General features: G+C 50.1%; 1 protein-coding gene across 1 annotated transcript; it reads right to left on the reverse strand.

Annotated features, from left to right (window-relative positions):
- Window positions 1-48,364: 48,364 nt before the first annotated feature.
- LOC149361401 (uncharacterized) lies at window positions 48,365-99,712 on the reverse strand. Its single transcript, XM_089568069.1, has 2 exons — window positions 99,471-99,712; window positions 48,365-48,840 (listed from the first exon to the last, which is right to left on the reverse strand). Exon 2 carries the CDS (start codon window positions 48,749-48,751, stop codon window positions 48,365-48,367), a length of 387 nt encoding a protein of 128 aa, XP_089424195.1. The 5' UTR covers window positions 48,752-48,840; window positions 99,471-99,712.
- Window positions 99,713-131,469: the final 31,757 nt, after the last annotated feature.

Here is a 131,469-nt window from a genome sequence, read left to right on the forward strand (position 1 = left end):
GTCGTCGTTACGCCGCAGCACAACCCACTGACCGCCATTGTGATGCTAGTGGCCCTAAGAGTAACTTAACTTGTGCCGCCTCACTAGCTGGCGTGGCATGAAGCAGGATGCGATTCGCAAAGCCCGCTCGTGCGTGGTTTTGCCAAAGCAAGAAGCCATGTGGCGGACCCCTTCCCGGGCTCTTCTAGCCGATAAATGCTAAGGTTCCTTGGACAATTGCGGCTTCCGACGTCATGGGATCTTACCCTAGGACCCCGAGTGGAAACCAATCTCTGCTTGTTGTTAGTCCATTTCAGTATATTGGAGGAACTGTTCCCTATACGAGCGCTGACTGCATGCCTAATCATGGGAATCTGGTAGAGGTGTTGAGAGAATTCGGCTATCCCAGGCAATTGTAAATTGACAATGCATCCTGCGTCACTGCTGTACTCTTCGTGGACTCCTATGTGGCCTTGGCTTACGCGTTTCAGAACCACATACAGAGCCCAGGCCAATCCCACGGAAAGCGTGAGCCGCAACATCAAGCACATGCTCGCTGCATATCTGGAGAGTGGAGACGCACAGCGATTATTACCTTGCCTCCCCGAGTTTGGGTTGCTTTAAGGTCGACCGGAAACCGAGATATCACACACACACCTGCCGCTCTCAACATTTGCAAGGAGCTGTCCATATCCGACAGAACTCATCCTAGTCGTTTCAACCCTTATGGTTTCAATTGACACCACAACACAAATATTCCACTCGAGCCACAGTAACAGAAGAACATGCTATTAATTTTAACACAATAGCACCTGCGGGATCTTTGTTGCTATCGGCATCACTGTTTACGCATTTCCACTCACTTCTGCGGTCTAAGGAATAGGAAGCAGCTGCATGGCAGGCATGGGGTGAAGAAGCCGAGGTATAGAAAATTTGTAGGCTTATATCTCACTAAACCATTGGTAGTTCGCGCTCAAATTTTAAATGTTTTGTGAAATGCCTATCCAAGCTCATGTCCACACGTAAATATTATCGAATGCTTAAGCGCTGCGCTTGAACTCATTTTTGACATGTGTGATTTTGACACCAGCAGGGCTCACGGGATGCAAGCGTTTGCCATTGTCTGAAGATAGATTGTTTTCGTAGAAGAGAATCTGGTAGTATTTTTAAGGATGCACTTTTACTGATGAGCTTATTGGACTGCTGACAATAATGATAAACGCAGCAAATGGACAAAATCTTAAAATTACATTTCTGATGAACTGGAAAATGTAAATTTTCGCTATCGTACAAGGTGAATGTTCGGATCGAACTTTTTAAATGACAGTACGGTTGTCGGCGAACAGCAATGGGACCAAAGTAATAGCGAGAGAAAATGTGCTCCTGACCTTGCCGTTTTATTCCCTTTTTCCGGGCATCGTCCTCCATCTGTGCGTATCGACTGTGAGCTACAATGAGCGACCGGAGTGATCACGCAGCAACTCGCGCACCGCCGCTCATGCAGCGCGTGTGTCACGCCCTCGACGCTCAGATCAATGCAGATTGTTTGGTTATGTTTTCTTAAGAAAGCGTATTTGGTGCGTTTATAAACAGTTTGTTTTCTTCCTAGCCGAGAGATATCAACAACGCATAAGCCTATGGATGAGAGGGAATTTCTTGTCACCTGCAGAGAACAGCATTTGGTCAAGGTACAGACACGAGAGATTATCTTCGAGTACAGGCGCAAACCAGACGCATTATGCTTCACGGAAGCTTAGAACTTAGATTCGCCGAGAGCGCCCGAGGTACTACAAGCTTAAGCTAAATAGCTTTGAGAAAGATGTCAGTGTCCGCTTTAAAAAGTGAGCCAGCCAGGTTGTTCCTGTCTTCAACGTGAATTTGGTAAGAATGGCCTCAGCTTCCGAAAAAAAAGTGTATTTTGTAAAGCGTAAGCGTCCGTCGGTGCGTCTGGCGGCGTCCGGTGTCACGTGGAAGAGGGCGGGTAATTTAGAGCACCTGGATTTCATTAATGTGCCGTGAGAATCGCACAGCACACGGGCCTGTACTTTCTTGCTCCTGATTGTTTCTTTACGACGAGACCATGTCAACCAAAATAGAGAAATAAAGTATGACTAAGACTTAACATAGCATTTTTCCCCGGACAGTTTTGGATTGGAACCAGTTACCCCAAAGCTGTCGCCATCATCGCTGGAAAGTACTCCTTTTCGGAGCGTTGGCTCTAATACTTGCATTACTCGAAGTCGCGTTAGTGTGAAGCATAAGATCATTAAAAGGGGACTAGGGGGCGGTAGCCCTGCTGCAAGATCATGAACCACCTAATTGGCGTAGAATGTTTGGAATTCTTAGGGTTATGAAAAAATTCACCGCGTTACGGAGCACGACATTACTAATCAAATCAAAGCGTAGGTGATATAGTGATTTGCATAGGTGTCCTTCGGTTCCTCAGGCTTCTTAAATCTTGAAATATCCATTAGGGTCAAGCTATTTGACGTAGGAAATCCGAATTGGTGCCAAACGATCTCTTCTTGCATTCTGTTTGTTGGCATTAAAAATATATCCGAATGCAGCGAAAAATTTGTACCGGATATAGCGGAGATGGGTCAACGCCATATTCGTCGATATTGCTAACGTTCGAAACTCATACGCTGCCTCAGCGTTTTCGTCATTTTTTTCGCTGCCACTGTATTGTTTGTGCAATGTAGTTTTGTAAACATGGATACTTTTCGCATTCATGGTCTGTTCTCCTGTAATTGCCAGACACTCTTACGCGTGCTTTGGGTGCAATTTTTCCAGCCTATTTTTATGGTTCCTTGTAGCAGAGTTTATTCTTGTGCATTTTTTTTGGTTTTCATTACGGTTCATCTTTAAATTTTGTTCCCCTTTCATTGTACTACCCTCTCCCCCCTGTAATGCCATTTATGCCGTTGTGGGCAGCGTTTTAAATAAATTAATTAATAAATTATCACCCCCATCAAGATGCGACCGCCACGGCAGGGATCAAGCCACCGTCTTTTGGGTTAGCAGTCGAGCACTATAAATAAGCACTGAGCCATCCAGCTGGCTACGTTGTGTGTGAGGATGATGTGATGGATCCCTGAACATGCCACGTCATATGTGGCCATGACAAGCACGCCATGAAGTTCAGCTTTCCCACTCGGAGGTGGCGTCACGCAACCGGAAGCCCCCATTCAAAAGTGACGTCAGCAAATGGCAAGCACCGGAAAATGTCTCGGCGGGCTCCTTGTGCTGTCGCAGTCTAGGGCAACGAGTGTCTAGGCAACTGCTAACTGATAATTTCAAAACAACTGCCAGTGCCCTTCATCGCGCGCTCCTTCATCCGCATTCGCCAAATACTGAGCTCACGTGTGCCTTTTACGATATTATACGCATGATACCCATTCCTTTCATTTGCTCAAGCATCTCGCTGGTGCATTCTTCAGCCACCGTCGCCATCGTTTATGGTTTCCACGGGCATTTCCCTGCTAAACCTGACGACACGAATCAAATCCTGGTCGCGTTTCAATGGAGGATGTAACTGCCTTAGTAACTCAAACTTTGGTGGGTACTCAAACAGTGCCGTGGACGCCGAAACACAAGACACCGTTTCTTCGGCGTCGAGTCCGCGTCTCGTATAGCTTCGTTGTCGCTCGCCGCCAGCAAAAGAGGGTGACCTGACGCTTGACGGAGGCGTAAGGACTGGCGGCACACGACGGAGCTGTGGAGCGACCGTAGAAATGCGTTCAGTGATCCCCTGTCCCATTTATGGGCCTCCTATTCGGAGTGACTGTAATCTTCCGCCGGTGCAAGAGGGACAATAACTCGACAACAGACGTGGAACTTCTGCATACACAGAAACGACATTGTCGGGTGCAGCAGCGGCTTGGATTAATCGCGGCTACTTAGGTGTCTTAATTTATATGAGGGCACCACCCCCCATAGCGATTTCGACCACTTGGTCAGTTAGACAGTTCGCTCCTTCGAAAGAGTTTAGACAGAATAAGAACATACATTGGGAACAAGACTATTCGCACCGAGTAAGCTGGCCTTGGAGCTTGTGAAGTGTACCGGGAACGCGGTCGAGCGGAAGACCGCAGGCGGAAAGCGGCAGAGTATGCGCATGAGCACATACACGCCATAACAAGCCTACTGATCGCCGAACCGGCAGTCAGTTCTGAAATGTAAAAATGGCCCTACCATACCGGACCTCTCGGCTAGTAATGCCAATCAGCTTTCGTTTTCCACTAAGCCGGGGTAGCTTGAAAATCGGACATATTCGTATTATGGGGGAGTGCATTTAGCGACTGCATTTTAAGTTTCCATTTTCCGCCAAGGGTTCGGCCATGAATGCCAATTTTACTAGAAGAGGTCTACCAACTGACGAAGCTTTGGTTTGGTTTATGGGGTTTAACGTCCCAAAGCGACTGAGGCTCTGAGAGACGCCGTAGTGGAGGGCTCCGGAAATTTCGACCACCTGGGGTTCTTTAACGTGCACTGACATCGCACAGTACACGGGCCTCGAATTTCTCCTCCAAAGAAATTCAACCGCCGCGAAGGCTAGAGGACATTGTTAGGTGCCCTACTGAGGCTGAGATACATTTAAAAAATTAACATGTATTTTTGTAATTATTGGTTCATATATAGTCATGCGAAGCAGTACTATATGCGAAGATTCCTACCTACAAAAAAACGTTAATCACTGCGGCTACCCACATGCGACTACCCGAATGGTTCTCTTTGCCTCTCCTTCCCTCTTGTTGATTCGCGTTGCCTCTCTTATTTTCACATTTCGTTCGAACGTTCTCATTTCTTTTGTAGCGAGAGCTACGCTAGGCCGGATTTTCGCCTCTTCGCCACTGCCGCACTTTAAGCCGTGGCCGCACAGTGACATCACACCACGCCCGTCGATTTTGCAGCAACTCGGTTCGTCACGGTCACCGCTTCTGCCGTTGGGCACTCGCCGCGCCCTCTGTGTGACGTCACACCACGGGCCTCGATTCTCCGGCTAGTAAACAATAAACTTGCTATTAAACAAGAACAGCCCTCTTGCATATACATGAAAGATAGCTTGATTTTTAATCATTTTATACAACGAGATCACGGAACATTTTATGCTGAGCAGTAGGGTCTATCCGCCGCCCGACTGTTCCTTCAGAAACCAGGACGCAATAGTGTGGGGTAGATTACAAGGGGGGAAACATCTAAGCCTCTTCTAGGTATACATACTGTCGAAAGAGGAGAAAGACCAATATTGCATAACGTGCGGAGAGAGGGGCACTCTCCACCACGTAATATGGGAGTGTGCTGGCAGCCCGGACGCCGAACAAAAAACAGAAGATAGAAGCCTGGGAGACCTTGCTGCGGAGCGAGGAGCCCGCTCAACAGCAACAAGATATCCGCCTGGCTGCTGAGTCCGTGAAACCACAATGCATCTTCACCAGACCTTGGTTTCCGAGTCTCCTAAGTAGGGCTCCCTTAGGGCTGCGTGCCGGGGGGTCCAAAAAGGGGTTTAATTTTGGTGGAAATAGAAGTTTTGATGATGGTGATGATCCTCCGGGAAGCCGGCTCGTCGCGGTCGCCGCGCGGCCACCGCTCCTGACGTTGGGCGCTCGCTGCGCCCTCTGCGTGATGTCACATCCCGCGCTCCGCAGCTGTGATAACCGCGAATATAGACGGGGAGAGCTCGCTTCACCACAGCCATCGTTGAGTCCCCAATATGGATGGTGAGAAGTCTGCCAGCCTGAAGGAGGCCAGGGATCGCCTTGGAAATGAAGAGGAGACAGCACGCTGAAGAGACTGAAGAGAAGAGGAGCGTTGTGAACGGTTGGCCGAACGCTGTGAAAGCGATGCCGCTAGACGGGCTCGCTTAGCCTCTAATGACGAATCTCAGCGCCGAGGTCTGGTGACGAATGCTATCGCTACTGCCTAGGTTTAACCAGAGCTAAACCAGATCCAATCGTTTTAGTTGTTTTTCATTACTCAAATGAATTAATCACCACAATTACCTTAGTCTGTAGTTACATGAAACTCATCATTAAATATTCATTTATTGATCACTAATTATCGATCGACTCAACGATCAATTATCGAATTATTGGTTGTATATCACTTACAATGCTCGATTTTAATTCATTATTTTCCTAACATCTAATTTTATTGCATTAATTAATCACATTTACTCTGATTATACCGTCTTTTCATCTCAAACATTTCTCGGCTTTCAAATTTGCCGCCACGGTTGCTTTCCCACCCACTTATATAGCCGTCTAGCCGATTCAACCGTGTAATGAGTTAATTAACTAATTCATCTAATCAACCAATCTCTTCGTTTTGTTAATTATCACTCATCAGACACGTTTCAATCCGTTTCAATCTTTATTTTCAGTGACTATTCTTCCATTATTTTGCCGTACACGTATGTTTTCCGTTCCACTCATTATATCGCTGTCAGCGCTATTTCGAGATTTTTTTATATTACTGGCTTGTATAAATATTTATGCATCCAATTGCCATTATTTTTTTGCTTATCATACTCGCTTCGTCCTCTATCAATCACAACTGTTCGTTTCATGCTACCGCTTCTAATAACGTCACAATCACTGCGGACACGTTTTGGTGCCGCGCTTTCGCGACACGACCCCGGCGACATAGCCAAGATATGCTTTCGCATTAATAATGACACAAGGCTCAAGGTTATTAGTTTGGGAGAGTAGCGCGTGCGCCCGGCGCGGATTGCCACCGCCGCGCGGTACCCAGCCCTCAAGCAAGAGACGCGTTGATGGCGCAAGATTGCGCCCTTTGTCTGCGATGTGTACAGTTAGTGTATATGCTACCAAAGGTAGGAGAGGTGCGCGTCTGTTTTCAAAACGCCGCTCGCGCCTCCATTGACAGAACGCCATGACATGGTGTCCAAGCAACCGTGTGCTGCGGAGAAAGCGACGCTCGGGACAAATTTGCAGTACCCGACATCGCTGCGGCAGCGAACTGCATTGACAGCCGGCCAATTTCGAAGCGCATCCATCATCCAATTATTGTTTACTTCTGGTACTGTTCATGCGCGTAGCTCACGCGTTGTGTTTTTTTTTTTTGCTACAAGTTGCATTCAGGTTTCTTTAGCGAAAAGAGGCTGGACTTGCGGCTCTGCTCTTTATTGGTTACGCTGCTTAAATGCTAAAATCGTTCGTGTTGTCCAAGTCTCATCTCTGTCCGTTTTTTTTTGCGCTTGTACGTGTCTGCTATAATAGGGCTCTGCGTATTGCATTTATTCCTGTTGGCATAAAACGTGAATAGCAAAATATTTTTATGCGAGTGAAAACATGTTTAGGCAACTGATTGTTTACTACAGATACTAACATTTATGCAGTTTCTATGAGTAAACTGCATTCTGAGTAAACTGAAAATGAGTAAACTAACATTTATGAGTAAACTGCATTCTGGATTTTATACTGTTCTTTAGTTCCGGCTAATAACTTTTTTGCAGGAGTTTCGGAATCAATAACGGGAATTATGAACAGGTTTTTTAACGCAGGTGCGGCAATTAAATGTCGCTGCGAAGATGAATCAAGGCTGCATTTGTACGGCGTATTTAGAATACTGAGTCTGCCCTTAAGTTGTCAGGTAAACAGTTCGGGAAAGGCGACTGTAGGAATTGGCTGCTGCCGCAGCTCACGGAACGCGCTAGAAAGAGCAGCGCTTTTTGTCGACTATATTTTTTGACGGGGTTACGCAGTCAGCTGTTCCGATTTTTTTTTACAGTGAAGGGAAAAAGTTTTTACATTCCTCAGAAAAGCGCCCACGGTCGATCGGTGATGTGCTAGGCATGTCGCCTGCAGAAACCGAGTGCGGCTTTGCCGCATGAACTCGGTTGCTTGACAGGCATTATGGCGGACCTATGCGCAACTCTGCTACCTTTGGTAGCATATATAGTAGCATATACAGTAACCCTAGCGAGATGGCCGAAAAGCCGATATCTCGGGACTAATGAGCGCGAGACGAAGTGACAGCGCGTATATACATTTCGGCAAACACAGCCGAAACACCCATAAAAATTCCATAGTCATAGCTTTTACGAACTACGTGAATATCACAAAACGCATTACGTAGTCACTGGACGCTCCCCGCATAATCTGTGCCACCTTTAACGTCGACGCTAAGAAATCAGAGTGGTTCCGTTTTCACTGGCGAACTACTCGGTGCAGCAACTGCTAACAACCCACTTCAAACCAGTACCAGAGCTGCAATGTGCATTGATTACATCTTTGCACGACAAATCGATGTAACCAGCAAGAGCTATTTATTTTGCTTAATAATAATAATAATGAACTTTATTAATGCGACATTTGCGCAGCAGCAATACATGATAGGCCTAATAATGCCTCTGAAAACATGCCGTTGCTCGCTGTCCTGCGCGACAGCACAGACGGCAGGCGGGATTAAATGTTTCCTGATAGACCGAACCTTGTGTATGGCAACAGAACATGGGTCAGCAGGCATGAATTCTTCCAGCGGAACAATCAGCCGCAGCACGGATTGGACAGGTATTGTTTTTTGCTCAGCCGTACATATTTGGGAACAGCGAGCAGCGAGTCTTGCACCAACTAACCTGTTCTGACCTCTTGCACTTCTAGCCGGAACGGTGGCTCAGTGCTTATGGTGCGCGGCTGGTGACCCAAAAGACGCGGGCGCGATCAGGCACGCGGCGGTCGCGTTTCAATGGAGGAGAAATACTAGAGGCCAGTGTAGATTGTGAAATCTGTGCATAGAACCCCAGGTTGTCGAAATTATTCGCAGCCAAACACTTCGGGGTATATCAGAGCCCGAGTCGATGTTGGACGCTAAACCCCCTAAAACCAAAATTTTACCTCAATGCCCACGGTGCAGTAACGCCACGTTAATAGCAGCAGCAGTGACGCAGTGCTAAGGGCGTTAGGCTGTTCAGCAGAAAGCGCGAGATCTCGGCGAGGCGGCTGTGTTTCGATTAACGGGAAATGCAGGTCCGTGGTGGCTCAGTGCTTAAGGCGTTCGTGTACTGAGCGGGACCCGTGTGCGAATCCGATCGCGACCGAAGTGTTTCGATGGAGGCGACACGCAAGAGGCGCCCCTGTGGTGTGCGAATGTCAGTGCTCGTTAGTGATCCCCAGGTGGCCGAAATCATTCATCGATACCTCCATTGCGCCACCACTTTCTTCCTTCCTTTCGCTACCTCCTTTATCCATTCGGCGTGGACAATTTCGCGCCCATGACGAAGCCGATCCGATGAGCAGGCGAGCTGCTCGACGCGGTAAACGACCGGCGAAGTTTGTGCGATTAAGTGGAAGGGACTGTTTAGCCAGACAAAAGTTTGATGCAGAGGACGGGAAGGGGGAAAGGGACCCAGAGCTAGACGAGTGAATCTGGAGGGTAGGAGGGCGCTGAGTTGCTGGCGTTGCTGTGTTCCTGTTTGAATTCACCGGAAAGCTAGCGGCACTCTTCGGCGTACTGAGCAGCCTGGGAAAGCAGCATTTACTCTGAAGCGTCAGGGCGATACAGGAATATGGTGTCAATTGTGCACATAGGTTCCCGACAGTAGGGAAAGCAAAGGGCTACAACCCAGTGGTAGCTTGCAGCGCGGTATTATACGCGTATATTTCGAAGGGAAGGATTTTCTCCAAATTAAAGTGGTAGCGGTTCACATACTTAGCGAGCATGTCTCTGTGAGTACGATTGAAACGCTCAACTAAGCCGTTGGTTTGGGGATGGTAAGCAGAGTAGTGCGCTGAATAATTTGACATTCCTTCATTACTGCCTCGACGACTTCCAAAAGAAATACTCGGCCACGGTCACTAAGTTCTTACAGTGCGCCATGTCGAAGGATGAGGCGATGAAAGATGAAAGGGGCAACATCAATCGCGGAGGCGGACAAACACTGCGCGGCTTCCCCGTGACGGGTGAGTGGTTCGATGGCGACGATGACATTACGATGGCCGTCAGGAGTCGGTGGAAGGGTACCGCAAAGATCGATCCCAACGCGGCCGAATGGGTCTTCAGTGCAGGTGAGTGGCAGCATGGGTGAGGTGTGAAGGCGAGGCGGTGGCTTTCGGCATTGGCAAACTGAGCAAGCGGACATCATCATCATCAGCCTGACTACACCCACTGCAGGGCAAAGGCCTCTCCCATGTCTCTCCAATTAACCCTGTCCTTTGTCAGTTGCCGCCGCTGTCTCCCCGCAAACTTCTTAATCTCATCCGCCCACCTAACTTTCTGCCGTCCCCTGCTACGTTTGCTCCCTTGGAATCCACTCCGTTACCATTAAGGACCAGCGGTTATCTTGCCTTCGCATTACATATTGCCTTCGCATTACATATACAAGCGGACATATTGCCGCACAAAGCAGTACATGCTTCGCCAATAGTACAGCAGAGGCAAGTGTGCATACGATTGAAACACTCCGGCATAAGCGCACTCGAGTTCATCGTGGAAACTTGCGCAAATGTCAGAGCTCAGGTGGCGGGGAATAACCAGGAGCCACTTGCGCCCCTTGGAGAGATAGGTACGGCGGTAGAGCAAATAATTCCGAACGGCGAAGTGGCGAGCTTGGCGTTGGAGAGCTGGAGAAGCAGAATGGCGGGAAGGAGACAGCAGAGTAATGAGGGCGGCAATCCAATGTCTCTTGCTCTGTTCAGACGGCGTGTCTGAGATTTCAAGGGACGACAAATTGTTAATGGTGGAGACGAGTCACTCGGAATACGTGTATGGGAAAGGGCGTCAGCATCAGAATGTTTCCCGCCGGAGCGGTAAGCGACATGAATGTCGTACTCCTGCAGGCGGAGGGCCTAACTAGCGAGAAGGCCAGATGGATCCTTCAGAGAAGAGAGCTAAAAGAGGGCATGATTATCCGTCACGGAGCAAAACGCACGGATATAGAAGTAAGGGCGGAATTTTCCAATCGCTCAGAAGAAGGCAAAGCATCCTTTTCCGGTCATCAAATACACCGATTCAGCTTTTGTTAAGGTACGACTTGCGTAAGCCACCACGCATTCACCAGAAGCCGGCATCGGCTGCGCGATCGCTGCGCCAAGACCCACTCCACTGGCGTCAGTGTGGATTTTAGCCGGTGCAGAGGGGTGAAAATGTCGTAGAATCGAGGGTGACACGAGAAAGTGGCGTAAGGTGGTAAAGGCGTCATTGCAAGCTGGTGTCCAAGTGGACAGATTGTCGCTGGAAGAGAGCACGCGGGTTAACGTGATGAGAATAGAAGAAAGTTTTCAAATAAAGAGCTGAAAATACGAAGATAAACATATAAACCTTCACAGTTCTTCAAGATTTGATGGCTTGGGAAAATCAGCGACCGTACGAAGTTTTGCGGAATCGAGAAGAACGCCAGACTTGGCGACCACATGGCCCAAAAAATAGAGGTTCTTTGAGGCGAAGCAACACTTATGCAGATTTATTTGAAGGACAGGAGCACTCGGACAAGTAAGGACGTGCTATAGACGGAGGTGGGTAGGAAAGTCCGGAGAGAACAAGACAATATCATCAAAGAAACAAAGGTAGGAATGCCACTTGAGTCCGCTCAAGACAGTGTCCATCATTCGCTCGAATGTCAATGTGTGTTTATTAAGCCAAAATACATCAAGTTAAATTGTTATTTATTTATTTATTTATTTATTTATTTTTTATTATACCCTCGGGGCCATTACGACATTACAGAGGGGAGTGGTTACAAAAAATGAAATTTAACAAACAGGAGTTAATTAAACAGGCAAAGTACAAACATGACTACTACACATACATTGTTAGCTAAGGCGTTCAGGGAAAGAAAAAATACAATAACACAGGATAAAATACATCCTAATTAAACAATGTTAGCTATGACATTCTTGAATAAACGATAATCGGTGATGGTGGCCGTCGAAGAAGGAAGGTGATTCCACTCATTCAATGTGCGTGGTAGGAATGACTGAAAAAAAGTTCTAGTTCTGCAGAAAGAGATGCCAACCTTATGAATGTGATCTAGTCTTGATGATACGTACTGAGGGGGTGAGATAAGTTCGGTATGAAACTGTGGGTGATAGAATAACTTGTGAAAAAGGGAAAGGCAAAAAATTTTGCGACGTGATGATAAGGATGGTAGGTTTAGGCTAGATTTCATGGCACTGATGCTTGCTGTTCTGGTATAGTTAGAAAGAATGAAGCGAGTAGTTATTCTGAACCATTTCCAAAGCTTGTGTTAGGTTTGTTAGGCCGGGATCCCAAATTGACGCGGCGTATTCGAGTTTGGGCCGTATTAGAGTTTTGTAAAGGAGTAATTTTAAAGAGGATGGTGCTTTAGAAAAATTGCGTCGTAAGTAGCCAAGCATTCGATTAGCATTGGATATTATATGCGCGATGTGAACGGCACATGTTAGATCAGAGGTGATGTGAAGGCCAAGATACTGTAAGTAGTTACCGGATCTAAATGTGCGTTATTAAGAGAATACACTGGAAGTTCATTAGCATTTCTTGACACACGCATAAATTTACACTTGTTAACATTAATTCCATAAGCCATCTGGGGTGAAAAAAGGATGTTTTCGCGCGGTCAGGATCCGCTGGGCGAGACCACAGAGCCGTTCTTCGGAGCAAAGCTATCGAACGGCAGGCCGGGCGAATGCACCCTAAAGGCAGTTATCGATCGCGACCAAGTCGGAAGGATTGCTTCACAGTTCCTGCACCACTGAAGGGCTACACCCCACTGGTAGAAGAAGACCATGAACAGTTTAGTGGTGCTGTCCCAGTTATTATGGCGGCTCACGCGGTCAAACGTGGAGAGCCAGTCGTCGACGTCTTCATCGGCGTGCCCGCGGAAGAGAGGGGGGTCGGTTAGCACGTGGTACTGGGTGATGGTAGCGCCTAGGGTTGGCGAGGTCTGGCTTGACCGCGGAAAAGAGGGGGGTCGTTTTAGCACGTGGTACTGGATGATGGTAGCGCCCAGGGTTGGCGAGGTCTGGCTTGACCGCGGAAAAGAGGGGGGTTGTGTTAGCACGTGGTACGATGGTAGCGCGTAGGGTTGGAGAGGTCTGGCAGATATTGAGAATGTGCACACTAAATTTCGATTGCCGTATTGAGCTCGTGTGGGCGCCGGCTCACTCTGGCAATCGCGGAAATGAGGCCGCCGATAACATAGCGCGATGACTTATTTACCGTGAGAATGGCAACCCCAGCCGGGATTTCTTTAGGGAGCGGGCACACGCGTTCTCAGAACTGACTCAATAAGCACGCCTCACCCGTCGACTCTACCCCGCTCCCCACACCCGCCTATCCGACTCCCAACAAATGCTCACGAGGAGACACCACACCCGAGCTCTTCCTACCCCTCAGCTTCTATCCCACTTCCACCCTATTTCCCTAGAGTGCGCTCTCTGCGGAGAATCGCAAGCCAACCTGGACCACATCCTCCTAGGCTGCCCTGCCGATCCTCCCACGCAAGGACAGCCGGCCATTGTTAAACATGGCATCATACTAACTTGAACACCACTAACTGCGGGGCGAAGGTCGTCGCCTATGTCAGCGACTTCCTCTCTGCGCGTCAGCTGTTCCTCCGGATCGAGGACTAGGAATGCGGCCCGTACTCTATGGGTACAAGAGGTACACCACAGGGGGCGGTGTTATCGCCGTTCCTTTTCAACATCGCCATGATTCACCTGCCCGGCCGAGCGGCTCAGGTGGAGGGCTTAAAACACGCACTCTGCGCTGACGATATTGTCACATAGTGGTGACCGCAGTACGGCGAACAGGAAAACAGCGAGAACGTCTTCGAAACGAAACGCTTTATCCGGGCTGACTTGCGCCCGCAAAGAACTGAATCACGCGGCCGCGGCGTAGCAACAAGCGTGCTCGGCGGTCGTCGAACAGAATACCCGCCGCTGTCGGCCGTGCTATTTTTAAAGCTGATAGCGAACCATCCAGATAAAGCGTGGAAGGTTCTAGAACTTTCTGGCACAAAGTAGAATCGGGTCCCCCTGGATGCGATCAATCGAGATAATTCTAGACGCGTCTTGCGTCACAAACGAAGTGATAAAGCGGCGTGCCGGCAGCCATGAAGCATGAACAAATAAACACAACAAACAAACGCTACAAAGATTCGCTGCATTACTCCCCTCTCAAAGAACCATCGACTCGATGCTTTAGAACATAATCAACATTCAACAATCAAAAACGGATTGTGCAAAAATAAGCACCGAATGTGGAAACAAGGCGTCCTTTAGCGTGCATGATAGGGCTTTAGGCGTACAACATGGAATACTTCGGGTCGCACGCGGCGTCGCTGGGATGCAGTCATTTGGTCAGGGAGGACTTCGCTGCCCAATTCACCGCTGCTGGTCTTTGATCCTTAATCGGCAAGTCTTCGGGCTTCTTCACGTTGTAGGTAGGCGACGACGGCGACGTTATCTTTCACGTTAACGTTCGGTAGCATGGCGTCCAGCATGGTCGTGGCCTCTTTGCCATGGACGAGCCTAAAAGGCGTCATCTGGGTGGTCTCCTGCACTGCAGTGTTGTAGGCGAAGACTACCTAAGGCAAGATGACGTCCCAGGTCTTGTGTTCGGCATCGACATACATGGCGAGCATATCGGCGATGGTTTTGTTGAGGCGCTCGGTCAGTCCGTTGGTCTGCGGATGGTATGCAGGTGTTCTCCGGTGGCTGGTTTGGCTGTAATGGAGGACGGCTTGCGTCAGTTCCGCTGTGAAAGCTGTTCCTCTGTCAGTGATGAGCACATCAGGGGCGCCGTGTCGCAGAAGAATGTTCCGCTCGGTAGGGATTTCGCCTCGGCGTAGCGGGTGAGGTAGTCGGTCGCTATAATGATCCACTTATTTCCAGATGTTGATTTCGGGAACGGGCCAACCAAGTCCATGCCGATCTGCTGAAAGGGCCTTGAGGTGAGTTCAGTGGGGTTCAGAATTCCTGGTGGTCGGGTTGGAGGGGGGGGTCTTTCGTCGCTGACAATCTCGGCAGGTTTTCACATAATGTGCGACATCGGCAGTCAGTCGGGGCCAGTAATACTTGTCTTGAATGCGGCAGAGGGTGCGAGAAAACCCGAGATGTCCAGCTGTCGGCTCGTCGTGTCAGGCCTGAAGAACTTCTCCGCGCAGACTTACAGGTAAAACAAGGAGGTAGACTGTCTTGTTCGCTGCAAAGTTCTTCACGAGGACATCGTTCTGTAAACAGAACGGAGACAATCCTCGGTTGAACGAGGCGGGGGGTGAAGAAACCTTGCCTTCCAAGTATTCGATGAGGCATTTTATGTCGGGGTCCGCGCGTTGCTGTTGTACAAAAGAGCTGGAGCTGATGGGTCCCAGGAAGGCGTCCTCATCGTCGTCCGGCGGCGGTGCATCTACAAGGGCTCGTGACAGGCAGTCGGCGTCAGGGTGATTGCTTCCGGACTTGTAAACGACGGTTACATCAAACTCCTGGAGCCGTAGGCTCCATCGAGCGAGGCGGCCGGAGGGGTCCTTCAAACTGGCGAGCCAGCACACTCCGTGGTGATCGCTCACCACCTTGAACGGTCGTCCGTACAGGTAGGGGCGGAATTTCGACGTAGCCCAGATGATGGCAAGGCACTCCTTCTCAGTTGTCGAATTTGCTTCGGCTTTGGACAGGGAACGGCTAGCGTACGCGATGACCGTCTTCACTCCGTCAATTTTCTGAACGAGGATAGCACCTAGGCCCACACTACTTGCGCCGGTATGAATTACAGTCTCGGCGTTTTCATCAAAGTGCGCAAGGATCGGTGGGGTCTGTAAACGGCGCTGAAGTGCCTTGAAGGCTTCTATTTGCGGCGCTTCCCATTTAAATGGCACATCTGCCTTTGTCAGGTGGGTCAGTGGCTCGGCGATGCGCGAAAAGTTTTTACGAAACGTCGGTAATACGCGGACAGTCCGAGGAATCTGCGCACAGCTTTCTTATCGGCCGGTGGCGGAAACATTGCGATAGCAGCTGTTTTCTGCGGGTCTGGCCGTACTGCCTCCTTGCTGACAATGTGGCCTAGAAACAGCAGCTCTTCATAGGCAAAGTGGCACTTCTCTGCATTTCAGGTTAGCCCGGACGATTTGATTGCGTCTAGTACTGTTCGAAGCCTTTTCAGGTGCTCCTCAAAGCTGGAGGTGAAGACAACGACGTCATCTAAATATACCAGACAAATCTGCCACTTCAGGCCTGCCAGCACTGTATCCATTACTCGTTGAGAGGTCGCTGGTGCGGAACAGAGACCAAACGGCATCACCTTGAACTCGAAGAGGCCATCTGAAGTGATGAATGCGGTCTTCTCGCGATCTCTTTCATCGACCTAAATTTGCCAGTAGCCGCTCTTGAGGTCCATCGATGAGAAATATCTGGCGTTGCAGAGCCGGTCCAGTGTGTCGTCGATGCGAGCAAGGGGGTAGATGTCCTTCTTTGTGATGTTGTTCAATCACAGTAATCAACGCAGAATCGAAGTGCACCGTCTTTTTTTCGCACTAGAACAACAAGTGCCGCCCAGGGGCTCTTTGAAGGCTGGATAACGCCGTCGCACAGCATTTCTTCCACTTGGTCCCGGATGGCTTGTCGTTCTCGCGGCGACACTCGGTAGGGGCTCTGGCGGAGAGGTCCGGCGTGCTGGTCGGTTATAATGCGATGTTTGGCAATTGGCGTTTGTCGGACTTTTGGCGACGACGAGAAGCACTGGCTGTAGCTCCGAAGAAGATTGCGGATCTGGTCTTGTCTGGCCCTTGGCAGGGCTGGTTGTATGTCGAAAGTGGGCGAGCCTCGTGAACCACCGACTTTCCGTGGAGAACCACACGAAGATGGGGAAGACTGACCGGACATGTACGATCATGTAGCAGCGCTGAACGCTTGGGACGACAGCGCTAAGCTTCGAAACGTTTATTTTGCATTGGACGGCTCCACCAGAACGTGGTTTGAAAACCACGAATCTTCCCTCACGACCTGGGCGACCTTCAAGACGCAACTACTGGCTACGTTCACTAGCGTGGTACGCAAGGAAAGAGCGGAGATCCTGCTGCAGTCGCGATTTCAACACCCAAACGAGACCGTTACTGCGTATGTGGAAGATATGAAACGCCTTTTCAAGCGCGCCAACCCTGACATGAGCAAATAAACACAATAAACAAACGCTACAAACATTCGGGGCAATATTACAATCTGGACCACCGAGGGGTGCTTTGGGGAGATGGAGGACAGCCTTCAGCAGGCCGCCTCCATAGTCGATGCATATGCTGCTGACTGTGGTCTCCAATGTGTTCCCGCCAAATCAGAGCTTCTACACGCCAGGACAAACCACAAGCACAACAGTCTCTTCATATATATTTGCCGGGCGGTCCCATCAGAGAAGTGGCAGAGCTCCGGATTCTGGGTCTGTTCATCAATAACAATCTTAGGCCGGACTCTACAATTGAAAAACTCGAGCGCATAGGTGAACAGGTACGGCGCATGCTACACCGCGTTTCCCACAAGCGGGATGGTCTGCGGGGCAGGGACGCGCTTCGGCTCACTCAGGCCTTCGTGACCAGCCAGATCACCTATGACGTGCCGTACCTACACACCACCAAACAACAAGACGAGCGCATTGACGCCATCATCAAGAAGAGAACAAAGCGAGCACTGCACCTCCCTGTTGCTACCTCCAACGCCAAACTGAAGCGTTGGGAGTGGCAAAATCCTATCAGGAGTCGCGGGAGGGCCACCTCGTGAACAAATATACGCGGCTATCGTAGTCGGTTCCTGGGCGCCGCCTGCTAAACCACTTACTCATCCAACACACATGCATGCCAGCGAAGACGGAGAACATCCCAGTGCTGAGGCGCCACATGCTCCGTGTCGCTCCGCTCCCGCGTAACATGGACATGGCTTCACATGAAAGTAGACGACAAGCGTGGATTCGCACGCTCGAGAGGCAATATGGATCTACATAGGGCGTCTACTACGTGGACATCACAGGGCCGTCGCCCGCGGGATTCTACACGGCACCGTAGTCCACCGGAGAATGAAGGTCGATGGGCTATCTTTTCTGGCCCCAAATTCAACACGAGCGGAGGGTGTTGCAATAGCTCTCGCTGCCGCCGATCCAAAATCGAGAACGGTTATCACACACTCTCGCCGGGCCTGTGAACATTATATTGCCGGCAAATATCACCTCTTGCCTCCCATATCCTAAGACGCACTCCCGCCGATCCAACTCGCACAAACGTCATCTGGGCGTCACCAGGGTCTACGAGGCGATGAGTCCGCTGATGCGGCCGCCCGAGTGCTCACACACCGGGCTCCTCACCCTAGCTCTCCTGGCACAGAAGCTCATAAACCGCTTCTTCGGTTCCGCGAAATCCTAATTCATTAGTGCGAGAGCCACCGCCTCTACCCGCCACCTGCCAAGGGGCTGAGTAAGCCGAAGGAGCGAACTCTGGGGCGCCTGCAGACAAGAACTCTTCTCTGTCCTGCCATAGCAAAAAACTTTGATCCGAACACAGATGGGCGCTGCCCGCACTGTAGAGAGATGTGCGATATGTTTCACATGGTGTGGGCATCTACTAAGAATCCTCGCCTTGTCCCTTCCCCCACCCCAACCCGAGAGGCATGGGAGACTGCCCTCCTCAACTGCTCCACGCTGGAGTCCCGAAGGGCTCTAGTAAATCGGTCGCGAGACGGGATATCGTCGTGCGGTGTGCCGGACTAAGTATACCGACCATGCACGGGGTTTTTTGACCCTCGAACTCTCTTTGAGTATTAAAATTTTTCGCCACCACCACCACCCGCCATAGGAACATGAAACGAATGCAAGACCCTCCTTGCGTGGCAGGACCCGGGCACGCAACTTCGCTGTGAGAAGCGGGTTGCTAGTGCCATGGTCCTACGTGGCCTGAACACATGCGCGTAATGTGAGGGCTGTGCGGTTGCCCTTGCAAGGTGCAAACTCGCTTGCATAATAAATTTTTGCATCCGTCCATCAATCCGTTCACTACCGCAGCTCCTTTTCTCTTTCTTCTTTCGCTCCAAGCTTTCTCCATTCCCTTACAGCGCGTGTCTGGTGTATATGAGACATATACTGCGCAATTTCCTTTCTCCTGAAATTCGGCGGAGAGACTTAAGTGGTAGTAAGGGCTTTTAGTGACATAATAAATGGAAGGAAACGATTTTTGCTCTCCCCGGCATCTGCTATCTTTGCTGGAAGCACCTGAGCTGCGGCAGCGGAACAAAAGGATAGCAGGCAGTGTAGAAGTGAAATGAAAGGAGTGAAAGGATAGTAGAAAGGACACGGGAAGAGGTACACTGTAATATGTCTATTTACATATTAACATATGTACAGGTCGCGAGAGCGTTATTTTATTAATGCCCATATATTCCGAATTGGCCATTCTCTGAACCTTATGCTGCTGACCCTATGTAGCAGTGAAATATAGGCGCGGAGCTGCAAATCAGGTAGAAGCGCTGCCAGGCGCCTTGCTGAAACGCGCGTTCTCAAGTTGCACTCGTAGTTCTAGGCAACATCATCCTCGACAAACCCGATGCCCCGAACGCTTGCGTAGCTTCCGCGCCGAACGAACGGCCAGCAAGCCGCAAGCTTCTTGCTGAACGTGCCTTGGATGCGCGCTGCGTTGTTCGCCGCTCACCGCGTGATTCCTGCATCCCCGCACGGCTTGACTACGCTAGAACGAGACCATTGGGAGTCGCTGCCGTCGAGCTCTATCTGTTGGGGCAGTGGCGTACATTACGAGAAGGAAGAGGAGGGGTCGGCTTCAAGGCGAAAGCCGTGTTAATGCCTCATCATTGTCGACAGAAGGCTGACAGCACAAGCTTGTCAGTAGAGGCATCACGCTTTTGGAGCGGTGTCGAACGAGTTATATGAGACAGTTACTGCGGAATTTCCTTTCCTCAAATAAAATTTTCATTGTTTTTATTTTGCCCCCTCTTTCTCTTTGTTCTTTAACTACCACTTCCTTCCTTCCTATACAAACGAATGATGAGCGTCCAACGAGATTTGTGAGACAGTTACTGCGGAATTTCCTTTCCTCAAATAAAATTTTCATTGTTTTGATTTTGCCCCTCTTTTCCTTTGTTCTTTAACTACCACTTCCTTCCTATACAAACGAATGATGGGTGTCCAACGAGATTTGTGAGACAGTTACTGCGGAATTTCCTTTCCTCAAATAAAATTTTCATTGTTTTTATTTTGCCCCCTCTTTCCCTTTGTTCTTTAACTACCACTTCCTTCCTATACAAACGAATGATGAGTGTCCAACGAGATTTGTGAGACAGTTACTGCGTAATTTCCTTTCCTCAAATGCTATTTTCATTTTCTTCATTACGGCCCCTCTTTCTCTTTCTTTCTTCACTCCCACTTCCTCCCTTCCTGAACGGTGCGGTGCAGGTGTCCGCTGAAGTGACAGAGACGTACTGCGCCATTTCCTTTCCTCAAAAAAGGTGCGTTCAAAGGGCAAGGCATCGGACAGAACGGGTGGGGACTCCCTGGCAGCGCTGCAACACGCGGTCGCGTTCTACTCCTAAAGGCGAAGTTCAAGTGGCAATAATTAGCGGCTAATTTGCATCTAGTCATTATGAAGTAGACCTAATTAGGCATTAATTAGTAATTTTTATTCCTTCGTACTGAGTCAATAATTGTGTGACGTTATCCAGTGGGTCACCAGTGCCACAGAGGCAGTCAAAGTGGTACGGAAAACGCTTTCGCCTCTAAGTAATTTAGACAGCGAATGTGTCCCCTGAACTACCGCCTGATGGCCGTACGTGCGCTCGAAGCGAAGAGGAAGAGCAGCGGGAACGTGCTTTGCTAGTAACTTAACTGCGACTTCTGTAATTTCTATGCGGAGCGCCAGCCTTCATGTGTCGGTGCCACCGTGTTTTCCCGATATCAGTATATCGTCGAGGTAAGCCTGGGCACCTGATATGCCTTGCAAAACATTGTCGATTTTCCGTTGAAAAGTTGCAGGCGCGGAAGCTGTACCGAAAGGCAAGCGGTTGTAGCAGGACAACCCCCGCTGCGTATTGATAACGCACAATTCCTCGGACTGGTCATCGAGAGGGACCTGATTATAGGCGTCACGCAGGTCGAGCGTGCTGAATTGCTCGCCACCATTCAAGGACGCAAACATGTCATCAATGACAGGTAGCGGGCATTCCTCCAGCTCACATGCAGGGTTTAGGGTTACTTTAAAATCTGCGCAGATTCGATTCGAACGGTGCCATCCTTTTTTTAGTACTGGCACAACTGCTATAGCCCACTCTGCGTTTGTTACAGGGGACAACATTCCGATGGTTACCAGCCTTTCAATCTCTTTGGATACCTTGTCGGGCCCAGCAAATGGAAGAGAACGGGCCTTACAGAATTTTGGTGTGGCTCCTTCGTTCGGTTGAAGATGCACTGGTGGTCCGTCAATCAGGCCCAATTCTGTGCTGACGACGTCTTTGAAGTCCGAGATCACAACGCCCAAAGTTGATGCACAGTTCTTCCCGAGGGGCGCCCCGAGCTTCGCCCCCATCTTTGCCCAGATGTTGAGGACTGAGGACCCTGCGTTGCTGAGTTTTGATATCAAGGCGCGTCCGCAGAGGCTTTCTCCTGGGCAATCGATAACAACTAATGAGCCCTCGACGACAGTCCCGTTATACGAGACAGGCATATCCAACTGCCCCAGAAGTGGCAAGGTCGCTAGGTAAGAGGCAAGTTCTATGTTGCACAGTGATAATGGTGGCCACTGTTTCTTGTGCTGCTCAAAACGTTGCCTAGGCACAACACACACAGCTGAACCAGTATCGACAATCATCGGTATATTGCTGTCACACCACGTGAACGTTCGGCGAATCGCAGGTTCCAACTGAGACTTCCGACACGCAACCAAAGTCCAGATGTGCATGCTGTCGGCCGCGTCATCCAATGCTTCCTCTGTTACATTTAAAGCTTGGCTTGACCTGCCTTGAGAAAGGGTTTTCTGGCGTTCCTTGCTGTCGTCGGTAAGGCACTTTTTCGCAAGGTGCCCGAACCTGCCGCGGCGGCAGCATCGAGCTTTAATCCAGCTGCACGCCTTTCCATTGTGTTTTGTGCTTCCCCACCGTCCACACTCTAATACCGGCTCCTCGCTGGTCCGTCTCCGCGCGTTTGTTTTCATTACGGCCGTCAAGCCTGAAGAAATCGCGTTAGTGTCCTTTTCTGCTGCCTCGGAGCTAAGCGCTATCGCTTCGGCTTACTTCACGGGGAGGTCTGTTTTCGCCAGCAACTGCTTTTGCAGACACTAGACCTGACGGCGCATACTATATTGTCGCGAAGCATTCTGTCGAGCATGCTTCCGAAGTGGCAGCCATCCCCTATTTGGCGAACTTCAACAATAAATGTATGAGCAGACTCACCTTCCAGCTGACGCCGGTTGAAAAAGCGGGAGCGCTCCGTTACTTCGTGGCGTTTTGGGTCAAAATACGCACTTAGGACTTGAATTACTTCTTCGTACTTCAGCGCATTAGGCTTCTTCGGTGGAACTGTCCCTTAAAGTACTTGTACTGTGCTTGTGCTCAGTGCAGAAATGAGCAACGCCCTCTTCTTCATTGAATCTTCTATTCCATTTGCTTCGAAGTAGGCTTCAACTTTCGTCAGATAGGCTCTCCAGTTGTCACAGCGTTCGTCATACTCTGGGAAGCTGGTGATGTGCCATGGCCGAGATGGTTGTGTCCAGTGACTCAGCCTTTACCGACGTTTCAGGTTGGCACTTGTCGTGGGTTCGCTTTGCGCTCGTCGCCACTGTTACAAGGCTCGTACGCGCATTGCGCGTGCCGTGCTTCCATGGAACACAAACGGACGCTGGGGATAGAAAGCGCGTTTATTCATCCCGGTCAGCCAGCTTATATAGGTGACCTGGTGAGGGTAAGGACAGGAGGAAGGGACGAGAGAAAGCGTGAGGAGCGTGCGCTTACGTTCGGGATACATGGCGTTCGCCGTAGTGAAGACAGGGCCTCGCCCTAGTGAAGGCAGAGCGTTCGCCCTAGTGAAGGCAGAGCGTTCGCCCTAGTGAAGGCAGAGCGTTCGCCCTAGTGAAGACGGAGCGTTCACAACATAATTTTTAATATACACCACTATTCTGATTCCGTGGCACGCGTTGGGGCTGCGGCCACTCCTCAGATAGATGACAGGTCGCAAACACAAGGAAAATCAACATTTATCCAGGCATTTACAACCTGTAAAAACGCGGTGCTGCTACAGTCGTGCAGCGCGGTAAGGAACGAAAGAGAGACGAGTTACGTAAGATGAAACCCCGGAGGGAGGTGTAAAGAGGGAGAAAGCGCGCGGGCGAGAGGGAAGGCGCACGGGAGGAAGGAAGAGAAAGAGCGAGGAGAAGAGAAGTCCAGTGTTCGCAGATGAAGCTGGCACCGGCGGGATATTCAAACTGGACTCGGGACAGCACACTCCCCGTCTGGTTATACATATAACCAGACGGGGAATAAGCAGAACTGCCTTACGGAATAAGCAGGACTGTCTCAGTCACAGGACGGAGAACCGTCTTTATCACTCCCCGCGTCGCCGTCTTGATCTCGACCTTTCGCACCCTGCCGTCCGCACTTGCGATGGCGTTCACAATGAGTCCCATAGGCCACTCGTTGCGATAAACCTGGCTGTCGCTCAGGAGCACTGGTCACCTGCCTTGAGATTTCTAGTTGTCCTCTGCACTTCCGATGGCTCTGCAGGGTGGTAAGGAACTCGGGTCGCCAACGGCACCAAAAGGCATCGGCCAGCCACTGAACCTGCCGCCACTGTCGCCGATACATATTCTTTTCACCGAAGGCTGGTCGCACTGTGTTGCCGCCGACTTTCTGGGTCAGGAGCGTTGAAGGAGTCAGCACTTCCCGGCACTCGAGGTCCGTTGAGACAGGATCGAGGGGTCGGGAATTTATGATCCCCGAGACTTCCGCCAAGAAGGTTACCAAGACTTCATGAGTAAGGCGACGAGAGGTACTCTCAAGAAGCATGGAGTCCAAAATTCGCCGCGTGACTCCTATCATTCTTTCCCACACTCATCCCATGTGAGAAGCATGAGGGGGTTTGAATACCCAAGTGCATCCTTGGTCTGACAGGAATGATCATAGCTTCTCATGGTCTGGGCCACTGGTGTCCAGTTTTAGTTGTGAGCACACTCCAACAAAATTCGTCCCGCAATCGGACCTCAGTTGCTTTGCCGGGGTCACTTATGGCGAAGAATCTTCGGAGAGCATTAATAAAACTTGAGGTGGCTATGCTCTCGATCACTTCGATGTGAACAGCGTGGATACTCATGCAAGTGAAGAGCACGGCGCTCCTTTTGCTTTGGGCCTCACCGCCTCTGGTCCGACGGCAAGCGACTTGTCACGGGACAAATATATCTATGAAATGAAATGAAATAAATCTTTATTTGCCATCAAATACAGATGGGGGATTGTAGAAAAAAAAGCTGTCTTTGGACAGCTTGACGGGTCCACAATCCCTTATTTTGGCAGAGTGGCGGCATCACGTAACATATTCTTGATATGCAAACATATAGATATATATTTAATATGATACAGACTAAGTACTCGTTAACGAAACGAAAAACATCTGCCGGAGGTCCTTGTAGGTTGCCGTGAAGAGGTCAAAACGGACAGAATTATGATACTTCAAAAGCGTTGGTATTGTGTACTTAAGGCACTGTTTCCCGTAACTTGAACATGACATTGGTACTGACCAATCCTCGAATTGTCTTGTAAGGTAACTTGGAGTTCTGTCTTGTAAATGGGATAGGTTACGTATATTCTTGATATTCCTGTGGATTTCTTGCTTATATACATGGCTTAAGCGATATCTACAGAGATTGTGAGCTGGAATTACACCAGAGTTGTTAAGCAAGTTGAGGTGGAAGCAGCATAAGAAGCATTATATGTGTTTCGGAGATACTTTTTCTGTAACAAGTTGATGTGTTCTATATTAGTGGATGTTATGTTTTCCCATACTAGTTGACAATAGTTCAAGTGTGACTGAAAGAGTGAATGATAAAGCACACGTTTCATGCGTGTGGGAATGATATACCTTAAACCACCTACTACCCCAGTTATTTGACTTTTGCTTAGAACATGCTTGACGTGATTATCACAGAACATCTTTGCGGAAAAGGTGACACCCAGACATGTGAAATTCTCGAATAAAGCGATGCATCGTGAGTTTATTATGATATCTTGATGCGGAGGTATGTGCTTGTTTTTCGCCCTGAATATAATCGCTTTTGTTTTGCTTTCATTTACCTTCATTGCATTTACTCTCGACCATTCCTCTAAGGATTTCATTGCTCTGTTACATTGTTCAACAAGAAGATTAATATTGCGAGCAAAAAAAAATAGTAGTGTCATCTGCATAGATAATAAATTTTGCTTTAGGGGTAATAGTTACGACATCATTCAGATAGAGATTATAAAGTTCCTAAAATACTTCCCTGCCGACATAAGTGAAAGGTGGCTCGGTGCTTAGTCTTTCTGCAGGCCGGTCTGCCATTTTCTGCTGCAGCTGCCTTCCTCTGAGCTTGCAACACGTAACACAACTGTGCATGTATGAGGCGATGCTACGCTTAGCTCCGACGATCCAGAACCCAGCTGCCTTGGCCACTCCCTCAGTAAAATGGCGTCCTTGGTGTTTGACCTGCTCGTGGTAACGCCGCACAATCAGGGTGGTGACATGGTGTCCTCCTGGCAAGATGATGGGCTTCCGCTCTTGCTGGTCGAAATAGTTGGCTCTCTCTAGTCTGCCACCAATCCTCAAAAGCCCGTCGGAATCGACCCATGGGTCCAGTCCCCACAGAGGGCTTGACTTCAGGAGTCGCTTTCCTTGTTGCAAGCTTTTCAACTCTTCTGAAAAGGCTTCTTTCTGGACAGACAGAATAATGACTGCCTTCGCTCGGGCTAGGTGTTCTGTAGAAGGCCCTAATTGGTGAGATGAGCTGTTATGCGGGCAGTCTGACACGTTGCGAGAGGTGCCCCGAAATTTGCTCACCAGCCGCACAAGCATTGCAACTGCGCAAGTCAGCTTAATCCAACTCGAGAAGCGCTCGAACCTCCTGCTGCAGAGTTCTTGCACGTCTACACTGGTTGACGACATCCACCATGCCATTTATGCCGACGACATCACAATATGGACTAACACTGGCTCACTCGGCGAGAAAGAGGATAGGCTACAAGAGGCGGCCACCTGCGTTGAAAGCTATGTCAAAGCAAGAGGGCTAGCATGCTCGACCAAAAAATCTGAGCTCTTACGGGTTTGGAGAGGAAAACGGAACCGAACAGTCCCTACCAGTAAAGAACTTCGACTACAAGTTTACCTCGAAGGAGAACCAATACCAGAGAAGACACTCATACGGGTACTAGGGATGTGGATACAGTCAAATCAACGCTGTACTCACACCCTTGCGCTATTAAAGGCATCTACACTCCAAGTGGCCCGCATGATTACGCGCATCTCACACAGACGTCATGGCATGCGAGAAGAAGACACACTCAAGCTGGTCAGGAGCCTAGTGGTAAGCCGGGCGACATACAGTCTCCCATACTACAATCATATCAAAAGTGAAATACAACAGGCGGACGCGATTTTGCGCAAAGCGTATAAAACCGCGCTTCGACTACCCCATAACACCTCAACTGAAAAGCTCTTAGCCTTGGGACTGCACAACACGTTCGAGGAATTACGGGAAGCGCAGCATGTTGCCCAAATGCGCAGACTACAGCAGACCCCCACAGGCAGAGTACTTTTAAAGAAACTGGGCTACAGCGAACAAATTCGAGAAATATTGAGAACTAAAACGATCCCCGATGAGTACCGCAGCACGCTCAAGGTGGCACCAATACCAAGAAACATGGACCCGAACCGCCACAAAGACCGAAGAGAGGCAAGGGCCGACCGATTACAGAAAACACACGCATACCAGGATACAACAGTGTATGTCGACGCTGCCACATATGCCATGACTAGGGGACAAGGCACCAACAACGCAGTGGCAACTGCAGTCAACTCGGAATTACACGAGATTACCAGCGTTTCCCTGAAAGACTGCACGATAGCTGAGGCTGAAGAAGCGGCCGTCGCTCTAGCGGCAGCGGAGGGCTATCGGACTGGGCGGTCACTGACAATTCTTACTGATTCACAAGCAGCCTGCCGCAACTATCTTTGCGGCAGAGTCGGTCACAGAGCGCTCCGCATACTCCGCTCTGTAGACTGGAAGACGCAACAAACACATGCAAAACCACACAAGCCGATTAAACATAAGATCATCTGGGTACCGGGGCACACGGGGGTGGCAGGAAACCAAGAGGCAGACAGGATAGCTCGAGGATATACTAACTACCGAGCATCCAACGTCAACGACCTTGAGGAATCCCTGCCAGTACCTCAGGAATACTCGGCCATACTAAACTACAAAGGCAGCAGGATGCGGTACCCACCACCGCACAAATCTTTAAACATAGAAGAGGCTGTCACATGGAGACAACTTCAAACGGGGTCATATCCAAATCTAAACACACTGAGTAAAATTCACCCCACACTTTACGCACACAACTGTCCGTGGTGTCATGAAAAACCTAAACTGTATCACATCATATGGGCATGTCAAAAAGTCGACATCGTCCCAGTTATACAAAACCCAAGTGTGGAGCGATGGGAGGGTCTGTTCTCCAGCGACTGCCGCGATGACCAGATCGGTTTGATACGGCAAGCTCAGCTGACGGCAGCATCCAGCTGAGCCCTGGAATAAGGGCAACCGACCGTTGCGGATGGACTCATCTGATCACATAAAAAACCTTGGGCTAGAGCCGAATAAAGTTATCCTATCTATCTATCTATCTATCTATCTATCTATCTATCTATCTATCTATCTATCTATCTATCTATCTATCTATCTATCTATCTATCTATCTATCTATCTATCTATCTATCTATCTATCTATCTATCTATCTATCTATCTATCTATCTATCTATCTATCTATCTATCTATCTATCTATCTATCTATCTATCTATCTATCTATCTATCTATCTATCTATCTATCTATCTATCTATCTATCTATCTATCTATCTATCTATCTATCTATCTATCTATCTATCTATCTATCTATCTATCTATCTATCTATCTATCTATCTATCTATCTATCTATCTATCTATCTATCTATCTATCTATCTATCTATCTATCTATCTATCTATCTATCTATCTATCTATCTATCTATCTATCTATCTATCTATCTATCTATCTATCTATCTATCTATCTATCTATCTATCTATCTATCTATCTATCTATCTATCTATCTATCTATCTATCTATCTATCTATCTATCTATCTATCTATCTATCTATCTATCTATCTATCTATCTATCTATCTATCTATCTATCTATCTATCTATCTATCTATCTATCTATCTATCTATCTATCTATCTATCTATCTATCTATCTATCTATCTATCTATCTATCTATCTATCTATCTATCTATCTATCTATCTATCTATCTATCTATCTATCTATCTATCTATCTATCTATCTATCTATCTATCTATCTATCTATCTACCCTGGTTGTGAGAACAGTTGCCTGGGGCCGCACCTCCGTGTCAGAATCAGCATCGACCAAGTCAAACTTGTCCTTCATTACCCGCGGGCAGTGTTCTTGATGATAGAAAAACTCCGGGCCTGTCAGCCAGACCGATCCTGCCATTTGAGCTGATGGCACAGACCTCGTTCCGAGGTCCGCAGGGTTCATGTCGGAAGGAACTTAGTGCCATTGCTCTGGCCGTGTAGAGCTCCTGATGCATTCGACCCTGTTACCGACATACACATAAAACCTCCGAGTCTGATTATGTATGTAACCTAGGACCACCTTGCTGTCAGCGTAGAAACTTACAGCATCAAGTTCCATATCTATTTCACGACTGATGAGCTCTGCTAGCTCCACTGCCAACACCGCGCCGCACAGTTCAAGCCTTGGGATGGTGTGTTCCGGCTGTGGTGCTAGCTTAGCGTTTCCTATGACGAACTCGGCATGGCACGCCCCATCTAGATATGTCACTCTGGGGTAAGCCACTGCATCCACAGCGTTGGTTGATGCGCCGGAGAATATGTGCAATACCTTGCGCTGTGCGGTAGTGAGCGAGGCAGGGGAATAGGTGCGAGGTATATCCAGCTGCTCGAGTACTTGCAGGGAGTCTTTCCACGTCTCCCACGCGGCCCTATTCTTCAGGAAGTGGACAGTCCCAGACGCATGTCCCAACGACTGGCTGTCGGAGGAGGGACTTCCCTTGAACGATGACTGGAGCAAAAAACCCGAGTGGGTCGTACAGGCTATTCACCACTGACAAGACACCGCGCCGAGTGAATGGCATCTCTTGGATTGAAGTCGTAAATGTGAAGACATCCTTTTTCAGGTTCCAAGAAACTCCCAGACTGCGTTGGATTGGCGGTGTGCCATTGCACACCGCCCTTACAACGAGCCACCGATTTATAACGAGCCCCTAATTCCCCTTCGCTTCTTAGCTTAATTGCTTAGCGAGGGCCTCGGTTCTGGCAGCCTTGACGCCATCGGAAGCATATGAGGGTTGTCACACAGCTTCCACCCTCGCCGTTCGACGACGTTCTAAATCATATCAGCGTTAGCTCAGGACGTGCTACGTCCGCCGCTTAAAAACGTGGGTGTCGCTGATGAACACTCCAAAGGTATCAGAGAAGCCAACAGCCACAGAAACCAAGGGGCATAGGGGATTTTTAATTTTATTTAAATATTTTGTGGTGTTGATCAATTTGTAATATTACTGAATCTGTTATCCCTTAAAGGTAACTGATTAGAAAAGCAGAAGAAAAAACAACCACATGCCGCCATTGGGATCCGAACCCACGACCTCCGATTTACGCGTCTGGTGCTCTACCGCTGAGCTACGGCGACGGCAGTCAAACCTTCTACTTCCGGGGGCATATATATTTACAAATAACCTAACCTTGGGAGTGTTCACCAGCGCCACCCACGTTCTTAAGCGGCGGACGTAGCACGTCCTGAGTGACCGCTGATGTGACGTAGAACGTCATCGAACGGTGAGGGTGGGAGCTCTGTGAGAACCTTCTTATGCTTCCTAAGGCATCAAGGCTGCCAGATCCCACCGGCGGCATGTGGTTGTTTTTTCTTCTGCTTTTCTAATCAATTAGCTTTAAGCGATATCATATTCAGTAATATTATAAATTGATCAACACCACAAAATAAATAAATAATTAAAAATTAAATGTCCCCTGTGCCGCTTGGTTTCTGTGGCTGTTGGCTTCTCGCAGATTTATAACGAGCCCCTCATTCCCCTTTCCTTGTCTCCCAAGGTTAGGTTATTTGTAAACATAAATACCCCCGAAAGCAGAAGATTTGACAGCCGTCACCGTAGCTCAGTGGTAGAGCACCGGACGCGTAATTCGGAGGCCGTGCGTTCGGATCCTACCGACGGCATGTGGTTGTTTTTTCTTCTGCTTTTCTAATCAATTAGCTTCAAGTGATAACATATTCAGTAATATTCTAAATCGAACAACTGCACAAAATAAATTAATTAAAATCCCCTCTGTCCCTTGGTTTCTGTGGCTGTTGGGTTCTCTCATATTTGTAATGAGCCCCTCATTCCCCTTCAATTGTTTGCTTACTTGCTTAGCGAGGGCATCGGTTCTGGCAGCCTTGACGCCATAGGAAGGATAAGAGGTATCTCACACAGCTTCTACCCTCGCCATTCGATGACGTTCTACGTCATTTCAGCGGTAAGTCAGGACGTGCTACATCCGCCGCTTAAGTACGTGGGTGGCGCTCATGAACACTCTCAAGGTAAAGTTATTTTTAGAAATAAATACCCCTGAGAGCAGAATATTTGGGAGCCGTCGCTGTAGCTCAGCGTTATAGCATCGGACGCGTAATGTTTCGGCTGGTCCTCCAGCCGAAACGTCCTGAATTAAATGTCATGTTTTTTCAATTTCTGGTGACTTTATCTTATATATATATATATATATATATATTGCAACGATGAAGACAGTGCGCCAGCACCTACGACGACGAAGCGATTTGTGTGTCGAGTGCGCGCGTCGAGAGCTCGAGCTCGAACAAGCTTAACCGAAATTTGCACAGACGCCGGCAACACACCGTATTCTTACCGTGGCCACCTCTCTCGACCGAACGGTTACTCTATCGTGGGTCCCTGGGCATGCCTCGATGCCCGGTAATGATCGAGTTCATGCGCTGGCCCGAGAACTCTCCTCCCGGACTCCGGATGATCAGGCACCCAACCCTGCACAAGAAGCCCCATCGGTCCTCTCTACATATCACCAAATCACCACATTTTACAAATTCAGCCACATGACACTGCCACCACCCCACAGTACCTTGTCGCCCTTATCCAGCGCCACATGGCGAGAATTACAGACAGGCTGTTTTATTTCACCCCACCGTCTCTCATGCTCCACCCCACCTTTCCTCCTGATTGTAACACCTGTGGCGTGCCCAGATCCACACTTTTCCATTACCTTTGGAAATGTCCTTCCCCAAAGGCAGTACCGCTAATCCTCAATCCCACTCATTCTTCCTGGGAGGCTGCTTTACGGACCGCTCAGCCCAACGGCTAGAAGTGGCTGGTGGATCGGGCTTTACGTGAAGCACAAGCCCGTGGACTCCTGGACCAGTAGGGGGCCACCCTGGATGTTTCTTTTTTTGTAATAAAGTTGTTTCCATCCATCCATCCACCTCAGTCGTTCTTTAAACTACGTGGTAGCGACAGATGTACTGACATTGCGTTGGCATTGACAACATTGTGGCAGAAACGCGGCTTGATGCCAAAGGTCATCCGCGTTAATTGTGTTCTTTGGTGTTCGGGTTTTATACTCCGATTAGTTTAAAAAAGGAAGTTGTATAGCTATCTGGCTGCCTGGGTCAATGGACGCCTGATTCGCGCTTTGAGGTACGTGGGGTGGCGAGATGTGGGCTGCCTGCGTTAGCGGGGACAACTTTGTGCCAGACACGCGGCACAGCAGCAACAGGCAGCAGCGCTCATTGGGTGAGCAAACTCTTGCGATCAACCATAACTGTCACTTGCCAGGGCGGCAGGATGTCCGGCTATCCAGTGTCCGGAACGCACTTAACGATACATACGCCCAGCCGTGCATAGCTGACCGATACACTATAGCATTCACTCTCCAACTAGGTTCAAGAGTGGTTTGAACCACAGCTAATTTCTCACTTCCTGGTTTTTCCCTCTCGGCCCGGATGCCCAACCATATATACGAGAAAATGCGTCATTTCATTATTCAAAAACAATTTTTCATTCATGACGACTGCTAACTGCCCTGCCCCTTATGCAACCTCCAACACTGCTTATTAAATGTGAAATTAAATGGCGACGCTAACGCCGGAAGTGTCCGCTAATTCTGACGCCAGAAATTTGTCCCCAGTGATTCGGTATGTGCCATCATGAGAAACTAATTCAAGAGGTTTTAGAATAAAAAATAAACAATTGGAGGTCTAGTTTGGACTCGAACCCGGGCCGCCGGCGTGCGAGATGACGTGACAGCATAACACAAAATTCAGAGACGTCACACCAGAGCTGACACACTACCGCTGCCATGTGCAGGCAGGAGAGGATGAACGATGGAAAAAACTGCCGACGATTACATTACTTGGTAATGCGAAATTTGAGCGCAGCTCATCAGCTGTTCCAGCTTTTCGCTGGATTGAGGTAAGAATTCGACCCAGATATTTATGTACAATTGCAGACAACTTATTTTGCAGCATCAGCTACATTGGCCGCAGTCTCGCCGTTTCGCGTGCTCCCTCCGTCGTCCATACTGCGCATCCGCGAAGAGTGAGTAACGTGACTGCGCACAGCAGGCGCGCCTCACCGCGCGCGCTTGCCACTTCTGCCGCCGGCGCAGAGCCACATGACATCACTGCTCAGGCTACGTATATCCTGGCATAGCAGAGCTCAGCCACTGCCAACTTTTGTTGCGTTAGCAATAATACAGTAGGCTTCGCCTGGTCGCGTAGCCCCGGTCAGTAGGGATGGATGACCATGGCCATGACCATGAACAGCGACTTCGCCGAGCAGGTAGGGCGCTGTTTCATCAGCCGCGCTCCGCCAGGTAGCAGCGCCGGCGGCGCAATCAGTTTGCTCTGTCTAGGACAGATGGCGCCACTAGGAGGTCTGACACTTCTGGCCTTCGAAGTGGGCGTTAGCAGCATTTCCCTCAACCCCAGTGTCAGGGACCCAAATTGACGGTGTGTTGAATGTGTGTGTTGTTTGATCCATGTCTTTGTTCGTTTTGTGCGAAGAGAATCCTCGCGGCTTTTTGGCCGATCCTTCCATCTCTGTATGCCCTCGCTGCAGCCTGAGAATCCGTCGCTATCCAGTAACTCAGTCCCTGCCGATGGGCTTCAGTCAGGGCTAGAGCTATGGCGATCTCTTCCGCTGCTTGTGTTGTCCTTGTGCGCACTGATGCACCAGTAATTATCTTCCCATTGGCGTTCACTACTGCTACCGCCCTAGCGTTTTCCTTCGTTCTGTACTTGGACGCGTCAACATACAGAACCATCTGTTTCTTCTTTAGGAACCTGTCCAACTCCAAGGATCTCGCCGCCGGTCTTCCTTCGTGGTTCTTCGGGTCCATGTTTCTGGCCACTGGTTTAACTAAGAAAGTGCTCTTAATTTGGCTGTCAATGTCTGTCTTGTCTTCGCCTTCGCCTTCTACCGGGTATCCTAGCTTTAGCAGTAGTGCGCGGCCAGCGGCTGTTCTTTTATGTCTTTCGAGTTGAAATCTGAGCATGGTTTCGCTGTGCTCCTCATAGGTGCCGTACACACCCATATTCATTAGCTTTTCTTTCGAGGCCCAGGTCATGACGCCTAAGGTTTGTTATACGCCTTTCTGATGCATGTTTCCATTTTGTTCTTTTCCCCTTTATTAGGTTGTAGGTACGGAAGCGCGTACGTCATCCTCGGTATGATGAGCGCAGAAGTGATCCGTAACGCATCTCGCTCCTTCACCCCTTTTCTCTTGTTCGTAATCCGACTTAACATCCTGCATATCTGTTTCGTGGAGTGTTCCAAGAGCTGTATGGTATGGTCCCGTTTGCCTTTCTCCTGCAGCCACATTCCCAAGATACGAAGCTTATTTGTCCTTCTTACGGGTTGTCCAACTATCTCTAATTCTATCGTTCCCCTGTCCTCTTTGTTTTTGTGAAGTCTAATAAATTCAGATTTTTCTGGAGAGCACTGCATCCCGCTAAATAAAGCAAATTGACCGATCTCATCCGCCGCTCTTTTCAGTATTTCTTGCTTGTTTCCTGTCGATCCTTTTGTCGTCCACACTGTTATGTCGTCCGCATAAATTGAATGTTTTACATCTTTGATCTTTTTCAGTCTCCTAGTTAATCCAATCATTGCTATGTTAAAGAGCAAAGGTGAGATGATGGATCCTTGTGGTGTCCCTCTGTTTGGAGTCGTCTTCTTTTCTGACCTAATGTTGTTGATGCCGATCGTTGCTGTTCTGTTAGACAGGAAGGCCTTTACGTATGCGAAGATCCTCTCCCCACAGTTTGTTGTCGAGAGTTCTGCTAGAATGGCGTTGTGGCTGATGTTGTCGAAGACCCCCTTGAGGTCTACAGCCAAAATTACGCCTTCTCGAGTTCCCGATATTGGTTTTAGTACCATGTCTCTTAACTGGAGCATCACGTCTTGCGTGGAGAGGTCCGTTCTGAACCCGAACATGGTATCCGGAAACAGACCGTTGTCCTCCATGTAGTTGCTCAGTCTAGTCTTGACCACTTTCTCGTATAGTTTACCAAGGCAGGAAGTTAGTGATATTGGCCTAAGGTTCTGTAAACTGGGTGTTTTCCCTGGTTTAGGTATCACGATAATCTCAGCGTGTTTCCACTCCGCCGGGACCGTGCCCCTTTCCCAGTGCTCGTTGATTAGTCCGGTCAGGCTTTCGATTTGGTCATCACTGAGGTTTCTGATCATTGCATTGGTTACTTGATCTTTTCCCGGTGTTGTGTTCCTCGTGAATGACCTGGCAGCCGCGTATACCTCGTATTCTTTTATGGGTTCATCCAGCTTCGAGTTCCTTGTCCCTGAATACACCATGGTGGAGGGTGGCACCTGAGTGCTTCCGACGTACCTGGACCAAAGAAAATCTGTAATCTGGGCGTCCGTTCCCTGAAAATTGTGCGTGATACGTTCTATCGTTTTGCTGTTTTCTCTCTTCGATTTTGTCGGGTCTATGAGGTGCCTGAGCAGCGCCCATGTTTTAGCGCTACCCAGGTTGCCGTTTAGTTCATTGCAAATTTGGTGCCAATTATCTCTAAGTAAGTTTGCGGTGTGGTCTTCTATCTCCTTATTGATTTGAGCTATTCTGAGACAATTTTCTGTTATGTTTTTGTTTCTTCCATCTTTTTGTCAGCCCCCTACGAGCCTCCCAAAGATGTAGCATTCGTTTATCCGCACGTGGAAATTCATCGGTAACCTCTAGCGTCGTAGTATTGTCTCTGTGGACCTCCCGTAGTCGTTTGGTCCACTTTTCGATGTCCGTTATCGCAGTTCTTCCGCCTTCATTCTCCAACTGTTCCCGAAATGTTTTCCAATCTGATTTTTTTCTTCCTCTGGATTGTGCTGAACCTTGTAAGTTTAATTTGCGTTTGAATTACGTAGTGGTCACTTCCGAACTGCTCCCCGGTGTTAGACCATTCATAGTCTAGGATATTTCCTATGATGGTCAAATCAGGGCTAGTGTCTCTTGAAACGTTGTTTCCGACCCTAGTAGGGTATCTGCTATCGGTAACGATTTCCAGCCCGTGCGTATCCACTCCATCTAGGATGGTTTTTCCTTTCTTCGTATTCATGTTGTAGCCCCACTCTTTGTGCGGAGCATTGAAATCTCCTACAATCACAAGGTGGTTTTGTTTCACCAGGCCGATCACCGGTCTAATGATTTCTCTGAAGTCATGTCTCTTCTTGCGCGGTGGTGAGTAAATGTTAAGTACGAATAGGCTCTTCTCCCCGCGCTTCTTAGGTATTACCTCTATTAAAAGGTGTTCTATATCGTCTTGTGGTGTCGTGTGCTTGTGCGTAGTGACCGCCTTCTGACATAAAATGGCCACTTTTTTATATCTTTCATCTACTATGGTGTCGTAGCCGATTATCTTCGGCGAAGTGTTAGTTTTTTGCAGCGCTATTACAGTAGGTGGGTGTTTATGCTGCATTACATGTATGTGGAAATCGTTTTTTTTTCTAAATCCTCTACAGTTTCATTGCCATATTTTAAATTTTTCTTCTGCGCTAGCCATGATGTGACACTACTGCTGCGCCACAAAGATCTTCGCGCTTTCGTTTAGGTCGACCTGTTCCGGTGCTCTCTAGTTTTGTCTCCTGAACAGTTCTGCCAGTCTCTGATCGGTCGCGTTCAGTCTGGTCATGATTTGTTCCAGCGTCGTCAAGACTGTTTTCTGTTGCTCCTGTATTTGGTGTAGTGGTGTAGTAGCATCTATTTCTTCCCTTACTTGCGGTTGTACGGCTGCAGGCCCCTGCGTGCGTGTTGTCGTCGTGGGCGATTGTACTCCGTGTACTTTTCCTCGGTTTGTATCATGTTCTCTTTGTTGTCGCTGTTCTATAAACGAAAGCCTCCTTTTTAGTCGTTCATTTTCCTCTCTAAGTTCCCTGTTTGTTTTTTCTAGAGCTTCGAATCTAGTCTGTATCGAATAGTCTATAGCAGTGGGATAGACTGGAGACTCGCTCATAGACTGACTCACCTTCTTGGACTTCTTGGTCTTCTGTTTAGATGCGGAAGCGTTATGGGCGTTCCCTGGAACCCAGGCGTTGCCGCCACCGTGGTCGGTGGATCTCGCGTCTGCTAGCCCCGGAAAGTCTCCATCTTTGAAGAACGGCGTTCGGCTTCTGCTGCCGCCGCGCCTGTTCCGGGACGCAGATCTCGAAGATCCGTTCTTTCCTCTCGTTTCCGCTTCCTCGCTGTCGAACCACCGCGGCCTGTGGCCACCGTGGTAATTACTTTCTTTTCTCTTGCCTAGCTGGTTCTGCTGGCCTTTTTGTTTGAGACGTCTCTTGCATCCTATATCGCCTGTGGCGTGAGCTTCGCCGCACCACTCACACCTGGGCTCTCCACACTCGTGTCCGTCGACGTTGGCACGTTTGCATCTAGGGCACTGCGGAATGGGTTGTGGTTCCGGGGAGACGTCTGATCGGTGCCCCTGCAGGTGGCATCTGAAGCACACCTGCTTCGTAGGTTGGTAAGGGTAAACTCTATACAGTCCTCCCATCACTGCGACTGTCTTGGGCAACCTCGGTCCGTCGAACGCGATGAGCGCTGACTGACTTCCCGAGCATTCTTGCGTAGACTGCACGAATTCCCGGCGTTGCTACTTGGATGTGGTTCATTAAGATTTCTTGCGTGGTGCCGGCCATCACTCCATGCACCACACCCCGGACAGTTCCCTCCGCCGTGGAGCAGTAGGCATTGAACTCGAATTGTTTGTCTCCGAGACACAACTTCGTCGTCTTTTGCATTGCTTCTGCTTTCGCACAATCTGGCGTCCGGACTATTATTATGTTTGAGATGGCTTTCACCGCGACAAGCATGTCGCCGATGTAGACCAGGTTGCATTCCTTCACCACGGCTTGTATGTAATCGCTGGGCTTGAAATCTCCCACTCTTAGTTTGTGGATCATCGGTCGGAATACGATTTTGTATCCTCCTTTCGGGAGCTATACGAAATCTCGCCTGTTACCAGCGAGTCTCTTTAGTTGGTTGTTTACAGCGGACGCCGGTGGCGCGTTCGGGACCTTGGCGGTCGTTCCTGGCGTCCCAGGTTTCTGCTGCTGCGGCTCACTCGTGCTCACTGGTGTCTTGTTTGCCTCGGAAGGTGTACTTGCTTGACCGGTAGCTTTCCTATCCTTCTGGGCTCTGCGCTCCACTAATTCCTTCATCACTCGCCACGGGGTCTCGTTGACTGGGTAGACTCTTGGTTGTTCTTGCGGTCCCCTCGTACCTCCGGCGTTGTTGGTGCTTGCAAGCTCCATGGCTTGGGGCTGGTCCGTACCCGGGCTATTTTCAATAACCGGGGCCGTAATGTGTGTCGCAGTCGATGCTGACGCCATGCCGCCGTCGAGGCTGCTCAGCCCCGGTAGGGCCAGCGAAGCCCATGCGTCTCCTGCTTCGGCCACGGCCGACGCTACGTCGGTGTTAGGGTTAGCGTGACTCTGGCCGCATCAATATTTCAATGTCCCGTAAGTGGAAATAGATTCTACTCACAGAGATAAAATTGGTGTCCAGATGGTCCTCGTTACCTCACGGAACACATTCAATAAATACTTTGCATTAAACTGGGGTTTTGCGGTCAAAAACACTGACGATTCACGGAGCCCATGCAGAGCACGTCCGCGTTCCCGCGCAGTTGGGTGTCCACCCCCCGTTATGGAGAGATTCAGGTGTCCATCCAAATATGCGAGAGAGATACATTTCCTTCCCCCCCCCCAAAAAAAAAAACAATTTATCGACGAGCAAGGCGTATAGCCGAACGGGCGATGGCGTTCTGTGGACTCCCAGGCCGCTTGGCGGAATGCTCACGTCACCAAATATGGCGGCACCCATGCTCCCGCACTGTTAAGCGTCTATAAATGCGCGCTTGCCCTGGCGTGAATGCTTTGCTATGCAGTCCCCTAAGGTGGTGGTGGTGAAAAACATTTATAGTGCAATAAATTTTTTTTACAGAGAGGTGATTGGGGTAGGCCCTATTGGCCCTTTCCCCTAACAATACTAGGCGGAGCCCCTATTCCGGGGCCCCATTGGCAAGCTACGCCGCCGGCGTCCGGTGAACCAAGGCCTTTTGGGTCTTTAGGTCCTGACAGCCGAGCAGGGCCGCCTCCCAGTCCTCTCTGGTGGGGTTGGGGTTGGGGGAGATAGATGGGTTGGATTGACACGCCCAAACCATGTGGAAGGTGTCAGCCACCTCCCCACAGAACTGGCACGTGCCATCAAAGGATGCGTTGAAATGTTTAAGTACCGCCGGGCACAGTACAGTGTTAGTAAGAATTTTGATGAGGAGGCGCTCGTCAGCGCGATCCTGTCCCTTACAAGGGGCCGGGTAGCGCCGGTGCTCCTCCTTGTAGTAATCAGTGATGTGTTTGAATGTAAGGGCCAGATTGTCTGATTGGGAGTAGGCTTCCAAGGACACGGAGATAGCCCGGGGAGAGAGTGCGCGGGCGGCCTGATCGGTCTGTTCGTTTCCTTGTAGGCCCTGGTGACCGGGGGCCCAAATCAGGTTGCGTGGAGTTGGATCTTCGCATCGGCAGCTATATTCCAATATGCGCCAGGCAAGCGGGGGAGCCCAGTCCAACTCATAGTTCCGACAGGCCCCTCGCGAGTCAATGATGATGTGTTTCGACTTGGGAGTAGTGAGAGCCAGAGCAATGGCAATCTCCTCCGCGTGTGTTGCGTGTAGGCTTTGAAAGTGAGCCCGTTAACTGTGTTTGTGTTGTGTACGACTGCGGCCGTGTACCACACCCCGTGGTGTGAGCCGGCAACGTCCAAGTAATACACATGTTGTTGGTTACCATAGTATCGCGCCAACGCTTCCGCGCGCGCCTGGCGGGGAAGGGGTCGGACCCGGAGGGCGCGTCTCCAGGGTTCTGGCACTTTCTCCCTTTCCTCAATATGGTAGTCACGTTTGATGTGTAGCCGGTCCAAGAGACGGCGACCGGACGTGGTCTGTGCAAGACGCGTGTATTGGTTGACTAAGTGGGCTTCTCGAAGCTCCCGGAATGTGTTTACCACGCCCAAGGCCAGAAGTCTCTGGTTGGACGTGGTGACCGGGAGGTCGAGAGCCCGCTTGATGACTTTCCGGTGGATGACCTCCAGTTGGTCAACATCATGTTTGCGCAGGTGCAAGTAGGGGGTTGAGTAGAGGATTCTACTCGTTACGAAAACATGGGCAAGCCACAGTGCATCCTTGCTTCGTAATCCGCCCCGCCTGTTGGAGACCCGGCGGACCATGCGGCCCACCTGGTCCTCCACTGTGCGAAGTTTGGCTAGGGTAATGTCGACCCTGCGTTGATGGTGTATGAAGAGACCAAGGACACGGATCTCCTTGGACTCCCGGATCAGTCCCGAGGGGAGACTGATGCAAAGCGGAGTTGTGTCCCGAGGGGAGGGACGTATGTGCACAAATTCTGATTTAGATGGGGCGCACTGGAGTCCGCAGTAGGCCGCGTAGTCGTCGACTAGGGTCGCCGCTGCTTGCAGGCAGGATTCCATGTGGCCCCAGGTTACCTTGCGTGGCCCAGATTGTAATGTCATCCGCATAAAGAGCATGATGTATCCCGGGCAAAGAAGACAATTTGGAGGGAAGATGAAGCATTGCCGAATTGAAGAGCAGGGGAGACAGGACCGCGCCTTGAGGTGTTCCCCTCGAGCCGATGGTGTAGGTGGTGGTGAAAAATTTTTAATAAACAACAGGAGAGTTTGCAGACCAAAAATGGCCCTTTACATAGGTGGAGTCCTTAGTCCGGGACCCCGCTGGACGAGGCCGCTACTCGCGCCCGTTGGACTAGAGCCCTTTGAGACTCCAGCCCCGAGCAGTTCAGCAGGGCTGCCTCCCATGCCTCTCGGGAAGGGGAAGGATTGGGGGGAAGGGAAGGATTCTTTTGACAGGCCCAAACCATGTGGAAGGTATCGGAAACTTCCCCACAGTGAGGGCAGCGCCCATAAATTTTGGGGTCGAAATGTTGCACTATTGCAGGACACAACAGAGTGTTGGTCTGCAAGCGCCTCAGAGTTCGCTCATCAGCTTTACTCAGGCCCTTAGCAGGGACCGGGAAAAAACGATGGCGTTCGCAATCGTTGTCCAGAATTTCTCTGAACCGCAGAAGCGGTTGCACAATCTCCGAGCCGGAAGAGCCTGGGTGAGGTGCCCGGTAGGTAAGCGCTCGGGTAGCCGCGTCCGCAGCCTCATTACCTCTAACGCCCTGATGGCCTGGAGTCCAAACTATGCGTTTGGGCGAAGGGTCCGATTCCCGTACTGCGCGCTTTAATATACTCCAGGCTAAAGGTGAAATCTCGCCAGCCAGGTAGTGTTGACAGGCTCGACGCGAATCTGTCACGATTACCTTCGAATTCAAGTCCGAGGCGGCAAGCGCAATGGCTACTTCCTCAGCCTGTGCTGAATTTCGAGCCCGAAAGGAGAGCCCGTTAACGCATTGATCCTGGTGAACTACTGCGGCCGTGTAGAATACATTGGGCGACGGCCCTGCCACGTCAACGTAGTATACACCCTGTTTGGATCCGTGTTGGTGTTCGAGGGCCCGAGCGCGCGCCTCTCGTCTGCCTTCGTGTGTATGTGTGTCCATGTTGCGCGGGAGTGGAGGGACCCAGGGCTTGTGACGCCATAGCTCCGGAATCCGACACGTCTCCTCTGGAGTGCACTCGTGTTGGATGTGCAAGCGGTCTAGCAGGCGGCGCCCGGATGCCGTCTGCGAGAGTCGCGTATATTGGTTCACGAGGTGGGCCTCTCGTAACTCCTGGTAGGAGTTGATCACTCCCAACGCCGACAACTTAGCATTGGAGTTGGCCACTGGGAGGCCCAGTGCTCGCTTTGTAGCCTTTCTAACGATGGTGTCGATTCTTATTTCTTGTTGTTTCGTAGTGCGAAGGTAGGGAGCGGAGTAGAGGATCCTGCTGGTCACGAAGGCATGGGCGAGCCGAAGCGCGTCCCTGCCTCGCAACCCGCCGCGCTTGTTAGAAACGCGATGGATCATGCGTCCGACCTGTTCTCCCTACGCGCTTGAGTTTGGCAATAGTGGATTCCGGGCTGAGCCTGTTATGGATGAACAGACCTAGTATGCGGAGCTCCCCGACCTCTTTGATAGGGCCTCCCGTCAGAGAGATTTGCAAACTCGTGTTGTCCATAGGATCGGATCTGATGTGCAGAAGTTCCGATTTTGCGGGAGCACATTGGAGACCACAGCCGATAGCGTAGCTATCGGTTATGGTGGCGGCCCGCTGAAGGCGGTCCTCCATTTCCCCAAGGCTCCCTTCGGTAGTCCAAATTGTTATGTCGTCCGCGTATAATGCGTGATGAATGCCTTCCACCCGGGCCAATTGGTGGGGAAGCTGCATCATGGCAATGTTGAAAAGAAGTGGCGACAAGACCGCCCCTTGGGGTGTACCCCGTGTACCCATCGTGTATGGTCGGTATTCGTCATCCTCAATCTTGAGGAAGGCCTGACGCTTCGAGAGAAAGTCTCTTACATATGTGAATGCCTTGCGCCCACAATCAATGGTACTCAAGTTAGCTAAGATGCTGCTATGACGAACGTTGTCAAAGGCCCTCTTAAGATCAAGGGCAAGGATGGCCTTGTCGTTGTGGCTCATGGCAGTTGGTCGTATTATGCAGCGGTGTAACTGGAGGAGGACGTCCTGCGCAGACATATGCGGTCGGAACCCGAACATAGTGTCTGCAAAGAGGCCCTTGGTCTCTATGTGTGGAGAGAGGCGATCCCTAACCATCGTCTCCATAAGCTTGCCCACACAAGGTTAGTGAGATGGGCCTCAGGTTGTCGGTATTCACTGGCTTGCCTGGCTTAGGGATGAAAGTGACCAAGGAGGTCTTCCATTCGGGAGGGAGTGGACGCCCGTCCCAAATCTGGTTAATGTACCCTAACAAGTGGAGGTAGGCCGAATCTGGAAGGTTGGCCAACAGATTGACTGTTATGCGATTCCGACCCGGAGCCGTACCTCGCCGCATTTTAGCTAAAGCCGCCTTAAGGTCGTGTAACTCAAAAGGGGCATCAATGTCGGGATTCGGCTTTCCCGCGTACTCGTACTCGGGCCCAACTGGGTCGTCTATACGGCAGAGATATCTGTCGCACAGGGTGTCCGCGAGTTGAGCCGTCGTACCTTGGTACCCGTGCAAAGCCCGCCGGAGCTGTCTTTGCGTCTCCCCTCTCGTTTGAGCGGGGTCGATGAGACTGCGAAAGAAGCGCCATGTTCCTCTCGAGCTCATCTGACGCGCTGCCGAATTACACTTCTCTATCCAGTTTGAATCGGTGAGCTGGGCAGCATACGCCGCAGCCTGCTCCGTGAGGTCGACAATGCGAGCCTTAAGTTTGCGATTCAGCTTTTGCTTCTTCCACCGTTTGGTAAGACTCCGACGAGCCTCCCACAAGTGCAGGAGGTGATTGTCCACTGCAGGGATCTGTTCAGTGGTCTGAAGTGTCGTGACATGTTGTCTTTGTATTGTGTCTAATTGCTTTGCCCACTCCGCATATCCGCCGGAAAAGAGCACGGGAGGTATCTCTTTTGTTCGAAACTTATGCCAATCGGTCAATTTAGTGTGGCCCCACTTTTTGCGAGCCGCCTTCGCCAGAAGAGTAACCCGGAGAAGGCAGTGATCGCTACCAAGAGTCTCTCCCAGGTTCTCCCAGGTAACATCTCTGGTGTTCGTAACAAGAGTCAGGTCAGGGCATGTGTCTCGCGTAACCGAGTTGCCCACACGTGTGGGACAACACGGATCCGTGAGGAGTGTAAGACGAAGTGTGGAGATGAGCTCCGCCAGCTTGCGTCCTCTGGCCTTCTCAAAGTGGTAGCCCCAATGTAGGCTTGAAGCATAGAAGTCCCCAACGATCACTAGAGGTTCCTTGTCAGCCGATTTGAGCGCGCGGTAGAAGATTTCATTGAAGGTCACGCGCGGCTTATGCGGGGGGCAGTAAATGTTAAGGACATGTATTGATGGGTCGCGGCGCTTGAGCGGCAGGACCTTGACCATACTATATTCCTGTTCAGTCTCCAGTTCGAGGTCTACTGGGACTGCGGTGTACGCTTTGTTCACCAGTATGCACGTTGTAGGACCGCCTTGAAACGAGCTATACCCTGTGAATTTAGCATCTGCGCCGGGTTCCTGAAGAGCTAGGAGCGCCGGTTCGGTACCGAGACTGCAGGTAGAGCTGGAGGTGTGACCGTTTCTTCCAGCTCCGTAGACCCCTGCAGTTCCACTGTATGATTTCGAATTGCTCCGAATTGTTGTTGGCTTTCCGCTGGGGTCGGCTAGCCATCGTGAACGTGATTATTTAATTTTGGGGGCCAGGTTCCACCCCCGAAGGTGATGGGGCCTCAGGCAGAGGCACCAGCACGTCCGGAGAGAGAGCGGCCGGAATGTTTTCTAGTGAGCCTGTGGCCTGGCGAAGGACCACCTTCCGCCTGCGGAGGTCTGGTCGCGGAGACCGCGAGCGGGAGCGGCTTTGACTGAGTTGAGCTGCAATTTGGTCCTGAACGACAGAGAGAGCTGTCTCAGTAACCTGTGCCGCTATAGCAGGCATGATTTTTGCCAATTCGGCCTGAAGAAGTTGCTGAATGGAGCCCCGGACCGCTTCCATGATTTTACCTGGCAGAGCATCAATTTCGCTCTCCAGGTTGTACAGGCGGCTCTCCACCATTGGCAGCCTACCAACCACTGTGGTGGCCGACTGCTGCGACACGCTTGTCAGCCCAGATGCGACCGAGGCACTCTCATCTCGGTCCTCCGGCTCGGCTAGTTCTATAGGCTCGGAAGGACCAGCTTGAGGTTCTTTACGTCCCTCTAACTTAGCCTCCAGCTCATGAATTTTCCGCGCTAAGAATTCTGTTTGGCGCCTAAGTTCAACATTTTGCCTCTGTAGGGCGGCTTCTGTTGGAGAGAGAGAGGGGGAGAGAGGCCCGGAGGCAGCCCTAGCCCAATCGCTCACCTTGTTTTGGGCGGTCGCTAGAGGCGGGAAATCCCCAGCGCTGAAGCTCGGCGACCTCGCCTGGGTCCCGGACTTCACAGCCGTCTTGACATGCCCGGACTTGCCCGGCGCAGAAGTGGACTTGCTGTCCTTGGCATTGGTGGGCGGAGCTTGCTTCTGAGTCGTCTTCCGCTTGCTTTGACTTTGTGATGGTCCTGGCTTGATCGGTTTCCGGTACTTGCCGACGCAGCCGGCAGCACCGGTGAAGTGGGCACCCGCGCACAGCAGACATCAGGGGGTGCACTCATGTTGTGCTATGCCGTCGGGTGTGGTGGCCACCTGAGAGCCGCAGAGGCCGCAGCGTCCCGACTGCGGCCGCGGGCAGATGTCAGCCCGGTGCCCCACCGTGCCGCATAGATGACAGGCGGGGATCGTCTTTTTGTACAGCCTCACGGGGATGCCCTGGTCGCTGTAGAAGATTTGGCGGGGTACCTTCTTCCCTTGAAAGGTGACCACTGCGATGGCGGTGCGCCCAGCTTGCGCACAGATAGGATTTCTCCGTGTCTCCACTCCAGCTTCTGCTTGAGGGAGGCCGACGTTTCGCCGGGGTGAACGTTGATCACTCCCTTGCAGACCTCGCCAGAAGCCTTGGCATGCCCGCGAAACAGAAGCTGGCGGTCGCCGACCGTCAGCGTGACATCGCCGAGGAGCTTCTCAGCGGCTGGCACAGAGTTCAGCCCACACACTAGCACATTTTGGTCCCACACGGGCCACACAGAGAGTTGCACCTCTCCACAGTCCCGTATGATGCTGCGCACGGCAACTCCGGCTTCACCTGGAGCGAAGGTGGCCTTCAGATCCAGCGTCTTGCGTGGCTTGAGCACCACGATGAGTTCGTCGCGTCCAATGCGTGGCGTCTGCTGCGGCCGCCACCGGGGTTTGCATGTTGCGGCCTTCAAGGCCGCGCCACCGACACTCCCTGGCGAAGCGTTCGGGGACCGAACTGCCGCCTGGTGCTGGGCGGCGGCTCCATTTGCTTTGGGAGCGTTCGTCTTCTGCCGGCGTCTCCAGATTTTGACCATATCTGCCAAACAGTCAACTTCCGATGTTGGAAGGTCCTCGGGTTGAGCGGTCTCCATGCGTACGACTTGCATGGACACCGGATCATAGCCGGTAACCGTATTGGGAGCCGCCATCGCCAGGGAATCCCCAGCCGGGGCTGGCGAACGCCGGCGGACGCCCCGCCGCCGTTAGGCTTAGCGCCGCGGCGGTGGGCGAAATCTTCAAAATCTCAGAATTTTGTCAGAAATGGGCCCACCTTGATGAAAGTAGTGCCCACTTGTGCCGCTGATCTTCGCGGAGTCGATGGTGCCAAGATTCGTGGGGTCCGAGTTGACAGACCGCAATAAGGAGCGATCAGAAGCGGAGCCGATGTGCGCACGTCTTCTCCCTACGCGCGCCCTCAGCGTCCCCCCCCCCCCCCGATGGTGTATGGCCCGTGTTCCGCATCTTGTATGCGTATGTAGGCTTGACGGTTTGTAAGAAATTGTTTTATGTAGTTGAATGTTTTGTGGCCACAGTTGGTGTTACTGAGGTGGTCCTGGATTACTTCGTGTTTGACGTTGTCGAATGCGCATTTCAGATCCAAGGCCAGGACCACCTTGTCGTTGTGGGGACATTCGACAGGATCTAAGATGTCGTGGTGAAGTTGCAGAAGCATATCCTGTGCTGACTTGTGAGGGCGAAAACCGAACATGGTGTCCGCGAAAGTGTGCTGTGTTTCCAGAAAATCTGAGAGTCTATCGCGCACCATCGTCTATATCAGCTTGCCGACACAAGCCGTGAGGGAGATGGGGCGAAGGTTCTCCACATCAATAGGTTTTCCGGCCTGCGGAATAAAGGTCACGAGAGCCGATTTCCAATCGAGAGGGAGAGGAGTCTCTCCGCCCCAAATGCTATTGATGTATTTGAGGAGCGCGGCGTAGGCTGCGTCGGGAAGGTTGGCCAAGAGCTTGACCGTAACCTTGTCGCGCCCGGGTGCAGTGCCCCGCTTCATTTCGCTTAAGGCTGCCCGGAGGACGTGGTGTTGGAATGGCTTGTCCAGCTCCGTGTTCTCTTCGCCTGCATACGAGAACGCCGCCTGCCGGGGGTCCTTAGTGGTGCACAGGTATCGATCCATGAGCGTGTGCGCTAGCTGTTTTATCGTTCCTGTAAAGTTGTGCAACGCCCTATGTAATTGGCGTTGGGTTTCTGTGCGTGTTTGTATTGGATCGATGAGAGCGCTGAACAGGCGCCACGTGTTGGGGCTAGACATCTGGCGAGCAGCCGCGTTGCACCGGTCCACCCAGTTAGTGTCGGCTAGCTGAGTAGCATATTCCGCTGCCTGTTGTGTGAGTTCGAGGATGCGGTTCTTTAGGAGTCTGTTATGTTTCTGTTTCTTTCATCGCTTCGTGAGGTCTCGACGGGCCTCCCAAAGGTGGAGAAGGTGGTTATCCACGTCTGTTTGTGTTTCTGTGAGCTGTATCTGCTTTTCGTGTTGTGTGAGTGTAGAGGTGAGCGTTCTGGACCACACGTCGTATCCCGACTGGAATGGGTCTACGATAGGTAGAGAGGTGCGGAAAGTCGTCCAGTCAGAGATACGAGCTTGTTTTAGTGGGCGTTTCATGGGACGCATGTAAATGGTTGTGTTGATTATACAGTGATCACTACCTAGAGTGTCCTCTGTATTCAGCCAGTCGGCATGGCGTATGTTGCGTGTAAATGTGAGGTCCGGGCAAGTATCTCGTTGAATGGAATTGCTGACACGTGTTGGGTTGGCGGGGTCAGTGTGCAGGGTGAGTACAAGTGTGGAAAGAAGTTCCGCAAGCTTCCTCCCACGCCTGTCCTCCCGGGGGTATCCCCATAGCCTGCTCGGGGCGTTGAAATCGCCGACGATTAGGAGGGGATCCCTACCCGCCACCTGCAGAGCTTGAGTGAAAATTTCATTGAACGTGACGTTCTTAAGTTTCGGTGGACATTAAATATTTAGAATGTGTACAGGTGGGTCAGACCGCTTTAGGGGCAGCACTGAAACCATCGTGTATGGGAAAGACGGTGTTGTGGGAAGTGTAACCTCCTGCGCAGTGTATCGCTTGTGAACAAGTATACATGTCTGCGGGTTGTGTTGAAATGTAGTGTAGTTTGTGAGTTTTGTACAGGCGCCGGGTTCCTGAAGGGCAACCACGGCGACGAGGAACTCAAGGTTCTCAAGAAAGAGGCGGAGATGAGTCCGCTTCTTGTGGTTCTTGAGACCCCGGCAGTTCCACTGCATTAGTGTAAGCGGCTGAGTTGTTCTTGCTCGCGACTTAGGGTTGGGGGCCATGGTCGGAGGCGGAGGGTGGGGTCACTTTGTTCAGACTGCCCAGACCGCTAGTGCCCGGTGCAGACGTGCAGGAGTCTTCCGAAAAGTCGAAGTCATCGGGAATGGCTCTATTGAATTTTGAGGGGCGGTCAGCGTCCCTGATGGGGCCTACGCGTTTAAGGACGCGCGGATTGTCTTTTATCCATTTTTGGATAATGTGCGTTACGGCTTGTGTCACCTGTGCGATGATACTATCCACCTGATGGATGATGTTATCATGGATAATTTTGGGGAGCTAAGCCAATTGTGTTTCAATTGCGGTAACCCGGGTCTCCATGGCCGCGGCGCGACTCTCCACAGGAGGAGGGATGTCCCTGTCTGTTATGTTTTCTGCCTCGTCGCTCGACGCGGGCGGAGTATGGAATTGGGATTTGAGCGAGTTAAGCTCGCTGGCTAGTTTTTCGTTTTGAGCTCGCAAGAGGGCGAGCTCGCGCTTGAGTTCCTGCGTCTCGGCGGTGCTGGTGGCGGAGGAGGGAGGAGGGGAAGGAGAGGAGCCGACCCTCGCCCAGCTGCCTACCTTGGGTTGGTTGCAGGCAGCGCCGCCAGATGAAGCGCTGAGAGCTGGGAACTCCGCTGCTCCGGGTGGTGGCGTTAGCGTTGCTGTCTTGCCAGGGGGAGGCATCACGCCACTCCGTGGCGTCTTCTGGTTGTTTTGCTGCCGCCCTCCCCGTGTAGCGCCGGCATTGGCTCCCTTGGATGGCGTCCTGGGCCCTGGATGCAGCAACTTAATGAATTTGGCGGTGCATTCGCGGGAGCTGGTGAGGTGCGGGCCCCCGCAGATTAAGCACATAGGATTGCAGACGTGGCAGCGACAAGAAGGGAGAAAGCGACAACATGCACAAGAGACGCCAGAACAGCGTGAAGAACTTTTTGCGAAGCGTCGTGCTTAGGATGTAGGTTGGCGACAACGTTCTACCTCGCAGAGTGGTTCACGTGAACGCTATCAGGCGAAATGCTATCAGGCGAATTGCAACGCGCCGAAGAATGGCAAGAAGAACGCGCGCACCATAGCAATTCACCGAAAGACGCAGGTTCCAATTCCGGCCGGGGTGGTCGAATTTCGATAAAAGAGAAATACTACCGGCCCGTCTGCTGGGCGATGTCAGTACACGTTAAAGAACCTCAGGCCGTCAAAATTTCCGGAGCGCTCCACTACGGCGGCACTGATAGCCTGAGTTGCTCAGAGATATTAAACCCCCCAAAACCAAACACTTTCAGGCCTTCCGTCACTCCCGCCATCCGTCCTTCCCTTACGGCGCGGTTAAGGTGTACAGCGTGGTCCAGGTGTCCACCGAGATACGCGAGACAGATACTGCCCATTTCCTTTCCTCGAAAGCCAATTTCTTTTTGGGCCAACCAGTGTTGACATCGCTGGGACTTCGTTTCCAGCTGCTACATGTGTTGGTGAAGCCAGCTGCCGCGCATACTCGCCGCGGTGGGTCAAAGCACCCGTCTACTGAGCCGTATGAATGGGTGAATCGAAAACTTAATATACATGCGAGTTTGGACCGTGCAAGGTCTCAGGGCCATCGCACAGCCCTCACATTACGCGCATGTCTCCAGGCCACGTAGGGCCATGGCACGGGCACCGCGGTTCACAAAGTAAAGTTGCGTGTACGGGTCCTGCGACGCGAGGAGGGCCTCCCATGTTCCGATGGCGGGCTGTCCCTGCGGGGGAGGATGGGCAGGGCAGCCGAAGAGGATGTCGTCCAGAATGGCGCGCGCTTCTCCGCAGAGAGTGTTCACGGGGGGAAACGGGGCGGAAGTAGGATAGAAGATGAGGGGTAGGAAGAGTCCTGGGGCGCGATTACGAGTCGCTCAAAATCGTCTCAATCGGAAAGTGTCTCAAAAAGTGTCTTATTTGCTCCGTTCCTATTGATCGGTCGTGACCAGCGGCAATATTGTTTTTTTTTGTCACCGGCTGACGCCATAAACGTGCAGAAGTGTTGAAGTTGCATACCTAAATATACGAGCCGATTGAGACGATTTTTCGGGATTGGAACGAGTGGTCTCAAACCGCCTGAGACCGAAAATGGTGGTTGTTTACATGGCCGGTGGCCGCGCGAGCAGCGGTGTAAGAGGGTGCATCAACACTGTTTTGACGTGCCGGACGAGTTGTTCCGACGTTTTGACATAGGCCGGAGCATAATGCATATGCGACGAACTCGCCGTTGAACTTGGAGGTGTGCGGGTGAGTGCGCGGTCAGTGGAACGGCAAGTGCCTGTGCGCGCCTTCGTCGCCGGTGGGTTTCAAGACAGCGTAGTAAATGAAGTAAACGTCGGCGTAGCCCAACCGACTGTGAGCAAGTGTCTGCGGTGGGTTGCGGTGGGTTGCGGAGACCACTGTTAAAGTTAAGTCGCAGAAGGTGCGCGCTTTCCGGCGAGACCCCCAAGACAAGGCGGCGGCGAAGGAGGACTTCCTTCGCATAAACTTTCGCCACCGCAATATCCCCGGCGGCGTCATCCGAGCATCATCCGAACGGAACGGCAACAACACCAACACGAATATGAAGTGCTTAACCCGAAGCGGGCGGCATGAGTTGGTTACAAAGCGGAAGAGTGATTGTTGCCCCAGTGACCGGGCGTGCCCTCTTTTAATTCCCGCAGTGAGATTGCAAGCTCCCAGCAGCTGCACCGGTCTGGTTCCGTATGTCGGGAGTTGCTGCAGTGTGATTATTCATGGTCGCTTGGTTTTTTTGAACAAAAATAAATATAATCACGCATCGCCCTTGGAGCCCATTTGCCATCGGCAAGGTGAGTTCACACTGGCGAGTCGCGGAGGTGGCGCGACAGGCTTAAATCGATTTATTACGCCCCCTCCCCGCTTTACATGTGCTTCGCAAACCGTAACTAATTGACCGAAATCGGTTGCCTAGAATACTAGCGCGACGTTTGCAGCTCGCCAGTGTGAACTTGCCTTAAAGCTGCCTTCGCTTTTTTTCGAGCCAAGAGCTCCTTGCAAATTGATCTCGGCAGACCCGTAGCAATCACTGCGTTTAAATAGATTTTTCCGCGCACTTAAGATGTCCGCAAAGTACCTTGATTCTATGTAGTGTGTCAAAAAAAGGACAGCCGTCAATAAGGTGATTTTTTTTCTGGCTGTCATGTTTACGATGGCTGAGTATGTGCGTGTAGGGATAAGGCTGAATCCATGGCTGAATCCTTTGAATCAGGCAGCAGTTCACGCCACCTAGCCGACGCTACCTACGCTTTTCCAGTGTCAGCGCACCCTCGCGGCAGCAAAAGTGACTGAAGAGCAAACTTAATTGCAAAACTGAGAACCCTTCCTGTTTTGCTTGATGTTGTGAGGTTTGAAGGAGTTTGTTAGGAAAATAAAACATTGTTCATTTTATTAATGGCGTGTTTACAGCAAGATGTTAGCATACGGCCCCTATTGCGCAACTAAATGCTTCCTGGGTGGAACCCTACTATTAGCCACCACAACCTCGCTGCTAATTGGTTGATTCCGCGGTCAACGTCTCGCGGTATCGTCATTTTGACGTCACAGCGTCAAAAGTGAGACAAAAACTCGTAATACCGTCCCTGGTCTGGAGTTGCCTCCAGAGCATTTATTAAACGTGTCCGCCCACTCGGGCCCCCTATCGGCCATCATGAGCCGAAGTAATCGGGATGGATACCGACCGTGGCGCCAGCGTTTCGATGGAGGTGAATCAGAAAAGACGGCCGCGTTTCGATTAAGGCGGACGCAAGGCGCCCGTGTTCTTTGCGTCGTAAGTGCATGGTAAAGATCCCCAGGTGGTCGTAATTATTCCGGAGACCTCCACTACCGCATTTCCTTCTCTTATATTTCACTCCCACCTTTCTCCCTTTCCTTACAGCGCTTTTCAGGTGTCCACCGACATATGTGAGGCATATACTGCGCAACTGTCTTTCCCCAAAAAACCAATGCTCACATCGGGGGGGGGGGGCTGGGAACTGGGATACCAAAGCGAGCGGACGCGTTTCACATTGGGACCGCGAATTTTGGCCTTTAAGGCGGAGGTGGATAGAAAAGTCTGACAAAATCTCATGATTCCGCCCCCCCCCCCCCTCCCTAGCCCCCTGCCAGAGTAAAACGAACACACTGAGGCAAAAACGAGCCGAAATTAGTAGACGCGGCAAAATTTCGGAACATGAGGTTTCCTATGTAGATGCGGTGGGAGGTGGTGGCGGTTTTATGGTGGCAACGGCCGTCAGCGGCCGGGGCAATCCCGTGACAGCTACCACTTTACGCAGGCAGAGCACAGAATTGCCGAGGAAAGTGCGATCGCGTTAGCTTGCTGTGGAACGGAAGCGAAGTGTGTCATCAGTGCGAGCAAAACTGCCATACGAAATTTTCGCAAGGGAATGATCTCGCCCTTAGCGGCCAGAGTCCTAGGCTAGAGAACGCTACATGGGAGAATTAAAATAATTTGGACTCTGGCGCTTGTAGGCGTCCTCAGCAACGAGATGGTCCACGAACTGGCTCGAGATCTTTACTGCCGAGGCGCTGCTGGCCCCTCGATACCAGAGGGAGCGGAGAGTGCATGCTAAAATATGGGGAGATCACGCAGCATTATATATCGGAGCGTAGACTGCTACCCCGCCAGACATAAAATTAGACAGCAGACAAGCAGGGGCGTGCAGGCACTGCAAACACTATCCGCACCCGGTTATGGCGAACCACATGTTCCCCGAGGCCAGGAGCGATAAATGCAACCTTTGTGGAGCGAGGGAGACCCTGGACCACATAATATGGGAAAGCCCGTATTCACCCGGGGGTATGTAAAATATGGACAGTACAGACACCTGGGAGACCCTGCTGCGTAGCTGGGTCCCTGAGCTCCAGCTCGTGCTCGTCCAACTCCAAGACGCTCTTGAGACCCAAGGCCTTGCAGTCTGCATCTAAGGCGGCGGCACCGGCCCCCTGACCTGCGTGTTGGGGGATGGGTAGATCGTCTTATTCGTGGACATTAAAGTTTATTCCATCCATCCATCTCGCTTCGGCAGACACGGCTTTGCGCCGCGCGTTTTCTATCATTCCTTCTCTCTACAGTTCTCAAATGGCAGGGATTGTCACTCAGCTCGGGTGTGACTTCATTCTCTAAAAATGCGGCACCATCCTCTCCCGTCATCTCGGACGCGAGCGGCCGGGTTCGATTCCCACCTCGACCAAAATTTTGATATCCTTTGCTAATGTCTCATGACGTCGTATGAGCAATAACATCAAGGGACGAATTTCCGGGTACACATTTAGCGAGTCATTCGGCAAGAGCATAGCCATCTAATGTTTCCACACTAATACGAAAACGCGACTAAGGTACCCACTGTAAGAGAGTCCCAGCGATGTGCCTTTTCATTGCTTCAGTTATGTGGCTTTCCTTCGCTTTCGAATGATTAAATGAATGAATGAATGAATTCATTGATTCATTCATTGCATTGCTTCAGTTATGCGCCTTTCCTCTGCTTTCGAAGCTCCCGCTCTTCCATTTTGAGGTTTGTGCGACTGTGTCCTGTCCCAGGGGCCAGATATGCACCTTTTCTCTTACTTTATTTGTTAGCAGCGTGGCATGGGCTTTTGTGATGATCACTTTTTCTTCTTCTTGAGGTTCTTCATGATTATGAGTTCGAAAAGGGGAACACGGCGCGTTCAAGTGTCTCCTCTGAGAGGGAATCACCGCCGTTGCGCCGTGTTTAGTAGTGTGGTAGGATGAAGGTCACATAAAGGTAAAACTTCGCGACAGTGAAGCTGGCTTTACCTAGCGTATTGTGCTCGCTTCAAAATTGGATGATGCTTAAGCTCCGTTTTTAAAAGTGGGACGCGACAGCGTGTTGCAGGGTTGCCAAGGAGTCCACGCATGGCTCGTTCGGCGCGACGCCTTGGCCGAAGGAAAGGAAACGACGCCTGTCTCTTATATCTCGATGGACACCCGAACTGCACCTAAGGGAAGGAAAATGAAATGAAGATTGGTTTTAATGAAATGAAACGACGCCTGTCTGCCATATCTCGATATATCTGTCTGCCAGTCCTAGCCGGGGCTGCATCGCCAAACGCCCCTTTATACAACCGCCGCGCCGCCTATCCGCTCTATTGCGCATGCGCAGCTGGCGGAGCGCCGGCATCGACACGGCCGCCGCAGCCACGCTAACCGCGCTAAACGCTGTGCGAGGCGAGCGGTGTGTGGAGACATCACGCACATGTGCAGCTGGTGGAGCGCCGGCACCCACACGGCCGCTGCAGCCACACTAAACGCACGAAGAGCCAGGCAAGGCCAAGTCCCATCACAGCTGCGGCGGTTGCCATGAGAACGGCTATGCTCTCCGGCACCGACACGGCCGAGGCGCAGCCACGACGACGGCTTGAAACCTGCCGTAGTGATGTATTCCTACAAAAATGTTTTTGTCCTCTAGTTTCCTGACAACCAAACTTTTTCTCGCCTGGGAGCTGGTTGTTAACACCAAAACTATGACGTGAGGGAAGAGATCAAGTACGTGAAAGAGATGGGTAGTTCTTGCCTTCGGCCAAATTCGCACGCAGCCTTAGCGTTGCTGCGGCGACAGAGGCGTGAGAAAGACGACATCGCGCTAGTGGTACCAGACGCGCTTTTCCTCTCAGTGTTAGTGCGTCAGTAGTACTACTGTAGGTTTCGCCTCGACGCGTAGACCCGGTCGGTAGGGATGGATGAGCTTGAACAGCGTTGCTTCTACCGTGCTGCGCCAGATGGCAGCACCAGCTGAGCGCCACGCGGCAGCGGCGCCAGGCAGTTTGCTCCGTCTACGACAGATGGCGCCACTATGAGGCTCGCCGCTTCTGGCCTTGGCGCGCAGTGGCGCGCAGTGCATCGATGGTACTCTAATGATATCGGTTAAGCAATTAGCCTGATTTCTAGTCAGACCGCATAAATAACACCGAGTAAGAAAGTGGCCGAGTTGGGGAATCGAAGCAGGGTATCCGGAGTGGGAGACGAGAGCGCTAGCTATTGCGCCATGCCAGCTCGATGGGTTTGAATGATCAAAGGCGCGTTTAGTGAGTGCGGTGTCTTCATTCACTCCCATCTTCCGCCCTTCCTGTGGTTGTGGTGGTGAAAAACATTTATCGTCTAATAATTTTTTCACAGAAAGGGGATTGGGGTAGGACACTATTGGCCCTTTGCCTCACAATACTAGGTGGAACCCCTATTCTGGGGCCTATTGGCATGCAACGCCGCCCGCGTCCGTCGAACCAAGGCCTTTTGGGTCTTTAGGTGGCGACAGCCGAGCAGGGCCGCCTGCCAGTCCCCTCTGGTGCGGTTGGAGTTGAGGGGGGTAGATGGGTTTGTTTGACACGCCCAAACCATGTGCAAGGTGTCAGCCAACCTCCCCACAGAACTGGCACGCGCCATCAAAGGATTACTGAAATGTTTAAGCACCACCGGGCATAGTACAGTGTTGAGAGAAAATTTGGAGGAGGCGTTGTTCCGGTCGATCCAGACCCTTAGAAGGGGCCGGGTAGCGCCGATGCTCCTCGTAGTAATCGCGGATGTGTTTGAATGTAAGGGCCAGATAGTCTGATTGGAAGTAGCCTTCCAAGAACAGGGAGATAGCCCGGGGAGAGAGTGCGCGGGCGGCCTGATCGGCCTGTTCATTTCCATGGAGTTCCCTGTTGTCCGGGGCCCTCAATCAGGTTGCGTGCAGTTGGATCTTCGCATAGGCAGGTATTTGCAATATGCGCCAGGCAAGCGGGGGAGCCCAGCCCAGCTCATTGTTCCGGCAGGCCCCTTGCGAGTCGGTGAGGACTAGGGGTGTGCGAATATTCGATAATTTCTAATATTCGATCGAATAGCACGGTATTCGATATTCGCTTCGAACCGAATTCTCGGTATTCGAAATTTCGAAGTATTCGTCTCGCGCGAATAGTGTTACTGGGACGCTTGCCCGCTTGCTTTATATGGTTTCGGTTCCGAGTATTGCCGCATAGATGGCCTTTTTTTTATCGCACTTTCAACGCTCGGGGATCAGTAAAATACGCAAATCACGATCACGCCGGGGTGCGAACCCAGCGACACGCGAAAGAAAGGTGAGGGCGACGCGCTCTTGCGACAGATCGTGTGTTCTGGCCGTCTTCGAACCTCCGCACTAAAGTTGCCATAAGTCGCGTCCCTGCCACCATGTCGAGACAGATGCAATGAAAGAAGAACACAGCCGACAGTCGTCTAAGCTTCAAAACAAGAAACCTCCGTTTATTGTCAGCGAACCCTTTATTCTATGGCTGGCGGTGACGTTATCGATGAGCTCGCACACCTCAAGTACTCGAACGCGGGCATCGCCTTACCGCTTTTAACCCCCCCCCCCCCCCCACCCCCCGGCCCCCTATTTTTTTTCAATAGAGCTGCGGTAAAGATTATCTGATAGGACAGATGCGACGATAAACACGCAGCCCTACCGCGCTATCGCTTCACCCTATCAGGTGACGAATCATGCGTACCGAACATGGGCGACCGTTCCCTCGGCAGCATTGAAGCAAGCCATCGTATTACCGGCGGAGGCGAGGAAAATACAGCGGCAGCGCGGGGACCCGATGTCGCCGAAGTGTATACTTACTTCAATGGAAAGGGCGTATTTAGCATGTGATAACGCCAAGCTTTTTTTGCACCCGTGGAGGATTACTGTCGTTAACGCTCGGCATCGGGGAGGTTGCTGACGCATACGTGACTGCCGAACTTTAGTAGGTCGGAATGATCGCATCCGTCTATGACTGGCGTCTTTTCTTGCTATTGTGACTGCTTGCGGATTGGTGGGAACGGAACGCCGTCGTAATCAGGGCATTGAGCCGTCTTCGGGCGGTGTGCCGCCCTCCGTCGCCGCAAATCGGGCACTCCGGTACGTTGGAGGCTCAGATCATTCTTGGAAGCGCGATGCTAAGTGCTGCTCGGAGGTACTACTGGGGACAATTTTGCCAGGAGGCGCGAGCGGTGCGAATGACGTTTCGCTTGCTGCGCTAGAGTTTTAAGAGTTTTAGAGTTTTAAGAGTTTTTTTAGAGTTTTAATGTAACCGGAACGATGTTCAGATCCTTCAGTTTGATAAGCGAAGCAACGCTCCGGCATACATCAGCCACGAGCTGCTAGTGAAATGCAAAAAAAAATGCATCGTGCGACACGCCTTGTCAGAGTGACGGCATAGGCCGGGAAGAGCGCCAGTTTGCCGCCCTAAACGAAAGAGAGACAGAGCAGAGCCGACATTTCCATACGAGCACCCCTCGGATAGCGAAATAGACGCGCCAATCTCCGGCCGCAAGGTGATGGCGATACATTTGAACCGCGCGCGGAGCGTCCTGAACGCTATGTCCCCGACAGTACGGCCAACCTATCGGCGTTGTGGGAGCTTTGCATACGCGATGGTGCGATGCTGCCAGTGCTCCTAGGAGGTCCGGTCAGCCTATGTTCGATTTTAACATCTTTGGCTGCAGCAGTCCCATCGGCGTAACCGAAAAGAAGGCGCAATCCAAGCCAAGAAGTGAGGATCCTAAACTATAGAAACGCAAGCAACGCAAGTGGCAAGTCGGTGCACCGAACGTGATTGCCGAGCTCAGTGTTAGACATTCGACCCGTTCGACCACTGGTCACCGGTAGTGCAGAATATCCTTTTTTTTTCATTATTGTTCTCAGTGCTCTTGCTGCAGTGTAGTGCAGTTACTCCTATGGTTTCAGTTACTGGTTGTACTACTGGCACCGTTCTGTTATACTGTTATTTTCTGTATTTTATCTCTAATTTCTGATTAGAAAGCAGGCGGTATTTTTATGTGTTTTAACTTTTTAATACAAAAGCGGTAAAAATTGTTCTTAACTCACTTTAGGTGCTCTCTTAAAATTTTGAAGCATGGTTTTAAATAAAGCCTCAGTGCAGTTTGTAATGGCCTCGTGTGTTAGGAAAATAAATGGTTTTGGAAAGGCCTACTGTCATTCAGCCTTTTTTTAGTGCCAGAAGTACTATTCGAACTATTCGCTTCGAAATTATTCGAAGAAAATTGCTATTCGCTTCGAATTCGCTTCGAATCAAAAAAAACCACTATTCGCGCACCCCTAGTGACGACGTGTTTCGACTTGGGATTAGTGAGAGCCAGAGCAATGGCAATCTCCTCCGCGTGTGTTGCGCTGTAGGCTGTGAAAGTGAGCCCGGTAACTGCGTTTGTGTTGTGCACGACTGCGGCCTTGTACCACTCCCCGTGGAGTGGGCCGGCAACGTCCACGTAATACACGTGTTGTGTGTTACCATACTATCGAGCCAACGCTTCGCCGCGTGCCTGGTGACGACCGATATGGCCTTCTCTGGACATGTTGCGGGGATAGGGTCCGACCGTGAGGGCGCGTCTCCAGGGTTCTGGCACTCTGTCCCTTTCCTCATTGTGGTAGTCGTCTTTGATGTGTAGTCGGTCCAAGAGGCGGTGACCAGACGTGGTCTGTGCAAGACGCGTGTATTAGTTGACTAAGTGGGCTTCTCGATGTTCCCGGAATGTGTTCACCCCACCCAAGGCCAGTAGTCTCTGGTTAGATGTAGCGACCGGGAGATCGAGAGCCCGCTTGATGACCTTCCTGTGGATGACCTCCAGTTGGTCATCATCGTGTTCGCGCAGGTGCAAGTAGGGGGTTGAGGCGAGGATCATACTCGTTACGAAAGCATTGGAAAGCCGTAGTAAATCCTTGCTTCGTAATCCACCCCGCTTGTTGGAGACCCGGCGGACCATGCGGCTTACCGGGCCTCCCACCGTGCGAAGTTTCGCTAGGGTGGTGTCGACCTTGCGGTGGTGGTGTATGAAGAGGCCGAGGACACGGATCTCCTTGGCCTCCCGGATCGGTCCCGAGGGGAGACTGATGCGAAGCGGAGTTGTGTCTCGAGGGGAGGGACGTAAGTGCACAAATTCTGATTCAGCTGGGGCGCACTTGAGTCCGCAGTAGGCCGCGTAGTCGTCGACTAGGGTAGTCGCTGCTTGCAGGCAGGATTCCATGTGGCCCAGGTTACCTTGCGTGGCCCAGATTGTAATGTCATCCGCATAAAGAGCGTGATGTATCCCGCGCAAAGAGGACAAGTTGGAGGGAACACGAAGCATTGCCGAATTGAAGAGCAGGGGAGACAGGACCGCGCCTTGAGGTGTTCCCCTCGAGCTGATGGTGTATGGCCCGTGTTCCACATCTTGTACGCGTGTATAGTCTTGACAGTCTGTAAGAAATTGTCTTATGTAATGGAATGTTTTGTGGCCACAATTGGTGTTACTGAGGGGGTCCAGGGTTACTTCGTGTTGGACGTTGTGGAATGCGCGTTTAGGATCCAAGGCAAGGACCACCTTGTCTTTGTGGGGGGACATTCGACAGGATCTAAGATGTCGTGGTGGAGCTGCAGAAGTATATTCTTTGCTGATTTGTGAGGGCGAAAACCGAATATGGTGTCCGCGAAAATGCGCTGTGTTTCGAGATAATCGGAGAGTCTGTCGTGCACCATCCTCTCCATCAGCTTGCCGACACAAGACGTGAGGGAGATGGGGCGAAGGTTCTCCACATCAATAGGTTTGCCGGCCTTCGGCATGTAGGGCACGAGAGCCAATTTCCAATGAAGAGGGAGGGAAGTTTCTCCGTCCCAAATGCTATCGATGTAGTCGAGGAGCGCTGCGTAGGCTGCGTCGGGACGGTTGGCCAAGAGCTTGACCGCAACTTTATCTGGCCCAGGTACACTATCCCGCTTCATCATGCTTAAGGCAGCCCAGAGGTAGTGGAGATGGAACGGGATGTCCAGCACCCTGTGATCTTCGCCTGCATACGAGTATTCTGCCGGCCGGGGGGCCTTAGTGGTGCACAGGTATCCACCCCTAAGCGTTTGCGCTAGCTGTGTTGTAGTTCCTGTAAAGTTGGGCAAGAGCCTATGGAACTGGCGTCGGGTTTCCGTGCGTGTTTGTATTGGATCGATGAGAGCGCGGAACAGGCGCCACGTGTTACGGCCAGACATCTGGCGCGCAGCCGCGTTGCACTGGTCCACCCAGTTAGTGTCGGCTAGCTGAGTAGCATATTCCGCTGGCTGTTGTGGAAGTTCGAGGATGCGTTTCCTTAGGCGCTGTTATGTTTCTGTTTCTTCCACCGTTTGGTAAGGCTGCGGCGGGTCTCCCAAAGGTGGAGCAAGTGGTTTTCCACGTCCGTTTGTGTTTCTGTGAGCTGTATCTGCTTTTCGTGTCCTGTTAGTGGAGACGTGAGCGATTTGGACCAGGCATCGTACCCCGACTGGAAGGGGTCTACGATAGGTAGAGAGGAGAGGAAAGCCGTCCAGTCCGGGACACGAGCTTGTGCTAGTGGGTGTTTCAGGGGACGCATGTAAATGGTTGTGCTGATTATACTGTGATCACTACCCTGAGTGTCCTCTGTATTCAGCCAGTCGGCATGGCGTATGTTGCGCGTAAATGTGAGGTCCGGGCAAGTATCTGGTTGAATCGAATTGCCGACACGTGTTGGGTTAGCGGGGTCAGTGTGTAGGGTGAGTTAAAGTGTGCAAAAAAGTTCCGCATGCTTCCGCCCACGCCTGTCCTCTGGGGGGTACCCCAATAGCCTACTCGGGCCGTTGAAGACGCCGACGATCAGGAGGGGATCCCTTCCCGCCATTCCCGCCACCTGCATAGCTTGGGTGAAATTCATTGAACGCGACGTTCTTGAGTTTCGGTGGGCAGTATATGTTTAGATTGTGTATAGGTGGGTCAGACCGTTCGAGGTGCAGCATTGACACCATCGTGTATGTGAAAGGCGGTGTCACCTGCATAGCTTGGGTGAAAATTTTATTGAACGTGACGTTCTTAAGTCTCGGTGGGCAGTAAATGTTATAGGTGGTACATATTGAATGCCAACAGCGCAAACGACGCAGACAAAGTAGAAGAAGACACAGGACACAGGGGCGTTGCATCAATACACGTTTGAAAGAGCATGCAAATAATCTGGAAGCTAACAAATCTAATAATCTAGTTGACCATGTTCGAGACTGCCAATCTTGTTTTCCTTCATTGCCTTACTGTGATATCCTCTACGAACACCCGTCCCGATTAACACGTGAGATTATAGAAGCATATCACATGAGGAAAAAAACAAGGTTATGCGTCAGTAAGCCATCTATTTCATTATATGAGAGTGAGGTTGCATATCTTGAAGCCACGTAGAAACATGGGTTGTGTTCACTAGCTGATAAGTTGGCCACTTTTTCTATAAAATGTACTACTTTCCTTGAATAAAATTTCATTTGTGAGTCAGCGCTTGTCCTGTGTCTTCTTCTACTTTGTCTGCGTCGTTTGCGCTGTTGGCATTCAATATGTACCACCAACTCGCCCGTATGGCTATAGTTATAGGTGGGTCAGACCGCTTTAGGAGCAGCACTGACGCCATCGTCTATGGGAAAGGCGGTGTTTTGGTAAGCGTGACCTCCTGCGCAGTATATCGCTTGTGAAAGCGTGTACATGTCTGCGGGTTGTGTTGAAATGTAGTGTAGTTTGTGAGTTTGGCACCGGCGCCGGGTTCATGAAGGGCAACCATGGCGACGAGGAACTCAAGGGTCTCAAGATAGAGGCGGAGATCAGCCCGCTTCTTGCGGTTCTTGAGACTTCGGCAGTTCCACTGCGTTAGTGTAAGCGACTGAGTTGTTCTTGCTCGCGACATAGGGTTGGGGGCAATGGTCGGAGGCGGAGGGTGGGGCGCGCTGACGTGCAGGAGTCTTCCGAAGAGTCAAGCTCATCGGGAACCGCTGTATTGAATTTTGAGGGGCGGTTAGCGTCCCTGATGGGCCCTGTGCGTGTTAGAACACGCGGATTGTCTTTTATCCATATTTTGATAATGTGTGTTATGACTTGTGTCACCTGTGCGATAGCACTCTCCATGTGACGCGCGATGGTATCGTGGATAATTTTGGGGAGGTCAGCCAACTGTGTTTTGATCGCGGTCACCCGAGTCTTCAGGGCCGCGGCGCGACCCTCCGCAGGATTAAGAACCTCCCTTTCTCGTCGCTCGACGCGGGCGGAGTAGGTAATTGGGCTTAGAGCGAGTAAAGCTCGATGACTAGTTTGCCGTTTTGAGCTCGCAAGAGGGCGAGCGCGCGCTTTAGTTCCCATGTCTGGGTGGTGCTGGTGGGGGAGGAGGGAGGACGGGAAGGAGAGGAGGCGGTCCTCGCCCAGCTGCCTACCTTGGGTTGGTTGCAGGTGGCGCCACCAGATGAAGCGCTGAGAGCTGGGAACTTTGCTTCTCCAGGAGGTGGCGTTACTGCTGCTGTCTTTCTAGGGGGAGGCGGCACGCCATGGCGTGGCGTCTTCTGGCCAGAATTGGCTCCCTTGGGTGGTTTGATTGGCGTCCTGGGCCCTGGCTGCGGAAGCCGGATGAATTTGCTGGTGCTTTCGCGGGAGAGCTAGTGAGGTTCGGGCCCCCGCTGATTGTGCACATCGGATTGCAATCGTGGGGGGCCATACCCTCAGTACCAACACCCACGTTTTGGCCACTAAAGCCGCATCTTTCTTTGACCGGGGTGGGATAGTTGTCCACCCAGTGCCCCAGTGTGCCGCAACGGTAGCACGCTGTCACTGTTTTTTGTATTCCTTGGCGGGAGTCAGTTGTGCGTTATAGGGACGCAACGCGGAACGTTGTGTCCTTCGAAAGTCAGTACAGCTACGTTCGATTGTCCCAGCTTCCGCCCATGGACTACTTCACCACCGCGCCACTGCACATTATGTTTCTGGGACTCACTTGTTCCTAGGTTGTGAACAGAAATCACACCGGAACACACTTCACCGGTGAACTTGAGGTGTCCGTGAAGCGTGAGTGATCCTTTGCTCGTGGGGAGTTGAATGTCCGTGAGGAGCTTTTTACCTACTTCGGGGTTCTGCGTGCCACAGAAAATTATGTTTTGTTCCCAATTTGGAGAAATAGCAATGCTGTGCATGTGCTGCCTACCGATGAGTTTCGATATGGCAGCGCCGAGTTCACTGCTGAAGGCTGTCTTGAGGGCGACCATACTGCATGGCATCAGCACGATCAAGTAATCGTCAGGGTTCATCATGACTGTTGGCTTGGGCCTGCACTCGGAGAGTGGTGAAAAAGTCTTCAGTGGAGATTTAGAAGACGGAGTGCGAGCGTCTCCCGTTGCTGAGTTGTCGACAGGACTCTTCGGCATTGCAGCTCCTCGTGCGTTCTGCAGGCGGCAGCGCCGGCTCTCAACGACTTGAAAAACGAAAGCTTGCTGCGCCGAAAAGGTGGATGGGCCGTCCCCTGGCTGGCTTACATTGACAGACGACCACGACAAAGTCGTAGGGACGTAGCCGCTTTGCTCAGCCAGAGCCATGTTGAGAGGTTGACCGGTGGGCGTCTCCGCAACCCTTTGCGGGGGAGCCGGAGTCGTTAGGCTCAGCTCGACCGCTACGTGGTGATGCGGATGGTTGCTCGAAATGGCCGAAATTGGGCGTAACTGGGTCAGATCGGGGTCTCTAGGATCCTGCTGACTTCACGGATGAAGTCTCACAGGTTTGATAGGTGTTACATCAGACTTCCACGGTTCCAGCCGAAAATTGACGGAGCGATGCGCCACGCGTCCGATCGCTCCGCGCTCAAACGCGGCGTTCCCCTTCCTGTTACGGAGAGGTCCCGGTGTTCATCGAGATATGCGAGGCATACACATTTCCTTTCCTCAAGAAACAATTTACCGAAGAGCAGGTCCGCCAGCGAGCGTCGAGGAGTACGGACGCGGTCACGTCGGCTCCGCAAACTGAGTGGTTTAATGGCGGATTTTTTCCTACGTTGACCGTAAATGTGTTTTAAACCTGTTTCCTAAGGTACAAGGAACCCGAGGATACCACATTTGTGCCGGCAAGTGCATCTTTAAAGACTGTATCGTCATTCCAATTTCGCCAGCGTTAGACGCCATGGTAGGCTTACTTCGACCGGGGAGGCGGCGACCGGCGAGCTCCCGCCACCGCCGACCACGGCCAGCTCCACGATGACGATGGAAGTGACTGTGGTGGGAACCGACATCGACCCCAAGGAACAAGAAAAAGAGGAATGAATCATGAGGCTGAAGAAGCGAGCCGAAAGAATCGAGAACGAAGAACGCCACCTGGGACGCCAACAAGGTGCCCCAGACGCGGCGGCAGCGAATGCCGCCACCGGTGCGACGACCGACGGCAGCGGCACGAGAGCCTAGAGAGAGGCGGGACGGAAACTCGCTCAACGTTCAATAGCCTCAGACCTCCTGAGACTTCCAGCGACCGGATGGAAAGTAGTTCTGCGTCCCAAAGAAGGACTTACAATGCTGAAGAGCACCACCGAGATGAGAATTGCGGCGTCGATCAGGGAGAAAGCCGGAATCAAGAACGAGGACGCACTGAAGGCCAGACTAGCTATAAACGCCAAGCAAGGAACAATTACCTACCACTCGCCTTGCTACGAAAACGCGAGGAAGGTGAAGAAAATTGAAACTGTCAAGATCGGAGACATGGAACGCGGTGTGACCACCTACATGAACGCACCAGAGAGTTGCGGCAGGGGATTCATCCATGGAATCGATGAGGAATACACACACAAGTATGCACTAGAAGGACTGAGCCTTAACGGATTCACCCCTCTAGTCATAGACGCACGAATAATGGGCAAGACCAAATATTTCCTAATCACCTTCGAAGAAGGGAAAGTACCACGCAGAGTAGTCTTGAGCGCAATCACTTTCAAGTGTTTTCTTCACAAAAAACGCTATGAGGTCTGCTACAAGTGCGGAGGACTTGGCCACCGCTCGGACGTCTGCGACAGAGAGGCGACCAAGTGCCGCGCCTGTGGCACGACATCGCCCCTCGAGGGGCACCAATGCACACCGCAGTGCCATCTATGCGGCAAAGAACACTACACCGGCGACAAGAGGTGCAAAAATCTGTTTCGCACCCCTTATATTGTCAAGAAACGCCAATGGGGAGCCAAACAGGAGGATGAAGAAGCGAAGAAAGAAGACAGAAGGAACAGCCGCTCCCGTAATAGATCCGGCAGCAGAACGAGGTTTCGGTCAGAGTCCTTCCCCCCGCTACAAACAGGATAGCAACAGCAACGCAAGGAGCAAGCAGCAAAGGTGAGCTGGCCAGCTAAAGTTTCTCAGGACTCCGGGACAGTTAAATAATTAAAAAAAAACATTAAACAGCAGGCAGATCAGATTAAGGCTAACTGATTATATTAAGAAGCCAGAAGAGTGGATCAAAATGCTAGAAACGACAGCTAAACAACCCTAGAAAACAAACCGCAACAGGAAAAGGCAATGGCGCCTATGCAGGTGGAGCAGGATAAAGAGGTAGACACAGTGAAAAAGCCCGATTAAAAAAGAAACGTACGGAAGAGTCAGATCTTGAGACCAAATTCGATCAACGAAACGACCAACAACAGCAGGACATGAAACTACTGAACGGAACACTAATGCAATTCATGAAACAAGTCACAGAAACGATCAGAGTAGAATTTGCAAAGCGAGACGCTGCTCTCACGGCGGATTTTGAAAAGAGGGTCCAATATATATACGCGGAATTACAAGCAACCAAAAATGCCTTGGCCAAGAAACAATAATACTATCTGGCAGTGGAACTGTAGGGGCTTTCTGCGTAAACGGGCCGTTTTACAATCGTTCCTTGCAAAGGGAGACAAACCCGAAATTTTAGCTTTAAAACAGTGCGGCAAAAACGGGAAGCTGCCCGGTTACAAATCGTACCCGTGCTGAGGGGACAATACGCAGGTTGCCACCCTTGTCAAACGCAATGTAACCACGCTGCAGCACGAGACAGGGCACGTCCAATTAGATCACACACTAATCGAAAGATACCGCGTAAGCGAAGAGAGAAAAGCCTATTCATCTTAAACGTGTACAGCTGTCCGAAACAGAGAGAGGATTGTGGCTTTGACAGGCTATTCGCAACAACGAAACAGATAGCGGGCAAAAACTCTATCGTCATTGTCGGGGACATTAACGCTCATTACCCCGCATGGGGATACAAATTTACGCAAATCAAGGGCAGAGAACTCTGGGACAGCATTCTCCAAAATGAGCTCATCTTAATCATTGACCCCATCAAACCAACAAGACAGGGCAATAGCGTGAGTAGGGACACTACACCTGAATTAACACTCACCAGAGGCCAAATCACGGCAAGGTGGTGTAACACGGGGGAGGTAGTGGAAGCGACCACAAAATTATTGAGATCGTGGTAGAAGACGGATAGCCCACACCGAAACCCAACAAGGTCGCAGCGGTAAATTGGGATCTATTCAGGGCGAACCTTCATACCCGAGACGCAATCAGGGACATAGAATCTTGGGGCACAGACATTCTCGCGGCAGTTAAAGAAGCCACCGAAGAGGTGGAAGCAGACGAAACGCAAGAAGAGGTGGACAGGCGTATGATAGGCCTGTGGCGCAAGCAAAGGGAGCTAGAAGCAAAACTTGCTCAAAACAAGGGGAACAGAAACATACGTAAGCTTCTAGCCAAACAGAATAGAGATATAGAGGAGCCCATGCCGAACTTAAGCAGACAAAACTGGGGTAGTATCTCCGATCAAATGGACCGGAGAATCAGCAAAGCCAACACGTGCAAAATGCTCAGACATCTCTTAGACCCGGACAAGACAAAGTATGAGGCACGACAACAAGTACAGAAACTCGTATATAAATACGAAGGCACTAGCGACCAACTAATCTCTGAAGTGAGGGAGAGGTATTTGAGGTGCCCATCACCGACACCCCTGCCCGAGTACAATGGCAAAGATAATCCTCTTCTGGATGGGCCCATCACCATCGGAGAGGCTAGGGTGGAGTTGAACATACTCACAACTAAAACAGCGGCAGGTCCAGACAGAATCAGCAATCGCATGCTGAGGAATTTGTATGATGCATCAATTAGAAACCAAACAGCGTGCATGCAGGAATGTGGGGACAAGGGCCGAATCCCACCTACGTGGAAAGAGCCCAACCTAGTCCTTATTCCGAAACCAGGTAAGAAGCTAAGTCTCGAAAACCTGAGGCCCATTTCGCTTATCTCATGTGTAGGTAAGCTAATGGAGCACGTTATTGAAACGAGGCTAAACAGATTCCTAGAAGAACAAAAACTTTACCCCGACACGATGATTGGATTCAGGACACATCTTTCTGCATGCGATGTTATGCTTAAATGATGTTATACTTCAAAGAACAAGTGGTAGACAACGAAGCAGCTCATACCAGAGTAATACTCGGGCGAGACGTGGCCAAAGCTTTTGACAACGTTGACCACGCAGCCTTACTAGAACGCTTAGAAACTCTAAATGAAGGGGGAAAGGTATACAACTACGTGAAGGACTTTCTTTCAAACAGAACAGTTACTATCAGCCTAGGAGGGAAGGAAGAGAAAGGCATAAGGCTGGGCAACAAAGGTACTCCCCAATGTTCGGTCCTATCACCAACACTCTTCAACATTGCAATGACTGGCTTACCAGGGAAATTGGCGGGTATAGAAGGACTCAACCACACAATATACGCGGACGACCTCATCCTCTGGGTTACCAGAGGCAGTGACGCGCATATCAAAGGTACCCTCCAAAGAGCGATCGAGGAAATTGAGTCGTACCTAAAACAAGGACTCAAATGTTCTGCCGAGAACTCGGAAGCGCTCTTCCTCGGCCTACAAAAGAGACAAAGCCCCATGAACATGGAATAACGCTAGCGGTAAACAGGGACAAAATACCCTCAGTGGAGATGATTGGAGTACTGGGTCTTAGGATACAGACAAACGTTAAGAACACCGAAACGATACAATAACTCGAATCGAGTGTAGGCCAGACGTGTAGGCTACACAAAAGCATAGCAAATAAACACGCGGGAATGTAGGAGACGAACCTCTTAAGACTAGTTCAATCATTCGTAATCAGCAGAATCACATACGTGGCACCATACCTACGGCTAGCCAAAGCAGAAAAAAAAACAAGATTGAAATCCTAATTAGGAAAGGCGTCAAAACCGCTCTGGGCCACACCCCGTGCACACCACCCAGAAAATTCGGAACATGGGGATTTCAAACACACTAGACGAGACGAGCTCATTGAGGCTACCAGAGTAGCGCAACAACAACGAGTCCTACGCAGCCATTCAGGGTTAAAAATACTAGAAAAGCTAGGCTTCGCACCTCGATCGCGGCTCAAACACACGGAGAATATCCCAAAAGACATAAGGAACAAAATCAGAATCCTACCACTGCCAAGGAATATGCATGCGGTATACCATGAGGGTAGGCGAAAGGACAGAGCGAAAGCTGTACAGAAAAATTAGCCAACAGACAGGACGTGGTTTACACGGACGCGGCGGAATATGAAGGCAGAACGGGTTTCGTAGCCCTAGCGACCAGGGAGGGCGGAGACCGAGTCTCGTGCTGCAGCATCCGACAGAGAGGCAACAGCGGCTGAGGAGGTAGCCATTGCGCTGGCTGTAACTCAACGGAATGTCAGGGTGATTATGACAGATTCCAAATCGGCTATCCGCAACTACAACGAAGGTAGAGTACCTGTCGAAGCAGTCAAAACTCTTACTGCCGGCCCGACACCGGCAGAGCTAATTAACCTTGTTTGGACTCCGGCCCACGAGGGCCTTCGGGGAAACGAGGCAGCGCACGCATTGGCCCGAGGACTCACACGCCGGGACCCCAATGCGGTCTTGTCGAACAGAGAGCCCCTTCAGAGGGACGAGGAGCTCAACACGTACCAATATATTCTTAGCCATTACAGATTATGAAGACAGACACTACCTGGAGGATGCAAGGGCCTGAGCAAAAAGGAAGAGGTCATATGGAGAAAGTTACAGGATGGAGTTTTTCCGAACCCACTCGCACTTAGCAGATGGCATTCGGCGATCCAAGACCCGAGGTGTAAACAGTGTAATGAAATAGCAGGCATGTTCCACATGGTGTGGACATGCCCTAGCCAGAACAAAACAGACAGGAATATAGAGTCCTCGGAGGCTTTAATGGCCAGTCAGAAAGAAGAAGAACAAAAAGAAGTCATCCGTCTAGCCCTGGACTCCGCTGAATCCCAAGGGATCCCAGCCTGCTGAAAGGGGAGGAAGATGACGGCGGTCAAGACTCAAGTCTTAATCGCCCTCCGATTCCTTGACGGGTGCAAATAAAGTTTTTTCATCATCATACCGAATGGGAAGGCCTACAGCCGAACGGGCGATGGGGTTCTGCGGACTCCCCGGCTGTGTGACGGAATGGTCACATGACCACTTACGGCGGCGCCCATGCTCCCGCGCTGTAAAGCGTCAAAAAATGCGTGCTTGCCTTGGCGTGAATGCTTTCCTATGCATTCCTATAAGCAGTCTTATAAGCAGAAGTGTCAGCGACAGGAAGAAGCGAGAAAGCGACAACGTGCACAAGAGAAGTCAGAACAGCGTGAAGAACGTCTTGCAAAGTGTCGTGCTAAGGATGCAGCTCGGCGACAACGCTCAACCTCGCAGAGTGGTTCCACGTCATCGGTCACCGATGAATCTCAACACTTGAGTGCTCAGGAACGCCCCAGTGCTACCAGGCGAAGGCAACGCGCCGAAGAATCGCCAGAAGAACGCGGGCACCATTGCTAACGCAATTTACCAAGTTTAACCAGATCTAAACCCCTGCCGTTTTTTATTTTCGCTCGCGTGCAGCTTGTCTGAGCAATTCGCTCTGCTCACAGCAAGTTACCACTGAAAAAACGCGCCCCGCTTGTTTTCATTGGTGTATTAGGCATAAATATTAGAATATCATCATCGGTGCATGAAATGTTACAAACACCTTGCTCTCGACGCGTGCGGGATGAAAGCTCAGGAGAGGAATGTGATGTCGGGTCTATTTTCCCTGGAAGGAGGCTTTTCAGCCAGTAGCGTCGGCCTAGGGGCATTGCATAGGCAGAACAGGAGCAGAAGCAAAGAGCAATCAGAAGCGCAATGGCACAGCGAGCCTGCAACTGAGTTCTCTCCCACTTACAAGTACACAACAAGACAAACTAACCCGGGCCCTCAATACACTATATAAAGCAACACTAGAACTTCCCCCTCAGGCTTCTACAGACACCCTGTACAGAACAGGCCTCTTCCACCCTTTTTAAGCCCTCCTTAACCTGCACCGGGAGAGAGAGATCATCCGCCTGTCCAGTACACCAGCTGGACTGTGGATACTTTCCCAGACTCCCTACACACCCATCTCTTTCCCAGACCCACCGCAGTCTCCGATCTATCCCCCTAACCTCCGCCTCGCACCCATTCCACGCAACATGTCCGCACACACACACGCAGGCCGCCGCCAGGCATACGCATACAACCACAAACCACCTTTGGACGCTGCGGCGGTGGCCTACACAGACGCCTGTCTCATGGAAACCGCGGGCTCCACAGCAGCCTTCTTCTTCCACCCTTCCCTCTCTACAACCAGCACTCACACAACCGGTCCATACACCTCCCTACCCTCCACGCTCGCCCTAGAAAAAATCTCTGCCTCTCCCGTAAACGAGAGAAGAGTAAGCATGAAATGTTTACGGGCCTAATGTGGACACCCGAACCGCACCGTACAGGAAGGGAGGAACGCCACCACCCGTTCAGCGCGATGCCTTGCCATTTGAACGCAAGGTTTTTTGAGGAAAGGAAATGGCGCAGTAATTCTCTGCCATCTCGGTGGACACCCGAACCGCACCGTAAAGGAAGGGAGGAACGCCACCACCCGTTCGGCGCGATGCCTTGCCCTTTGAACGCAGCGCTTCTCCCCCGGATCACGTATGACAACGAAGTGTAACGTGGCATTTATGTGCTTTTTGCACGCGTTATTAGAAATCGGAAATTATAATTCCGTGCATTATCAAACCCACAGCTCCACTGATATCTTGATAAACATTGAGAAGGCACTGGCAGCAGTTATTTTTTGTCTCGTTTGGAGACCGACCGGCGCTTGCATGCCGGTCGCGTAGGAGGGCTTAGAGAGTCTCGTTAAATCTCGTTAAGTCTCGTACGGTGCCCGGATGTTCTCGTTTCAGAGCCCGGATGACTGGAATTCAGTGCCCGGATGAGTGGATTTCAGTGCCCGGATGACTGGAATTCAGTGCCCGGATGAGTGGATTTCAGTGCCCGGATGAGTGGAATTCAGTGCCCGGATGAGTGGAATTCAGTGCCCGGATGAGTGGATTTCAGTGCCCGGATGATGGCTCTCGGTCTCGGCGTGACGTCACCACACTGCCGACAACGGGGGCTAAAAGCATTTCATGCTTAAAAATACACGGGATCGCCGATGCCATCACACACTTTGCCACCCTACCCCCCGCCGCCCAATACGTTGTCTATACAGATTCGCAGGGAGCTCTGCGTGCCTTACATGAAAGGCCCTCCCTTTCCCTACTCGATCGGCCTTAGATGCCGCCCTGTTAGCATTAATCCCACGACCGGTGACCCTTCGGTGAATCCCTGGTCACATGGGCATCCCCGGCAATGAGCTGGCTCACCAGCTTGCCTGCGAAACTATACACCGGGCGCCGGGGATCCCATGGATGAGCCCACCCACGGAGCAGGCGGTCAAGGCTTACAAACGCACTGTCGACGAATACTACGCGCAGCAAAAATTGGATTTAGCTGATTTACCACCACCGCACCCATCCTTATCGATCCGTGAAGCTCGCATTCTTGGCCGAATACAGTTTAATCTCCTACATACACCAGCCAAACGTTACCTATACCGGTACAATTCCACACCTCAGTGCCCGAACTGTCCACACACATATGCAGACATAGAACACTGCCTTACACAGTGCCACGCAGCCTTCCAGTCCCCCGCCTATCCTTTCCCCCCACCCCCACCGTGGCCCATCTGGCTCGCCTCCCTGGATCTGAGACTGCAACGTGCCCTCGTCGCCTTGGCCCAGGATGTACTGAACGCCTAACAAAAAGGATGTTCGAATAAAAACTGTCACACCACCACCAATTGAAACTTTCTGTGCTCTCGGAGAGCAGGCGTGCGAGCGAAGCTGTATCACGTGACCTGGTCGTCTAGTTTCCGCGCATCCTGTGCGATGAACGCGTTTGCTTTGTGTGGCCGGTACGTCGGTAAGGCTAGACGAGTTTGACACCTTCACGACGAGCAGCGGCACATTATAACTTTCGCATTGTTAAGGCGAATCCCGTTAATAGCTCATGTTCGTGCTGTCCGTCCATGCTAGCGGTGTCCATTGCACTGAAATCGTTCCACCAGTTGTGCATCTCCTCCGCGCAGCGGCACACCCTCCTCCGCAATTTCATTTCATTAAATTCGTTTTCTTCATTACGGCCCCTCTTTTTCCTTTAACTCCCACTTCCTCCTTTCCTCTACAAACGGATGACTGGAGTCCACCAAGATATGCGAGACAGTTACTGCTTAATTTCCTTTCCTCAAATACAGTTTTCATTTTCTTCACTATACACGCCCCCTCTTTCACTTTCTTATTTCACTCCCACTTCACCCTTTCCGATATGGTGCAGTTCGGGTGTCCACCGCGACGGTTTGCTAGGCAACGGCTCATCCGGCCGCACCAAAAACACATCAGCACGATTCAGGCGTCCAGTGACCCAGAAGCCAGTTTTCGCACTTCCTTTCCTTAAAATGATTGGAGTGTAAAACGTCAACGTCAACGCCAATGAAAACAATGAACGCCGAAAGGGCAACGGCGACGTCGTGAAACGGTCGCCAAAGAGCTGCAGTCTCAAACGCTACAATAAAAGAGCGACCGCAATCGCCAAAGACAATAAAAACCACACATGCGGGAAGCCCGCCACGCGCCAAGCGGTTCGACCGAAGTGCAACGATCTCCAACCCCCTTAGCAGTGAACCCCGAAGAATCAAGAGCTTTCATGCAGCGCATGGAGGATTTCATGATTCGCACCGAAGCACAGTTCCGCCAAACTCATGCAAGATTAGATGCCATGCAGGTCCAACTCAACCTGTCAGAACAGAACGTCACAATACTGCAGCAATTGTTGCGTTGCAGGACCAAAGTTTCCGCAACCACGTCAAAAGTCAAAATACGCAACGAATAAGAAACGAGGACCGGGACAGGCTCATACACGAGCGCCGTTTCGGAAGTGAAGGCTCCAATCAGAAGAATGCCCAAAACCATGGCTAAACCAACTCCACTAGAAATCTGGCAATGGAACTGCAGGGGGTACCGCCAAAAGCAGGGACTCATAATCGAGTTTTTACATACGCAAGGCTCCACACCCGATATAATAGCTTTGCAGGAAACTAACACGACACCGTCACTCAGGGGATACACGTGCTACGATAGCGGACGCACGGCAGCCTTGTTCAGCAAAAAGTTGGTAGCCATACCCTATGACCCAATTCCCAACACCGGAATTGAACACTTAGTGACGGAAATTTTTCCCGAAAGAAGCGTAAGGAAAAGAGTGCCTTTCTCGTAAACCTCTATAGCCCGCTTCGCCAGCGGGATGCGAGTTTTGATACACTCTTTCTAGGGGCCAGCAAACTTGCGAAAAGCAACTCGTTGCTCATTGTAGGCGACTTCAACGCTCGCGGACAGCAATGGGGATACCCCACTAATAATCACAAAGGTATACAGGTCGAGGACACGGCGGAAGCGATACAATGTACCCTCTTAACAGACGAACTTCAACCAACGCGCCTTGGCACTTCGACCTGCCCGGATACGTGTCCGGACTTAAAGTTTGTCAGGGGAGTGAAGCACGCAACGTGGGAGAATCTGCTGGAGAATCTAGGCAGTGACCACTATATCCTGAAGACTACGATAGCAGCCACCAACATCAAGCGCAAGCTCGGCACGGCCAAGATCACCAACTGGCCGGCTTTCCGCAAGGCTGGCGCGGACCTGGAAGGGGGGATTACTTCCATAGATGAGTGGTGCCAACAACTTAAAGACATGCAGAAGCGGTACACTCAGGAAGTGGATCGCACCGAGCAAACACCAGAGGTGGACCCTCGGCTCATCAGGCTATGGGAGGCACGTCGAGGACTCACCAAGCGCTGGAAGAAGCAGCGCTTTAACAGGAAGCTCAAGCTCAAGATCGCAGAAGTCACCAAGATAGCGGAGGAGTACGCGACCCAACTGGCCAGGCAGAGCTGGCAGCAGTTCAGTAGCTCGCTGGACGGCACCCTCAGCACGGCCAAAACGTGGCGTATACTCAAGACCCTCCTCGACCCTACCCAAACAAGGGCCGAAAGCGGCAAAGCTATCCGCAGACTCGTCCACACCTTCGAGGGTACGGAAGAGGAACTGCTAGATAAGGCCAAAGAGAAATGCTACGGCACGACCTTGTCTGCGGCATACGCGAAACCATACCTGGGGAAACCGAACACCCACTTAGACAGGCCGATCAGCAGGGAAGAAGTGTTCGCTGCCTTAAAGGCATGCACGCGCAACACTGCGGCGGAAGTCCTCACCAACGTCCCGAGCGTAGGCGAGAACGGGATTATGGCCCTCGACATCAAAGGATCCTTTGATACGTTAGCCACACGGCTGTAATGGAAGGACTCGACAACCTCCACTGCGGCGAGAAGATTCACAGCTACGTGAAGGCCTTTCTCTCCAATCGCACTGCAACGGTTGGGCTCGGATACCTTCGCAGCGCTAAATTTTCGACCCCCAACAAAGGCACACCTCAAGGGTCCGTCATCTCGCCACTACTTTTCAACGTGGCCATGATCGACCTCGCGAGACAACTCGAGAAGATCGAAGGCATACAGCACGCAATATACGCTGACGACGTCACGGTCTAGGTTACCACTGGGTCGCTCGGCCAGAAAGAAGAACGACTGCAAGCAGCGGCTACCTGCGTGGAAGAATATGTCAGTGCACGAGGCCTCGCCTGCTCCACCGAAAAATCAGAACTCCTGCGAGTCCACAAAGGGAAACACAACGAAGGGTCCATCAATGTCTCCCTCGAAGGACAGCTAATTCCCGAACGAGACAAGATACGAGTCTTGGGAATGTGGCTGCAGAGCAACCAGCGATGCGGCCATACGCTCGGACTTTTCAAGCAATCAACCACTCAGGTCGCCAGAATGATCACGCGCGTGTCGCAGAAGCGGAGCGGCTTGCGAGAGGGGGATACCCTGCGCCTGGTTCAGAGCCTGGTGGTTAGTCGCGTGGGTTACGCCCTCCCGTACTTCAACCTCAACAAAGGAGAAGTGGACAGTGCAGATACCATACTCCGCAAAGCTTACAAGACAGCCCTGCATCTACCAATGAATACCTCCAAAGAAAAACTACTGGCTCTTGGAATTCACAACACCTTCGAAGAGATCAAAGAAGCCCAACTGGTCACGCAGTTAGCTAGGCTCCAGCAGACTCCTACGGGGCGCTCGCTCCTTAGGCGACTGGGGCTAGGCGGAACTGCGGAATTCGAGAATCGTACTGCGAGCATACCGGACGCAATTCGCCAGACGCTAAACGTTCACTCCCTTCCCCGGAACATGGACCCCAACTTGCATGCGGCCCGTAGGGGAGCCCGGGCGAGGTATGCACAACAAACTCTAGCTACAAAATCCACAACGGTATACACGGACGCGGCTCCCTATACAGGAAGCTCACATAACAGCACAGTGGCGGTAGTTATTGATTCGAACTTAAAGGAATTAGCTAGTGCCTCAGTGAGGGATTGCACGGTAACCGAAGGGGAGTAGCTGGCCGTAGCTCTAGCGGCGGTAGCCGTTTATCGAAGCAACATGTCCCTTACCATCCTCAGATTCGAGAGAAGCGTGCCGTAACTACATGAACGGCCGCATAGGTCGCGCCGCGCTCCGGCTCCTCCAGAGCGCGACCCCACCAAGAGTCGCACATAGCATTTACTGGGTACCAGGACACACCGACATAGCGGGGAACGAACGCGCCGACGAGGTAGCTCGAGGGAATACGAGCCGAGCTTCCTCCCAATCGGACGATCTACACGATTGAGTCGGCCCTACATACTCAGACATTCTCAATTACTATAAGGGGGTACGGATCCGCTATCCGCCGCCTCATCCTGATCTAAATCAATTAGAGGCAGTGTATTGGCGAAGATTGCAGACAGGAACATTCCCAAACCTGCATATCCTTAGCAAGATTTACCCGACGCAATATCGGGACACTTGCCCGTGGTGTGGCAGCAAATCATCGTTGTACCACATCACGTGGGAATGCAGTAAAAACGACAACTTTCGCAAAGACCCGAGTGCAGGACAGTGGGAGAGCCGGCTCTCCAGCGGCGATCTGAGTTGCCAACAAGGTCTGATCCAGCACGCCCAACGAGCAGCGAAGCTCAGCGGAGCCCTGGAATAGGGGCACCGACCCTGTAAGAAGAAGGAAGATGGACCTCTTCTTTCTCGTCTGCTACTAGCACCTTTCTAGAGCAATAAATGTCTTTCCTACCTACCTCGGGGAAGCTGCAGCGGATTGACCACAAGGCTTCCGCCAAGCGCACTTTAGAATTTCCGAAGTGTTTTCGGCACTTTTTAAAGCCACTCTTCACTCCGAACCCCTTAATTCTCCCAACTTCGCTGACTGGCCGTTCCCGTCTTGTACAATACGGGCCAAAGTGCAATGAGACGCAATTGCAACCCTGCGCGTGTTCCACTCGTGTCCGAAACACGGTTGGAACGCTGTCAATCCAACTGTAAGCAGCTGCCACTGCTGGTGTCGCCCAACGTCTCTATAATAGTGTTCAGCTATTCTATGAGGTTTCACGGCCGCCATCTCACGCTCACCAAACGACTGAAGCTGAATATACAATGCCGAGTCAATCGTGTCTTCTCTGCTTTCAACGGCCACAAATTCGCGCTAGAACGCAATTGTTTATCCTCAGCCGTCATTTCTTTCGCGCACAAGTCGAGCCAAAATAAAGGAAACGTAAAGAAACTGGCTGTGGCTTAGCTTGGTCAAGCCAGGTAATTGCGAAGCAATACGATAGGTTCCGCTATTTTATTGGTTTCCCATGTACTGACACGGCTAATGACGCATATCCGAAGTGTCTTGCTTGCTTGAGGCGGCATCTGACAGGGTTGACGAAAGGAGCGAACCGGCGTTGGTGCCTACCAGCCTCGCGCTGCGACGGCGCGTTGTTGTTGTTGTTGTTGTGACTGAGAGAAGGATGAAAAGGAAATTGCACGGGCCTGCTACTGGCTCGAGCCAAGCGCCACCACCGCTGCCACGTGCAGATAGAAGAGAGTTAAAAGATCAGAGGAAGGAGAGAGAGGAAAGGAAAGACGCGCGTCGCAGCAACAACTGCATCCGCCGGAGCGGACGCTGCTCAAAAAACAGATAAGCGGCCGAAGCCGCGCTCGCCGAAGCGAGAACAGATACACTGTTGTTGTTGTTGTGACTGAGAGAAGAATGAAGAGGAAATTGCACGGGCCTGCTACTGGCTCGAGCCAAGCCACCACCGCTGCCACGTGCAGATAGAGGAGAGTTAAAAGATCAGAGGAAAGAGAAAAAGGAAAGAAAAGACGCGCGTCGCAGCAACAACTGCGTCCGCCGGAGCGGACGCTGCTCAAAAAGAAGCGGCCGAAGCCGCGCTCGCCGAAGCGAGAACAGATCAGATACACTCCGAGATGGGGCCCCGTTTTTACACAGATGTTATGACGTCACTCCGCTCGCGGCCCCCCTGGTGAGAGGAGCTAGAGTTAGGGCGCCGTTGGTGCCTACCAGCCTCGCGCTGCGACGGCGCGAGATCGGGCCCCGTTTTTACACAGATGGTATGACGTCACTCCGCTCGTGGCCCCCCTGGTGAGAGGAGCGAGAGTTAGGCCGCCGTTGGTGCGTACCAGCCTCGCGCTGCGTCGGCGCGAGATGAGGCCCCGTTTTTACACACATAGTATCACGTCATGCCAATGGTCGTGCCAAAGGTCAAGTGGTGGCTACCACCGCCTCGCGCTGGAACGGTCTGAGGTGGTAGCTAAAGTAGTATTGCTTCGCAATAAAAGAGCATATGACGCGTTTGCGTAACCTGACTTCTTTTGCACTCCGCGTATCGCGCGGGAGCAACTCCATCTCCTCCCGACTGCTCTCGGCGTCGCCAAACTGCTCCTTGTTCTGGGATCGGATCGCATTGCTCCTGTTCCTGGGGCGCGATTACGAGTTTTTGTCTCAATTTTGAGACTCTGACGTCAAAATGACGACACCGCGAGTCGTTGACGGCGGAATCAACCTATTAGCAGCGAGGTTGTGGTGTCTAATAGTAGGGTTCCACCCAGGAAGCATTTAGTTGCGCCATAAGAGACCGTATGCTAAAGTTTTTCTGTAAACACACCGTTAATAATTTGAAGAATATTTTATTTCACTAACAAACTATGTTTCAAACTCAACGACATGAAGCAAAAGAAGAAGCGTCCTCAAATTTGCAATTAAGCTTGCTCTTCAGCCACTTTTTCTGCCGCGAGGGTGCGCTGACGCCGGAAAAGCGTCGGCTAGGTGGCGTGAGCTGCCGCCTGACTCAAAGGATTCAGCTACATTCAGCCTTATCCCTCCACCCACATATTCACCCATCGTAAACATGGCAGACAGAAAAAAAAATCAGCTGATTCGACGGCTGTCCTCTTTTTTTTAAACATTACGTAGAATGAAAGTGCTGCGCAGACGTCTTAAGTGCGCGGAAAAATCTGCTTAAAGGCAATGATTGCTACGAGTCTGCCGAGATCAATTTGGAAGGAGCGCTTGGCTCGAAAACCGGCGAAGGCAGCTTCAAGGCAAGTTCAAACAGGCGAGTTGCAAACGTCGCGCTAGTATTCTAGGCGACCGATTTCGGTCAATTAGTTACGGTTCGCGAAGCACATGTAAAGCGGGGAGGGAGCGTAACAAATCGATTTAAGCCTGTCGCGCGACCTCCGCGTCTCGCCAGTGTGAACTCACCTAGCCTGCTATTGATGGCAAATGTGCTCCAAAGGCGATGCGTGATTCTTTTTATTTTTGTTCAGAAAATACAAGGCGACCATGAATAATCACACTGCAGCAACTGCCGACATACGGAAGCAGACTGGTGCAGCTGCTGGGAGCTTGCAATCTCACTGCGGGAATTAAGAGCCGGCACGCCTGGTCACTGCGCCAACAATCACTCATGCCGCCTCGTAACCAACTCATGCCAACTCATGCCGCCCGCTTCGGGTTAAGAACTTGACATTCGTTTGGTGTTGTTGCCGTTCCGTTCGGATGATGGTCGGATGACGCCGCCGGGGACACTGCGGTGGCGAAAGTTTATGCAAAGGAAGTCCACCTTCGCCGCCGCCTTGTCTTAAGGGGTCTCGCCGGAAAGCGCGCACCTTCTGCGACTTAACTTTGACAGTGGTCTCAGCAACTCACCGCAAACACTTGCACAGTCGGTTGGGCTACACCGACGTTTACTTCATTTCCTACGGTGTCTTGAAACCCACCGGCGGCGAAGGCGCGCACAGGCACTTGCCGCTCCACTGACCGCGCACTCAACCTCCAAGTTCAACGGCGAGTTCGTCGCACAGCCATTATGCTCCTTCCTGTGTCAAAACGTCGAAACAACTCGTCCGGCACGTCAAAACCGTCTCCATGCACCCTCTTACACCGCTGCTCGCGCGGCCACCGGCCATGTAAACAACCGCCATTTTCTGTCTCAAGCGGTTTGAGACCACTCGTTACAATCCCGAAAAATCGTCTCAATCGGCTCGCATAATTAGGTAAGCAACGTCAATACTTCTGCCCGTTTTATGACGTCGGCCGGTGACGCAAAAAAACAATATGGCCGCTGGTCACGACCGACCAATAGGAACGGGGCAAATGAGACACTTTTTGAGACACTTTCCGATTGAGACAATTTCGAGCGACTCGTAATCGCGCCCCTGTTCGCCTACTGGAACGCCGCTGCTTTTGAATGGAAAGCTTCACTACGGGATCTCGTGCTTCGATCGCCGGGTGCCTAGTTTTCACGTTCAAATCAACTTGAGCTTCGAAAGCAAAGGAAAGGCCCAAAACTGGCCCCCTGGGACAGTGTACACCTTAGTCGCTCTTCAAGCTACGAAACCAATGGGACGGCAGTTTGGAAAGGTGAGGAAAGGCGCATAACTGCCCTCTTGGAAGAATGGGCTCTTCAGTGGTGCTTTAAGCCATGTGGCGGTGGCGGTAGTGACAGATGTGCGCTGCATGCTTTGGCATTGGCAACGTTGCGGCAGAAATGCGGCATTGAAGCCATAGGCCGCCGGTGTTCGTTGTGTTAATTGGCGTTGGCGTTGACAACATTTTACATTCCGATGATTTTAAGGAAAGGAAGTGTGCATAACTGGCTCCCTGGGTCAATGTACGCCTGAATCGCGCGCATAGGTACGTGGGCGATGAGAGAGAGAGTGTGGCCTGCATGCGTTAGCGCTGACAACGTTGTGGCAGACACGCAGCAGTGCTGCAATAGGCCGCAGCGTTCATTGGGTGAGCTCGCACTCTCCATAAACCAATCACTGGCACCTGTCAGGGTGGCATGGTGGGTGCGCTGCCTATCCAGTGTCCCAAACACACTCAATGTTACAGGCGCCAAGCCGCTTATCGTTGCCCGACGCGCCATAGCTTTCGCTCTGTAACCAGGCTCAGCAGTAGTTGAACCGAAGCTAATTTTTTGAGAGAACACTTTTGAGGTGCTTCGATTGCTCCGTATCTGGGAATGGAATGAGCCACTAGTGTCGCGAGGTCGCGGTCAAATACATTCCACCTAGAGTCACTGCTTGTAACGGAAGGCACGCATGAGAGCTGCGTCGACTGTGGCTTCGTAACAAAAGCTCGATGCCATAACTGCAAAGCTTCCTTAAGGGTATTTGTAGCCCGCATACAAGTTTCAGAGTGCTTTCACTTTCTAGGGTATTTTAACGAACGCTGCACACAGACAAAAAAATAACGAAGGCAAATACGCGCTTGAGCCTAGCAGCTCTTATTGCTCCACCGATATGTAACAAAGATGTACGGGTGAGCCCAGTATACTGTTATCCGAATAAGGAAAATTCGCAAAACGACGAGCGAAAGAAGGTGCGGAGCTGCACAATAAAATCGAAAGACTCGCTTTCCTAAGTCTAGTTAGGCTTAACATAGAATCAATATGTCGACTAAGAGGTATGGGTAAGAAGGTAAAGTAAAGCAAAACGTGACTTAATTTTTAAGTACCGCAACTGCACACAGCTGATAAATTATGAGCAACAAAGGTTTCCGCGAAACTGAAAAAATCTGACTGGCACGACTAGGCCTTCCGACGCTCCTCTCAAACCATATACAAAAAAATCTCTGCCGCCCCCGTAACCGAGAGTAGAGTAAGTATGAAATGTTTACGGGCATAACACATTGGTTGTAGACGGTACTAGTCAAAATCTTGACCGCCTTGCCTCGCCAGCTGTATCCGGTTTCTGTTTGCCATGGCGGCAGCGGCACCGAGGAAACGTTGCATCTTTCAAGCCTGCAGTTCATCCCTTTGCAGGTTGGAAAAAGTTTCTTTATTTTGAGGTATTTGCTTCTTTGTTACTGCTGCTGGTGCTGCCAAGCTCATTGAAAGTGTTTTTGGTTTGGTTTATGGTTGGTTTATGGAGTTTAACGTCCCAAAGCGACTAAGGCTATGAGAGACGCCGTAGTGGAGGGCTCCGGAAATTTCGACCACCTGGGGTTCTGTAACGTGCACTGACATCGTACAGTACACGGGCCTCTAGAATTTCTCCTCCAAAGAAATTCTAGCCGCCGCGGCCGGGATTGAACCCGCGTCTTTTGGGTCAGCAACCGAGCACCATAACCGCTGAGCCACCGCGGCTTTTTGTCAAAATGAATCCAGAAATTGTCAAAGCTCTAAAACAGATACCCCAAGATCTGAAGGAAATGCGAGGGTCCCTTGAAAGAGATTTAGAAAGAGCAATCAGAAGTACATAAAAGCCTTGAATTTTTTAATAAATGCTTTGAAGACCTGACCGCTGAGCTGAAACTCACGAGAGAAGAAAATATTCCAATAAAAGTTGAAAATGCTGCGCTTTGTTCTGAATGTACAGAGCTGAGGAAAACAGTGCTCGCAAACGAGCAGAAAATAACACAACTCGAGCAATACTCTAGGAATAGGAATGTAGAAATCAAAGGCATTCCGACTTCAAAAGGTGAAAGCTTGCCAGCCCTCCTAGAAAAGATAGGGAACAACATAAAACAACCAATCACAGTAAATGACGTCAAAGTCTGCCAAAGGGTGCCAGTCAAGGATTGCAACCAATCGAACATAATCGTTCAATTCTCGAGAAAAGCAAAGTGCAATTCTGTGTTTGAAAAAGCTCGAAAAATACGCATTTAAACCCCAGATCTTGTTTTCACAGATGATGCTTCACTGTTCGTAAACGAACATATGTGTCCTCAACTAAAAAAATTTTTTGGCATGACTGTTGCAAGAAAGAAGGAAAAAGGCTGGAGCTATACGTGGACCAGGAGTGGCAATATATACGCAAAGTCTGACTCTTCACAGACTTTGCGCATTACCCACATTCGTGATCTAGATAAGATAGTATGAGCAAGTTTCCCTCTTTTCACGAAACATAACGCATGGATTGAATATGGGCGACAACTTTTTCACACCATGCCTAGTCGGTGCGGTACGTGCTAAATATAAGAGAAACATAACCTTGATACATATGAATGCCCAGGCTGCCAGGAACAAAGAAGAGCAAATCTCTGCACTCTTCGCCGCCCTTGGTTTTGAACCCGATATTTTTATGGTAACAGAAACATGGTATAGAAGTGAAACAGATGTGCTTAGACCGCCTGGCTACAAAACCTTTTTAAATCGCTTCACTAAAAATGAATGGGGGAGGCGTTATGTTAATGGCAAAAAATGCTATACCTTGTCATCTTGTGGATTCCCGCCCTTGTATAACGTCTCACTATGAAATACTGACTTTCCGCTACAGCGACTACCTTTTCTGTGGTTTACACCGACCTCCAAAAGGAAGTGTGCCGAATTTCTTGTCCTTTTTTGACGATTACCTTGGCGTGGTTAACGACAGCCATATCAAATTGGTTCTAGCGGGAGATTTGAATATAGATGCTCTTAAAATATCCCCGCAACAGCAAGAATTGTGCAGAATTTTGGGGTGAAGTGGCTTTTTTAAAACAATAACGCTTCCAACAGGCATTCAGAGTAGTATATCAACATTGCTTGATATGTTCATTACTAACATTGATGATCCAGATTCAACGTCTGGTGTAATCTGTGCACCTATTAGTGACCATCTACCTATACTTCTTATTACAGCTCAATAAACTTCAATGCCACATCTCGCACCTCAGAACTCCAGAACGTTCAGAGACATAAACAGCTTTAACCTGACGGCATTAAGAAAGGAAATCTTGCAAACAGATTGGTCAGATGTTTGGCGCGCCAACACAGTCGAAGCAGCGTATGAAGTGTTTCTGAAGAAGTTCTTCCCTGCTTAAGATGAACATTTTACTTATCTAACATTAAATCAAGCGCGCAAAGGCAGAAAGCCGAGGATTACCAAGAAATGCCTCAAAGAAATACGTATTAAAAAAACTCTATGCAATATTTATAAATAACATAAATGCTGGAACTGTACTGCAATCCAAAGGCCAAAGAAATAATGTGAATACACTTTTGCGGTGCGAAAAAACGAGATACTTACACAACCTTTTTTTGACAATAATACAATCTTATGACAAAAATGCAATGCAAAATAGAGATATTGTGTGGCGACGATTAAATATGCTTTTAGGGCGTAAGAGTAGCGAGAAGACAGATATTGATGACATTACAGTATACGGCACAGCCGTTAGAGGTATAGATTTAGCGACCTCTTTAAACGATTACTTTAGATCTCTGTGTGGCAGCCATAACGAAGATTGAATGCTTTTCCTTAGGAATCAGACGCGTGAAAGTGCGTTCTTCGCTCCTACCACTGAAGGAGAGGTAGTGAGTGTGTTTAGATCGCTGAACAACACTTATTGCCGTGATGTCGATGGTTTGCAAATTAAAGCAGTCAAAGAAGTTATAGACGCAATTTCCCCTTTCTTAACATACATTTTTAACCTTTCTTTCATTGAAGGAGTGTTTCCGAAAAGAATGCAGGAGGCGAAAGTGACTGTAATACATAAAGGTGGTGATAAAAATACATTTTCCAATTGTCGACTAATATCCATACTTCCCGTATTTTAAAAAGGTTTCGAAAAGCTGATACATACACGCATGACTTCCTTTATCAGTAAGCACCATATAATTACAAGCGTTCAGTTTGGATTCATGAAGGGCATCTGTACAGAACATGCACTTTTGTTACAGAAAGAAGGAATATTAGAATCCTTTGAACGCGATGAGTGCTCTCTGGCTGTGTTTGTGGACTACTCAAAAGCATTCGCCCGAATTAATCACACTACCTTGTCTAAAAACTGAAACATGGTTTTCGATGAGTTTTTTATGAATTATTACAATCGTATCTAAAACACGGCAAGCAGCAAGTATGCATTAACAATCATGTTTCACATTTGTTTCACATTTCAGCATACTGGAAGCATACTGGGGTCGCTACTCTTCTGTCTTTATATAAATGGTGTTGTTAACACAGATAACGCTACTGAATTCATCATTTACGCGAATGACACCCCATTGCTTTTCACTGGGCGAGATCCAACTGACGTGGTTAACGATGCCAACCCTGTGTTAGCAAGACTTTCCTTATGGAACAAGGCAAACTCTCTTGCAATTAATGCAACTAAAACAAAAGCCGTGCTGTTCCGGCCAAAAAACCGCGGAATAAACACTAATTTAGAAATAAGATACGGAACATCTCAAATTGAAATTGTCCCTCAAATAAAATGTCTTGCCGTACTCTTTGAAGACCATATGACCTGGAACATGCACATAGATTTGGTTGCAGCCAGTGTTCCCCGCGTGTGCGGAATACTTAACAAATTACAGTTCTATTTACCAAGAAGCATCAAACACATAATTTACAATAGTTTATTCATGCCCGGCATTAACTACTGTCATTTAGTGTGGGCAACCACCACTTTTACCAACATTACCTAACTTCATAAGATTCAAAAGAAAGCAGTCCGTGCTATAACTAAATATAGACATGCTGTCATACTGAACCCCTTTTTTAAAGACCTCAACTTACTCTCAATACGTGACCTTCATCAAATGACCCTTCTTAAGCGCTATAAAATGGGCATAAGTACAATAACAATTTCTTTAATACTGTTTCCCGTCTCACAAAAACAAGAAAAGTGCGTGACGCTCGAACGTCGCAAAAGTGGAAAGTTCCACGCACTCGCACTAACTACGGAATGCAAATGCTTCACTTTCTGCTTCTCAGCAATTTAAAAAGCATTGTGTAAGCTGATTTCTCTTAGTGGATTTGTATTTCCTTCTTTCTGGTTTCAATTTTATTTTCCTGCTTGCATGCGGGCAGTGTGTGTATATTCCTACTTTACGATTTCCTGCCGTGTCATCCTATATCAAGTGTATGGGACCGTGGGCTTCGTCAAGCCGTTTGCGTGGCTTTTAGTCTACGGCTCTCTGGTATCGATGTAAACGATGCTGAAATAAAGAAAATTTGAAATGTATTTCAGCTTTGTAATCGTTCTTTTCATTCCTCTAAGCAAACAAGGGAAGGAGGACGAGGTGCTCGTTATAAATATGAAAGAAGCCAACAGCCACAGAAACCAAGGGGCACAGGGGATTTTTAATTTTTTTTATTTATTTATTTTGTGGTGTTGATCAATTTAGAATATTACTGAATATGTTATCGCTTAAAGCTAATTGATTAGAAAAGCAGAAGAAAAAACAACCACTGCCGCCGGTGGGATTCGAACCCACGACCTCCGAATTACGCGTCCGGAGGTCGTGGGTTCGGATCCCACCGGCGGCAGTGGTTGTTTTTTCTTCTGCTTTTCTTATCAATTAGCTTTAAGCGATAACATATTCAGTAATATTCTAAATTGATCAACACCACAAAATAAATAAATAAAAAAATTAAAAATCCCCTGTGCCCCTTGGTTTCTGTGGCTGTTGGCTTCTTTCATTTTCATTCCTCTGTTATTTGTACCACTTTGCCTGTGTTACACTGGTGACGTCACCACAAGATTATGTCGCACATAATTGATGGCGAAGTAAGGACAGATTAGTAATTAGTGACTAAATGCTGATTAATGACTACATACTAATTAACTGTTAATTAATGACGCTTAACCTCCGCCTTTATGAGTGGAACACGACACGTGTTGTAGCGCACCGTACTGGGAGGAACGCCACCACAAGTTCGGCGCTATGCCTTGCCCTTTGAACGCAAGGCTTTTCAGGAAAGGAAATGGCGCAGTAATTCTCTGTCATCTCGGTGGACATTCGAACCGCACCGTACAGGTGGGAGGAACGCCACCACCCGTTCGGCGCGATGCCTTGCCCTTTGAACGCAGCGTTTTTTAAGGAAAGAAAATGGCGCAGTAATTCTCTGTCATCTCGGTGGTCACCCGAACTGTTAGTAGTGTAATGGCCAGTAACGAGGTGGCGCCATGTATCCATTGGTGCGCCGTCGCCGTTTCACCTTTGCTTTGCTCTCTGTGTGTGTGTTAATAAAAAATGGCAGGTTGATAGTGTATGTCGTCCCGTTGGCTTCGTGCCAAATCCACTCAATCCGCGACTCCCAAAGACGTGGTCACCCTGCGTACTCAACAAAACCTAGACCTAGCGAAATCGGTAATCGTAGATAGCACAGTGAACACCAGAACAGATCTGGGAAGAGAAATAAGACAGCATTTTATTATCGCTCCCATACCGAGAAACAGCATCCCATCCTCGACAAAGGCAGAAGGAAAAGCAGGGTCGCAAAGATGGCTGCTAAGCTAGGCAAGATGCCACTGGGAACCATGGCCTACACTGATGCCGCCGTAGGCACGCTAGGAGACACCGTCTCCGTAGCCGTCGGGGACACAGGCAGAACGTTAGGCGTTCTAAGACACCTTGACTTAAAACCCCTTGTGGCGGAGTAGGTTGCAATAGCGATCGATCTAACTCAGCCAGGTACCAAATACGTAGTAAGCGACTGCAAAGCCGCAATTAGAAATTACAGCAAGGCACACGTCCACGAAATGGCGACTAAATATCTAAAAGACTTTATCCCAGCCCACAATATACTAATCATCTGGACCCCATCCCACTCGGGTCTGGTTGGAAACGAGGCTGCCCACAGGTCTCCCGCTCCTCTTTACCCCGGGGAGCCGTTAACGCCTCATACGAATTCAGCACTAAAGAAGAAACCAATACCTTTAATAGCATTACAGACAATCAGAAAAAGAACAAAAGAATCTATCCTCCTCCGGATAGATCGCTTAGCTCGGCCGAGGCCTATGACTGGAGAAGACTCCAAGCTAGAAACTTCGCATCCCCGCTCTGGAGGAGCTAGACAGGAGGTGACCCGAGGCAGGATGCGGATGTGTGCAGGTTCTGCCGGCATACCGCTACACTCGAACACCTACTATGGAGATGCCCCAGTGCCCCAGGATATGGCAGAATTAATAATGCAGAGGAATGGGAGACCATACTCAGAAGTGCCGACCTTAGCATACAACGATACGCTACCCGCCTGGCAGCAGAAGCTGCGCGACTATATCGTTGCTAGTCTTCCAGCTGCGATAATGCCTCTCCCCGGACGCCTGCGTGCGGACCCGGAGGGGCACGGGTCTTCTTCTGGCGAAAATAAAGTTTCTTCAGCTCATCTCACCTCTGCCCATTTTTTTTCAAGACGTACCTGAACAATTATCATTCACGTGAGCAGCATGTATTAATACAAGGACATAAGTAAATTAGCGCGAATGAAGGTGCCCGAAGATGAAACGAGGAGTGTGTGTGTTAATAAAAAATGGCAGCTTGACAGTGTGTGTCGTTCTGTTGGATTCGTGCCAAATCCACTCAATCCGCGACTCCCAAATATCTGGTCACTCTGCGTACTCAACAAGACCAACAGGTTATGGGCCGAAGACAACGCACCAACCGCATTTTTGGAAGAAATGAGAAAATTGTCTTGACTGAGTGATGAAAAGGTGCGACCACGTTGAAGAAAAGAACGTTAAGCTACACCACCTTCACTACGTCGTGCCGATGTCTTCGGAAGTTTTAGACAGGCGTGGGCTGCGTGAAACTGTCGGGAAGAAGTGACTGACAAGTGGTGTGTGCCCGTGAAATGAGTAGTGCGTTTTTTGTTGGAAGAAAAACTGACCGCCACGCGACACCGGCGTTGCTGGAGACTCCGTGTTGGATGTGTACGGAAGACGCTTCGACTCGTCCGGCGTGAGTACAGCAAAATTCTTAGGAAGAAGTGACTGACAGAATCTTTTCAGTGCATCTTAGTGGCGAAATTTTTCGGAAAGAAGTGACTGAAAAATCGTTTTCGCGTACACTAATTGAGAAACAGCTACGAAAAAGCAGTGCATTGTCCCCCTTGCGTTCGAGTATCAGCGAACATGGCATTAGACGAGTTGAGACTGCTGAAGTTGTCATGAGATAACTATCACCCATGGTCGATAAGGGCAAGAGCTCCTCTCGTACAGAAGGGATGCTGGGAAGCGATCGACCTCGGATTCTTGAATAAAGAAATCAACGAGCGAGAAAAGCAGACTGACAACAAGGCCCTGACCTTTCTGTTCCATATCGTCGAGGACAACTACCTGGATGACATCGGGACTTACAAAACTGCAAATGAAGCCTGGAATACGCTGCTGGAAATGCACTCAAAGTTAGGACTCTTGCATATACTCCAATCGATGCGCGATTATTTCAATGTGAAAGTGTAGAGAGAAGAGTCAATGCAAGAGTACCTAGGAAGATTGATGGTCCTGCATAGGAAGTTGTCAAGCGCAGGCTATGCATTTACAGACAGAGAGGTTGCATTAGTGATGCTAATGGGACTTCCTGACTCATATGAACCGCTCATTCTGAACATGGAGCAAGACGAACAAACCCTCTCGGCCAAAGTAGTGAAGACAAGGCTGCTGATCGAAGAAAAGAGAAAGGTGCGTCGTGAGGAAGATCGGTTAAGCGGCGAAGAGAGTCAGACGAGGACCCTAGTCACTAAAGCTCGTTTAAGGACTGAGAGCAAGCAACCCAACGAGAAGGTGAATCATCAACTCACGGTAAAGAAGGAAGAGAAGGTTCGTCAATGTACCTCAAGTATGCAAAAGAAGGCGCGATGCTTTGCTTGTGGCAAAATTGGTCGTATAGCCAAAGATTGTGACCAGTTTCAAGACGAAGGGGATGACCAGAAGAAGAGAAACTCATCACAGGCAAATATTGCAACACAGATGGCTTTATGAGCCAAAAATGTGATAACATCGCCTCCTCATGTGTGGCATCTTGATAGCGGTGCTAAAGATCACATGACATCGCACAAGGCAAAGATCAGTGACTTCAAGCCATGCGAGTCAAGAGTGGAAACGGCTAGCAAATAATCCATGTGTGTCATGGGGAAAGGATGAGTTCAGATTCAACTATCTGAAGAGTGTGGTGGGTCATTCATCCCGCTAGAAGACGTCCTTTATGTACCCGAGTTGAACGGCAACCTACTATCAGTCGGAAGAATTGAAGAGCGAGGTTTGAAAGTGACGTTCGCCGGGGGAAATGCCGAAGTTACAAAGCACACTGGTGAACTGATCCTTACTGCAACTCGAGAAGGACGACTGTACTCTGTCAAAGAAGAGATTATGTCAACGAAGATGGCAAAGACCAAAGACACGGCTTTGTGGCAGAGAGGACTAGGCCACCTTTACCAGGATGCTGTTCGACGTCTCTGCGGAGCTACTGAAGACCCTGTGAAGGACAAATGTGACACATGTTGTTTTGGAAAGATAAGGGAAGACAGTTTCCTAAAGGGTGAGACAACACGGGCTAAGGTTCCACTGGAGCTGGTGCATTCAGTTGTGGTTGGAAAGATCACACCAACGACCAAACGGGACTCAAATTACTTTGTTACCTTCATAGACGACTACTCTGGATATACTGTTGTGTACCCCATGAAGGCCAAGAGTGAAGTAATTGAGAAATTTGACCATTACAGACGCACGGCGGAAAATCTGCACAATATGAAGGTGAAGACCTTGCGCAGTGACAATGGAGGAGAGTACTCAAGCGATGAGTTCAACGAGTACCTGGCCAAGCATGGTATAAAGCACCAACTGACCATTCCTGGCACACCTGAGCAGAATGGAGTCGCAGAGAGAATGAACCAAACGTTGCTTGACATGACGAGGTGCCTCCTCATCGAATCAGGTGTCATCAAAAGGCTCTGGGCTGATGCCGTTGACACTGCAGGTCACATCAGAAACAAGTGCCCATCGAAGGCGATTGGAGGAGAGTCACCAGAAGCTCTGTGGACAGGCGGAGAAGTGAAACTGGACCACCTAAGAGTGTTTGGGTGCAGAGCATGGAGTGTGCGAAACAGACGGTGCAAGGGGAGCAAGTTGGGCCCAAAAGCAGAGGAGTGCATATTGGTCGGCTACATAGAAGGAGTGAAGGGGTACAAGCTGTGGAACCAGAAGGAAGATCGCTTTTTTGTAAGTAGAGACGTTACCTTTGAAGAAGAGTCCTTCCCATGCAAGCTTACCCAAGTTACAAGTAGCAAGACTGAAGCACATAGCGACACTGATTGCACTGTCATGTTACAAGTTGAAGACAGCTTGAGCGAGCCACATGATGTTGGTAGTTTAGATCGCAATGATACTGATTACAACTGTGCTGAAGATGTTGCCTCATTAGCTGATGAAGACGAGGCAACTACACATACCGAGGGGGCTACGCAGCGACTGTGCAGCGTGGCAAATTGTGGTACACAGGCACTAAGACCGTCGGAAAGACTAGCAAACGAGAAACCACGTCAAAATGAATGACACGGCTGCTGCATAGCCTGGCAAAACTGCCATAGAGATCCCGAAACTCTACATGAAGCCTTATCTTCACCAGACAAGGACGAATGGAAAGCAGCTATTCAGAGTGAACTGGACAGCCTAGAAGCTTCCAATAGATGGGAGGTAGTGCCACGACCGAAAGACAGACAAGTCTTAAAATGCAAGTGGGTGTTCCGCAAGAAGTAGAACGAAAATGGTGACCAAGAGCGGTACAAAGCACGTTTGGTTGCATGCGGATATTCACAAGTGAAAGGTACCGATTACAAGGAAACGTTCTCTGTTGTGGTGAAGCTGAAGTCCATCAGGACACTGCTGGCCATAGCAGTTGAGAGAAATTGGAAGATGCACCAGATGGACATCCCGACAGCATACTTAAATGATATTCTAAAGGAGAGCGTCTACATGAAACTACCGCAGCCTTTGAATGACTGTAAGAGGTTGAAGTCTGCCTTCTGAAGAAGAGCCTTTACGGGCTACGACAGTCTGGAAGTGGAACCTTGCTTTGGAATATATGCTCAACTCAGAGGGGATTACAAGGTCAAAAGCAGAACCCTCTGTTTATATGAACAAGACGAAGAACCTCACGGTAGGAGTCTACGTTGATGACTTGCTGATCATCGCATAAGATGAGAATGAGATTGCCGACTTCAAGAGCCGCTTGGGTCAAGTATTCGATGCAAAAGACTTGGGTGAGGCTAGCTACATTCTTTCCATACGACTGAAGAGAGAAAGAGGTGGAAAACTAACCCAGGAAAAGACGGCCTACACTAACATCATACTGGAGACGTTTGGCATGTCAGACGCAGAGGCAGTATCGTCCCCTTTGCATCATGGAAGCAAGTACCAAAGAGGAGACAATAACTCAGGAGAGGAGGGAATAATTTATCAAGTGAGGACCTACCTCGCAAGCACAGACAAGCAATTGGTGCATTGCTTTATCTTACCGGAGGCACAAGGCCGGACTTGGCTTTTGCGACTACTTACATGAGCCAGTTCAACGAACATCCCACAGAAGAACATTGGAATGGGCTAAAGCATATTCTTCGCTGTGTGAAACGTACAAAGAATAATGCACTAGTCTACCAGAGAACTAAGAAGTGCATACAAGCTTTTTTCGACGCAGACTGGGCTAGTGACAAAGCTGACAGGAAGTCATTCAGCGGGTACGTGTCCACGCTAGCTGGTTCTGAGATTTACTGGAGTAGCAAGAAGCAGCGAAGCACTGCAATGTCAACAGTCGAAGCAGAATATGTAGCAATGTGTCACGCTGCAAAGGAAGTAATGTGGTTCCAAAACCTCATGAAGGAACTTAATGCGCACGAATTCATGCGCGAACCACACATTTTAATGGCTGACAAGCAGGGTGCAATTGCGCATGGAAAAGCCAAGTTACTTCAGATAAAAGCAAACATATTGACCAAAAGGATTATTTTCTGAGAGAAAAGGTCGAAGAGTTAAAGTTACAATTCCAGTACATCGAGTCGTCGAAGAACTGTGCTGACCTCTTCACTATGGCCTTAAATGGAAGAACGACTCTCAAGCACTATGAATGCTTGGGCATCAAAAGTGTCGGTGCAATGACATGCCATTAAGGGGGGGCGTTAGTATTGTAATGGCCAGTCACAAGATGGCACCATGTATACGTTGGTGCGCCGTCACCGTTTCACCTTTGCTTTGCTCTCTCTGTGTGTGTTAATAAAAAATGGCTGAGGCTTAGCTAAGGTTAAGCCTAGTCAGATGCGAAGCATATTGGTGGCTAGGCTTGGTAATACATGGCTTTCCTTGGTTAAATACTTGGTCATTTTAATACAACCACTAGAAGACAACGGCATGGCTACAGCGGAACGCCGACTAACCCCGAGACGCGCTTTGGGTGAGCGCCTCGATTGACACGGAAGCCGCTTCCGCCTGCCCGGTGGTGCGAGCGTTTCACCTACACCGAGTGTGAACGCGCGTTCGAAATGCGCGGGAATGCCGCTCGAGGACATTCCGGCGTCTGTGCGATGGCATCGTTCTCCCTCTCCCAGTGCGTGACGGCGATCTGTCGTGACTTCATTGTGTCACGTGGTGTGACGTCACCATACCACGTGGTCTGCACGGCGTGCAACCACAGCGACGGCGCGAGGTGGACCCCCGTCTTCCTCTGTCGTGACGTCATGTGTCACGTGGTATGTCACGCGGTGGACGTCACTGGACCACGTGGTCTGCACGGCGTGCAACCATAGCGACGGCGCGAGGAGGACCCCCGTCTTCCTCTGTCGTGACGTGATGAGTCACGTGGCATGTCACGCGGTGTGACGTCACTGTACCACGTGGTGTGCACGGCGTGCAACCACAGCGACGGCGCGAGGTGGACCCCGTCGTCTTCTGTCGTGACGTCATGTGTCACGTGGTATGTCACGTGGTGTAACGTCACTGTACCACGTGGTGTGCACGGCGCGTAACCACGGCGAAGGGCTGTAGTGTACCTCTAGTAATATTCTTCGCATAAAAATGGCAGCTTGAATCAGTGACTGCCAAAGATCTGGTCACCCTGCGTACTCAACAAAACCAACACGAACTACACCCCCCCGAACCACACCCTACAGGAAGGGAGGAACACCAGCACCCCTTCGGCGCAATGCATTGCCCTTTGAACGCGAGGCTTTTTGAGGAAAGGAAATGGCGCACTAATTCTCTGCCATCTAGGTGGAGACCCGAAGCGCACAGTAAAGAAAGGGAGGAACGGCACCACCCGTTCGGTGCAAAGCCTTGCCCTTTGAACGCAACGCTTTTTGAGGAAAGGAAATGGCGCAGTAATTCTCTGACATCTCGGTGGAGATCTGAACCGCGGTGTAAAGGAAGGGAGGAACGCCCCCACACGTTCGGCGTGACGCTTTGCCCTTTGAATGCAAGGCTTTTTGAGGAAAGGAAATGGCGCAGTAACTCTCTGTCATCTCGGTGGACACCCGAACCGCACCGGAAAGGTGAGAGGAACTGGCAGCAGTTCAGTAGCTCGCTGGACGGCACACTCAGCACGGCCAAAACGTGGCGCATACTCAAGACCCTCCTCGACCCTACCCAAACCAGGGCCGAAAGCGGGAAAGCTATCAGCAGACTCATCCACACCTTCGAGGGTACGGAAGAGGAACTCCTAGATAAGACCAAAGAGAAATGCTACGGCACGACCTTGCCTGCTGCATACGCGAAACCATACCTGGGGAAAACGAACACCCACTTAGACAGGCCAATCACCAGGGAAGAAGTGTTCGCTGCCGTAAAGGCATGCACGCGCAACACTGCGGCGGGAGCAGACAAGATCCAGAACGCACTCATACGCAACCTCTGCGACGAGGCGGTCGACCAAGTGACCACCTTCCTCGACGGGCACTGGGCCGCAGGAACGGTTCCTGAAGAGTGGAAGCATGCAGAGGTCGTAATGATCCCCAAACCGGGTAAGAAACTCCAGATCGAAAATGTCCGACCTATCTCACTCACCTCCTGCCTAGGCAAGCTCTACGAGCGAGTCGTTACTCGGAGGCTCCAAAGCTACATGGAAGACGAAGACCTGTACCCCCACAGTATGTTCGGCTTCCGAGCCCACCTCTCCACCCACGACTTCCTCTTACAACTCAAAGAGGAAGTCCTCACCAACGTCCCGAGCGTAGGCGAGAACGTGGTTATGGCCCTCGACGTCAAAGGGGCCTTTGACAACGTTAGCCACACGGCTGTAATGGAAGGACTCGACAACCTCCACTGCGGCGAGAAAATTCACAGCTACGTGAATGCCTTTCTCTCCAACCGCACTGCAACGGTTGGCCTCGGAGACCTTCGCAGCGCTAAATTTTCGACCCCCAACAAAGGCACACCTCAAGGGTCAGTCATCTCGCCATTACTTTTCAACGTGGCCATGATCGGCCTCGCGAGACAACTCGAGAAGATCGAAGGCATACAACACGCAATATACGCTGACGACGTCACGGTCTGGGTTACCACTGGGTCGCTCGGCCATAAAGAACAACGACTGCAAGCAGCGGTTACCTGCGGGGAAGAATATGTCAGTTCACGTGGCCTCGCCTGCTCCACCGAAAAATCCGAACTCCGGCGAGTCCACAAAGGGAAACACAAATAAGGGTCCCTCAATGTCTCCCTCGAAGGAAAGCTAATTTCCGAACGAGACAAGATACGAGTCTTGGGAATGTGGCTGCAGAGCAACCAGCGATGCGGCCATACGATCGGCCTGCGGAATTCGAGAATCGTACTGCGAGCATACCGGACGCAATTCGCCAGACGCTAAAGGTTCGCTCCCTTCCCCGGAACATGGACCCCAACTTGCATGCGGCCCGTAGAGCAGCCCGGGCGAAGTATGTACAGAAAAATCTAGCTACAAAATCCACAACGGTATACACGGACGCGGCTCCGTATACAGGAAGATCACATAACAGCACAGTGGCCTTAGTTATTGATTCCAACCTAAACGAATTAGCTAGCGCCTCAGTGAGGGATTGCACGGTAACCGAAGGGGAGGAGCTGGCCGTAGCTCTAGCTGCGGTAGCCGGTTATCGAAGCAACATGTCCCTTACCATCCTTACAGATTCGAGAGAAGCGTGCCGTAACTACATGAACGGCCACATAGGTCGCGCCGTGCTCCGGCTCCTCCAGAGCGCGACCGCACCAAAAGTCACACAGAGCATTTACTGGGTGCCAGGACACACCAACATAGCGGGGAATGAACGCGCCGACGAGGCAGCTCGAGGGTATACGAGCCGAGCTTCCTCCCAATCGGACGATCTACCCGACCGAGTCGGCCCTACGAACTCAGACATTCTCAACTACTATAATGGGGTACGGATCCGCTATCCGCCGCCTCATCCTGATCTAAATCAACTAGAGGCAGTATATTGGCGCAGATTGCAGACAGGAACATTCCCAAACCTGCATATCCTTAGCAAGATTTACCCGACGCAATATGGGGACACTTGCCCGTGGTGTGGCAGCAAACCATCGTTGTACCACATCACGTGGGAATGCAGTAAGAACGACAGCTTTCGCAAAGAACCGAGTGCAGAACAGTGGTGTGGGAGCCGGCTCTCCAGCGGCGATCTGGGTTGCCAACAAGGTCTGATCCAGCACGCCCAACGAGCAGCGAAGCTCAGCGGAGCCCTGGAATAGCAACAAAACAGGTGTAGACTACGTGGACGCCTCCGGCCCTCACCACGGGGGATGGTACACGGCCGCTCTAGTTCACAACAGCAACACAGTTAACGGCCTCAGTTTCAGAGCCCGCAGTGCAACACAAGCAGAAGAGGTCGCGATTGCTCTCGCGGCCTCACATTCCAATTCAAAATACATAATCACCGACTCGCGAGGGGCCTGTCGGAACGTCGAACAAGGCTGCACTCCCTTCCTAGCCTATCGAATATACCAAAAATTCAGGGGCAATTTGACAGTCTAAAGTGGGTAGAAGCGGAAGCGTTTTCCGCACCACCTTCGCTGTTTCTGTGGCACTGGTGGCATCACATATAATTGAGTACTAATTACTAAGTGATGACAAATCGCTAATTTATGGTTAATTACTGATTAATGGCTGAATACTAATTAACTTCTAATTAATGACGCTTAATCTTCGCCTTTAGGAGTCGAACGCGACAGCGTGTTGTTGCGCTGCCAGGGTGTCCACGGAACGCCACCACTCGTTCGGCGCGATGCCTCGCCCTTTGAACGCAATGCTTTTTTGAGGAAAGGAAATGGCGCAGTAATTCTCTGTCATCTCGGTGTACACCTGAACCGCACCGTAGAGGAAGGGAGGAAGTGGGAGTGAAAGAAGATAGATAAAGAGGAGCCGTAATGAAGAAAATGAAAATTGTATTTGAGGAAAGGAAATTACGCAGTAACTGTCTCACAAAATTCAGGGGGGCACTTTTTTGACCTGAAGTGTGGTCACTGATGTGTGGTTAAGATGTTAAGCTTCGCCCCTAAGAGTGGAACGCGACAGCGTCTTGCAACGCTGCCAAGGAGTCCATAGAACGCCATCGCCCATTCGGTTCTAGGCCTCGCTCGTCGGTAAATTGGCTTTTGAGGAAAGGAAATGTATCTGTCTCTCATTTGTCGGTGGACACCTAAACCTCGCCGGAAGGGAATGGAGGAGGATGAGAGTGAGTGAAGACACCGTATTCACTAAACGCGCCTTTGTTCATTCCAAACCATCGAGCTGGCATGGCGGAGTGGATAGCGTGCTCGTCTCTCACGCCGAAGACCGGGGTTCGATTCCTGAGCTCGAGCAATTTCTTAATCGGTTTTATTTATTTATATGGCCTGACTAGTAAAGCTAATTAGGCTAATTAGTAATTAAGCAATTAACTAAGCTCTGTCACACTTACTTGGAGCATCACTATACGATCCCTTCAATTGGTTGCATGGTTACTAGCCTAAGTACAATTGGCCCCGTTTGAAATTTGCGCACTGTGACGTCACGACCGTTTCCACCAATTGAAAAGCGTGACATTTTCTGTCGACAACTGCTGCTTACAACGATGAGACATTAAAGGCTTCCGCCTTAAAATTGCATACGGGATACGGACCGCGCACACCGTTACCTCATATGGGCCCCTGCTCATCAGGGGTTGGCAGGAAACGAGGCAGCAGACGCAGCCGCCCGTGCGCTCTCTCACCGGGCTGTTTTCTCCTCCCCACGTGATCAAGAACCCGCCTTTAATCCGGTCTATACGTTCAAAAATATCGCAACCTACTATCAAGATAGCCATCGCCTTTACCCTAGCCCATGTAAAGGCCTCAAGAAGGCGGATGAGCGGCTTCTCCGCCTCTTCACCGATGCATTGCTGTGCCCGGCAGCCCTAAAACATTTCGACCCCTCCTTTAGCGGCAACTGCCCGCACTGTGTGCGGTGTCTTCGGACACCTATCACATGGTGTGGGCCTGCCCCTCCAACCCGGCCATTCCCCCTATCTCCAACCCAACCCGGGAGGACTGGGAGGCGATCCTGCTCGGCTGCCACGACTTACAGGCCCAACAAGCCTTAGTCGGGCGCGCCCGGGCGGCGGCTACCGCCACTGAGGTCCCAAACTGGGGACCTCCACCTACTGTTTGTAAGGATCGGCCCCTCACGGGCTGATCCAAACACCTCCTGTCCGTTCTGAATAAATGTTTTCACCACCACCACCCCTGAATTAGGGGCACCGACCCTGTGAGAAGAAGGAAGATGGACCTCTTTCTCGTCTGCTACTAGCACCGTTCTAGAGCATTAAAAGTCTTTCCTACCTACCTATCCACCACCCGCTCATTGCGATGCCTTGGACTTTGAACGCAACGCTTTTTGAGGAAAGGCAATGGCACAGTAATTCTCTGTCACCTGGGTGGACACCAGAAGCGCACCGTAACGGAAGGGAGGAACGCCACCACCCGTTCAGCGCGAGGCCTTTGAACGCAACGCTTTTTGAGGAAAAGAAATGGCGCAGTAATTCTCTGTCATCTCGGTGGACACCCGAACTGCACCGTACAGGAACGAAGGGACGCCACCACACGTTCGGCGCGACGCTACCGGTGCTTGTGTGCCGGTCCTGTAGGAGCGCATAGTCTCGTTAAATCCCGTATGGTGCCCGGATGATCTCGTTTCAGTGCCCAGATGAGTGGAATTTAGTGCCCGGGTGTTCGCTCTCGGTCTCGGCGTGACGGCACCACACTGCCACAACGGGAGCTAAAAGCATTTCATGCTTAAAACACGAACATGTAAGGGTGAGTGCATTACCCTCCCGCCTTAAGAAACCGCAACTGGCACAAGATGCGTAATGCAATATGAAAAACGAGAGCACGTGCACGGGTCTGGTGAAAACAAAAGGTGCTGGAAGGGTCAACGACCCCTTTAAGCTTAACAAGACCCTTCGGTTAATTGATGCGGCTCGAAAATACACGGCTAAGTGCTCTAGCGTCTCGACCAAAGAAGGCATTTTAAAAAATTGTGACGCAACAGATGCTGCACAAGAAATGAGAACGAGCGCACATGCAGGACTAACGTAAAACAAGAGCTGGCCGGAAGTGCAAGGACCCGTCAAGGCTGAGCGAGGCGTGCTAGGACAACCATTAAGGTACGCATAAGCAAACGCAAGCTGCAAAACAATTTTCAATAAAAAGTCTCAGTAAAAACATGTCACTGTAAAAAAAGAAACCGCAATAAATTAACTACGAAAGCAGGACCGGTGGGAAAACAAGTTTAGGCTAGTAGGGTTACGGTCCACTTCAGCCTTTTTCTTAACGAGGCTTAGCCAACAAATGCCTCGATTCAAGTTTCTTCTGACTCTGGTCACCTCCCTAGCCAACACCCTTCAGAAAGGCATCCCAGCGCTGCAAGAACGCACAAAGGCTTCGGCTGGAGGCGAGAGGAGAAAAATCCTCAAGTTACTACAATCACTGATTCCTGTCAATGCCTCTCCCCTGCTGTCGCCGGCGAAAACGGTACAAAAAGCTCACCATTGCCTTGTCGACGTCTGCAGTGGCGATGCCTTCCGACCCAGGACAAGTGCAGGCCACCAGCACGAAGTGGAGTGCCTCCACGGAGGCCAGCAACCGGGTCAGGGTACCAGCTCAGGAGCGTAGAGTCCGGGACCACAGCGGCAAGGCATCGAATTTCTTCTGCGTGCTGCTGGCGCGGCACGAGAAAGCCCGGCTCTGGCGTCTCGGCGCAGCGCGTTCGAGAGGAGGCGGGAGCTGTGCATGCCTTCTTTGTCTTCTCTGTAAAAATAGCAGATGCTCATGCGGGGGGATTGTCCGTGGTACAGCGGCGAATGCGAAGGATGCATTGGCACGGGAAAAAAGGCGTGATGCGGCGAAGTGGAATAGTGGAATGACTGAAAATAGACAAAAAGGTATGTTAATTGCTGAAAAATTTTCATTTCATCAACGAAAAATTGCCCGCGCGGCAGCCTGACTGCTCTCGGCAGCGCGTGCTTCGGTTTGGTGCTGCTAGAAACGCTGACTGCCAGTGAACGCCGTCCTGTGCTGTGTGCTTTGTGCTCAAAAAAGCCATTGCGAAATAAACAAATTAAAGTTACCAAAGATAGAATAAAGTACACATTGTGTACATTCGGGGAAATTTTATGTATAGTTAACAAGGTAGAACACCAGTTGCAATAACGTAATTTTGTAAGTAGCCGCAAAGACTACTTTACGAGAATCCCTTGGCGCCCGCACGGAACGACAGAGCTGGTAGAGACACGGGGAGTCCTAACCTCATCTGAGGGACCTTAAAATATTGCGGTGCGGCCCCTCACTGGGGTTGCGCCGGCTCCCGGCCAGAGCTAATCCGATCGCCCTTAAATAAATACAACAAGATGGCTACCAGATGTAATAGGAATGCTAAAAACTTTGAAAAATTCCAGATCATCGAATGGAACTGCAGGGGTTTCAGAGCTTGGAAAAAGCGGTCACACCTCCAGCTTTACCTGCAGTCCCTAGGTGACATGCCGGCGCTCATTGCCCTGCAGGAGCCCGGCATAGACGCTAAATTATCAGGCTACAGCACCTTTCAGGGGAGCCCCTCTACGTGCATCCTGGTGAATTAGGCTTACACCGTGGTTCAGGTCGACTTAGACTTGAGTACCGAGCAAGAATATACTATGGTCCGAGTACTGCCTCTCAGTCGCCGCGACCCGTCAATACATATCCTCAACATATACTGCCCTCCGCGTAAGCCGCGCGTAACTTTCAATGAAATCTTCCTTCGCGCGATAAAATTGGCAGCCAAAGAGCCTCTAGTGATCGTTGGAGACTTCAATGCTCCCAGCCTTCATTGGGGCTACCACTTGGAACAGGCAAGAGGACGTAAGCTGGCGGAGATCATCTCCACCCTCAGCCTCACATTGCTCACGGACCCGGCGTATCCCACTCGAGTGGGGAATTCGGTAACCCGCGACACGTGTCCAGACCTTTCTCTCGTTAAAAATGCTAGAGTGGCTGCCTGGGAGAACTTGGGAGATTCTCTAGGTAGCGATCACCTCCTTCTCCGGATTACACTCGAGGCAAAGGCAGCGCGAAAAAAATGGGGTCAGGCCAAACTGACCGATTGGCACAAATTCCGGAATCACACTATCCCTCCCGTACTATTTTCCTGCGGCTACGCGGAGTGGGCTAACCACATATACAACATTCAGAAACAACACGTCACAACACTACAAACCACCGAAGAGATCCCCGCAGTGGACACCCACCTCCTGCATTTGTGGGAGGCGCGCCGGAGCTTAACTAAACGGTGGAAAAAGCAGAAAACTAATCGCAAATTACGCGACCGCATAGCCAAACTCACAGAGCAGGCTGCAGCGTATGCTGCCGAGCTCTCAGATTCAAATTGGATAGCACGCTGCGACGCCGCAGCTCATCAGATGAGCTCGAAGGGGACGTGGCGTCTCTTTCGCAGTCTAATCGACCCCTCCCAAACAAGAGGGGAGACGCAAAAGCAGCTCCGGCGGGCTCTGCAAGGGTTCCAAGGTACGACGGCGCAACTTGCGGACACTCTGTGCGGCAGATATCTCTGTCGTATGGAGGACCCGCCTGGGCCAGAGTACATGTACTCTGGCAGGCCTAATGAAACACTCGATGCCCCTTTTGAGTTGCACGACCTTAAGGCGGCCTTAGCAAAAATGCGCTGGGGTACGGCTCCGGGACGGGACCACATAACAGTGAACCTGTTGGCGAACCTACCGGATTCAGCCTACCTTCATTTATTAGAATACATCAACCAGATCTGGGACGGGCGTCCACTCCCTCCCGAGTGGAAAACGTCACTTGTGACGTTTATCCCTAAAACAGGTAAGGCCGTGAATACGGACCACCTGAGGCCCATATCACTGACCTCATGTGCGGGCAAGCTTATGGAGACGATGGTACGGGATCCCCTCTCTCCATACCTGGAGAGTAAGGGCTTCTTTGCAGTCACCATGTGCGGGTTTCGCCCTCACATGTCTGCACAGGATGTCCTTCTCCAGCTGCACAGGGATGTAATACGACCCACAACAATGGAACACAATGACAAAGCCATCCTTGCGCTTGGTCTGAAAGAGACTTTCGACAATGTGAAACACGGAAGCATCCTGGCCAACTTGAGTTCTACCGATTGTGGGGCTAGGACCTACGCGTATGTAAGAGATTTCTTGTCTAATCGCCAGGCCTTTCTTCGGATTGAGGACGAGGAATACGGCCCTTACATGATGGGAACACGGGGTACACTCTTAGAACTAAAGGAGTGCAGAGGAGTGCCCAGAACACACTTTGAAGGAGTATTCGCTTGTCCCATATTCCACTCCTTTTTCCAGAATAAAATTACTCCCTCTGGACAAAGAGTGATCCAACACCTACTCAAGGAGTACTGTACTACTCCTGCAATAGAGTACAGGCACTCCTCCGAGGGAGTAAAGCTACCACATTGAAACAGCATCCTACTACTCTTTCAGGTAGAGTTCCAGGACTCCGTTTGTTAGAGTGACTATACTCCTTCAAGGAGTATCAGCCCAGATCTTATTTTACTCCTTCAAAAGGAGTTTCACGTGTTTTCAATGTGTCCTACTAATTTTCTTATTTCGCATATTCTTCAGAGCAAATTGGTCATATGTTTTGCAGGATCCACCTGCGCTACATCTACAAAAGAGTAATGAGCAAAAGGGATTATAATCTTTGAGTAGAATAATTTTTGCTCATACAACTACTTTATGGATACACTACAGTTTGCACATTAGTATGGTGCTCTGTCTGCGTTGGGAATAACAATGGTTCAAGAAATAATGACACAAATGTACAACACTGATAACTTTTATTTCTCAAGTCATTGCTGTGATTGCTGTGGCTGCCCAAAACACGCTCGGGAGGCGCTCGCTAGGATCAAGCCCCATTAGTGTCTCAAGCAGCAGACAAGCCCGCTTTGTTTTTGGGGTGTACTTGACATTAAATGCCAAGAACACTGCAAAAAGCAAAGTAAACCCATCTACCAAATCCACCGCAGTGAGCTGTAAGCGGTCAAAAGAAACTAACATGCTGGATGATGCCGTAGCTTGCTCGGCTGAGTGAAGGAGCTTTGGCTATGCGTGCATTTCTCCGGGTGCCTGCAAACATGAATGAACATAATGCAAGTAAGAGTCAATTCCAATGCCCTTTTCATACTATCCTGCATGTAACCCCATGAAAAAAAAGAACGAATACAACTAGAATGTACTGATCGTGTGTCATGTCACCACTAGTGTGGTGACATGACCAATATGGTGACATGACAATATGGTGACATGGTGACATGTGGTGACATGACCAATATTGTGACCAAGTGCAGACACGTTTCATTGCAAACCTTCATTCAGAGCTACAATTTTATGAAGCCCAATGCAATTATCACTATGCTAGTCCTTTCAAAAGCTGTGTGCATGTAAAACAAGCACATATTTACCAAATGAAAATTTTAACATGAGCAAGCTCTTCTGCAAGTATCATGATCAGCCTGACTACGCCCACTGCAAGGCAAAGGCCTCTCCCATGTTCTCCAATTAACCCTGTCCTTCGCCAGCTATGTCCACCGTGTTCCTGCAAACCTCCGCCCATGGAACTTTTTGCTGCTTCCTGCTACGCTTGCCTTCTCTTGGAATCCACTCCGTTACCCTTAAGGACCAGCGATTATCTTGCCTTCGTCTTACATGCCCTGCCCAAGCACCCTTTGTTCTCCTGTTTCGACTAGGATGTCTTCAACCCGCGTTTGTTCCCTCACCCACTCCGCCTGCTTCCGATCTCTTAACGTTACGCCTATCATTTTAGAGCGCACCTCTTTGGCGTCCGTTCCTGGGTTTCGCGTCGTCGTCGGCGTTGTCGTCGGCCTCGTAACCAGCTCCGCCCCCCTTTCATCCCCCCAGCGCTAGCAGCGACCGACTGATACCGCTGGATGCTGCTGACGCCGCTAGAGAGTCCAGATAACGTGACTGCATAGAACACCGTCGCCGCCATGCAGAAAGAGGAGGAAAGGGTCCCCCCCCTCTTCTTGTGTGGCGGATAGGGTGCTCTTTAGTTGCCGACGCGCCGGTTATTTCACGTAGGCCCCGGCACGTCGACGAATACGTGACCACCTTCCCACGGCTAGACCTGGTTCTTAGCGCTGCGGAAGCGAGGGTATCATATTGTTTGTGTCGGCATCGGCGGCGTTGTCCCTGAAACCAACTCCGCAGCTGGGGTTGACTCACTATCGAAAAGGTGAAACAGCTTATTTGCTGCGCTCAAATTTCGCATTAGGAAGTAACGTAATCGTCGGTAATTTTTTATTTCCATAGCTCGTTGCGTTGTCCTTAACTTAAGCTGAACTCTCGTTAGCCTCCACGTTTCTGCCCCATAGGTGAATACCGGTAGGATACAGCTGTTGTATACTTTTCTCTTGAGGGGTATTGAAAAACTGCCATTCATGATCTGAGAAAACCTGCCATATGCACTCCACCCCATTCATATTCCTCTAGTTATTACCCTTCATGATCCGGATCAGCGGTCACTACCTGCTCTAAGTAAATGTATTCCCTTATCACTTCCAGTCATTTCTAAAACCACACCTATTGTGCTTGACGGTTTCTTGTCACATAATACATTGTGCAGTTTAAAATATAGGGTAACCTTGAATCGGGAAAACACTTAAACCAATGACAGTTTTCTTGCTGAAGAGAAATGGCTGTTGCAATTCCTGTTTCTCAGATACCATTAACTGAATTTCATGCTCTAAAATAGTGAAGGAAAAATTCAAAATTTTTCATCTCAAAGAGGCAGACAACAAATTTCAGTTTGGTTTGGGTTGGTTTATGGTGTTTAACGTCCCAAAGCAACCCAGGCTATGAGAGACGACGTAGTGAAGGGCTCCGGAAATTTCGACCACCTGGGGTTCTTTAACGTGCACTGACATCCCTTAGCAAAAACTAATACGTTTGGAATATACGGAGGTCTATTTAAAATGTATTTTAAACATATTTTGTATTCATGAATGAACTAAAAATATGTAGGAAATACGTTTCTGAAATTTCATGCTTGGTATTCGAAATATATTTTTAAAATGTGCCAAAAATACCTCACTTAAAGCATACTTCGAGCACTTTTCAAATACATGAAAAAATATGCATGCAGTTTTAGCATCTTGTCAGTGTATTAAAAGTGTATTTTCGGAAATATGAAATTAATTCATCGAATGTATACTTCAATTCTAGAAAACGGGCAGCCCTTGTAAACGTATATGTATGCAGTTTTAGCATCTTGTCAATGTATTAAAAGTGAACTTTCGTAAATATGAAATTAATTCATCCGAAATATATTTCAATCCTAACAAACGGGCAGTCCTTTTAAACGTCTTTGCACACTTCTAGCTGCCATGAACAGTCGAGTGCTCGAAATCGTGTTTCGGGAAATGGCATTTGCGTGTCGTCAATGTATTTGAAGTGTACTTCCGTAAATACGTAATTAATTCGTCCAAAGAACACTGAAATTCTAGCAAATTGGCAGTCCGCATTAGCATATTTGCAGCGCACTACAAGCTGTCGTTGAACAATCTAATGCTCAAAATCGAGTTTCGGGACATCGCATTTTGGTGCTGGCCATCTATTTAAAGTGTACTTTCGTAAATACGCAATTAATCCGTCTGAAGTATATTTAAATTCTAACAAATGGGTTGTCCGCGTAAACATATTTGCATTACACTTCAAGCTACCGTGGAACAATCTAGGGCTCGAAATGACGTTTCAGCGAAGAGTGAAAACTTTCCCTTTCTTGTCATCCTTTCGTTTATGGTAACTTCTAGCAGGAAGGTGATCACCACTTAAACCCCTGCTACACGGGCGCTTCGAATGCCTTCCAGCCGAATGTCATCTAACGATGCTACACGTGTTCTGTCTAAGGGAGTGCTTGAAGATAATATTACGCCAATGAATATTAACCGCGTCAGCATGAAATTTCCCCGGGAGTGCGCCGATGAGGACGACTGCACTCATACTGTTGTTTACATCGCTTGTTTACATAACATAAAACGCAATCTGCGCTTTGGTTCTAATAAACAATCTGTTTTCTTTTTTGCTGGTTGTACTCGTGATTGTTTACGCAGTGCTACAATGTGTGGGAAGCGATGATGCGATCGCACGCCTGAGAAAGCCGGGTTGTTGGCATCGCGCAGGACTGGCGCTTCTCGCTTCTTGTCCCGGCTTTCTCCGACGTGACCAGTATTTTTTTTTAAACTACTTTATCCAGAAGTATGTATGGCGACTGTTCGCTTTAACTGAAACGGCCTAACTTGTTATCCACAAGCTAGCGACGGCGACGACTGCTGCTGGCCGTAAAGCACGGCTCGGCAGTCTGGGTCACACCGGCGATACCCGTTCATCGTACGCGTGCCCTGCGATGTAAGCAATAGTTGATTTCAGGTCACTGTTGCCAAAACTACACCTGGTGACCGTTTGCATTCGCTAAAGTTTGTGATTCGCTCTTCACAACCGCCGAAATCACAGATCCAACCCTGCGAACTCGCTGGGCCTAGTCGTCGCGGAAGGGAACAGAGCCGTCGTCGATTGAAACTGATTTTGCAAGCGCTTATCGCTGATGAGTGTTCAGGTATGCACACGTGAAATATAGCCGTTCGTTTCGCTCATTTAGAAGTGCGAGCATACACACACCGCCGCCTCATCACCGTGCTCTCGCTCAGCCGCTGACAAGGCTGACCGTCCGCCGACCGGATTCGTCGGTGTCGTTGGCCTGAAAAACGTGTCCCTCTAGAATCATATTATAGTAAACTAGATATTTCACTATAATTACATGCTGTTGTTCAGCGTGATATATACTGTCGTTGTCGGACCAGTGTGACCGCCGTCGTCGTCGTCGCTGTACACTGAAAACGAGCTGAGGCTTTCGAATTCGTTTCGAAAGTGTCGTGCAGCACCGCGGCAGTCCATCGAGTCCGAATGTCATTCCTATTCTCGAATGCCATTCCACTCAATGTCATTCGAACATTTCCGTGTGAGAACGTGATAGCATTATACCAGGAAAAGCGCCTTGGGTACTTCTGGGTCCGAATAAGCCAGCGGAAAGGACCCCGTGTGGCAGGGCAGTGATTGAATTTTTAAAAACTAACCAGACCAAGTCATTACGCGCATTTTCCATTGACGTAAAAGACCTGTATTATTCCATCCCTCATGACAAGCTGTTAAAGTGCGTTAGTGAAGCAATTGACGACTACGGAGCGGTAGCATTTCAGAATGCCTGTGGCATTTCTGCAGAGAGCTTTTTAGACCTGCTGCAAGTGTACCTTCAGTCAACCTATGCAGAATGGGAAGGCACTGTTTTTATTCAAAAGAATGGGATCTGCATAGGATCTTGTATCGCTCCTTTGCTTAGTGACATCTTTCTAGCTAAGCTTGACAGGGCACTCGAACAATCGCTGATGAACTCTACAGTTTCCAGAGTGTTCAGATATGTAGATGATTACCTTATTTTGCTAGATTGTGACCCGGCTAGGTTCGCTTCGGAAGTGAATGACCTGTGCGCGATGTTCTCGGAAGTGCTTTCTCCGCTGGAAATTACACATGAAGTGGCTGTGAACGATCGCATTAAGTTCCTTGATTTGACCTTATATTTCAATGATTTCCATGTATGCTGGGCTTTTGAACCTAGAAGCAAAAAGCCCTTACTTCCTTATAGCTCAGCCCATTCGAAGCTCGTGAAAAGAGGCATTGTGGCGTCATGTTTTCAAAATGCCATGAAAAAATCTTGTCCACACAAGATAAAACATAGTTTCTTCAATCAGGTTGAAAGACTAACCGATGCAAAATACCCCCTTCATATTCTGGCCTCAGTAGCAGAAGGGATTTTGAAAAAGCTAAAGGGGGGCAACGCTGCTCCTCTTTCTAAACAAAGAAATCTGGCAATTATACCCTATGTCCATGTCTTGTCCCACAATCTCAAAAGAATAGGTAAAAAGGCTGGAGTTGATGTTGTTTTTTCAGCGCCTGTGAGACTCAGTGGCTTGTGTGCGAGGGTGAACGGCCAGGATAAAAGATCAGAATCTGGTCGTGACTGCAAGAAAAACCACAGGACGAAGTACGTGCCATGCCAAGATAACGTGGTGTATTCAGTCCCGCTGACGTGTGGTGCTTCATACATCGGCCAAACGGGCCGTTGTCTAAATGAAAGATTTAGAGAGCATGGAAACAACGTTAAGAATGCGGCCCGCCACATAGGTATTCACTGTCGGGATTGTTCCTGTTTTCCGAAATTCAGAAACAGCCATGTAGTTACCAAACACAAAGATAAACTTACTAGAGAGATAATCGAGGCATCTGAAATCATGAAGCTGGGTGAGAATTGTATCAGCACACCTTCCGTAGCCATTTCGTTGAAAGAGCACAACTATCTGATGTCATTTGACCGATGTACACGCGATACAGCTGCATGCGCATAGTGACTGGGATGATACCTTCCGCTCCTATCTCTTTCTTTTGTTGTTTTTTCAAAGGTGCTGATGTATATATATGCTGATTGCATCCGGAATAAACATTTGTTGTCAGTTCAGCGCTGTGTTTGTCCTCTTCTTCCGTTGGCCTTGTGCCGTTGCGCTGCTTCACTAGAAAATAGGGCAGACCGGCTCCCTTACACGCCCATGTATCTGTTGGTTGACAGTTCGACTCCTGACCTGTGCCTGACGCAAGTTTCAACTAGTAATTCTGTTCTCAATTAATCCCAGATTCGAACGCGACCAGTAGGGTACTTCTGCGATAATTTGGAAGCCCACAGTATTTGCGCAAAAAAAGGCATCACCGTGCAAAATAGTGCGTCGCTTTCGCTGGGTATATATACGGCAAGCCAAGTACAGCGCTTGTCGTAGGATTTGTTGTTTGCTGTGTCGCTGTCGTCTTGGTATGCTGTATGTAGGTATCTCCCGTTCCCATTTAATCACGTGACCTTATAATATCAGACTCCTGTTGATTAATGATAAATACCCGTGTACGATTTGTTAACACTCCAGTTGATGAATTAACCCGTGTCATTCCAAGGAGCCGCCCAGTAGACTTGTTTTAAGCCCGAGTAAACACATTTTTAATGTATTAAATGTATATTTTTAGTATATTTCTGATGTATATTTTTATTGTATTTTTAATGCATTATAAATATGCTAAGCGGGCAAAAATGTATTTTTCACGTATTTTTAAGAACGTTTAAAATATTATTCCTAGTATACTTAGAAAGCATTCGTATTGCAGTTTAAGCATAGGGACGAAAAAATGCGAAATAAATATGAAATTAATACAATACGTTTGAAATGCATTTTTAGCACATCCTCTTTTTCGCTAAGGGATCGCACAGTACACGGGCCTCTAGAATTTCTCCTCCAAAGAAATTCCAGCCGCCGCGGCCGGGATCGAACCCGCGTCTTTTGGGTCAGCAGCCGAGCAAATTTCAGTTGCACATTTTTTTTTAATGATGCATAAGGCATTACTATGCACGGATAACCACACAGTATTCGCCTATGACTGCTAAATAATTTGTAATTAAATATCTTCTCTCTCCTGCTTCACTTTTGAAAACTGAGCAATGGCAATGGCATCAAAGGTCAGTATAAGCCAGGGGAGGCATGAGGAAAACTGCAATATAATTGCGGCTTTGTCATTCATTGTGATTCCGACTCTTAAGGCAGGCTTAAGGCAACAAAGAAGAAAAGCCTCAACTACTGTCCTGGTGCTGGGACGTCTAATAAGAGCTCAGAAGGACTCGGTTTCAATACGCCAGACCCTCCGCATAACATTACCCTGTGCGAAAATACCCCACCCCACCCTAGCTTAATTTCTGTCCACATGCACCAAGGCTCACTGCACCTGTTATAAATATTGCCCTAAATATTGCAATCAAGCTGCCCGTGTATGCATAGGCTATCTGTGCATGGAGAAAGAAAGAAGTTGTTAGGAATGTTTCACACCAAAAACAGAAAAAAAGGCAGCCTGTTTCTCAGAAACAGCTAAGAGCATGAAATGGTGTGTCCAAAAAGATTAGGCTGCTTTGTACTTATTTATGACAACGAGAACTGTCACAGCTGCGCTTTCAAAAATTCAGGAGCTTTGTGCACAAACGTAGCTTCCGTATGCACGTCTTGCAGCACCAACGCTTCCGAATTGAAACGACCGATGAATATGCACAGGAAAAAGCAAATAGCGAGCGCTTGATTTTAAAAGAAAAGCTACCTTGCACAATCAGAAATTTCGCGACAGAACCTTCCAAACAGTGACGTATACTGGTTGCGGTATACCGAATATATACCTAGCAAATAAGTGTGCGCTTTGTTAACGAGCGGGATTCTGTGGCGGCAATGCTACAGCTCCAATTCCGAAAAACTAACGCTGCAAAAATTGAGTTTCCAAAATACGTGCGAATGCACGATACACTTCTGCACGCATTTAGAACTTTCAGTTGTGAAACACAAACAACGAATCTTGTGTATGCGTCTTCCTTGGCTGGTAAAAAAATTCTTCTATAAGTCTCCAGTTTGCCTGTGTACTCCACAAATTCTAGGATCCCTGTCCGCTAGATGTCAAATTTCACTGAATCGGAAGTAATACAACCCACAGCTGATGATCTGCTAGGGCAACAGGATTTCAAAAGTTTGAGAAGGGCAGTGGGAGTCCAATCCAGGTGGAGTAGTGAAATTTGACTAGTAACAGACAGGGATCCTCCAATCTGTGGAGGACACCGGCAAATTGGAGACTTACGGAGGAATATTTTACCCGCCAAGGAACACACATACACAACAGGGAACCACAGAGGACTATGGCTTTTACCAGCCCTTGTCCTGTGCCGTTCTCTCTTGTGTATGCGTCTTTTTTGGCTGGTAAAAAAATTCTTCCATAAGTCTCCAATTTGCCTGTGTTCTCAACAAACCGCAGGATCCCTGTCCACTACTAGTCAAATATTTCAACTCCACCTGGCTTGGACTCCCACCGCCCTTCTCTGTGGAGAAAGGGTGACAGCAGCTGGCAAAGGACAAGGTTAACTGCAGATCAACTGGGGAAGCATTATCCTCCACTGATTTTGACGGCAGGTTCACAAGACAAACAAAATCAACTCGAGGAGCGGGGTGCACATCATGCGACTGAATGTCAATGGCCAGTGAAAATGGCACCAGCACTGTGGAATGCACATGGAGAAAACGAGACGCATTTTTTTGTCAACTTTGAGTAGCAGTGTACTGCACTTTTAAAGAGCAAAGCTCTCAAGTATGGCAACACTGGCACTTTTTGTTTTACTGGGGTGAGGGTCGTCGTGAGGGTTGAAGTCCATATTTCTTTTACATCAACTGTGTTAATTGCGAGCTATGTTTACCTAATAGGGGCTGGGCATCTAACATCACCGTTATTTCTTTGCAGCAGTTAAAACAATACAGCACACATTTTATAACATGCTTAACGAATTTTTGGGAGCAGCATGCTTTTACCCTTCTACTATTTGTTGCTACTGAATCAGTTTGGCGTTGACAAAAGATCTGTAATAAGGAGTAATTACTAATTGACATCCACTCGAGCACAGCCAAATGGCTACAAAGGAAAGCTACACAGTTTCACAGAAACTTCGTAGTTAAAGAAAGATTCGTCCTGGTCCGGTGTTCGAACTCAGAACCACCACTCACTGGAGCAGTCGCTCTACAAATTTGTCCAACCTGGACGGCAAGGTTATGGTAGGGCGAGAGCGAATTGATCAATAACTCGAGTGGGAACTGTGTTGGTCCAATGTTTTAGGACCCCTAAAACATTGGACAAACTCAGTTCCCGCTTCATGTTACCTCTAAAACATTGGACAAACTGAGTTCCCGCTTCATGTTACAATACTGAGTGACATTTTGGTCTATACACCAGAAATACCGGTAAAGCATCATGATAGAACACAATGTTTTTTAAAGGGATAAAGGAATATGTTCGCCCTTTCAGAGGGCACATATGCATAAGAGGCAACATGTGTGAAATAGTCACTGCACCTGAAGCAGTGTAAACTCCATTATGTTAACAGCAGCAGTCAAAAGCTTCACGAGCGACTATTTCATACAGATCATGCAATTACATCCATGTAATTCAGGATCAGATTCATGTGATTATACAGGGAGGTACTGCTGCTAAGTGCACGTAGAGCTCTGCATGCCTTTCTAAACCCGGCTGTGAGCCTATGTCTACGAAATTTTTCTAAATAGGCAGGTAAGGTATGCATCACTGGAAAACAATACCTACCACAAACAGCTGAGGAGAGATAGCACAGCCAAAAGCTGGAAGCACGAATGACCCAGTAGATACTGGCAGCTGGCAACTGCAAATAAATATGTCAGAGCAACTGCTGTCAGTGGCCGTAACAATGTCATGAATGACAAGAGAAGAAATTGTCTACTGCTTCATAAATTAGAATAAGGTATTAACATAGGAACACAAAAAGCAATGAGATGGCCCATGACAAAAGAAATGAACAGATTGTATGTGATGCACCGATATACATTTTTTCAGTAGATTTACATGACTGTCACAACCGTATAGAAAGATGAGCAGGCTGGAATACCACTATTTTTATGCATGATGAAAAGAGCGTGACTATTCGAATATAGCATGCACAGGATTTAATTATTACTACTAGGGTGCTTTGCAGCAGCACCGAAGGTATTTTTAAATTGAACGTAGCGACCAGTAGACCCGTCTGCTTTGCACAAATGACGAGAGGATGGAAAAGGCATGCATTCATTAGCAAGAAGCACGATATCTCACATTACAGCATGAAACGAAAGTTGGTATTGCATTTAACAAATCTGCACAGAAATAAAAACTGCCTAGTGGCAATGCAAGTAAGAGCAAGGGAAAAAAATACCGAAGAAAACTGGTGAGTGTGGTGCAGGGAGGTCTGTGGGTAGGGTCTCGTGCCTGGGAATAGTTCCGAGCGCGGAGAATCGCCGGCAGCACAGCTGGTGGCAGTCAACAAAGAATAAATAAGAGAAAGTGAAAATCAATAACAAACCATCACCGATATAGCGAACGACTTGAAAGCGGGCCGCACAAACGAGGGATATAGCAAAAAGCTGGAAATCCTAAATAAGTGCGCAGTTGCATCCCAAACAGTTCTCAAAATCTGAAGGCGAGGAAGCATCGACACCTACACCTCAGGGCAGACGCAAGAACGATCTAACTGACATAATACTGTGTCAAATTCTGTTCCATGGGGAAGCACAGATAAAAATTTACAAACGACTAGGCAAGGGATATGCCCCAGCCCTGTCTGTTGGCAGCTGGCCTAGCGCGAGTGCTCTGTCGCGCGGCACTGCCGCTCATCGTCATCTTCTAAGTAGCACAAATCAATCCGACGGGCACCAGCCGCGAGGCAACTCGACCGTTGTCAGTTCCCTTGTCTGTCTGCAGCTGGCCTAGCAAGAGCGCTTCCTAACGTGGCACTGCACGCTCATCATCCTCTCCTACGTAGCACAAATCTATGCTATTGGAATGTAGTAAACATTGTTGTTTTTCGCAGCGCTAGCAAGCGACCGCATAACTCTGTTGTGATAACTGGTGGCATTTTTATTCACCGCGGCACCCGAGTACTAAACGCAGATAGAGACTATGGAGCAACAGTTGCCGCGGCCGACAGCGCGCATCTCAATGTGGTGACGCATGAATACGTAGTGCGCGGGCCGCGGGCGAACGGACCGTCGTGTGAATCGGCCTTAACGCATTATAGCTGAGGCAACCGCACGCAGACTGCCTGCACTGCCATCCCTATATAGGCGCACACTAATAACGCGTGCGAATAGAGATCAGAAGTAAAGAAACGTACACGGGCCTCACCGTTCAGACGGCTCATCAAGGCTTAGCAAAACCGCACATTCTTCTTCGTTGCCTCTCCAGATGACAAGAAGTCGTAGCGCTACCTTTCTTCACGGCATTACCCGTTCAAAATCACCAGTGTTGACAGGGCGTAATTCTCGTTGTTGGTTTCCAAAACACACTTGTGTTCTTCATACACGTCCACCGCACGAGCACTCAAACAATGCTACGAAAACCCAAATAACACAAAACGTGACGACGGCTGCAGTTTTGCTTCGTTGAAAAAGCCTACAAATGCGCTTTTTTTATTACCATATTTGAATTGTGTTCGCAACAAAAACAAAGTATATTTTTTCCTTTTATTTCTTTATTAAATGCGAATACCAAAGCGCTTTTAGATACTTTTGCTGACATGTCGTTTGTAGAAGCTGCGATCCTGTGATCCCATCTCCGGGTGTCCTAGCAGACGACGGCGCAGACGACGCTGTTGACGGAATGCAATTTCGATTGACGGCAGCGAAAATCCCTTAAATGCGACAAAAAAGGCAAAGAAACGCACCGTATCGCAAACTGGTCCATATCAAGGATATGTTCGACGCGAGCGGTAGGACAAAGAGCAGCTGCGATGCATTACTCTACGCGACACTGGCATGCTCGACGGAGATCTGCATGAAACAGAGCTTAAATGTGACCCGTACAAGCGGATTACTGTGATATCAACTGCGTTACGGAACTACGACGATACTTGCTTCACACTTTAGCTTATATGCAACAGCGGCCCGCACTCGCCGCACCCCGTTCGAGTGTACTTTCACTAGCAAGAGCCCACATGCATGGAAGCCGACAGAAGCAACTGTCTTTTCGAGTTCAGATTGTTCCGAGAAATACGCAGCTTACTTTAGCACGTACTCGAATTCAAGTTCTCAGCCTGTGTGTCACGTACGGTGACGATGGCGTCGAGGACGAGCTTAAGAATCGCCTTAACGTGCCCGCAACGCAGCCGGTATCCCAAGCATTCATGCGCTAATTGTTGTTCACCTGTACTGCGAACGTGCGCTCAGTCGCAGGCCAGCAGCTAGCTGCTCGATTTGCCAGCCTTGCGAGTACAATTAGCAAGTTTCTGAGCCAATCTGTGAGCGAACCGAGCTTTCAGCAATGACGCTGCTCGCGAGCGCGCCGCGCGACAAGCTTCTGCCTGCTCCCTGGCTGCCGTATTCGTAGCTAAGCCTAGGAGGTTTCACTTCGATGCCAGAGCTGAGAGCGCTTCGAAACTGGCTAGCGCTGAGGTGCTACTCTTTGCATTGTAAGTACGTTTTATTGTGAACTATGTCTCGTAGTGAAATAAAGATATGCTCGGGTCCACCCGAACGGTGATGATGGCGTCGAGTACGAGCTTAAGAATCGCCGCAACGCAGCCGATATTCCATGCATACATGTGTGCTAAATTTGTTCACCTGTGCTGCAAACGTGGGCATAAAGGCTCGCTCAATCGCAGGCCAGTCGCTGCTCGATTTTCCAGCCTTGCGTGCGCGATTCGCAAGCTACGGAGCGAATCATTGAGCGAGTCGAGCTTTCGGCAACGACGCCGCCCGCGGTCGCCCCGGGCGACGAACTGTGCGCTGCTCGATGGCTGCCCTTGTCGTCGCTAAACCTAGCCGATTTCACATAGATGCTGTAGCTGAATGCGCTTCGAAACTGGCCAGCACTTAGGTGCTACCCTCGGCACCGTTTTACTCTGAACCCCGCGTCATAGGGAAATAAATATATGCTCGGTTTCCGCGACCCCTTCAGGAGCGGAGCTATAGCAGAGGCCAGGCGAACTCCAGAGCAGCAGCAAAGCGGCTATGGGAGGAAATTTGTATGGCTGTTATCGCTTCTACCAACAACTCGACATTGGCTAATGATACTCTATCCCAGAGCTTTGTTCGTGAACAAACAATACCAGTGCATTTTTCTGACGCCGGCAGCCGGCATCCAGGCTGGCAGGCCGGCCCCGAGAAGCTAGCGCGCCCTTACGCTTGTATGGCCGTGGCGCACATCAAAAACCGCCACGATATTCTCCTCTTCGCTCAGGTTGTAGCAGCACACTGCTAATAACGAGGAACCAGACCACTTTAAAAGACCGAGCGCGAGGGCGCAGGAGCCTGGGCCAAAGCGCGTGACTGACGTCATTCCCGAGACCTCATTTCACGTGAGAATCAAACGAGCAGGCGACCCGCAGGTCACCCTTGTAGGTGTGAGGAACGGTGTCGTGGAGCTGCTGCCTGGTCGCAAGCGACTGCGGGTCGCATGCCCTTTGCTACTTGCAAGTGTGAATGGGCATTCAATGCCCGTTTGCAGTAGCGAGTCCCTTAGTTCACGTAGTTCACGTATACGTATGTATACGTAGTTCACGTATACGTATATAGTAAGTGCTTCCGCGAAAATACAGTTAAACGCAAGTTTGAAGGAATGCCTGGCGAGCGCTCTTAGCAAAATGAACAACGCGTCCTCGCTGTAGATTATTCTTTGCGGCATAAGAAAATAATACGAGTTGCCTGCTACGATGAGCAATGATATCTATTGTGCAGCCTGTGGAGCCGCATGAACGTTATCATTTGTTTGTTAATTCCTTTGGCGGAGGAGTAAAACAAGCACTGAACTCCCTTGGGGTATGCAGGAGTGGAAATGCCATTTTACTCTTTTGTCAAGAGGAGTGAATAGGACCTTTCACTCTTTCTCGTTTGTAGAGAGAGTAGATTGAGACCTGCAGGAGTAGCAAGGCTCTTTTACTCTTAATGCAGGAGTAGCAGTTCTTAGAGTGTACCCCTCAGGGAGCAGTGTTATCACCGCTCCTGTTCAACATTGCTATGATGCGCCTCCCAAGCCAATTGGCCTGAGTGGAAGGCATTCAACACGCGTTATATGCAGATGATATTACAATTTGGACCACTCAGGGGAGCCTTGGGGACATGGAGGACCGCCTTCAGCAGGCTGCTTCCATAGTCGATGCGTATGCTAATGACTGCGGGCTCCAATGTGCTCTAGCGAAATCAGAGCTTCTGCATGTCAGAGCGAACCCAAAGGATAGGACAGCAATACACATCTCTCTGTCAGGAGGTCCTATTACAGAGGTGGAGGAGCTCCGTATTCTCGGCCTTTTCATTCACCAGAGACTCAGACCGTACACCACTATTGCGAAACTCAAGAGAGTAGGCGAACAGGTAGGGCGCATGATCCGCCGCGTTTCCAACAAGCGGGGTGGTCTGCGGGGCAGGGACGCGCTTCGGCTCGTCTTTGCCTTCGTGACTAGCCGGATCCTCTACGCCGTGCCATATCTTCGCACTACTAAGCAAGATGAGGCGCGAATAGACGCCATCATCCGCAAGTCAACTAAGCGAGCCCTGGATCTCCCGGTGGCTACCTCTAATGCCAAACTCCAAGCATTGGGGGTGCTAAACTCCTACCAGGAGCTGCGGGAGGCCCACCTCGCGAACCAATACACGCGGCTCACACAGACGGCTCCTGGGCGCCGCCTGCTAAACCGCTTACACATCCAACACGACTGCACTCCAGAGGAGGCGGAGCGTATCCCATTACTATGGCGCCATATGCTCTGGGTCTCCCCGCTCCCCCGTAACATGGACACCGACATGCATGAAAACAGACGACAAGCGCGGGCTCGGGCTCTTGAGAGACAACACGGCTCCCGACCCGGTGTATATTATGTAGACGTAGCAGGGCCATCGCCCACGGGCTTTTACTCGGCCGCTGTCGTTGACCAGGAAATGCACGTCGATGGACTCTCCTTTCGAGCCCCGAATTCAATGCGGGCCGAGGAAGTTGCGATTGCGCTTGCTGCCGCCCACGCCAATTCGAGAATAATCATCACGGACTCCCGAAAAGCATGTGAACATTACTTGGCAGGGGAGATCTCCCCCTTAGCTGCTTGTATTCTACGACGGACTGCCACTGATCCAACACCCAAACGAATCATTTGGGCTCCTGGCCACCAGGGCTTACGAGGTAATGAGGCCGCTGACGCGGCTGCCCGAGCGCTTACTCACCGGGCTCCTCATCCCAGCTCTTCTGGCTCGGAGACTAACTAGCCGCTGCTGCGATTCCGGGAAATATTAACACATTATAGCGACAACCACCGCCTTTTCCCGGCCCCTGCGAAAGGGCTGAGTAAGACGGAGGAGCGAACTTTAATGCGCCTGCAGACAGGTACTCTACTCTGTCCTGCAATAATAAAACAATACGATCCTAACACGGATTGGCGATGCCCACACTGTGGGGAGACCTGTGATATCCTCCACATGATGTGGGCATGTACTCAAAATCCCCACCTTCCCCCTTCCCCTACCCCTTCCAGAGAGGCATGGTAGACTGCCCTCCTCAACTGCTCCTCGCCTGAGTCCCAAAGGGCTCTCGTGAAACGGGCGAGAGACGGGGCCTCGTCATGCGGTGTCCCGGACTAGGGACGCCGACCATGCAGAGGGGCCACTCTGTGGCTCCCAAACTCTTTTTCACAAAATAAAAGTTTTCATCACCACCACCACCAGACAAAGCGGACCGCCCCTATTGTGCGCGGAGCAAAAAACCTAAGGGAACGATTCAATAGAGAGTTGCCGGAATTTTGGAGAGAGACTCAGACTAAGGTTAAGTACCCGTGCTACATGCCTCGGAATTTTGAGAAGGGCCAGACCAATAGCAAAAACCCTGCAAAGAATTTAGGAGTATAATCAAGGATACGAACGAAATAACTCCAAGCGATATCCTGCGAATATAACCCAAAACGAGTCCGCAGCAGTTGTGACGCTCTCAGAACAGGTAGCATCGAACGAGTGGTTCTAATCGACGCGAGGATGCTGCGCGAAACAGCTATGTCGGTAGGATGACTACTTTATTATCTACAGTTGATTAATTCAAACTGTTGAAGAAAAGTCGAAATATCACAAACCTTCATGTAATTATTGGACGAGAAAAGAGCCGTGGATGGCCAAATAGTGCAAAAAAATGCAATTGAGTTTAACAAAAGTTTCAAATAAATTGAAATATTTTTGATGACATTTCTTGGGCATGCATTAATTAGTTACTTAAACATCATCAAAACCATTGAATGGTTAAATAGGCTGGACAGGAAGTGGAAGGAACAGCAACCATGGCGCCAAATTTCAAAAACCAAAATGGTTGCCGAAAGATAGAAGAAGGAATATTCAGGGCAAATAAATCGACCTTTAATTACAGCATGCAATCATTACGCTAATTCAGTAGTTAAATTAACACATAAAATGATGGTAGCCGCAGTAATCTGTGGCAGCCGCAGTGATCTCTAATTTTACCTACTCCCGTCAACCGATCCATAGCACGTTCGCCTTCAATAACGTTTTTCTGAATATGCTGGCGCGAGTGGAAACTGGTGACATAAGCAAAACGTTCTTATTCTACGCCACGAATTTATACAGAACATTCTCGTTCAGGGGCTTGAGAGATATATATTTCAATGTTTATTTTATTCTTATTTTGATTTTTTATTTCTCTCTTGCCTCTTTGGAAGGCGCATAAAACTTATCATTTATTCAATTAGGTGGGCTCTGATTATACGAACGGATTTTCCAGGCTGCTTTTCTACGACGGTAAGCGTTCGCATACACTCCCGTCCACCTTGGAGGCAGGTAGGTGTCAGGGGCTGTAGCTCACACGGAGAATACAGAACGCGCAGCAGCATCTTGAAGAAAGGAGATTGCCCGCTAAGCTCTTTCTGCCCGACACGAGCTAACTATAGAGCGAAGTGAGGCTGACATCAATTTTTTATAAGAAATGTGACTTACCGATGTCATGGTTGCACCAACTTTTCTGAGGGGAGAGGAGGAATAGTAAACGTTTTTGGAAGGTGGTCACTAGATGTATCTGAGTCTCTGTTGGCCACGTAGATACCTGAACCACACGAGCTGCTAATGTTAAATCTATGACTGAGCGAGAAGCTCCTCGCATTAAGGTTGCTGCTCCGGAATTGCAGAAGCGCACAGCATGCATGGCCATCCATTACCAAAGAAGCTGGCAGCAGAAGTCTGAACTCCCAGACACTGTGGTGCGAATTAAAATCTCCGGCCATAATTCTACTGTTTGCGCATTTGAGTAAGCTATCCAAACAGCCTGGCCTGCGAACGCCTACACTGAAGTAGGCGTTTGCAAATTCAACTGGCGCACTGCGGAAGGGAGGTGTTGAACGCCAACAATTCACGGTCAGGGAGTGTAATTTCTGCGAGATAGAGGCCTTGTAACATATTTTTTTAGAGATCATAGTTACTAACCTGCCGCCGCGGCCGTTAATGCGATCTACTCTGAATACGCGAAATTTTTTCATTGAAAATGATTGAACTGGACAGAGCAACGTTTCTTGCAAAATCACTATATCTAGATTAAGTTTATAAACATTTTCAAGGTCGTGGAGGGAAGAAAGAACGGAGAGGCGATTCCACTGCATAATCTTTAGGCTCGCCGTGATTACTGACTGATGAAAGAGGCAGCAACAACATCCTTCAATACATCAGTCTGGGGGATTATTTGGGGCTCCTTTCTTGTTTTGGATTGTGGAACAGAAGACTTCGACGGTGCAGAAAGAGCTCGACACTTCTCAGAAGGGCAGAGCATTTCAACATCCGTGGTGCAAATATCGACGCGAGAGACACTGCAAGGAGCGATGGTGGCAGCGGGAGTTGGGATGCGTCAGAGGCGACATGGAATGACTAGTATTAGCAGCACAATTTGGAAGATATGGAGACGTCGCCGCCAGAACAGATGATTGAGAAAGCATAGATTTGCATGGAAAAAGTTGAAATAAAGCCTCGGTAAAAGGGCACAGCATTTGCTTCACCACCACAGAAAAAGCCTGTTCTATTGTGGACACCATCTAAGCCGTCAGACTTGACTGGACATCTCCAACAGGTGATCGCGTATGGCTGTCGTATGAATTATTCTTCAGGTGCAGACATGCATACGAATTTGCTTAGACCATTCCTTCACCTGTATTGTGTAGAAGAGCTTTTGTTCGTCATCTTGTTTCAAACAGTTGACTTCATCAACTGAGAGGTTGCAATTGCAGCGACAACACTGGGGCCCAGCACAGGCCCTCAGCCGAATGGCTGTTTCCACAAACATGGCAGCGGGTCACCGATTTCCGCGCTTTTTCACTATGACCAAACAACCAGCAGTTGGTGTATTGCAGAGGACGCGGCTTCAGGAAGTGCACACGGAAAACTACAGGCGAGGCCTTGCGTTCAGAAGGGAGCAAGCACTTGTTTTTACGACTGATTCTGTCGGTATGCGGAAATCGTTTAATTCTCTGCTGCACCGGTAGACAGAAAGAACGCCCACACCTGCATCCTGAAATTCTTCCAGTTTCCTGCGGGGAAGATGCTGATCGACACCACGGTCAATTTCTTTGGAGCATGCGAGCTCTTCCGGGAAGAAGGCTTTCACCTGCAATGAGTCACGGACAGGAACAGGTCTGTGATGCAAGCAATACAAGAGGATTGCAGACAATGCCTCTACGGCTGAACGGTCGCACTTCAGAGATCTATAAATAGTGGTTGCTTACAGGCTTTTGCTAAACAACGTCCTTTTTTTATCTCGCCGGTGTGGCTAAGCTCTGGTATCGCAACCATGAGGCAGATATTCAAACCTGGTTGACCTTCAAGACTAAATTTTCAGAAGTATGTGGTCAACCGGCTGTCAGGCGACTCCGAGCCGAACAGCGATTGCACGAACGATCTCGGCAGGCTAGTGAAAGCTTCACTAGCTACATCGAAGATGTCGTTCACTTCTGCAAGCGGGTCAATCCTCATATGCCGGGAGCCGCCAAGACCAACACATCTTGAAAGGCATTGATAACGACCCCTTTCAGATGCTCTTAGCGCGCGACTTGCGCGCCGTTACTAAAGTTTTCAGGATCTTTCAATGCTTTTAGCAGTTGCACAAGCAGAAGATTCTGCATAGGCAGCGGCCAGAGCAGGTTGAGTCGCTTGCTACGCTCACGCCTGCTCCTGACCCCTCGCTGCTACAGCAGATTAACGACATCGTGCGGGGGGGTGGTGAAAAGATTTATTTCGAAGGGACAGGAGGTATGTTTGGATCAGACCGTAAGGGACCCCTCCTTACAAACACTATGTGGAGGTCCCTTGTTTGGAACCCCAGTGGTGGTTGGCGCCGCCCGGGCGCGCCCGACTAAGGGTTGTTGGGCATGTAAGTCGTGGCAGCTGAGCAGGGACGCCTCCCAGTCCTCCCGGGTTGGGTTGAGGATGGAGGGAATGGCCGGGTTGGAGGGGCAGGCCAACACCATGTGATAGGTGTCCGAAGACACCACACTACAGTGCCGGCAGCTGCCCCTAAAGGATGGGTGAAAATGTTTTAGTGCAGCCGGGCACAGCAATTTATTGATGAGAAGGCGGAGGAGTCACTCATTCACCTTCTTGAGGCCTTTACACGGGTTAGGGTAAATGCGATTACTATCTTGATAATAGGTTTTAATATCTTTGAACGTATAGACCGGGTTATTTTTTTTTTTACATCGGGTTCCTGAGCGGGTGGGGAGGAGAAAACAGCCCGGTGAGAGAGCGCGCGGGCGGATGCGTCTGCTGCCTCGTTTCCTGCCAACCCCTAATTAGCAGGGGCCCCTATAAGGTATGGTTACGAAGGGCCCATATAAGGTAAGGTGCTAGTTACGAAGGCGTTTGCCAGCCGCAAGGCATGCTGACTTCATAACCCCCTGTTTGTTGGAAACCCGGGGGACCATGCGGCCCACCTTGTGCCCCAGCTTACGCAGTTTGGCCAATGTAACGTCTAGCCATCTGTGTTTGTGGATGTAGAGTGGAGTACCCGTATCTCATCACTTTCATGTATGGGACCATTCTCAATAGAAAGAGATATTTTAGTTGTGCACTGTTGTGAGGGGCGGAGGTGCACAAATTTCGATTTTTGAGGGGAAAAATGAGGACCGCAGCGGTGGGCGTAGCGGTCTACTATAGTCGCCGCTGTTTGCATGCTGGTTTCAATGACCCCGGTGCTACCCTGCGTGGCCCACAGAGTAATGTCATCGGCGTACAGTCGGGGACAAAAGTCTCCGGACCACGTGTTCCTCAAACGAAGCTTATAACTCTACTATCAGACAGCGGCTGGAGACCGCACAGGTGGAGATGAAAGAACAGAAATTTAACTTTTACCTCGGCAAGTGTGGTCTCCAGCCGCAGACTAATGGCAGAGGTATCGGCTTCATTAGAGGAACATGTGGTCAGGAGACTTTTGTCCCAGACTGTACATGGCGCGCTGCACGCCGGCGCCACCGCTCAGCTGGGCCGTCAGGTGCATCATAGCCAGACTGAGAGCAGTGGGGAAAGTACCGCGCCTTGGGGTTCCCCTCCTGCCGAATAGGTAGGGACCGTGCTCTCTATCCTGGACGCGGGTGTTAGCTTGACGACCGATTAGAAGCTGGCATATGTGTCGAAATGTGTTCAGGCCGCAGTCGGTCCGGCTTAGGTGAGTGAGTACGATTTCATGTGGTAAATTCTTCCGGGAAAGAGTGGCACGTGAACTTTCCTTTCTGCCGAGCGCTCAAGACCGACCATCATATCTGGCTCCAGCACTCCAACATGCAATTCAATAACAAATGCCTGAGGCTCTTCCACCAGCCGATCCATCACCACCTGTCACGGTTCCGTCTCCATAGGCTGATGTTGTCGCTAGACCACAACCTGTGGCGGTTCCGCTCACATATGCCGACGCCTTCGCGAGACCGCCTCCTTTCGTGGCTCATGTGACTTATGCCGATGCCGTCGCAATACCGCAGCCGCCAATCTATAGTGCGCCTTTGGCGCATCTGCGAGGGCCGGTGCCTTACCGTCGACCTACTTCAAGGGTCAGCGATTCCTTGCGCACAGCGGACAATCGGGCAATTTGCTTCTTTTGTGGCCTCCCTGGTCATGTAGCCCGGCATATCCGCCGTTGTCTTCCACACGTAGAAATTCCTCCCGAAGCTCCTGGGTACTGGCCTCCAACGAGACAGTACTCTGTGCCTGCTGCACCGCCGCGAAGTCGTGCTTTCTCCCCGGACAGTTCTGCCCTCTGCAGCCGCCGGCCCTCTACTCCACGACATAGCTGGGTCTATCTCGCATATGCGACGTCTCCCCACCTCTAACCAGCAGGAAAACTAGGCTCCCCCATTCCTGAGGCAGAACTGCGTCCCCTTCGAACTTCGAAACGCCTCACCCACGAGCCGGTAACCTCATTGAATTATCTGTCGACGGCGTTTCTGTCATGGCGCTTGTCTACACTGGCTCTGCGGTTTCCGTCATGGACGTAAAACAGTGTAGTTAATTAAAAAAAGTGAGGACGCCAATTGCTGGACTCTCACTGCTCATTGGAAGCGCTCAGAACATCCAGCCGTCTGCAGCGTGTACCGCTCGAGTTGTCATGAAGGGGACCGTCTATGCCGACGAGACGAGTTCGTCGTACTGCCCTGATGATCTCATGCTGTTATCCTGGGCTTTGACTATCGTCCCAGTCCCATGCTGCTATCATCGATTATGCTCGAGCTGATGTCGAGTTCTCTGACCTCTCCGAAGCTGTCTTGGACGCTGCCCCTTCTGCTGCCTGCGTTAAAGCCCTCGTTGCCGAAGACATTGACCTGCTTACCTGTTTTTCGGTGCTTGTACCCCTCTCTTGCGGCTCTCTTCGCGACAACACTGTCGTCTTCACACCGTCCACTATCTTTCTGCACCGCAAGCGTCTTCCTATGCTATACGCCGTACTGACTATATCCGCTGGCCTTTCCGTACTTTTCGCCTCTAACCCATTTTCATCCCCCAACGCCTTGCGCCTAGGTGAATGTGTCGGGAACGTACAACCATTCGCATCTCTGCACATCCAGGAAGATTCGGACGACGCGCCCACCTCTCCATAGCGGCCCTCAGACCACCTACTGCTCCGCCCGATTCCATCATCGACCGAAGCATTCCTTCGCTCCATCGACGACAACCTTCCAGCGCTGAAAAGGGCACAGATTGTTACTTTACTTCATGAGTTTCGCTGGTCATTTGACTCATCAAAGTTCCTTGGGTCAAGCCTCCAGTGTCACCCATGGCGTCGACACAGGTCACCACGCACCGCTGCGACAACGTCCCTATCCTGTGTCTTTGAAGACCAAGTCGACAAGATGCTCCAGAGTGGCGTCATTCAGCGCTCAAGCTGCCCTTGGGTGTCGCCTATAGTGCTCGTGAAAAAGAAGGATGGCTTCATACGCTTCGGTGTAGACTACCGCCGCCTTAATAGGATTAGGCGCTAGGACGTCTATCACCTCCCGTGCATAGACGACGCTGTGGATTCATTGCAAGGGGCAGAACTCCTTTCCTCCCTGGATTTGCATTCCGGGTACTGGCAAGTTCCTATGAAAGAGGCCATCCGCCCCAAAATCCGGGGGGCACTTTGTTGACCTAAAGTGCGGTGAGGCGAAAGCCTTAAGCGCGGTGTTGCTGCTTGTGTCACTGATGCGTTGTTAAGTGTTAGGCTTCGCCTCTAAGAGTGAAACGCGACAGCGTCTTCCAACGCTGCCAGGGAGTCTATAGAACGCCATCGCCCGTGTGATTGTACGCCTTGCTCGTCGGTAAATTGGTTTTTGAGGAAAGGAAATGTGTCTGTCTCGCATATCTGGTTGGACGCCTAAAGCCTGCCGTAACTGGAAGGAAGTAAGATGGGAGTGAACGAAGACACCGTATTCACTAGACGCGCCTTCGTTCATTCCAAACCATCGAGCTGGCATGGCGGAGAGAGAGCTTCCGGCCACCGAGCGTGACGGACGCAGGATCATGAGCTCCGGCGGAGCGGCGATAGCGGCACTTGCTGGCCGCGGAAACAGGTTAGCTGCCGACGCAGATCAGGAATACGAAATTGTTTTGCCTAACTTGCCTACAGGACGTGTTGTTCTTAACACGGTGTTTCTTCACGGAGACGTGAGAGCGAGGCCCTACACGGTGGAAGATTTTCGGGACGCCCTGGCCAACGCTGGTGCGCTCCCCGACGTCGTGGCGTTGGGGGCGTATCAGATTAACCACGTGTGGGCGGTGACGATGAGCACCTCAGAAGCTGCGAAGAAACTTGCTGCCTGCAAAGAGCTACAAGTGAAAGGGCGCCGGTGCATTATTTTCGACCCTGAAGATCAGCAGGTAAAGCTGCGCCTGCATTGGATGCTGCACGGTGTGGCGGACGACGACATCCGGACTGCTTTCGCGGCGTTCGGCAACGTGACGGAGGTGACGCGGGAGCGTTGGCGTGTCCAAGGCTTGAAGGAGAAAGGCTCGACCACCAGGACCGTGCTACTGAAGTTGAAGCCGGGAATCAAGGTGGATGATTTGCCACACCAGGTCCGAGTAGCCGGTGAGCTGGCCCTCGTTGTTGTCCCTGGGCGACCGATGCAGTGCCTGCGTTGCCACGGCACGGGTCACGTTCGCCGCGACTGCAAGGTGCCCAGGTGTTCCCTGTGCAGGCGCTACGGACACATGGACGCGGACTGCGTCCGTACCTACGCGTCAGCTACCGGGCTCGGAAAGGCGAACGACACTGCGGAACTCATGGACATCGCTGAGGCGGAGGAAGCAGCCACTTGTACGGACGAGGCGGGCAAGTCGGCTTCCACACTTGCGACGTCAGGGACTCCCAGTGACGACACCAAAGCGGCCGACGAAACAGAGAGCCAACAGCCGACGGGAGGCTCCCTCGGCGTCTCTAACGAGACGCCAGAGAACGGGGCGTGCCCATCAGAGCCCGTAGTCGTCGAGGGAAAGGACCTGAACGAGGACCACCACGAGAATACCGGCGCCCGCAAAACAAGCGTCTCGCCCCCCCTTAACACCCCGGCGAAGCGTTCCCATGACCAGGCCAGCCCTGAAGGGGACAAAGTGGTAGCACCCGGCGTCGAGGAGCCCCCTGCAAAGACGACTCAAGCCCGGCGTTCGTCGCTACGGCCACGCCCAAACCATGCAGATGACAAACGGTACTCCTCCGCAGGCAAGGTACTACTCGAGCAGACTGATGTTCTTGCGCCGGATGATACCGGCGGCAACAGTGGCGTCTAGCGGCGCGCTAGACGTGGAAGGTAAGCACCGTGCTGTTGGTTCCTTCCTCTTGTGTAAAAATGGCTCCCGCCTCCGCCTTTAGAGTCGCTACATTGAATGTGAGGGGCCTGGCGGCAAGGAAGAAACAAGGTCAGGTGTACCGACTTCTTACGGAGCGCGAGATAGATGTATTGGCCGTGCAGGAGACGAAAGTGGACGGCAACGAAGGAACCGACAGCATGGTGCGACGTTTCACGACTAGATTTTATGCTGTCGTCAGTCAAGCAGTGGGAACATCGGCTGGCTGCGTGCTTTTTGTAAAGAAGATGCCGGGGCTAGAGGTGCAGGCTTATTTTTCGTGTGTGTATGGCCGGTGTATTGTGCTTGATTTTTGTCTGAACGGCAATGAGTGGCGCATTGTTACTGTGTACGCGCCGAATGTGGTTGAGAAAAGGGTTGCCTTTTTCCAAAGCCTCCAAGAGCGCCTTTGTACGGAGAGGTGGCTCATTGTATTAGGCGACTTCAATTGTGTTCTTAACGCGCGCGATAGGTCAGGCATCCGGGGGTTTCGAGACAGGAGCACTGAAGTGTTGATGCGAATGATCGAGAACGGAAACCTTGAGGATGTGGCTGAACTTATTGAGGGTGCGCGGACAGTGCAGTTCACTCATTTCCAGGGCTCAAGCCATGCACGGCTGGACCGCATTTACGCATCAGTCGACCTTGCCCCTGTTTGCAACCATTATGAAGTTGTGGGAGTCTCCTTCTCAGACCACTGTTTAGTTGAGTGCTACCTGGGAAGTGTGAACCGAAGCAAGGCATTTTCGTGGGAAATGTGGAAACTAAACAACACGCTTCTTCAAGACGAAATCTACTGCAGAGCAGTAAAGGACGAAATAGGTAAAATAAACCCGCGCAAGAACTTGAAGATTTGGCAACAGTGGGAGCTAAGTAAAGGATCTTTAAAAATCAAAGCAATAGAAAGGGCGACATGTATTCGTTATAAGGAAAAACAAGACGAAGGTGAGCTAAGGGCACTGCTTCAAACGCTGATGAAGCAGGAATGCAAAGAGCCTGGGAAATGGATAGAAGATGTCAGGAAAACAAAACAAAAGATAGAGCTTATGGAAGAACGGCGTTATCGCGGAGCACTAGTGAGGGCAAGGGCGGAAGACACAGCTGCTGGCGAAGCGCCATCGAAACGTGCTCTTGGTCTAGAAAAAGCGCGCGCTGAAAGAAATCACATCGATAAAATAGAATGGGGGGGGTGTCTTATCGGCAGACACTGACCACATCAAAGAAGCCTTTAATGAATATTACCAGAGGCTTTTTTCATCGACTCCTGTAGACGCAGTAGCCTTTACGCATCAGTTTCTTGGTGCAATGCCACGGCTTGACGAAGAAAGCAAAAAGAAAATGGAACTAACAATAACTCACAGCGAGGTAGAGCACGCGATAGATCAGTTAAACCTAGGAAAATCACCAGGACCAGATGGATTCAGTGCGGCATTTTATAAAGAATTTAAGCACGAAATTACCCAGTGCTGTGCACAATTTTCAATGAAGCCTATAAAATAAACGTATTGCCTCCGTCTTTTGGGACCTCCCATACAGTGCTCATACCTAAAACGGATGATATAGAGAAATTACAATTGGTTACAGCGTATCGACCCATAGCACTCACTAATGTGGACTACAAAATTTTTATGAAGGTATTGGCGCGTAGACTGCAGACAGTGATATTGGATATTGTTGGACCCCACCAGACATGTGGAATCAAAGGGCGCTCAATTTTTTCCAACATTCACAAAGCGCGCAGTGTGCTTGATAGCTGTGATGACATCAATGGGCGAGTAGCGATGCTTCAGATTGATCTTGAAAAGGCATTTGATTGTGTTTCTCATGAAATTTTATTTGCCGTTTTAGACCATGTGAACGTCGGTTCATTTATCCGTAAGGGTGTAGCCCTGGCGTATCGAAACTGCACGACGAGGCTGATTGTTAACAAGAGTCTGGGGGCGCCCATTAGCGTGCAGCGTTCGGTGCGTCAGGGCTGCCCCCTCAGCCCTCTCTTGTTTTGTATTTACATCGAAACGCTGTGCATGAAAATCATAGAAAACAATAGTATTAATGGCTTTAGGTTACAAGCAGCTGAAGTTAAGCTGCTGGCCTATGCAGATGACGTTTCTGTATTTACGGTTGATCAGGGGAGCATAAGTGAAGCTGTCGGGTGTGTACGCGCGTTCAGCGAAGTCACAGGTAGCGGCGTTAACTGGTCCAAGTGCCTTGGGCTCTGGCATGGATGGTGGCCATCCCACCCGGACCATTTCGCCAACGTACCGTGGGCGACGACCCCGGGCAAGTATTTGGGCGTTCCGCTCGATGCTTATCGCGATAGCGAGTACTATTGGAAAGAGCAAACTAAAGACGCACGTGACCGAGCTGGGAAATGGAAAGGCAGCAACCTTTCAATTTTCGCCAGAGCTACAGTCTGCAATCTTTTTTTTATTAGCAAACTCTGGTATGTGATGCAGGTTTTGCATTGCTCGCGTGTGAACGTTCAGAAGCTACAAAGGACTTTTGCAGTTTTCATATGGGCGTCCGAATGGGAACGTTGTAGCAGAACGAACCTGTTCCGGCGGGTAAAAGACGGGGGGCTAGGGCTAGGGCACCTCTTTTTAAGGCAGCTGGTGAACCGTTTTTTCTTTTTTCGCGACGTCATAGACCCGTTCTTGCGCACCGTGTGCCAAGTGAAGCTGCGGCGATTGCTGCCGGAGTTTGTGGTATCCACAGAAGAGCTCTCTGGTGGAAGTTTTGGTTACTACAAAGAGATTGTAGCAAGCGTTCGGTTTCTTTCGGCACGTTTTTCCACCGATTATTTGTGGAAAAGCAAAAGGAAAAAGTTGTACAATGATCTTTGTGATACTGTTTTCCCAGAGCCCATGTACAGGGCCTTGTACAGTGGAGGTCCGGGAGGGGATGTTTTAAAAAGGGTGAAGACAATGCAGGTGCCACCAGGAGTAGACTTTCTTTTTTAATTTACACACCGGGACGTTACCCGTTTAAAAAGTTTCTAGAGGGAAAGGATTTCTTTTTACCGTGGGGATCGAACTGCTTAATTTGTAAACAGCCTGAAACAATAGACCATGTTTTTTTGCATTGCTGGGAAGGGGTTTATTTTTGGGACGTGTTACAAAGGACCATAAAGAAAGAGCTACCACTTGACGCGCACGGAATTCGCTATTTAAGCACTGATAATGAGGATGGGGCACCTTTTGATCTCATAATGCTCTTGGGCCTCCACTGTATATGGCGCTCCAGAATGGCAGGCTACCATTGTGACAAAGACGCACGACCGGCCCGAATTTATTTTCGGGAAAGCGTGGACTGGTTTCTTGCAATCCAAAAAGCAGCTGCGGAGCCTCCCGAATGGCTCTCAAGACTAGAGCCGTTGTGTATGTTGCGGGAATTTTAAGCTGACGAAGCCAGTCTCGTGCTGGCTGACCACGACAGTGTCGTATGTATATAGCGTTGTGTGTATTTTTGTTTTGCAATGTCATGACCCAAAGACAGGCAATAAAGAAAAAAAAAGAGCTGGCATGGCGGAGTGATTAGCATGCTCGTCTCGCACTTCTGAGACCGGGGTTCGATTCCCGAACTCCACCAACTTCCTACTCGTTTTTATTTATTTATCTGGCCGGACTAGAAGGGTTAATTTGCCTAATTGGGTAATTAAGCAATTTACTAAACTCAGTCCCAATTACTTGTAGCATCACTACACGATCTCTTTAATTGGTTGCATGGTTACTAGGAGGAGGAGGTAAACTTTATTAAAGAGGAAGTCTTAGGCGCAGATTGAGGTGATGTTCCCCTCCCCGCGGTGGGCTCCTCTTCTAGGACGGACGCCAGGTGGCCGACCGACGACGTCGTTCGGCGACCTCTTCGGCTCGCTCTGTGACTCGAAGTTGAACCTCAGGGTTTGAGATGAGCAGCGCGGCCTCCCACTGAGATTGGGTAGAGAGCTGCAGACTGTGCGATGGCTTGTCTTGAGTACATGAGTATAGGATGTGCGGTGTGTCTGCCTCCTGGTGCCCACAGAGGGAACAGACGGGGCTGTACTGCTCCGGGAACCATATGGAGTACATGTACGGATTAAAGAAAGTGTCTGTTTGGAGCTGCCGCCAACTGACTTGAGTTGTGTTTTACTCAGGGATTTATGTGCTTCTGGGAAAATCTGTCTTTCTTTCTTGAAGTGGGTAGTAATTTCTTTGTAGGTTGTCATTCGCTCCTTGGCCGACCTGAGCTTGGGGTCGCGCACCTCCCGGTTAACCACGAATCCTCGGGCAAATTGGTGCGCCGCCTCGTTTCAAGGATGGTCCGAATGGGCGGGGACCCAGATCAATGTTATCTGGCTGGTATAGGAGATTTTTTGTAAGATTTTGATGGCTGCTGAGTGGGCCCTTCGTTTTTCAGAATTTCGAATTGCTGTTTTGGAGTCACTTATGATGTATTTGGCAGTGGTGGAGATAATGGCTAAAGCAATGGCAGCTTCTTCGGCCTCCTCCGGAAATT

The sequence above is a fragment of the Amblyomma mixtum genome, chromosome 2, assembly GCF_055824585.1.
Source record: "Amblyomma mixtum isolate Tamu chromosome 2, ASM5582458v1, whole genome shotgun sequence".
NCBI classification, from domain to species: domain Eukaryota; kingdom Metazoa; phylum Arthropoda; class Arachnida; order Ixodida; family Ixodidae; genus Amblyomma; species Amblyomma mixtum.

Bases quoted from the DNA above. Each gene is read 5' to 3' on its own strand.
- LOC149361401 (XM_089568069.1), bottom strand. From the start codon at position 48,751: ATGCCTCCCCCTGGCAAGACAGCAACGCTAACGCCACCACCCGGAGCA.